The sequence below is a fragment of the Aulonocara stuartgranti genome, assembly GCF_965226115.1.
Source record: "Aulonocara stuartgranti genome assembly, chromosome: 7".
Taxonomy (NCBI): domain Eukaryota; kingdom Metazoa; phylum Chordata; class Actinopteri; order Cichliformes; family Cichlidae; genus Aulonocara; species Aulonocara stuartgranti.
In genome coordinates, this window is record NC_138945.1 from 35,901,107 (window position 1) to 36,029,994 (window position 128,888).

The 128,888-nt window shown below is 40.4% G+C and overlaps 3 protein-coding genes and 1 long non-coding RNA gene across 14 annotated transcripts in view; 3 read left to right on the forward strand and 1 right to left on the reverse strand.

Annotated features, from left to right (window-relative positions):
• Positions 1-1,035, forward strand: part of LOC309710919 — a 5,355-nt gene extending 4,320 nt beyond the window's left edge. For both annotated transcript variants that reach the window (XR_014277830.1, XR_014277831.1), the window contains one exon: positions 1-1,035. This exon is cut by the window's left edge and continues 763 nt beyond it. This is a non-coding gene — a long non-coding RNA (uncharacterized lncRNA).
• Positions 1,036-6,536: 5,501 nt separating this feature from the next.
• On the reverse strand, positions 6,537-12,836 carry spp1 (secreted phosphoprotein 1). Its single transcript, XM_082538342.1, has 8 exons — positions 12,715-12,836; positions 9,218-9,287; positions 9,055-9,093; positions 8,903-8,977; positions 7,971-8,033; positions 7,741-7,872; positions 7,146-7,493; positions 6,537-6,986 (listed from the first exon to the last, which is right to left on the reverse strand). Exons 2-8 carry the CDS (start codon positions 9,269-9,271, stop codon positions 6,570-6,572), a joined length of 1,128 nt encoding a protein of 375 aa, XP_082394468.1. The 5' UTR covers positions 9,272-9,287; positions 12,715-12,836; the 3' UTR covers positions 6,537-6,569.
• A 12,577-nt stretch (positions 12,837-25,413) lies between these two features.
• On the forward strand, positions 25,414-119,939 carry sh3bp2 (SH3-domain binding protein 2). Of its 10 annotated transcripts, none has more exons than XM_082538323.1 (14): positions 25,416-25,516; positions 87,150-87,271; positions 113,972-114,111; positions 114,225-114,327; positions 115,202-115,319; positions 115,528-115,595; positions 116,041-116,126; positions 116,222-116,299; positions 116,404-117,076; positions 117,263-117,371; positions 117,944-117,999; positions 118,275-118,350; positions 118,704-118,763; positions 118,869-119,939. In XM_082538323.1, exons 3-14 carry the CDS (start codon positions 113,976-113,978, stop codon positions 118,998-119,000), a joined length of 1,695 nt encoding a protein of 564 aa, XP_082394449.1. In that variant the 5' UTR covers positions 25,416-25,516; positions 87,150-87,271; positions 113,972-113,975; the 3' UTR covers positions 119,001-119,939. The 10 variants fall into 10 exon arrangements, with proteins under 10 accessions (XP_082394450.1, XP_082394449.1, XP_082394448.1 ...); XM_082538322.1 differs by lacking the exon at positions 25,416-25,516 and adding an exon at positions 86,865-87,033 and having other exon boundaries at positions 87,124-87,271; XM_082538321.1 differs by lacking the exon at positions 25,416-25,516 and adding an exon at positions 86,865-87,033.
• On the forward strand, positions 29,291-30,131 carry LOC309709450 (uncharacterized protein; the record flags this gene model as incomplete). The annotated part of the gene is made up of 2 exons (XM_082538068.1): positions 29,291-29,424; positions 29,740-30,131. Exons 1-2 carry the CDS (start codon positions 29,343-29,345, stop codon positions 30,129-30,131), a joined length of 474 nt encoding a protein of 157 aa, XP_082394194.1. The 5' UTR covers positions 29,291-29,342.
• Positions 119,940-128,888: the final 8,949 nt, after the last annotated feature.

The window sequence follows — 128,888 nt, forward strand, 5'->3', positions numbered from 1 at the left end:
TTTTTCCCTTAAAGAAGTAACAGAGGTTGTGTTACCTTTTAACTCCCCCTTTTTAGCATGCAATCAGCAGAATTAAGAGACATCTTAAATTTAGAAGTCTAAATAACAGGGCAGAGAATGTGATGGCATGATGATAAGGCAATACTTTCTTAAAGCCAATTTTAAATTAACATTAGAGACATTGCAGAGTTACAAAAAGCAAAGTGTGTGAAGTCTGGTTCAAATGGATGATTTCACTCATGCTTACTAGTACTGTGAACTGTCAGTAAAGAAAATGTTTCTTTATATGTGTGTGTGTGTGTGTGCTACTAAATGTATATTTAGACGAATTTTTAATCTTTCACTGCTGTTTAGTCCTATGAAATGGAGTGGATGACCTGCAGTTTTTAGGTAAAAGCTATTGCTTCATAGCATATTTCATACAAACAAAAGCACTTAAATATTTAATTATATTAAATGAAAATACTCTGTTTGCATGTTTATTGCAGCTTTGAGGACAATTCTTACAATGTGTTAAAATTAACTTCAGGTTTTCTGGAAAGATCTGCTGATATGTTGGAAGTGTAAAGATATGTGGCCAAGCAGAAAAAACATCCAAGGCAAGCGATGGTTACTGATTAAATTTTACAAAACAACAACAAAAGGTTATTACTCTTCGTGAGGTATCCAGAATATGTATCCCACAGCAGTGTGTTTATAGACTGGGGAGGGTGTGTCGCGTCAGGTCTTGTCTGTACATGCTGGTGAGTCCTTACCACAGTGGGGTTCTGTAATTGCACGCTATAAATGTACATGTTCACAGATTAAATGTAGAACAGAGAGGCAAAAGAAGACCTAAATGTTGCTGATTGTTACTGTTTTATACTGCTTTGCACTTGTTTGGACCTAATATGCCTGATTATACAACAACTGCTGTTTTTTTTTTCTAATAAAGAAAAAAAATCCATACAGAATAAAAAAAATATGGTCATATTTATATCATCATTTAATTCTTAAATTAAACGTTTTAGGCAGGTGAGCTATAAATAAAGAATGATTTCAAAAATGGAAGTGTTAATCATTTATTTTTCATCAACCAACAACATGCAGTGAATGAACAAAAGAGAAATCAACATCAAATCAATATTTGGTGTGGCCACCCTTTGCCTTTAAAACAGCAACAATTCTTCTTGGAGAATGAGCCACAGATCTTCTGCGGATGTAGGCATCCTCACATCGTTTTGTCTCTTCATGTAATCCCAGACACACTCGATGATGTTAATATCAGGGCTCTGTGGGGGCCGAACCATCACTTCCAGTTCTTCTTTGTACTGAAGATAGTTCTTAATGACTATGGCTGTGTTTTGGGGTTTTTGTCCTGCTGCAGAATACATTTGGGCCCAATAAACAATCATTTACATGTCTGAAAGCATTCTTTGATTAATTGTAATTGTATAAAAAGTGGCTGAGGCTCTATGGACATCATGCATTAGTTAACGAAGTCTCGTTATCACCATCTCTAAAGGTTTTGTTATGAAATCAGATGTGAAGGTCCAACTGCACACTAATTGTGACTCATAGATAAGAGTTGTAAATAAGTAAATACTTTTTACAAAACGCTTTTATTTGTAGTTTATCCCTTTATTCTTAGGAATGTGCAATAAATGACAATTTATCACCACAAAAATTCAAAGAACAGACACAATTTGGCAAATTGAATTTTTAAATTTATAGAGAACAAAAACAGATTAATGGATTCTTGTTTTTTATGTTAATCTACAGATTTTAGGAAATAAAGCAAAAAAGAAATAAAGAATACTATAGCCTATGCCTGTATGTCTGTTTGTGTGATGCCTGGATTACTCGTCAAGAACCAAAATAGGGTTGTCTTAGCTGGGTGGATAAGAAGCTCAGCATTGAGCTATAACAACGACCTGTCTAGCTCCATCTAGTGGGAATGGTTAATTATTACAGTTTCTGTTAGTTGAGGAATTCAGTTTTTGGCAGAAGTCGACCGTTAGGATGTGTACAGAGTCAAATCTGCAAGTAAAATGATCAAAGAAACAATAAATATGATTTGAAACACAAAATTAACAATAACAAAAGTGGTGATTGTAATGATTTAATAAGAAGTAGGGCAATAAATTCAAAATTCTAATAGCAAATAATATTCAAAAGGATAATAATAACCGTAAAAGAGATGCACTGGGAAAAATGACACAATAAACCAAAACTAATGGGAAGCTAAAAGGGCTAAAAAGAAAAAAAAGGAAATTACAGATTTTTATATCTGCAACTGAGAACATCTGGTTGTCTGTGGAAGACATGGGGCAAAGGATTGTTAAAAATCTGATAGATAAATTCGAGCAAGCCCATTCAAGCTTCTGTGCTAGCTCAAATACTGTCTGAATTAGTTTTAACATATTCCTACACAAACACATTCCTACATATCTCTCTGGTATATGTATTTAGCACTTTCTAGAGCCTCAGTTATGGACGTCATGTTGTCTTCTGCACCTCAGTTCATCCTTTCCTAATTTTAGCTTCCAGTCTTCATCTCCTTGAGGAGCTTCCTACCTTCTACTCATCCATAGTTCCGAGATGTGTTGCATTAAACACATAAATCAATAAATTCAATTAACTAAATTTTAAGCAGAAAATTGATCCAAAGACTAAATGCTAACAAAAATTCTTCGAATTTCTTGGTTAAAATTCATAGTTAGTTAGTTAGTTTGTTTGTTAGTTAGTTTGTTTCCTAACTCAAACTTATGTTTGTTCAAAATTTGCAGACATTACATGTTTTCCAGGTATTTCCAGGTATTGTATTCTCTCTATACCCACAACTGCAGTCCAACTAACCACAACAACCTCTTCATCAAGTTTGCTGATGACACCACGGTAGTCAGACTCATCTCAAAGGGAGACAAGGCAGACTACAGATAGGAAGTCCTGAAGTTGGCAGCATGGCGTTCAGAAAACAACCCTGCACTGTACACCAGGGAAACCAAAGAGGTCATTGTCGACTTCAGGAGGCAGAGCACTGACTTAGCCCCACTATACATCAACGGGGAGTGTGTTCCTTGGTGTCCTCATCTCCGCTGACATCTCCTGGATAGACAACATCTCAGGGGTCGTCAAGAAGGCCCAGCAGCGGCTGCACTTTCTGAGGGTCCTCAGGAAGTACAAGCTGGACTCCAGCCTGCTGCTGACCTTCTACCACTTATCCATTGAGAGCCTGCTAACATACTGCGTATGATACGGCAGAGGCACTAAGGCGGACAGAGCAAGGCTTCAGAGTGCAGTCAAGGCAGCACAGAAGATCATTGGCTGCCCTCTCCCCTCCCTGATTGACATTTATTCCTCCTGCTGCCTCAGCAGAGCAGCAAACATCATGAAAGTCAGTTCCCACCCTGGTTTCAAGTTGTTCAGCCTGCTTACATTTTATTTATTTTTTTTCTGTTAGTCCTGTTCATATGTATATAGTGCTGCAGAACTGTGCCCCCCCCCCCCCCCCCCCCCCCCCCCACACACACACATGTTTCTACTGAGTTGGAGATGCTCGCAATCTCATTGTACAACTGTATAGTGACAATAAAAGTATTCTATTCTGTTACCTACAAGCCCAGTTATTATTAGCCATGTTTGAGCATGTGAACATGTTGGATGGATGCTATGACACTTTTTTTATAGATTTTATAATTTTTTTATTAAGAGAATAGTGAAATTGCCGATGTTCTTGTTAATTTGAACCTGTTACTGTTTGGGCTGTGGATTAATGGCAAAGCACTGTTTTTCTTGAAAGCATCTCCTATAGTCAAGACTCACTCTTCTTCCCAACGTACTACTCAGATGATGTAACACTGAAACTGTACCAGCATAAGCAGGTATGAATGGAAATTTAAAAGACCAAATTCTGCAAAGACATAAGGTAATCCTGCACAACTTAATAGACAAAATAAATTAATATTCGAATCTATACAAAATTCATGAGACCAAAAGTAAGCACAAGTCTAGTAATTAAGGTTACATGAAATTGAAACTACAAATATATTTGTAATCAGGGTTCTTTTTAAAGAGCACATTTCTTTGTTTTCAGTCCTGCATATGCTCAGGGCATGACATATCAAATGCATAATAAGATGTGTTGTTTCAGTATTGCACTGTACATTTCTCAACATTATGCAGCTCACAGTCTTGAGAAGCACAGCATCACACTTTACTTTATTTTTAATTTTCTTGTCTTTTTGCCTGAGGATCTTCACTGCTGCAGTCTGGGAGAACTGATTATACTCTGCAATCTGTCTAACGTCTGCATTTATGTGTCTGCACATGTGTTTAAATGTGTGTATTACGCATTTGACAGACAGTAGAACATAAACAGAATGGAAGGCGAAGTCTGGGCAAACAGTCTTTTAGATTCAGCCTATACATTGTGCCAGGGTTCATTCTGGGCCAGGCTTTGACCTCATGATTTAACTTTTAAAGAAACGGGGAAATTAACAAAACTTGACTTCAGTACCAAAAATCACAATCACACACTAGCTGAATTATGCATTGATTTTACAAATAATACATAAACACTTTTAACTTATAATTTTCCAGTTGTTTACTGGTTTGTTGTTATTGTGGGGAAGAAAAATGTATGTTTCATAACCCACCAGGGAGTAAGGCCCACCATTCAAGGATTAGTACTATAGCTAATTTCTCTCTTGAATCATAAATACTGCATGAGGAGAAATTATATATATAACCTATTTTTTAATATATATATTTTTATATTACCCATTAAAAACATTTATAACCCATTAACATTTGAGATTAAAGTTGAGCAGTATTGTGGTTTGTGTAGTTTTGCTTCCAATTTGACTGAAAGAGTCAGCTGTTCAGATTCCCTTGTTTATGAGAATATTTTTCAGTACTTGTTAGGCTCCAGCATCAAAGTTACCACACAGACATGAGTGACATTAATTGTTAAGATTGTTCCCTTTAAACTTTTTTAAAAATGGCTGGATACAAGTCTACCAAACCTTTCAGTTGTTTACGATCTCTACTTTTCTCCACTTTAATAATTTTGTATTTCTCTATATCACTGTTGCCTTGCTTACTGTATTTAGCAACATAGCAATCATGTGTAAAAGACTTCAAATTGTTTGCTCATAGGGATCTTCTGATTGTTGGGGTCACGTCTATATTGTTGTGGGGCCAGTACCTTACAATATAATAATATAAAGTGCCCTGAGATGACCTTGTATGTGATTTACCATTATTTAATATTATTGAATAGAACTGAATCAAATTGAACTTCTAGAACAATGTCCTTTGGTGAAGCAAAGATGTTTTGCAAATCCATATCCACAGCCAGAATCCACAGCGCCACATTTGGTGAAAACCAAACGCAGCATATCAAAACAAAGACCTCATACTAGCTGTCAAGCATGGCGGTGGAAGTGTGATGATTTGGGTTTGTTTTGTAGCCACAGGACCTCAACAGAGCTGTGCATAAATGAATGCCTGCAACCTTAAATAAACTGGATCAAGTGTGGGGGGGAAATGATGTGAGATACTGATCAAGTCATATAAAATCATTACTTGTAGTTATTGCTGCTAATGCTAGTTCTGCGAGCTACTGAATTACGTGCCGTGCAGTTAGTTTTTCACCACATAGAGTCTTGTGTAAACTTTTTCACAGGACTATGCGGTAAACTTCAGAATAGTGTTTATGCTTACACAACCAAGATGGGGGTTTTTTATGAAAAAGAACTTTATTAATATTTTAGAAATGGTACATTATGGTACATTACAGTAAACAACATGGGACAAACAACATGTAGTGTAGGTAGCAACTGTGCAAATAAACAGGGCTGTGTTGTCTGTATGTGTGTACTGTATCTATATCTGATTGAACCCTGTAATAGAAGAATTTTTTTGTTCTTTGCCTGGATCCTTTTATCTACACCAGCAAAATGTAATGTTAGCGAGCAAAAAAGCTAAGCCACACTGGCAGCAAATGTGTGACTTAATGTCAGTTTTAAATTTGATTATTTTCAAAATGATTACAAGTATTACAAATGTATTTAAATATAAAATGTGCATTTGCATTTATTTATTAAGCATAAGAACTTTGTATGTTTGCGTATTGCAGTTATTAATTAATAGTAAATGGCAGTTTTGTGCTAGTGTAGACAAGAGGACTCAACTTTGTCAGCGTTTTTGTTCTTTATCAGTTTTGACCTTGTACCCTGCTGGAAGAGAAGGGAGAAGGGGAAGGGGCAAAGATCATGAGGTCGGTCAACCTCCTGTTACAGGTAGCAGTCGTCATTTTTAAAGTTCAATTAACTTCTTTTCCCCTACTGGATCAAAGATGAGATTTACAAGGACCACAGGATAAAGGCGTTAATGGTTTATTTAGCCAAAACCCTAGAGAGCAAAACACATGTGCTTTGTTAGATGATGCACAGATTTTCATGGAAATATCAGCTGAAAACATGAGTCAATAATAATTCAGCCTTGGTCATCCCTATTGGACCTTGCAGGGGAAAAGGGCTCGGGAGGATTCGGACACCACCGCCCACTCTATTTCCTAGATGGGCTTATTTGGCAGTGATAACTGCCGGGATGTCAGTGGTGGTGTCAGGTGCTGCCCCTTCCTCATCAGAGTCACTCTCAGTGCTGTCACTCTCATCGGAGTCAGCGTCAGCAGCTCCAGGTGTGGCTGTAGCCTCCTCGCTGCTCTGGCTCTCCTCGTCTTCGGCCTCCTGGCTGGTGCTATCACTGGTGGTGCTGGCGCTCTCCTCTTCCTCCTCCTCCTCTTCTTCCTCTGGGGTGCTGCTGCTTTCACTCTCGCTGGTGGTAGGGTCACTGGTGCTGGTGCTCTCCTCTTCCTCTGCCAGATCGGCCTGGCGGGGATCCGGATCCTGAGATGTGCCAGAGGACGCATCCAGACCCTGGCTCTCCACCTCAGGGGTGCTGGTGTCTTCCTCCAGGAGTTCAGAGTTGACATAAATAGTCTAGAGGTCAAAGGAGAGATGTGAGGGTTAGTTTGCATATTTATCAACATTATATTTTAACCTTTTAATGCAGTAATCGGAAATGAGGGTTAGGGATTCTGCTAACTTTAAGGACCAATTCTGGTTCAGTCTTTTAGAAATTGATAAAGCTAACTGTACCTTATACACCTTTGGCAGCTTCTCCACCTCATTGCCGCCGGTCATTGAATAGGCTGTCTTCTTTCCTGTGTCCTCAAACTCATAGGACTTGTAGGGCCCGGGAGCCTTGTGGTAGGATTTTTCCTCCACATAAACGATGGACTTGTACTCGCTGGGGTAGCCTCCCAGGTTGTCACCGCGGGCTGTATCGGTGACGACGGTGGCCACAATGGGCTCATCAGTCGACTCAGGGGCCGGTGTCTCTGTGACAACCACAGGGGCTACTGTAGAAGGAGCAGGCGTGGAGGACTCACCAGACTCTGAGCTGTCGCTGGATTCATCTTCCTCCTCCTCTTCCTCCTCTGTTTCCTGTAGACAAGATATAGAAGTTGGCAAAAATTCCTACTGATTTTCTAGTAGTTTCGTTTAAATTGTCCATGACTCATATCTTCATCGGCATGGCTAAAATACATTTTATATCTAAAATTTTTATTGACACAAATATCTAAACTTAAGCTTGAGAAATGTGACACACATGAGACTAATTGTTTGAAATAATAAATTCCTGTTATTTAAAGAAGTAATGAAAAGGTTTTCACAGGACATTTTTACTCACACTCTCCTCTGCTTCATCATCATCATCACCGTCTTCATTGTCCTGGTTGTTAACAGAGGGCGAATCTGAAGTTGTGTCTGTGACGACAGATTTGACTTCAGGTAGCGCCTCGGCTGCCACCTGCTGCTGATGCTGCAACAACCATTAAAACACAATGTTATAAGAGTTTAACAATAAATGCATTGTAACATAAATGATCACTGTTTTGACCTCTGCTGCTCATCTCTCACCTCCTCCTCTTCTGAAGTCTCTGCGCTCTCATCTGAACCAGCAGCCGCGGCTGCTACAACATTCTGCGAGATGGGAGACGTGCAATGAATGTGATTAATCATCATTGCTGTAAAGAGTCCTTTCTTTGGAAGAAACAATCTTTGAAATCGTCCTTTAGTTTTCTTTCATTGCTTTTATAAAATTTGTACTTTAAGCTGAACCCAGCTAGAGGAGATTATTTAAAGGTTGCATCTCTACTTCGCAGCTAAAATCAGAATGAGATATTGAACTACAAGTTTAAAAATCCTAGTTCTCCTGCCTTTCTCTGCTCTGTATAACAAAGATTTTACCCGTAGTCTCACTAAACTCCAGCTACCAGTACCACATAGCCACAGATGAAGTGCATCTAAAAATATGATGCTTTGCCTCATGTTAACATATTGGTGTGTCCAAGATATTGTACCGTCCCTTTTATAATTTACATTGTTCACATTACTTTGAACAATTTTTGAGGATTTGACTTTTAGCCAATCAAAAAAAGCATTTTAAATCTACCTATTTGGCCTTCTGGTAATTGTGTTTGTGCAGTTATTAAACTTTAATAATTAGCTGATCACTTTTCTGCCTTACTCTGACTTTTGCCTGATTATACTTGTACACTTTTACTATATTTTTGTGATGTAACAATAAAACATGTAGTAAAATATTGTTGAATTCCCATAAAACAGTACTTTGAATAGGTTTTGTTATCAGATATCACATATGTGCCTTGTGAGATTTAAGTGAGTAGGTGAAAGTGGCTGACAGCCCAGACAGCAGAGAATTAGAGGAGAACCATTACTGCAAGGACAAAATAAGGAGAAGATACTGGAGGGAAGATAAGAGAGAAGAAAGAATGAGAGGAGAGCAAACTGACAAAATGATAAATGGACACAAAAAATGAATATTTTACCTGCACAGGTGGGGGACGAGCCTTAAGAACCACAGGCGCCTGTTTTCTGAGTGCTGGAGGTTTTGGTCGTCTCACCTGTGGAAGAGAAAAACACCATGGATGTCTCATTCTTTCTCTCACCACCTCCCACCGGCCTCTCTTGGAATACTTACCACCTCCTCAGAGCTCTCTGAACTGGAAAGTTTTCTCGCCTAGAAAAACAAAGGGACCAGAGTGAAATTTATGACAAAATGGCATGATAAAACATGTTATGTTCTCAGTTAATTTATCTATTTTTAATCTGGGTGTAGTTTTGATTTGACAAAAGTGTCTCACCGGCCGGCAGAGAACTGTGGCAAAGAGCAGAACAAACACAACAGCCACTTTCATTGTCTCAGTTTGATGCCTGGTTGGAGGAGAAAGCCAGAAAAAACGCAGTTTGAAGTCACACAATAAAACATCACAATAAAACAATAAATCATAATCATGATACAAAGCGCTCGGCACCAAAATACTCGTCTGAAAGCCATAACTTCACAGGAAACACAATGACATGTCAGCCTCTCACCCAGATTCCTTCCTAAAAGCGGAGGCTGTACAGTCACATGACTGTTAACCGTCCTTGGTATGTCCCAGGGAGTCATTAAGGCCTTAATTACAAAGCTAAAGAGAGCTATGTGCCTTTGACGACTCAGTTCGATACAGTAAAACATTTTCTCTGTCATCACAGCAGGAAAATCGCATCACTATGAAGCACGGTTTTTCAAACTATGAGCAGGCGGTTCATAACTAATTTGGAGCCCAAAAAAAAAGACAGGAGAAAAATAACAGGTACCATTTAGAAGGAGATTCATTTTGTTCGAGAATGTTTTTAGAAAAATGACTTTGTTTGATTTTCTACTGCCTGAGTCTAGTTTGCAATACTATGAATTATTCTGTGATGCTTTTTGTGTTTTTGTAGAGGACTATTTTCAGTCAAGGCTCAATAAACACTTTTCAGTAGCAGGGTGGTTGGTGTACATGGGCTGAGCCAAAAAATAAAGCACAGCCAATGCAACAATGTGAATCATTTTGTTAGTGGGTTTATTTCATTGTTGTTTTGTCTTTGTTCATGTCTTTTAGTTCCTTCTTCTCTTTTCTCGTCATGTTCTTTAACAAGCTTTAATGTTGGTGTTTGCTGTGGGAGGAACAGTCTAAGTGCTTATCTTTAATGATGGACTTTTCCTATAGTGTGTAATTCACTAAGTTATAAATGGAAAGCCACAGCGCAACTGCATAATGTCAGATGTCTCTGTCGCTGTATGCGAGCATGTATTTTTTCATTCTTTATGAGAACAAGTTTTAACCTTAAACCTAGAGAATAAAGTATAATAAAGACATTTTGTTCTTTATTGTCTGGACTGATTTCAGGACTAAGTTAAAACAACCTCATATGTATGGTGGCAGTAATTGTAGCTGTGTATGCGTGTATTTTTGTATATTGCACTGTGTGAGGATTATGTTTCAGACCTTGAAAGCATGGACATTTTTGTTCTGTCCTTTCTGGGTCTAACTTGGGCTGCTTGGGAAATAAGTGCTGATTTTGCATGAAAAGCAACCACACATGCACATGTGGAATGGAAGTAACTTTAAGTGTGTGTATTGTTCTTGTTTTTCTATCTTGGTGAGGACCACTGCTTTAGACCTTTAAAGTAAGGACAGTTTGATTTTTACTTCACTTTTACAAATAGCTTTTTTTAGGATTTCAGAATTGGTTTTTGGGTTAAGATTAGGTTAGGTGTTGGGTTTAGCTTTATTGCTGTCGTGGTTAGGTTGTTTGATACTGCTCTTAGAACTGTACACTCAAGTGATGCTAAGAGTTAGTTTAACTTAAAGAGTCGAAGCAGGGTTAATTGTAACCAATCAGCCAGCAATTTTAAAGGCAATTTACATGTTTCATCTATCTTATTTATTAAATTAAAACCAACAATTTAAAAAAACAACACACATTGTGGTTTTATAGGAAGTTACATGCTATGTGAGCTCTGAAACCATAGCGTTTTTCTTTGGGTTGGTGCAGGTTACCGGTGACTGGTACTTTTTTCAAACAAGTCACTCTTTTGTTGAACTTTTAGCATCTCAGAGACAAACTGGGTTTAATAAAACACTTGTCCATCTAATATTGCATTAACTTACAATGCTTTTTTCTTAAGCACCCTAAAAAAACATGTGAAAGTATACCAGGAAGCAGCTGTGAATTTTAGATAAGCTATCCTCTTTTTACTTGAAAATGTTTACCCAGGATTTATAGCAGCAAGGAAGTTGGAATGAAGAAATATTCAGAGTGAAGAAGATTATCAGTGCAAGAGGGCTGACAGGAGTCTCTTAATTTCCCCCAGTCTGTATTGCTAAGGACTTTTTTCAGGTCTCAATTTGTCCATCCATCATTCAAAACTGTCTGTGGTAAACAGTTTTCATTGTTCGAAGTAAAAGATCCTGAATCTAGTTACACAGATTATTCTTTGAAGATCGAACCAGACTAAAATATGCTTAGTGATTAATCAATTTATGTGTAAGAAAAGCAGAAGATTGAGCGGAAGCAGAGACAAATATTTGGATTTTGTTTTTTTAAATTTATATCTGACAAAAATATATTTAACAGCAAAAATTTAAGCTGGCAGTGCATTGTTGTGGGTATGCGTGTTGTCAGCATCACTAGTCAACACTGAGTTGGTTTCCTGGTGCCCACAGCTTCCTCTTCCTATCCCTGGTGGCAAACCAATCAAACAGCTGCACAGACTCAAACCAATCACAGACAGTAATTCAAACTCTCATAAGATACTGCAATAAACTCCACAGCGGATAACCAAACTCTCTTGTGGGTTTATTATCAGTTTGCTCTGCATTGATTTAAATTCCTGAGAAGGTCATTTCAATATGAATAATAAAAAAAAAAAGCTAAGATTGATTTTGTTAGAAGTCTCTCTTTCTTCCAAAGAAAGGGCTATTTACACCATTACATTACAAATTAATTTTTTTGTTTTTTATTTGCTAAATAAAAGACATTTGCCTTTTAAAACTATTCAAAAACTTTAACATTTAGTGCTTAATTATGGGGAAAATAGTGAAATTAAAAATCATAAAATTTAAAAAAAATGTCATTTACAAACAAATTTCTTTAAAAGAGATCCTATACATATGCAAAAGTATGTGGACACCTACACGGTTCATCAAGTGTGATAGTTTAAAAACAAAAACAAGCTTTAATTTGCTGCTCTAACTGTTCCAACTGCTCTATGCTTTTTGCTTAAAACTTTCCACATGATTTCTGGCTTTGCTACGACGATTTGCTCTCATTGTAACATTTATTTGTTATGTACAACACTGGTGTTAGATGATGACGTGTAGAGGACTTTCTCATAAAGGATTGGGTTCTGTACCAGTCGGTCAGTTTTTAAATATCAGACTAGGAAAAATGTTTCTTTATGAGTCTTTTTGACATTTTAAAGCTAGGAAAGTCTTCTGCAAAATGCAGCAGGTAGCACACTGTTTTCAAAAGTATAGCTAAGTGCTGTATCATTAAGAATGTGGGGACACTAAAGTCAGGAAAGGACTGTGTACATTCTTTTGGACATGCACTAGAGAGTGCAGCAGATATAGTCAAGGACCTGATAATCACATTTCCACATTGTAATGATAGATTCTTCAAGCTAAAAAAAAAAAGCACATTTTCAGGAGCTTGTATAAACATTAAGCTAGTTTCCCACCTCTAACCATGACATTAGGAATGCAAACACCAGACAAGAACTTCATATATTACATATAATGTTAATTTGTCATGAATTCATTCTGACCTTGTCTGCAGTTGAGGGAAGCTTCAGGGGTTCAGCGGCTGCAGCAGAAACACAGAGACGTGATTTGTCTTTAGTTTATCTCCTGGGTTTGCTTCACCGTGATGATGCTGCTGAAAGTAGGGCTACCGGCTGGCTTATAAACCTTCCAGCCTTTGGCAGCAGCCAATCATCTCAGCACTTGTGATGTCATGAGGTTAACCGCTCCATGGTGTCCACCTCTCCTCTCTCTCCCACTCTTCCTGTGGTTGGTGGTGTGCTGTGGTGGTGTCGGGGGCAAATACACACAGACACACACACAGAACACAAGACAAATACGTGGATAAAGGCATGCAGACATTTGAAACCCAGACAGAAGCATATGAATGCGTTTTGTTTTTGTTTTTTTGCCTCTCTCTTTCACACACACACACACACACACACACACACACACACACACACACACACACACACACACACACAAGCTCACTATGTGTGTAAGTTAATTTAAGAACATGTAGTAACAAGCTCTGGGTTAAAAACAGCAGCATATAGTGGTAGGTGGCATGACAGTGATTCAGCTTCCTTACAGACAGAACAAAATCATCTGACTGAGGTCTCTGTGAATAATCAACAATTTGATTTGTCTTAAACTGTCAAACAAAAGGTGCTAGTTTTTTCCTTCTTTGTGTATGCAGACATTTTTGTGTTAGAACTAAACCTGACTGATAACTGCCTAAAGCAAAAGGGAGAACATTTAGTGGCATACAGCATAAAGGAAATTTTTTTAACATTGTTGTCATTAAATATAAATAATTTATATTTCCAATAACAGTAACAACAACAAAATGTCTGTGAAGGTTCTCAGTCATCCAGGTCATCGTAGTCAAAGGAGCTTGGAAAGAAAAGCGTCTGGACTTCTTTAAGTTGCTTGAAGACGTTTCACCTCTCATCCGAGAAGCTTCTTCAGTTCTAAGGTCAAATGGTGGAGAGTCCCAGATATAAACCTAGTGGGAGTAACCCCCCACAGAGGGACAAAAGAACCCCCTGATGATCCTCTAATCGCCTGAGCCAAGGTGTGAAACTGGGCGTGGGTCCCAATCAGCCAGAGTTTCGGGTGTGTTCATTGTGTCATTATATCTGGGACTCTCCACCATTTGACCTTAGAACTGAAGAAGCTTCTCAGATGAGAGGTGAAACGTCTTCAAGCAACTTAATTAAAGAAGTCCAGACGCTTTTCTTTCCAAGCTCCTTTGACAACAACAACAAAGTTGTATTTAATATATTTTAAAAGCTGGAACCATGGGATTTTCATATGTTTGTGATGTTTCATAAGCTCCACTTTTGTGCACAATTTACAGTGTCAGAACAATCTATGACAAAATACACAGTATCTCATGTTTACCATCTTAGGAGTTCTAAGGTCTTAGTAGCTTGTAGGCTTTGCAAAACTTGTCTAAATTTACAATATGAGGATGATCTTGTAGTCACTTGATTCTGAATCCAAAAGGAGGTCAGTACGCACAGAGCTGAAATAATGTTTGCTTTTATTTCAAGTAGACTAGGTTAATGCAGTGCTTTTTTTTTTTGGATTTCCTACAAAAGACTATCCTAGTAGAGTGCAACCTATTCAGTCACATAGGCCTAAAGACTGGTCAGCAACCCTTTGGTGAAGTCCGCTCATTAGGTCAAGTGCTTCCTGAAGGTTTCTGGTAGGCACCAGATTAAATTGGCCACAAAGCGGTCACCAAATCTTGTGATTGCTGTTGTTGCTCAGAAGACATTAATGTCTACAAACACAAACCAGAGAGTAGGTTACCTTTAAAATAAAGGTTTCCAAAGATGCAACTTTTCCTTTGAAGCCAAACGGTCTTGTTTTTTGTTTTACATCTTCACAGGTTTACTGCTGCTTAGTGATTAACTGGGGGAGTATTTGAATGGTCCACTGAATAGTCTCTAGGCCTGTGTGCTTGGAGACTAATGTAAATAACAGAGATCATGCCAGTTTTAGCAGATCTACTTTGTATTCAATTATGTTACTTCTATATAAATTCCTAAATAACTTTGTAGCATTTTAGATTTCTGAATAATTGTGTTTTTACATCCCAAATTTCCCAATTAAATCATCACTGCAAAAATCAACATCATATCGTCCTTTTGCTTCTATTAGTTCCAAGTCTATATTCTTTTTCCACGCTTTCTGTTTGTGTCTAACAGTGTAAGTATATACTTTTAAGTAAAAAAATTTTTTATATATATATACTGGGTTAAACAACCAAAATTCAAATGAATTGAATATTATATGTTGAACTGGCAATCAGATTGGTGCTGATATAGTGAGTTTTAGCTGCTAGCTTTGTGAAAGCCTTCACTTCAGCTTATTCAAGTTACTGAAATAAACTTCTTAACCTGTGTTGTTGGCACTGGTGCAATGGAATTACAGTATTTTGTGTGTATTTTTATTGGAACTCATTACAGGTATAACTCTGTCTGTGCAATGCACTCATATTGCATTTAAATGCAGCTTGCTAAGGTAGCTGGCTACCATTAGCTGAAAACTTAGCACACCACTTCATCATCTCAGTTTTGTTACTTCTGGCTCTAAAACTGAAAGTTAGAAAGCAAAACACAGACCAAAGGGTGACGTTACAGCGGTTACAATACAAAGACTTATGTTCTCCTCGTTGTATGTAAGTAAAACCTGGGTTTTGTATGCTCTATTTACGTTTAGGGTTCATTCATGGCAACAGTTATCTCAGAGCACTTTATATATTTGTAAGGTAAAGACTGCACAATGTATACAGTATAAATTAACTGGTTGTATCCAGACAGACATTCTTTGAATACTGTTATAATTTGTATTTTAGTCTCACTGAGATGACAGAATCATCAACCCTGATTTGACTGTGTGGTAAAGTTTCTCTAAGGCTCCCCCTGCAATTACAGGAAAATGTCTAAATCTGTATATGTTGATATTTGACAATATGGCATTACCGTTAGAGTACATAGGGTACATGCACAGAACACATAATCACAAGAGTGGCGCATCAAGGGGGTACACACAAACAAGATATTTTCTGATTGATGACCTAGACACATTTTTTTTAAGTGCAATTATGTAGGTACATGGTTGTTTCAGTTTATCTGTTCACATCAATCGTCCCTCCATTCTCTCTGACACTGATTACAAAAACACAATGTCTCATCAGACTGAAGGTACAGACAAGTCTGATGACTTATGAGTCCTCAGTCACAATTTTACAATTAATTTACTGCTCAAATTAAAGGTTTTTTAAACCCTTCTGAGGGGTTAAGGGGTTTGTTTGTTTGTTTTTTAGATACAGCTCATCAGATTTGTCCTTGTTGTTGATTAACCTTAAGCAATTTTCAAATAATCTTTAAAAATGTAGGCACAATTTTAGAAACTTCAGTGGCTATCAATAAAGCTTTTTGGTTCTGGATACTTTGGCTTCCTCCCACAGTCTATCTCAGTCACAGTCCCTGCCTCCATGAGCCTAAATGAGACACCAGGTTAAGAAAATTGATAAATTAATGGTTTAGGCAAGGAAACTAACTGGGAGGAGTATGCAGCAGACATCTCACATGATGCCCACTCATTTGCACATGTCTTAACTGCTCACAGGTCACAGGAGGGCTGTCACAGGTTTAGAGGCAGATTATTCCCCAGTCAGGTCACCAGTCCATCAAGAGCATTTTCCAGAGGTGTGGACTCGAGTCACATGACTTGGACTCGAGTCAGACTCGAGTCATTAATTTTATGACTTTAGACTTGACTTGAAATAATGTTCTAAGACTTGTGACTTGACTTGGACTTTTACACCAATGACTTGGGACTTGAATTGGACTTGAACCGGTTTACTTGAAAAGACTTGATATTTCACCCCAAATATAAAATTTAACATGCATATTATATAGAGATTGAAAATGTGACGTCATTCACGGGTAGAACCGCAAAGGATTCTGGGAACTCGTGGCAAGCGGTACTAGCGCACGCAGGCTTTCAATTAAAATCAGTTACACAGCGATAAAAAGAAACACAAAAATGTCAAGAAGCTGTTGTATTATTAACTGCAGTAGCCGGTCGCATGACAGCCACGGGAAGCCGACGGGTAAAGAGATCGGTTGTTATCGGATTACGTCGTTGAAGAGAAATTGTTCAAGCCATGTTTCCGAAGTAACAAAGACGCGACGGATGGTCTGGATTGCAGCCATTCAAAGGTCAAATATAACGTCCCAGAACACTCCAGCTCACAGGTTAGTCTGCTCCAAGCATTTACACAAAGGTCAGTGTTTTTTAGTAGTTAATACGTCACTTTCATAACATAACTGGTGATATAGGTTACAAGCAAGTCTGGCGCTGAACAGAAATTGTGGCGCTATGCTCCTTTATTTATTGTGCATAAATAGTGAATTGTCCTGACACAATATTGCGTTTCGCTTCTGTTATTATGGTACATTGACAAAAACATATACTTTTATTCACAGGATAAAACTGTTGTTTTGTATCACTAATTGTCCAGTACGATTACAGCATACAATATTATTGTCACTGCTACATTTCTGTGACGCGTACCAGAAATTATTTCCACTACTAATTAATTACCGTTGAGCTCAAAGGTCCTATTAATAAACGGTTAACGAATGTGTATTTATGAAGACGATTTGTGAGACTGTTAAACTTATGATACGTACGATGGTCTTTCGTTCTACACGGTGCATTTCAAGGTCCTGCACCCATCCGTCGGTAAACTGTACCTGGGCTTGTTGCAGTGACCTGAAGTTACTAAACTTCATGAGTGTATGCACTCACTCCAAGAACCATATGATTATAAATATGCATATAAATATGCTAAGATGAGATAGCTGACTTCATCTAACTAGCAAATGTTGTCCAGGCTACGTTGGTGATACAGTTTTTTTTAATGTGTATGATATTTTTGTCATGCGATTTTAAAGCTGGTCCTACAACCGCATCCAAGAATAACATGCAGCTTATCTCAGAACTGTCGGTGAAAATTATTCTTGGAGCTAGGTTTAATTGAGCTGCATTTTAAAGAGGTGCAATTTCACAATTTGTGTATATTTTCTAAGTTCACTATTTTGTCATGTGTTGAGAAAAACACAGATTTTAAAATTACATGGTCTAATATTTACATTTAGCATAACTGCAACATTCTTTTTTCGTTTTTTGTTTTTTAAAGACTCGAAAGGACTTGAAATTCAAAGTTTCAGACTTGTGACTTGACTCGGACTTTTACACCAGTGACTTGAGACTCGACTCTGACTTGCCTGACATTACTTGAGACTTGACTTGAGACTTGAGGATAAAGACTTGAGACTTACTTGAGACTTGCAAAACAATGACTTGGTCCCACCTCTGGCATTTTCTATTCATTTTTACCTCTGAAAATAACAGATCATTCTCCATATTTTATGTTTTATTTTCATCTGCTTGTTTACATACAAGAAACAAAGGTCAGTGTTACTTTTAGCTTTGACATATTGATTGATAACCAAATATAAGGCATAGATTTACAAAATCAAGACATGTAACTGTGTGCATGTGTGTTAGAGAAAGATACATATTTGGAAAGAAGGGGAATAAAACAGCTTCAGACGTGCCTGGGAGAAATGTGTTAGCACACGTTTTTATCCTGGAGCAGAGATGTTTATGTGTCTGAGATCATTTACTGTCTTTTCTCTATGTTGTATGTTGCTTTATGTTGCTAATTTCTAATGCAAAGCTTTTTAAATTTCTTTATCACTTTATCTCCCAGTGCGTTATTTCTAAGTATCTTCAATACTGTAACCAATATATACAGCATATATATTGGTTATTAATTATGTGAATGAAAAATATTGCTAAATGTCAATAGAGATCATTAAGTAGGTGTTGGGAGTGCAGATTATACCACTTATGAGCTGAAAATAAAGCAGTAAAAACATCAAAGATGAAGAGTGGAGGATGGACTGGTCTGGGACGCTGAGTCCCCCATAAGGCCTCCTACAGTTTCCAACACTGGGAACAAAAACAAATTTTGGTGGTGTGAAATGTTTATTTGGAAAATCACAAAAGTGTTGTTTCATGGTTCAATAAAATTGTCCCAAAGAAAGGACCAAAGATTTTATAACCTGTTTATATGTGTTTGTATCGTTTGTGCTCTGATTGTGCATGAGCATGTCTTAATCATCTGTCTCAGTGTACCATTTGCATGCATTCAGCCTCTGTTTTGTTCTGTCTGACTATTCATATCTGTCAGCACTCATATTGCATTGTTGCATTCCTCAAATGTATGTGTGTATACTTAACTAAATGATTTATACTGACAGTCTTCTGTGCTCCACCAATAAAAACTGATTCAGCTGGCCCCCAACATGACCACAAATAACACTCTCTACAGCTTGTTCACTGTTACAGCATTTATTGCTGTTTCTCAGAAAATATAAAACACAGCAAGCATATAAAATAATAACAAGAACTAAGATAAGAAGGTTGGCAAGGAACAAAATGAAGCGAGAAACTAGTGCTTCCTCTCTTCAAAGCCAGTGTCCTGCTTTGCACTTTTGGGTTCTATTGAAGGAAATTTTAAACTGCTGGCTAAGGGTAAATTATAATTCGCATATGTCAGTCAGAGTTCACTAAATGTAATATTGAGTCGGCGTGTAACAAAGACGGACTCTCTGGGCCCCTCCTAAATCAGAGCACGAGTGACAGGTTTAGCCGCATGTTCTCCTTAAATTTCTGACTGCCTGAGTGGTGTCCAATAAATAAATAAATGCCATAATAAATGGCGTAAGCTTTGTAAATATTTGGGTAACCTTCGGTGTGAAACCTGGTCTTGTATCCATCCCACTTTGATTGGAGCAGCTTTCATTTCTACAAATCTGGCCAAACTTATTAAATCCCCCAAAATGTCACTATTCAGAATTTCGACCAGGAAGGAGAGTTGCAGTCTTACATGCCTCAATGCAGCTTCTCTCCTCCAGTTATCCCTAAAACTCTATCCCCTTAGAGACTGTGTCAGCTTCCAGAAAACAAGCAAACAACAAATTAGCAAACAATTATTTAAAATAAAGAAAAATATTGTATCCTCAACTTCACCAAAGAGTAAAACAATGAAATGTGGATTATTATACATTTGGTCTCTCTATTCTATGTCCCTATTAGTACATGAATTAATAATTAATCAACAAATGGATTTGCTCAAAAAAAACATCATACCAAGACATTTTGGACAATTTCATGCTCCCACCTTTGTCTGAACAGTTTGGGGACGGCCCCTTGCTCTTCCAACATTACTGTACATCAGCGCACAAAGTGAGGTCCACAAAGACATGGATGAGCGAGTGTGGCGTGGAAGAACTTGACTGACCTGCACGGAGTCCTGACCTCAACCTGATAGAAACACCTTTGAATTAGAGACTGTGAGCCAGGTCTCCCTCAACATCAGTGTCTGACATTACAAATGTACTTCTGGATTAATGGTCAAACATTCCTATAAAAAAAACTCCTAAACATTGTGGAAAGTCTTCCCAGAAAAGCTCAAGCTGTTAGAGCAGAAAAGAGTGGGCCAACATAATATTTAACCCTATGAATTAATATTGGGATGTCCCTCAAGTTCACATGTGTGAAGGAAGACAAGCAAATACTTTTGGCAATATAGTGTATATCATGTGCATTGGTTCATTTTGACACCTTCCCAAATGTTCTCATGTAGACAGTCACAGTTGTATGCAAAGCTGAGGTCATTGGTGATTTTCACCTCATGGCTAGTTGTAAAATGCATATGAGGGGCCTCTGTGTGGAAATATTCCTTTTAATAGCAACCTCAGAATATTTGTGTGGTAATACAAATTGCTGCTAAAGCTTTAACAGAACACCAGTCTATCAAATTGTCTTATCATTAAAAATATATATTTAAGAGTGTTAATGAGTCCTGGGAGAGAGCCGACGTGGTCTGGCTGCTGTTAGAACAGCAACAATTTCATCTGGAGTTTTATTTCCATTTGCATTTTCTCAAAGTCATTCAAACACACAGAGAAACAATTGCACGCACGCACTCCCCAGGCTATAAATGTGTTGGAACACTCTGTCAGACTGTGGAACAAAGCATAAATGAGAAGAGTGTGAAACCTGCTATCATAAGGACTTTCCCAGACTGTGCGTGTGTGTGTGTGTGTGTGTGTCGATGTTGTGAAGGCATATATGTCTGTTGTATTTTGACACATGTCCTCACAAATGGTGCAGGCACAGGAGGAATTTGAAGACAAACTTCATACTAACATCTTTTTGCCGCAGCTCATCTATTCTGCGAGTTCAGTTTGCAACAGCTGCTCCAAACGTATCAGCACAAGTCACATTAAGAAAACACACAAAGTACACAAAATTGCACAAAACCTATGCAGATTTCTTACTGAAAATGCCATGGTTTTCTTCAAGTGTGCTAACATTAAATCCCTTTGGTCGGATATTTTTTATATTTTCTCATAAACCATTAAGCCTACTTCTAATCTAATCTTAAATTTAAGAAACTCTCTTATTCCATCATTTCAGAAAAGAATATTATTCCTCACTGGGTAAGACTGCTATACTAAACATGTGAGACGTGGCAAGACAGTTATCATGGAATAGATTATGAATAATTAGATGTATATAAAAGATAAAGCCACTGACGTCACCTACTAGATTGACGAGGACATAACACACTTCAATGATAGCAAATTATCTGAAGTTTTATTTTTTATACTGACAGGATAAAATCATACAATGGCTGCAAATTTGTCGATTGTGTTGAATGGATGTTCAGTACCACCAAAGGTATTCTGTTAAATTGACATCTGGTGACTGTGGATGTCATTTGAGTGCAATGAGGTCATTTGTCACGTTCAAGAAATAGGTTTGAGATTATTCTTGTTTTGTGGCAAGGTGCATTATCAGGCCGGAAGCAGTCACTAGAAGGTGGGCACACTGAGGTCATAAAGGATGGATGTGGTTACCAATAATACTCAGGTATGCTATGGTGTTTAACCATTGCTTGGTCTAGAGAAGTGACAGACCCCGCTTTGATAAAAATAAGGTACCCACATTGGGTTCATTTTTTAGACCTAGTTTTGGAGAACTCACTCTTCCCTCTGCAAAGAGATGGTGGCTCAAGCGATGGTGGGGACTCAAGCGCAGAGCAGAGTTCAGTTCCAAAAAACAGAGTTTTGTTTACACAATCACCAGGTGCAGAATATATACAGTGGGGGAAATTCAGAGTTCATAGGGTCCAGGGGGGGAAATCTGGGAAGGGGAAGCTCTCTCACACACGCTCTCTTCTCCACACACGTCCACACAGCGGGTAGGTTACGGGTCCGGGAAAACTATTAACAAGAAAGATTGGTTAAGCTGAATTACAGATTTACACACGAAAACTTTACTGAGGCTAGAGGCTCACTAATGTGTCTCGCACAATCATCCAGCGATGAGACTGTCTGCATCCATTAAATGCATGCCATTAAATGGCAAGCACATAATGGGCAACAGGTGTGTGGGCCAAGGGCGGGAGCCCGCGGTGAGCTCCGCCCAGGCGGAGAGGTGAGAGAAAGAGAAAGAGTGAACAACACATGTAGCCTTGCGGACACAGGGACCATAACAGATGGCCCAATATGATTGCCAACTGGACAGTTACAGCTCTCATCTAGCAAGAGCCTGTTAGTTACTTTTTGACCTCTAGAGTTCTTCCTGATCATTGCTTTCGCCCAATGTATTCTCACATTTCACCTTCTTGGCTTACATTTTGTTTTGACTGTTTGTTTTTCACTGTTTATTTTTTTTTATAAATTTAGTAATGTCTAGGCACCAAAAACCTCATGGTTAGGTTTAGAAAAGGTTAATGGTTTTCCCAGACCATTAAAATACACCCTTCCACAAACTTAACCACATGTTAGAAAGGTAACTTAAGGTAAAAGGTTACTGGGGTGAAGACTCCATTGGGTTTTTATTTTGTTCTTCATGCAATTATTCACACAACCACTGGAAGTGTGACACTCTGGGCTACTTTTTCTTTGATCATCATCTGTGTAGAATGGATGATAACCTTTTCGACTAGGGGTAGGCATAGCAGGGTGGCAACCAGACGTGTCTATGAGACAAATGTTCTTCTGTTGCAGCCTTAAAACCCAGCTTTTCAGACATCTTCCAGTGTAAGTGCTCAAAACAGGTCTTTGGTTTAAGAGGGATATGCTCTCAATTTTGGATGATATTGCATGATTCTATAGGGTAAAATTACATTTTCTGTAATTTGTTTTAGTTAAAATGGCCTCCCAATTTTAGTGCCATGAAAAATGCAAAAAAAAAAAAAAAAAAAAAAAAAAAAACAGCCAAAAGGAGCTGTTTAAAGTACACCAGCTGGCAGTCAGAATCAAGCCAGATCGTTTCATTCACACAATTTAGTGAAACAACAATCACGTTAAACCTAATTCATTGCTGTTATTGACTCAGCTTAAATGATAGTGAAAGCAGCCACAGTTTGGACATTTTTCTGTCTGAAATTTGCATCTTCCATAAACAAAGTCTGGAGAAGCCGCAGTTGTTGTGGCAGGAAGAAAATACATTGTGAAACAGACCGGGCTCTGGCTTTATGTGGCTGGAGCTGCTTATCCACCACCTATAACAAATAACTTTTGTGTCTATGCAACACAAACACAAAGCTCAGTAGGAATAATACAGTTAATCTAGTGGAAAGCTCCTAAGTGAAAACAGTCACTTCTCGCAGTCTACAGAACTGAGCAGGATAAGAACGGAAGCCAAGGAGTTCCTCATCTGGGACATTTTTATTGCTTTCTGTGCAAAAATTAGTTTAATGTTCCAAATAAAATAGAAAATAACCAATAAGAGGAGCATTGGAACAAACAGCTTGGATTAAAACATGTTTTTGAAAACAAAAATATAAAATTGTTCATTTCAGAGCTTTTATCACTTCCTGGTTTTATTTTGTCACGCTGTCCACAGTTGAGTTTCTCACACACACGCACACATATACACACACCAGTCTGGAGTATTCTTAGCTTCCACCTCCAGTTTCCACAGTGACTGGGTGGCTTTTCACTTCCTGTATCTGGTTTGGCTGTAGCATCTCACTTCCTGGACACAGTGACATGCTTTCATCAAATTTCTTTGTGTGTGTTTGTGGGTTTTGTGAGAGTGTGTGTGTGTGTGTGTGTGTGTGTGTGTGTGTGTGTGTGTGTGTGTGTGTGTATTATATAATATGTTTCCAGAGTAGTCCACTACAAAGCTAGACTGGAGCACTTCTGTTGTGTTTTGGAGTTTGTACGTGTTTTGTCTGTAGGGGCCACCATAAATATATTTTTATTTATTCACTCCACATAAAATTTAATAAATAAATTATAAAATATAAAAACCAACTATTTACATTTCAACTTTTAACTATTTAAATTTTCAGCTTTTTCCTTTTAAACAAATTTAAAGTGAAACAACACAAAACACTGCAAACCACAACACAATTAAATATAAATTAAAATACGAAAACAAAAAGAAGATGCATATTCTCTGTCATATGGGCCTGTATGAATAAACTTTGGCTCTCTTTCTCTCTCTTTCCCTCCCGCTCTGTTCCTGTGCTACTGCCAGCGTAACTACAGCCCCTCCCCCCTCTTCCCAGCGCAAAGCACAAGGCTCGCGTGGGGAGTGACGTGGAAAAAAAGTGCGAGAGAGAGGGTGAGAGAAAGAAAAAAAAAAACCACGCTCGCGTTGTTCACGTCAAAGAACAGGCTCTAAGAGCCATTTCGTTCGCGACCGACACATCACTAATCCTTTAACAGTTTCACAGTTAACAGATGTATTAACTACATTGCCAGAAGTATTCGCTCATCTGCCTTCACATCAATATGAACTTGAGCCAGAACCCATTTTTATTCCATAGTGTTTAATATAATTATTGGCCCACCCTTTGCAGGTATAACAGCTTCAACTCTTCTGTCTAGGCTTTCCATAGTGTTTAAGAGCGTTTATGGGAATTTTTGACCATTGGTCCATAAGTGCATTTGTGAGGTCAGACACTGATGTTGCATGGGAAGGCCTGGCTTGCAGTCTCTGCTCTAATTCGTCCCAAAGGTGTTCTGTCTGGTTAAGGTCAGGCCAGTCAAGTTCTTTCACACCAAACTCGCTAATCTATGCCTAATCTATGCCTCCAACATGACATTGCAGTCATGTTGGAGTAGGAAGGGGGCATCCCCAAATTCTTCCCACAAAATTGGAAGTATGAAATTGTCCAAAATGTCTTAGTATGTTGAAACATTATGAATTCCTGTCGTTGAAACTAACACTGTCCACCAAACTGTACACTTGGTGCAGTGCAGTCAGACAAGTACCATTCTCCTGGCAACTACCTGTCATGTTACGGCTGTGTGCAGGCATGGATTGGACCCAAACACAAACTCACTGACACAAGGAATAAACTCAAAAAACCACAGCTTTATTGGCTGGCAGGGGAAAAAACATGCAAAACTAAACTAAACTAAACTGGGAAACTCTAATAGAACTAATGCACACAAGGACACACTGGGAAACACACAGCATGAGGGACGACGCGACACATAACAGAGGGGGACTCTGACATAAATACACAGAAGGTAATGAGGAAAGTGGAAGCACACGGGGAACACAGCTGAGGATAATTACACGTGACAGGACAGGAAAGACGCGGAAACTGAAAATGCTGACACCAGACACAAACCTGCAATGCAACACATGACGTGTGTTCACTGTCAGCTTCTGAGATATGTATATTGAAGTGGTTTAAAAGTAAGTGCAAATGTTTTAAAAATCAGTACAGAAACTTATAGGCAGCTAGTTGAAGAACTTTTAAACAGGTGCAATGTAATCTCTACTTCTGGTCCTGTAAGAAGTCTGACAGGAGAGTTCTGAACCAGTTGTAGTTCATTTAAAGCATTTCCGGGTAGACCAGCTAGCAGATTCAGAAGTTGAACTTGCACAGTGTATGTAAAAGCATGCATCAAATTGTCAGTTAGCCCTAGTTTTCTTGTTTGGGAAATTCAAGGAAATTCAGTTTTGGGTTATAAAGTCTATTCTTGGTACTTTAGAGATCTTTATCTTACTTTGGTAATGTCTGTAGCTGAAGCACGCAGAATTCAATTGGTAAATTTTGTGCAAAATAAGAGTGAAATGATGTGTGAAATGCCCCATTTTATATGAGCATGCACAGATATTGAGTTAACAGGGAAAGTTCATAGCCACCAATATCACGCCCATCATCTCTGAGGTTTTTAGTTTTTGTCCTGCCTGCTTACATAAAGAAATCCTGGCTAAGTCAAATCTACTAAAGTATACCCTCAGCTTACCATCAATGATATTTACAAGCTTTAAGCTTCTTAGATTTCTAATATAAATACCAGATTGTTTAGCAAAGTCCTCGAGAGTGAAAGGATACAGAGCAGTGGAGATAAAATGCGCTGGTACTGATTTTCAAGAATAAGGGTGAGGTGCAGAGCTGTAGTTACTACAGGAGTGACTACCAGGAGTAGAGGGAGGTATTTAAGCAAAGCAATGAATGGTGTGCACACACGAGGTGAAAAAGAGTGTGCACACAGGGTGGATTGGATGGAGGTGAGTGTGAGGGATGGGTTTACAACATGGTAGTGAGACGTACTCCGTACGATGTATATTTTGGAGATAGTGGCACTAACAAAAATACAGGACGCCGTTTGTTGTCGTTGTTTGTTTTCCTTTCAAATTATGCTTTCAATCGTGGGATAAATTTAGCTGTGACCATGGTCATATTAGAGGATCTGATGCAATTATAAAATGTTGCACCAGCAGAGCTCTTAGACAATAAAAACGAAATCAAGGAGAAGCAAAAAAAAAAAAAAAGTAACAAGGTTAATGGGGTTGAATGAGAGGTACTATTTAAATGAGTCTTCTTCAAATCCAGCATGCTGAAATAAAGGTGCAGAAGCCTTGTTGTGACTCTGCTGTTGCCAAAAATTCAAACCTGGCAATCACGACTCACCAAACTCTATATAATTAAGGATCTACTTGCGCATCATGTGGCTTGGGTACGGATGGGCACTGGGAACCTAAATATGACAACAATAGCAGAGTCTACTTGTTTCAGACCAAAGAAACTAAATTTCACTGCTAGCAAACTTTGTTTAAATGTCAGCGCTTGTGGCAACGCTGGTTTAGTGGAGGATGCTGTGTCGTCCTTCTGTTTCTCCGCAGTGCTGCAGGCTGACTCTCATGTGGGGGAACATAACTTGTGTTTATGTGTTTTTAGTCAGAAAGGAATTGCGGGACTTAAACCATTGTTGGTTCTCTCCCAGGTTTCAGTGAGAAAGAGTTCTGATCAAAGCTGCACATTACAGATTTAGATTAGAGGGAGAAATCAGAGTTTTAGACTCATTTTAATTAAAAATTCTTAGACTGTTGAGGGCTGGCATGTCTTTGCTGGTGCACCTGTGGGTGGAGCTTATCTTTCTCTTGCTTTCATTCCTGTATCTGATCCGAGTTCTCTTGTTCGGTTCATAATATTTATTGGCTGGTTCGTGCTGATGTTCTCCAACAGATTGCAGGCTCTCGTAGTTTTATTTCCCTATTTCCTGTGACCTCATTTCTTTGTCTGCTTTCCAGCAACCAGTTTGAAACCATGTTGTATATCCCAGTTCCTCCAAGGAGTCTTACAGTCACAGGAATAATCAAACATCACTCTATAGCTCAGATTTGGCTGTCAGAGAACATCTGGTTATCTATGCAAGCTTCTAGTGGATTTAGACACCTCGTCATACGTAGAAGCTTTCTTTGCTCAGATATATAGGCACGTCAATCAGTCTGTTCTGAGGTGGATGCCTCTTTCTCTTTGTGAATAATAATAATAATGATGATAATAATAAACCTAAGCATAAAGTTCACACAGTTAGAACAACAACAAAAACATAAAACCTGTGAATAATAAGGTAGGAGTAATAAATTCAATACAAATAAAGAACCCAATGAAGAAACTGTAGAGCAGCAATTATATCTGGTTTATTACATTTTTTATAAAATGAATTTTCTTGTAAAATTGCTTTTATAAGAATTTGGGAGTGATTAAAAAGTAGATACTGAGTTTGCTAACCTCAGGTGTTCAGGCAAAAATTTCCACGGAAATTGACCCATTTCCTTTTTTTTAATGAGGCAGGATGAGGGAACATTAGGAGGGTGTGACCTGGGGAATGCAGAGGAAGGATTTAGTTAAAGGTTTAAATTTGTATGCAGGCAGGAACTTTGTAGATTTTGTTGCATTGCTGGCACTGAAGAGTCAGACAGTAATCGTCTGTAAAAGCATTTCAAGGTAATCAAATGTTGTCATAGTGATGGAGAACAAAGTAAAACCGGTGAAACAAACTAAAGCTTAATATTTTAATGATATCACATTTTAAAATCTCATCCACTGCTTACTTCATAATCACGTTTTGGTATTCTTAACCTCTGAAATACAGATTTGAAGTTTATTTTCAGTTTTCTGTTTGTGTTTCTGCTGTAACATTTTTTGAGTTTCATTCAGTCCAGGCATGATTCCATTTTCAGCTACTGTAACTACTGTATAATCTTCACTCTCTGCTGCTTGTCTGTGCAGTTTTCTCTCTTTTCTTGATTCATTCTGACATTACAGCAGGTTCTCTGTCAGTAATTACATATCACATTTTTTCCCGCATAATTCTGGCAGTGAAATCAGGCCAAAGTGCACACTCCAGTCTGTTTTTAGACCAGCACAGCTCTCTCCAGTGCCTTTTCTCTGGATCCTGGTGAAACTTGTTCAAAACTCCATCAGCTCTTATCCTTATGGCTATGGACAACTTTACCAACTTAAAGCAAAATGTAGTCAAATGGTCCACACAGGTTTCAGTTTTGATAAAGTATATGTGTTGATCCGAAAGGAGGGTTTATTTACAACACCCGTGAGATTATGTACATTTATATAGTGACAAGGGAAAAGGGGTTCCAGGGAATCCAAGGGAGAGTCCAGGGCTAGTAGTGGGGGGAAACACATGTTCACTCTACTCTTTGTACAGTCAAGAAACAGAAACACTCACACTGCCCAATCCAACACTGTGACCACTCTCAATCACACTCCTCCAGTTGGGTCCACGGGACATCTATACGAGGAGATATAGAGAGATGTCAGCAAAGCACTGGGGAACACAGGGAAATACAGAAGAGAAAGAGCCGGACTAGCGAGGAACAGCATGCCATCATGGCCTTAAATGCAGTTGAGAATCATCAGCCGTGATGAGCCACAGGTGATTGTGTGTGGGTTTGAAGATCAGAAGAACACAGCAGAACAGACACCGCCCTAGCGAACATTAAAAGCACAGAGGACGGAAGTGAGGAGGTAAGTGACGGAAGTGATGTTGTAGGTGACGTCAGACGCCGGAGATTTTGGCGGAGAAAAAAGCAAATGGTAGCATAGAGTTTAACAAAGGTTTTCCAAGCTTCAGTATTACCAAATATACTAATCAATTGTCATATAACTAACAACATCTGTTTTATCATCTCTAACACCCTGGAGGACAACGGGGAGAGTTTAGATGCTCTCCAAGATTACATCGACCGCTGTTTTCAAGATTTAGTAATGCATAAGGCCCAGAGTGCATCTTCCCCGGCCAAAATCGAGACGCCGTCATCGAAGAGAAGTCGCCAGGCAGACTCCCCCGGTACAACATCGCCTGCCGGCAAAGACATCGCAGAAATCCTGGAGTCAATCGACAAGCGATTGTCCAGTTTCGATGCGAGGCTGTCCCTGGTGGAGATTTTACACCGGGAATTTAAATCTCTGAGAGAATCCCTGGAATTCAGCCAGCGGCAGGTGGAAACGCTTGCCGCTGAAAATGCCACGCTACGGGAGTCGGTTAAATCTCTCACCGATAACGTGACCCAGCTAAACATTGAAAATAAAAAAATAAAAGAGTCCGTTATCGATCTACAAGCCCGTAGCATGAGAGATAATCTTGTGTTTTCTGGTATTCCAGAAACTGCCGGAGAGGACGCAGAGGCAACGGTGAAAAACTTCATTAAAATCCACCTGAAGCTGCCGGAGGACACCGTAAAGAACATCGACTTCGATAGAGTACATCGCTTGGGGAGCGCGCGGTCGCGGACCGGGAGACCACGGCCTATTGTGGCCAAATTCAGTCAATTCAAACAGAAGGAACAGGTGAAGAGTCGCGGCAGAGAGCTGAAAGGAACGGACTTCAGCGTGAACGACCAGTTCCCCAAAGAGATCCTGGAACGACGCAAGGTCCTGTTCCCAGTTCGACGTAGCTTCATCCAGAAAGGCTCCCGTGCTGTCATCGCCGTGGACCGGCTCTACGTGGACGGACAGCTGTACCGCGACCCCGGCACCACACCGTGGTTATACTGACTGCACTCTAGATAAGAACCCGCTACACTCTTTTCTTATTCATTCACACTTTCTCCTTTAAAATGTGTTTAACCTAGTAATATCAGTAGGATGTCATAGCAGATATAACACCGTCACCCTCCGTCATTGCTTTAATTGGAATGTTTCCGTTTCGTTTCCTTTTTTTTGTTGTCGCTCACAGTTCATGTGGTTTCTTTCTTTCTCTTGTCTTTCACTGCTGTGGTCACCTACTCCCCCACTCACCTACAAACAACACCCTCTATTTCTCCATATTTTCACAACACGATCACGCAAACACATCAGCTCAACGGCAGCACATTCACAACAGCCTCACAGTACGCACAGACTTGCAGGACACATAAGCAAGCCACGCTTGTTCATATTAGTGAATATTCACACACATAGTCAGACTTATGGAGTCTCTCACCACACTTCTTTTTCTCTTTCTATTTACAAACAAGGGATGTTTCCATATTCTCTCCACCTGTCTAAACGAAACACCCAGCATACATCATTAAACATACACGCACAATTAAGGGCATGCTGAGGTTTGTCACATGGAATGTAAATGGAGCTGGCACCAGAGGAAAGAGGTTAAAAATATTTAACCAGCTTAAAAAACTACAGGCAGATGTTGTTTTATTACAAGAGACTCACAGGCCTGTCACAGGTTTAAATGAACTTAAAACACCTGAGTTTCCTAACGTGTTTGCAGCCGGTTATAATTCTAGACAACGGGGAGTAGCAATTTTAATACATAAAAATGTTAATTTTACAGTACTCGATACAGTTATAGATCCAGAGGGTAGATTTCTAATTATTAAACTATCAATATTGAACAAAAAACTATGTATTGTTAGTATATATGGTCCAAATGTTGATGAACCCTCATTCTTCCACGGTTTTTTTAGTGCACTCTCTGAACACCTTGATTGCACACTCATTCTTGGCGGTGACCTCAACCTTGGACTAAATGAAGAAATGGATAGGCTCAACACAACAGGAACTCAGCGCAATTGGCAGTCCACAAATATAATCAAACAGTATATGAACGACTTTGGTCTTTGCGATGCATGGCGCTCTCTTCACCCCACCAGTAAGGAATATACTTTTTTCTCGCATGTTCATCACTCTTACTCTCGTCTGGATTATTTTTTGGTCAGCAGCTCACTGCTGTGTGACATTTCAGACACTGAGATTCATCCTATAGCTGTCAGCGATCATGCTCCTGTATCTTTAACACTAATGCACAAGAATAATACTACGCCAAGTAAAAACTGGAGATTTAATATATCACTACTTAAAGATGAAGACTTTATTAAATACTTTAAAAAGGAATGGACTTCATATTTAGACTTTAATGACACTCCCGGAATATCTGCTTCTGTTCTATGGGAAGCAGGGAAAGCTGTGATGAGAGGTAAAATAATTTCTTTCTCATCACACAAAAAGAAAGAAGAAAACAAAAATATTCAGGAATTAGAAAAAAACATCAAATCACTAGAAGAAGCCTACGCGTGCGACCAAGATCAGGAAACATTGAACAAAATATGCAAAACAAAACTAGAATTAAATGAAACTATTAATAAAAAAACACAATTCCTTATACAAAGACTTCGCTTGCAGAATTTTGAACACAGTAACAAATCAGGTCGATTTCTAGCTAACCAGCTAAAAATAAATAAAGAAAAAACAACTATATGTGCTGCTAAAGATTTGTCGGGGAACACAATATATGATCCTGGAAGAATAAACAACATTTTTAGGGATTTCTATGAAACTTTATACTCACCACAAATAAACCCATCTAAAAATGAAATTGATCTGTTTCTTGACAACGTAACTCTTCCAAAATTACTAGACAGTCAAGCAATGGAACTGGATTCGCCACTGACGCCAAGTGAACTCCAGGAAGCCCTGATAAGTATGCCTAATAATAAAGCTCCAGGTCCAGACGGCTTCCCTGCAGAATTCTACAAAGAATTCTGGACAATTTTGGCACCAGTATTCCACAGCATGTTGCAGGAAATCGAGGAAAAGGGCAGACTACCACCAAATATGAATTCTGCCAACATTAGTCTCCTGCTAAAACCAGGCAAAGACCCTTTATTTCCCTCAAGCTATCGTCCAATTTCTCTTTTAAATGTAGACCTTAAAATAATCTGCAAAGCTCTCTCAAAGAGATTAGAGAAAATGACCCCCCTCTTAATTCATCCTGACCAAACTGGTTTCATAAAAGGTCGGCACTCCTCAACAAACACTCGTAGATTACTTAATTTAATAGACTACTCATACGATAAAAACATCGAAGCCATAATATTATCTCTAGATGCAGAAAAAGCATTTGAGTTAATTGGAAATTTTTATTCGCAACTTTACACAAATTTGGTTTTGGAAACTCTTTCATAAACTGGATAAGAATATTATACAATTCCCCAACGGCTCGTATCAGAACAAATGACCAGACATCCCCCAGCTTCTGTCTCCTGAGGGGCACCAGACAGGGATGCCCACTCTCCCCCTCACTTTTTGCAATTTTTATCGAACCTCTAGCAGCAGCATTTAGACAGGCTACAACAATTAAGGGCATAAAATGTAAGAACATAGAACATAAAATCAGTCTCTATGCGGATGATGTGTTGCTTTTTCTGCGAAACACACAAACCAACCTCTCTGAGGTAATTACTTTAATAAACTGGTTTTCAAGAGTTTCAGATTATTCAATTAACTGGCCAAAATCTACAGTTCTCCCCATTAACTGCTCCTTCCATAATTCTTCCTCTGCCCCACTGCAATCCGGAAATATTAAATATTTAGGTATTAATGTCTCTCCTAAGCTTTCAGACTTAACTAAACTAAACCACATCCCACTTCTAAAGAAAGTAGAAGGCGATCTGACTAGATGGAAATCTTTACCCATATCACTCATGGGAAGGGTCGCCACTATAAAAATGATGATCTTGCCAAAAATAAATTACTTATTTTTGATGATCCCTAACAAACCATCACAAGATTGGTTCAGATCTCTGGATTCATATATTTCCAAATTCCTTTGGAAAGATAAACCCCCGCGTATTAGCTTAAAAACGCTACAAAGAACCAAGGATAGAGGAGGATTAGATCTGCCTAATTTTCACCAATACTTCTTAGCCAACAGGCTTCAGTTCATCTCAGAATGGTTAAAACATACCTTCTTAGTTGAGCCCTGGCTAGATGTTGAACAGGCACTATGCAAGGATCTAGAGATTTCAGACCTACCATTTATTAGCTCAAACATCAAAAGACATGAATGCTTTAAAAGTATCAACATCAGCTTTTCTCTAACAGCATGGTGGGAGTTTCTAAAAATAACGGAGTCTTCAGTAATCCCATGCAAACGTACACCTATCTGGAATAACCCTGACATATTACAAAACAATAATATGATTAATTTCCCAGAATGGAGTTGTAAAGGAATTAAATACTTAGAACATATATTAGAGGGAACAGAATTTATTCCATTTGACAGACTAGTTGAACAATATGGGATCAACAAGACAAGGTTTTTAGAATATCAACAAATTAAATCCATAGTAAAAAAGAAATTTAACCTCAGTCAAGTTGAATTACAAACACCACTAAGTGCGGCACATTTTCTTACTCTTAAATCCCCCAAATTATTATCTAAAATATACAGAACACTTTCTAAATTAGATGAATCAATATCCCTTCCTACTGCAAAGTGGGAAGCAGATTTATCAGTCAACCTAGACCAAAACTTCTGGTCTCAGATTTGCTTAAAAACTTTTAAATTAATTAAAAATCCCAGTCTGCAATTAATACAATACAAAATACTTCATAGAGTGCACTATACAGGTCATCGGATGTTCAAGATGGGCTTTACATCTTCCAACAACTGCTCACACTGTCAAGGCAATACACCAGACAATTACATCCACGCTCTTTGGTTCTGTCCACCAGTGCAAAAGTTTTGGCGCGAGATATGTGAAGACTTATCGAAGTGTCTGAAATGTAACATTCCAACCTCCCCCTTAGTGTGTTTGTTGGGCAGCTTAGATAATGTCACTTCAGAAAAGAATATAGCCCATATGATCTTCACTGCCCTATGCATAGCCAAGAAAACAGTCCTCATGAACTGGAAAAATAAAAATAATCTTAATTCTAACCAATATAGAAATTATCTATTAGATTACATTAGTCTTGACACAGCCTCTGCCACCACATTAGATCAATCCCTCTGGGCCCCTTTTATCAGCTCCATCACCTAGTGGGGGTGGGGGGTCATAGTTTGGTCCCGCCTTCACTGTTGTGATTGGTGAGGGGGTAGGGACAGGCTTAGGGCGTCGGGGGGTTCCCCGGAGGCATCTTCCTTGGGGGGCTCAACCCGGGGTAGCGGTCACGTCCGGTTGAGGGCTCTGTTGGCTCTCAGGTGACTGTTTCCTCGCGGCTGCGTGCAGCGGGGCTAGGGGAGGGTCTGTGCTGACGGACGTGGGTTACTGACCTGGCAACCTGGCTGCCCCTGGGTGGGTCCGGGATGGGCGTGGGGTTTTGGGGGCGCTCCGTCTCTGGGCTGGGGCCCGGGCCGGGCCTCGGGGGCTCGGGTCCTGGTTGGTGTGTTGCCGGGGTTGTGGGCGTGTGGGTGCATGGGGGCCCGGCCCTGGAGCAGGGTGCCGCCGGTGCATCGAGCCGCCTGGGGGGCTCTTCAACTGGTGGGGGGGATGGTCACATCTTGCAGGAGCTTTCTTCTCTCAGGAACTCTCTGCAGGAGGGGGAGATACAGGAGAGGTGGAGGAAGATCTCAGCCTGGGCGTTTACCGTCTTATGTAGTCTGGAAGATGTGTGGTTGGTGGGGTGGGTGCAGTTTTCTCTGTGGTGGGGTTGGGTGGACTGTCCAGGGCTCTGTGGAGCCGGGGGGCGCTACTGCACTGGGCCCCGGTCTGATGGGCCTGGGCCCCCCTTCCCTGGCGGGTCGCGGAGGGTGGGAGTGCCTACTGGGGTCAGCGGGGGAGCTGGCCCCAGGGAGGGGTTACCTGCCCCTCCCTTCCTTCCCTCCCCATCTCCAGCTGCCTCCCTCTTCCCGCTCCTCCACAACCACCCACACATGCAGGGCCTTGGAGTGGGGGTATGTCACCAGGGTGCAGAGGAGGCTACCCCCCCCCCCCCCCCCCCCGTCCCCTTCTGGCTGCCTCTGCCTCAATTTTATCCCACAACTTAGACATTCACATTATTCACACTCTCATTACACATACATATAGGATCTTGGGGGTGGGCACAATCACGGAGTCCAAATCACCATCAGGGTGTATACCTCACCCCTGACGTCGTTGCCCACCTCTCAATTTTAAATACACTTAGTCATTGAGGGTTAGCAGGAGGGATATTGCGCTTACCTGCTGCTCCTTGGCAGGTAGCTCCATGCCCTCCTGGGTTTTAATTGCACCTTAGAACACATATGCATCAACACTACAATGAGCGGGTGGAGGGAGGTTTGGAGTCTTCTCCCACCCCCATTCTCTGCGGCCTGCTGGAGCGGGAGGGCTAGTAGGAGGAGTTGGCCGTCCGACTGCGGTCTGGGGTGTGGGGCCTCCCTGCTGCTGCGGAGTCGGGGTGGTCTGCCTCTCCCCACCGCAGGGAAAAGGGTAACACCACCTGGGTCTGGGTGCAATTCCCCCCTCCAGGGGCAAGGGTACCTAGACCCGGTTTGTAGAGTACGCTTGGGGAGTGTGATTGTGTGTACAGCGTCTCTTTATGTCTGTCTCCACGTTGGTTGAGTGTGGAGTGAGTGCATATGAGAGCATGAGGGTGGGAATGGATGTTTGTGTCTGTGTGTGCCTGTATGTCTGTGTCTATATGTCAGGCTGGGTATCAGACGCCACCTCTCTGGGGACACCTCAGGCCCTCCAAGGTTTGGAGGCCTATCTCCACCCACCACCACTTCCCCTGCCGGTGGCAGACTCCCTCAGGTGTCGGTGTGTTGGTGGTTCTTTGTGTCTGGGGGTGGGTGTCCGGGTGCACACCGGCTCACTCCTTGGCGGCCGCTTGTCGGGGCCTGGGGCTCGCTCGGGCCCCTTTGGAGGTCACTCAGGCGCAGCTGGGGGCAGGCGGAGCTCACGGGTGCGTCACTGCAACTCCCCCTGACTTCTGCTCCGCGGCTGCTGGGCGAGCCCTCATCTGGGACTCTCCTCAGCTCTTACTGGGACAGTGGCGCGGCTGCCCCTCTGTTGGTCTTCCATGGTCTCTTGTGTTCTGGGGGCCTCTGGATGTCTGGAGTTTTGATCTCCTCCATACCCGCTTCACACCCTGGAGGACGGGGCTGTGGCCCCCCCACACTCCCTAGCAGATCATTACATGGAGAAACCTTTGGAATGCAAGCATGCTGATCCACACAGGTATGCACACATGGATATTCACAGACGCGGACTAAAGCTTTCTTGGCTGCTGCCTCAAAGCACACTGTGCGCTGTCTATTTTGCATGCTGCACAATATCGTTTATTACTTAGTAAATACTGATATCTATGACTAGCTAGTTTATTGTGATGGTGCTTTGTTTTCTCTATTATTATGTTGCTCTTTGTTGTTTGCTGTCTCCTCTGTTTGTTTGTTTTGTTTTTTTTTTTTTTCTCCATACAGGTGACCCAGGAGTTTTTTTTTTTTTTCTCTCTCTTCCCCCCCCCTTCTCACCGTCTCTTCTCCCCTTTGGGTTTTCTTTCTTTCTCTCCCCCTCTCTCTCTCATTCATTCCCCCTGTCCTATTTATTTAAAAAAAAAAAAAAAAACATTAAAAGCACAGCACCCCAGGGCGGCCACTGAACAACCATGATAGTTTACTTGTAATAGGTGCATGTAGGTCAAAATATTATAACCACTATTTAATACTATATAACCACAAGTCTGCACCTATCAGTTCTGCTGATCTTTAAATATCAATGGAATACATCAATACTCAATCAAGACCTCATAACACATCATTGTTTAGATTTCTTTTCTTTTTTAAAGTCTCTGTGCTAGTGTTTGAGAGGGCTACTCTCACATCTGAAGTCCTTTCTTATGGTCAAATTTAATGGGCATCCACTAAATCCAGAAATATCTTAGCAGTTTTGCATTTTACCTTCTGCTCTTAGCTTTAAAGATAATGAATCCCAACAGAGGTGCACACTTTCCATCAGGACCTGCATCAGTTAAATGCAGTGAGATGCAGAGCAGATCAGAATCAGAATTACAGGTCTTATATATATACATTCAACTTCCTGTCTGTGCAAGAGGCTCAAGGTGGTTCCTTAACAACCCTTCTCAGACATTCTTCTTCTAATTACACCCAAAGAGAACATATATATGTTAGATGGGACCCGAGGGGGATGTGGGGGTTTTGCAGAGCACAGTAAAAGTTTGCCCAAAGGTAAAGCTCTATATTGCACTTGATGAGTGATGCATTACATTCTAGTGTCTGCAGTAATTACCATCAACACAGAGCTCTGTTGGCTTTGGCTTGTGTTTCAAACAAGATATTATGTATTTTCTTGTTTTTGTACTCTAAGGATGTAATTCATAGTAATTTTTATATAGTTTGGGTGGGGCTCGAATTAGGTTTACTCACTTTTCCACAGAGACTGGTGCAGCTATTATGCAACACCCCTTTATAACTAGATGTTTCTGCCTTGATAAATGGTTTTGGCAATCTTGTCAGGTTTCAAAAAGTTAAGTGCATTTTGTACAAGCCAAAAAACACAAACATCTGGATTAATTCTACTCACAATCGAGCTGTTATAGCAGCTGTCCTAAAACTTAATATATAATGTAGCTGGAAATAATGTTTATTTTCACTTTATGTTAGCTCTAATTTGATCTACTGACTTCAGAGCAAAAAAAAAAAAAATCTGTCTTTGTATTTATATTTCTTCATTAGCCCTTCAATAACTCTTCTGGTTGTACAAGGGTACAACACACTTATCAGAGAAAAGCTGCCAGCTGCTGGGTGGATGAGAGTGTAGTATTTCCATTCTTACGTCTACATTCACTCGTTAGCAAGGATCAAGGCCATTTTGTGGTTTCTTTGGTTGTTGGCTTTTGGACTTATGTCACCAATTAGCCAACAGCCTAACCATTATTTTTAATGCATATTAGTCATTTTAGAGTTTGTTTCTCACTCATTATCTGCCACCACAGACATTATTTTTAAGTTCCTACAGTCTGTGGTTAAATTATCTGCAAGTTTGCAGGATTAGATCAAAATGGGAAAACACCCAGCAGCTAATCCTGCTCTTGTAGACGGATATTAACTTAGAGGTGTTGTTAAAACAAACACATTTAACCAGACTGCACTGGGAAAGCAAGCCTAGAGAAATGGTATCACATTGGGCTTTCTGTGTGTTTATCCCATTACAAATCTTATGAGGGTGTGTATTGCTGTGTACGAATTAAAGCCGAATGTAAATGTCAGCTCACCGAGTAAAAGACTGTTTATGTAGTAGCAAAATTCAACCAACACGGTGGACAAAATATACAAACCTAATTCCTTCAACGTAAGGATGCTGTGTAAAGTGTGAATACAACAACATAATGCAATGACTTGCAAATCTCATTTGTAAATGTTTAAATCTTGACACTTCACCATTACTAGAAAAACTTTAACTCATTGTGAATTTGAATGGCACAATGGCGGCAACACATCTCAGAAAAGTTTGGACAGAGACAACAGAAAGCTGAAAAACTGGTACTTAAAATAAACAGCTGGGGGAACATTGTCACTTTTCAAGTTTATTGGCAAAAAGTCAGTAACATGATTGGGTATATAAAAAAAAAAAGCATCTTAGACAGGGAGAGAATCTCATAATTAACCCTTGGTAAAACCTCAAAATGGGCAGAGGGTCACCTACCTGGAAAAACAAACAAAACAAACATGTCTATAAATTGTGGAACAATTTCAGAATTATGGTCCTCAAAATATAAGTAGAAAGGCTTTGAATATTTCATCATTTACATAAATAATAAAACACAATTAAAGATTCAGGAATCTGGAGAAATGCTGCTATGCACGCAATCCCAGCAGAAGGGGTTGCATGAATAGAATGCCACTAATCAGCACAAGAACAAGTGCGGGGCACAAGATCCATAGAGGCTGGGGTCTATCACACCAGGCAAGACCTCAGGTGCACACTGTGTAAAGATGCCTCTGAGATAATCCAGCACATAACAGCAGGGTGCAAACACGGCATACATGGAGCACCATAACTAAATAGCCGGCATAGTCTACAGAAACATCTGTGCCGGGTATGGCCTGGAAGTTTCAAAATGGGAGACGCCTCCAAGCGTGGTGGAGAATGATCAAGCTAAGATCCTGTGGGAGTTCCAGATACATCCATCCATCCATCCATCCATTCGCTTCCGCTTATCCTTTTCAGGGTCGCGGGGGGCGCTGGAGCCTATCCCAGCTGTCATAGGGCGAAAGGCGGGGTACACCCTGGACAGGTCGCCAGTCTGTCGCAGGGCCAACACACAGGGACAGACAACCATTCACACTCACATTCACACCTAGTGACAATTTGTATTATCCAATTAACCTATCCCCACAAGCTGCATGTCTTTGGACGGTGGGAGGAAGCCGGAGTACCCGGAGGGAACCCACGCAAACACGGGGAGAACATGCAAACTCCACACAGAAAGACCCCGGCCTGATGTTGGAATTGAACTCAGGACCTTCTTGCTGTGCGGCAACAGTGCTAACCACCGTGCCACCGTGCTGCCCAAGATACAGATACAGACGGACAAAATGGTGATGGCTAACCAACCTGATATAGTAGTAGACAAGCAGAAGAAGACGGCCAAAGTGATGGACGTAGCGATACCGAATGACAGCAACATCAGGAAGAAGAAACACGAGAAGCTCGAGAAATACCGAGGGCTCAGGGAAGAGCTCGAGAGGATGTGGAGGGTGAAGGTAACGGTGGTCCCCGTGGTAATCGGAGCACTAGGTGACATGACTCCCAAACTCGGTGAGTGGCTCCAGCAGATCCTGGGAACAACATCGGAGATCTCTGTCCAGAAAGGTGCAGTTCTAGGAACAACTAAGATACTGCGCAGGACCCTCAAATTTCCAGGCCTCTGGTAGAGGCCCCGAGCTTGAAGGATAGACCACCCAGAGGGGCGTCTGGGAATTCTTTTCTTTTTTGTATCAAACACACACACACACACACACACACACACACACACACACACACACACACACACACACACACACAGAGACATCTCAAATATAAAAACATTAAAAAAATACTATCCAACAAAATATATATCAAATTAAATAGAACCGTAAATAGATAAACCTAAATAGCAATAATGAAAGTCATGGTTTATGTTATCAAAACATGAATTAGCATTGTGTTTGTTCTCAGGCTCTGATAAAATAAGCCAGGAAATGATTGTATGTATTTGGGATTACAACATGGAATAATGTAACTATACAGTGGGGCAAAAAAGTATTTAGTCAGCCACCGATTGTGCAAGTTCCCCCACTTAAAATGATGACAGAGGTCAGTAATTTGCACCAGAGGTACACCTCAACTGTGAGAGACAGAATGTGAAAAAAAAAATCCATGAATTCACATGGTAGGATTTGTAAAGAATTTATTCGTAAATCAGGGTGGAAAATAAGTATTTGGTCACCTCAAACAAGGAAAATCTCTGGCTCTCACAGACCTGTAACGTCTTCTGTAAGAAGCTTTTCTGTCCCCCATTCGTTACCTGTATGAATGGCACCTGTTTGAACTCATCATCTGTATAAAAGACACCTGTCCACAGCCTCAAACAGTCAGACTCCAAACTCCGCCATGGCCAAGACCAAGGAGCTTTCGAAGGACACCAGGAAAAGTATTGTAGACCTGCACCAGACTGGGAAGAGTGAATCTACAATAGGCAAGCAGCTTGGTGTGAAAGAATCAACTGTGGGAGCAATCATCAGAAAATGGAAGACATACAAGACCACTGATAATCTCCCTCGATCTGGGGCTCCACGCAAGATCTCATCCCGTGGGGTCAAAATGATCATGAGAACGGTGAGCAAAGATCCCAGAACCACACGGGGGGACCTGGTGAATGAGCTGCAGAGAGCTGGGACCAAAGTAACAAAGGTCACCATCAGTAACACACTACAACGGCAGGGAATCAAATCCCGCAGTGCCAGACGTGTTCCGCTGCTGAAGCCAGTGCATGTCCAGGCCCGTCTGAAGTTTGCCAGAGAGCACATGGATGATACAGCAGAGGATTGGGAGAATGTCATGTGGTCAGATGAAACCAAAGTAGAACTTTTTGGTATAAACTCAACTCGTCATGTTTGGAGGAAGAAGAATACTGAGTTGCATCCCAAGAACACCATACCTACTGTGAAGCATGGGGGTGGAAACATCATGCTATGGGGCTGTTTTTCTGCCAAGGGGACAGGACGACTGATCCGTGTTAAGGACAGAATGAATGGGGCCATGTATCGTGAGATTTTGAGCCAAAACCTCCTTCCATCAGTGAGAACTTTGAAGATGAAACGAGGCTGGGTCTTCCAATATGACAATGATCCAAAACACACCGCCCGGGCAACAAAGGAGTGGCTCCGTAAGAGGCATTTGAAAGTCCTGGAGTGGCCTAGCCAGTCTCCAGACCTCAACCCCATAGAAAATCTGTGGCGGGAGTTGAAAGTCCGTGTTGCTCGGCGACAGCCCCAAAACATCACTGCTCTCGAGAAGATCTGCATGGAGGAATGGGCCAAAATACCAGCTACTGTGTGTGCAAACCTGGTAAAGACCTATAGTAAACGTTTGACCTCTGTTATTGCCAACAAAGGTTATGTTACAAAGTATTGAGTTGTATTTTTGTTATTGACCAAATACTTATTTTCCACCCTGATTTACGAATAAATTCTTTACAAATCCTACCATGTGGATTCATGGATTTTTTTTTTTCACATTCTGTCTCTCACAGTTGAAGTGTACCTCTGGTGCAAATTACTGACCTCTGTCATCATTTTAGGTGGGGGAACTTGCACAATCGGTGGCTGACTAAATACTTTTTTGCCCCACTGTAATTATAATTTTTATACTCTGTTAAATACAGGTGTTTCTAGAGTAAAGGTGCTCTGTGGCTTGAAAGACAAATTTGGCCTTACTGCTTGCAGCAAGGTGGAACCAGGAAAACACAGAGTTTAGATATTCTCACTGCCTGTACCTGTGGCTCCAGGAGATCTTGGTAATGCTAATATGCAGAGAGTTAATTGAGTGATTTTATATCGACTGATAGCTTATCTATATATGTAAGACTAAAAACCCAGGATTAAATCTGAACTTAGATCACTTAAGCCCCTGTTCCTGCTTCTGTTGACTAATTAAAATGAAAGTTACACCTCGGTCTCCATTCACTTTGAAGGGCACTTGATTTTCGTTAAGCCAAAACAAGTGCATGCATGTGTTTCTAAGAAAGCTGACAAGTGACACTGCTTTGAGAAAGAGTTTATTAAAACATAAAGAGCAATAATTATGATAAAATGAACACAATTTGGTAACTTGGTGACCAAATGGTCATTATCTTAGTAAGATGATTTCAAAAGGAGTACAAACCATAGTTCAAGAGATTTTGGGGGTGCTTTACTTCCTTTGATTCATCTATTTCTCAGAGCCTGTTGCTAAAGACTGAGGGGCAGGTTGAAGTGATTTAAGGATGAGAAATGCCTCAACCATCCACCACCCAAGATTTGTAAGCTCTGCCAAAGACCAGAATTATGTTTTTCTAAGTCCAGATTGATCAAAGTATTTTGATGTGGTGACTTGGACTTAAAACACAAATGGACAAGTTTAGTAGGAACTGCCAATGCTGGCTCATCTACAATCAGCCAGTGACTCATCGAGTCACATTGGGAGTAATTAAGGAGCCTCTAGGATTTGTAACAAACTCAGAGGCTGTAACAACAATTTTATTACAAGCTACGTGTGAGATATACAATCTGAAGGAATGGACCACCAGACGGCTGGGTGGATCAGTAGTTGAGTTCTGCATCACTTGACTGGCTTAGACTTGGAAGAACATCCATCTGCCACCCACTTCAGAGTCTAGTTTCTGTTTTTCTTTTCAAAGTCACATTAGGAAACCTGTGATGTGTTGTGGACCACAGTAATAATTGTGTTTTCAAGCAGTAAATGGTTTGCTGCCCCTCTGTTATATTTTTGCTCTGTATTTTGACTGGATGGCGGCAGCAGCTAGACTGAAACTGACACCCATCATTATCCCTTATTATTATCAAAGAGTCGCTGGATTGCCATCTAATCTGATAATCCTCATATTTTTTTCTGTTTCTTCAAAAAGTCTGCAGTTCTTATGTACTTTGTTTTACGACAATTACACCTTAAAAATGACCATCCTAGAAATTTTACTTTATTATTTGTGATGGTAATTTAGCACATCTGCTTATGACCAACACGTTTGCTCTTCTATGGATAGGTGGATACATTTAGTTGATCTGAAATAAAACATTTGGGCTCACAGTTGCCAGAAACAACACAAGCTCCATTATTTTGATCAACATTTAGAATCTACATTCCCGTTAATCACCTTACTTACGTAGGTAAGCGAATTGATTGATTTCCATATGTGTGTACTTGAGCTAGATCATGCCACTTACCACCTGCATATTATTAGTCCAAGATGATGATTACAGCAATGTTTGAATACACACTGGCAGGGTTCAAGGACTCCCAGCAGGGTGTGTACAGAGGTCGGGGTGAGGTGCTGGGTGGAAAACATGGGTTTGGTTAAGAAGGACTCTTGCTATTGAGCAGAGACTTCTGTGGTGGACAGCACTGGTGCCAGAAAGCACACTGACTGGTTTTACCGCCAAGAAAAGTTCGTCTGAATGGCATTCAGCTCATGCAGCACTACGAACCAAGCCAGTGTTTTTTGGTCACGTTGGCCGCTGTCTTACAGGGTGGTGTTCTGTGTTTTGGGGTATTCTGCTCACCAATAACATTTAACAAGCAACATGGTAAAACCATCAATAAAGTTAAGCTCTGACATTGTTCTTCTGCACAAGAACAGGGAAAAAAATGTTGTGGTGTTATTAAAACAAAGAAATATGTCACTTTATATGTGACGGTGGTCCTTAACCAAACCCAAATGTGTATTTGGGTATGTAACTGTTAATACTGCTGCTGTAAATTGCTTCTTCTGTATTCACTTTCAGGACCTGAAGATGCTCGATGAAATTACCTGTTTTGATTGCATCTCTGGGACTATTTAGGCTTATATGTTTGTACTGTATATTTTGGTCTAAAAGCAGTCTTGTTACCCACAAGTGCCTGTGTAGTGCTATATTTGTCCAAGGGTGGGGCTGGAGAAAGGCAGCATGGGGTATTTTTGAGAAGACACACAGCAGTAGTCATGTTATAGTCAAACTCTGATCAGACCTGACACTTGTTCACTGGAGATGAGAAGAGATGAAGAGAAAGCAAAAGATATGAAGTAAAGTAAAAATGGAGGATGAAAATCTCGAAACACAACTGCAACTGTTTTTTGTTTTGTTTTGTTTTGTTTTTAAGTTTTAGTTCCCATGATCTCAATTTATATTGACGGTTGTGCTTTCCATGCAGGATTTTCATATGATACAAATTTATTTACCATTATAGAAACAAACACAAACATTATTTAATCCACACTAATTATTTTCACCTGTGTTCCACACCAGGTCCCTATTCCTCAATAGTGCTGTGTGCTAAATTGTAACTCTGTGTTTTAGCAGGAGCCATTGCAGTTATCTTCCTGCGCTTTTACCTTTGCACTTTAACATTTTGATTGCATAATGGTTTTGCAGCAGTGGTTTGGGGGATAAATGGATTTGATTTTGATAATATAGATTTTAGTAAATGTGGGTTATCAGTGTACAGTTTGTTTTATACTTTTGATAACATTTTTTATAGTTCTATTTTGGTATAGCGTTTTATGAATCAGTTCACAGAGCCCAAAAGATCTGTTTTTTTTTTCCTCGGCTAATTTGATCTCACACAACTACACAAGCAGTGTCAGTACTTTAGAGGTCCGCATGGATTATCGCACTCTCCCCATAAGCAGTGACTTGGAGGTCAAATGACACTAAAGTACGGCGTGCTGTTGAGTGTGCATCTCTGCAGTGACCTGGTACAGTTTAGTCCCTTATAACAACAAGCCAACCAAAGTCTTATACATTCTCACTGTGGTGTGTGTGATACAGTATCATTGTGGCACACACTAGGTAAGCCATGAGTTCCTATCTATTGTTCTCTAAACCTATAATATAAACTTTGGTGCCTACTGTTGGGAAAACCCCTTGTTTGTGGCTTCGCCAGGTTGGGGTGGTATGGAAAAAGACAACAGACCTGTGTGCAGGGAGTTGACTGTACGGTAGGTTCTGTGCACACTGAGGATATGATGGAATTGTGGTCATATGGATGAAGACTTAAAGACGCTGTATTGACAGTTTTTTGTCTTCTGTATTTCTGCTCTAGCCACCAGCCTCAAGTGTGTCTGGCTCTTCACCACACGGAGCTGTTTGTGTAGCTATACTGTATTATACAATGATCAGGCATTACATAAGACCACCATTGTGTTGGTTTTGCTGCCAAAACAGCTTTGACCCATTGAGGCATAACTTCTACTAGACCCTTGAGGGTGTGCTGTGGTATTTGGCACCAGAATGTTTGCAACATGTCATTTCAAGTCCTATAAGTTGCAAAGTAGGGCCTACAATGATCAGACTTGTTAGTTTGTTTCTCAAAGACAGGGATGTTCGCATTGTTGGAGTTCCCAAATGATACTTATTATGGTTGCATGTAACAAACTGCAATGGAGTGTGTATTCTGACATCTTTTTATCAGAACCGTCATTACATTTATCAGCAATTTGAGTTAAAGTAGCAAATCCGTTGAATGGGACCACATGGGCCTATGTGCATCCTATGACTTGGCTGCCGATGATCTTTTAAACTTCGGTCTTACTTCAGTCAATTTGTGGTAGGTGTCATTCAGGAGTGCGCGCAAATCATTTATACAAAAAAAAAAAACAACGAGTGAGTGGATCGATCATGGACTCCTGCAGTTTCCCCCAGTCCACTGACGTGTGCTTGTGATAAGTAAAAAAAACAAACAAATGTAAGCGCATGAAATCAGATGCTGGCTAAAAGCATGTTTTGTTGCCGTAGAAAAGCACAATAGAAGTACCACAATCCCCCCACCCCAACCCCAACCAAGGAAGATTCTCTGAGGCAGTAATGATGATATAGTGACTTTATTTAATGGGCTAGGGGGCTTATATCAATATGTTTTCCTCTAGAAAACGTATCATTTGGTGTTTTGACATTTTGTACCAAAAGGATACACATTCACAAATGACTAAACCAGAAAATACTTTATATTTCAAAAAAAATATGCACTTTCCCTCATTTAAAAGCTATGTATAGACTCTTTCCTCATGCACTCACTTCCCATAAACATTTGGTTCTCAGACAGCTTTACTTTCCATTCCAAAGTGACCCTGAACCCTTTTTAATATTTATTTCCTACCAGCCCCTGACCCCACTAATTCATTAATTTCTAATAAACTGGGTTTATATGAAATATCTGCACTAAAAGCTGACCACAGTGAGGTAGTAAATGTGTATTTACACTGTGGCGAAAGTAATGCTGGGGATTATAATGGTAAAGGAAACACAACTGATACAGTGAGATCAGACTCTCATTCTGCACTGTGGGAACAGCAGGTTTCTACGATGAGGTTTTGAGTTTTTATGGTCAGTGAGTGATAGTATTGTGGAGCAGGTAACCACACCCTAAAACATATGACTCAAACTGCTTTCTACAAAAGATTCTATGTAGATGTCCACGAAATTAACTTTTTTCTTATTTCTGCATTTCCATTAGTAGGTTGGGAAGGGAAGTTTAAATAAAGTTTTCACCTCCTAAATACAGAGTAAAATAACTAAACTTGCACCACAAAAGTGTAAATGACAAGACAATTTATCCCACGAACAGTAACATAGATGTGACTATGTGAGAAAAGAATAGAATAAATAAATACAGATTACTAAAATAACTGTCCCCCTGTCTGCTGGTGTGGATGTGGAAGCTCCTGCACCACCTCAATGCTGGCAGGATACATACAGCAACAGAAGTGAGGGATGCTTAGATAGAAGCTTCTGTTTGTATTATGGCCACTGGCCACCAAACAAGCAATTAACAATGAGATATAACAAAATCTTATTTGATACAACAGGTACAAAAAGTGTAAGAAGAAATTCTTTGATAGATTAATTAAAAAATATCATTTTGTGAAGATTGTTTTGTTTTGTGCATAAATTTGTTTTAGCTGACTAATTTGCCTCATACTAACAGAGGGTTAGACTTTTATAGAAGTTTTGGCTTTGGGTGAAATTATACTGGAGTCAAAATATATAGAAACAACTCGGCCTTGGGCTACGTTCACACTGCAGGGAAAAGCGCATCAAATCCGACTTTTTTTACCCTATGCGACCCATATCCAATCATGGTATGACAGTGTGGACAGCACAAATCCGATATTTTCAAATCCGATCTGGGTCACTTTCATATGTTGTACTGAATCCGATACATATCTGATGTTTTAGAAAGCGACTGCTGTTTGAATGGTCATGTCGCATTAAATCCGTCTTTTACGTCACTGACACAAGACAGACGCCAATTATCAGCGCCGGAGAAGCGCCCGAGAAGACATCACGAATGCTTCCTGGCCATCCAGTGTAGATGTTAGTGAAACTGTTGGGAAGACAACGTTGGAGAAACGTGAACATTGTATTTGTACTGTATAATCTGCAGATTCTGACAGAAATCTGCAACTATCCTAAAACAGCAATAAGGATAATTATTAGGCCATATGTCAATAACAAAATGACTTTATTACTTAAAGTAAAATTGGGAAACATAAAGTCCGAAACAAGTCTTTATATCAAGGGCCATCAGTCAAACAATACTGTTTGATCTGGGTCTAAACAGAGCGCGTGGTGTGTGACGTCTTCTTTTGCGCATGGGGGCCACTTTGAGGGTTCATACTAGAGCGCGTTTGCCGTCGCATTTTATTTGTAGTGTGAACAAGCAGACAAAAAAAATCTGATTTGATCAAAAAATCGGAATTGAGCATTAAGACCTGCAGTCTTAAAATGAAAATATAGTATATCTCTCATGGGCAAGCAAAGGGTCACGTTAACTTTTATAAATTACCGTTTGTCCTCCAGCTTCAATGATTATGCTATGCTAACATAGCTGTGTCGCTAGCAATCACGTAGCACATCATTATATACCAGCTAGCCAAACTTCAGTAACCCTACAAACATCACTGCTATTTGCTTTCCTGTCTTCATTTATGTCGGAAGTGATAGCAGAGCTGTATGTCTTAATTTGTTTTATAAATCTCTCAGTCAGTATATGGTATATTATATTTAGATGGAAACTAGCGAGCTAACTCCCTGCTAACTTCTAACTCCGTTAAGTTTCATAAATTCTGTTTTCATGGATGTCTGGATATTAAACTTCATTGTTACACCTGGCAGAGCAGCAATGCTGATCACTTTATTACAGATGAAAGGATTTAGACAGTTTTCAACTCTCAGTGATGCCGCAGTGATCATTTGACTTAGGGACCTGCAGCAGAGTTTTGGCCCAGACATGGCTAATGATGTCAGACTTAAAGACCGGATATATTAACTACAGACCGGTAAGAATCACAGCGTGTGAAATGACTCAAAAAACCTGTAACTGTTTTGTAAACTTGTATATTTCAGTTTGTATTTGTAGATTAATTTTAATTTTTTTGTCTTCCAAGTCTGTGCTTTCAGAAGCAAAGCTGAAAAGCAAAAAGATAAAGATAAGGTAAAATAGTGAGCTCTGTTGACGTATCACTATACAAGCAGCACATTTCACATTTCATAACAGGGACACATATTGTTTTGCTTTTCCATTTATTTCTCTTAGATTCAGCTGCAGTCATTATTTTTTTTCTTCTGGCGCAGCAGTTTGATGTTGAACTTCACTGCTCCTACGCATTGCAGCAGCAATTTCCTTGATAAATCAAAGCAGCCATTAAACATGTTACAATAGTTAGCACATGGCTGCTGCAGCAGCACACAAACAGAAAGGTAGTGAATTTAGAACAAAAAACACAAAAGCAGCTGTGGCCCAGCCCTCATAAACCAAAGTGAGTGGGTTGAAGAGCCTGTGTGTTTACATCCTTCAGTCAGTTCCTAGAAGAAGAGGAGGAAAAAAGAATGAGGTCTGCTTTTATATCATTACCAAGTCATTTGTTTGAGATGTCTAAGAGGAGGACACAGAGGTACAAACTCAGATTTGGCAAATATGCTTTATGAGTGTTTTTCTGATGAAGTTAAAAACCAGATATTACTAAATATGTGTGTGTGTGTGTGTGTGTGTGTGTGTGTGTGTGTGTGTTCTGGGGTTAGTCAGTCATTGCTTCACACATTTTTACACATACTGTGACATGTAAAACAGTCACCCCACTTGACTAAACTACTTTGTCACATTTTCCATCATCACTGTCTGCCAAACGTCTCTATTTTCATTTCTACTTACAGTACAAACACATTTCAACATACAGTGGGGCAAAAAAGTATTTAGTCAGCCACCGATTGTGCAAGTTCCCCCACCTAAAATGATGACAGAGGTCAGTAATTTGCACCAGAGGTACACTTCAACTGTGAGAGACAGAATGTGAAAAAAAAATCCATGAATCCACATGGTAGGATTTGTAAAGAATTTATTCGTAAATCAGGGTGGAAAATAAGTATTTGGTCAATAACAAAAATACAACTCAATACTTTGTAACATAACCTTTGTTGGCAATAACAGAGGTCAAACGTTTACTATAGGTCTTTACCAGGTTTGCACACACAGTAGCTGGTATTTTGGCCCATTCCTCCATGCAGATCTTCTCGAGAGCAGTGATGTTTTGGGGCTGTCGCCGAGCAACACGGACTTTCAACTCCCGCCACAGATTTTCTATGGGGTTGAGGTCTGGAGACTGGCTAGGCCACTCCAGGACTTTCAAATGCCTCTTACGGAGCCACTCCTTTGTTGCCCGGGCGGTGTGTTTTGGATCATTGTCATATTGGAAGACCCAGCCTCGTTTCATCTTCAAAGTTCTCACTGATGGAAGGAGGTTTTGGCTCAAAATCTCACGATACATGGCCCCATTCATTCTGTCCTTAACACGGATCAGTCGTCCTGTCCCCTTGGCAGAAAAACAGCCCCATAGCATGATGTTTCCACCCCCATGCTTCACAGTAGGTATGGTGTTCTTGGGATGCAACTCAGTATTCTTCTTCCTCCAAACATGACGAGTTGAGTTTATACCAAAAAGTTCTACTTTGGTTTCATCTGACCACATGACATTCTCCCAATCCTCTGCTGTATCATCCATGTGCTCTCTGGCAAACTTCAGACGGGCCTGGACATGCACTGGCTTCAGCAGCGGAACACGTCTGGCACTGCGGGATTTGATTCCCTGCCGTTGTAGTGTGTTACTGATGGTGACCTTTGTTACTTTGGTCCCAGCTCTCTGCAGCTCATTCACCAGGTCCCCCCGTGTGGTTCTGGGATCTTTGCTCACCGTTCTCATGATCATTTTGACCCCACGGGATGAGATCTTGCGTGGAGCCCCAGATCGAGGGAGATTATCAGTGGTCTTGTATGTCTTCCATTTTCTGATGATCGCTCCCACAGTTGATTTTTTCACACCAAGCTGCTTGCCTATTGTAGATTCACTCTTCCCAGTCTGGTGCAGGTCTACAATACTTTTCCTGGTGTCCTTCGAAAGCTCTTTGGTCTTGGCCATGACGGAGTTTGGAGTCTGACTGTTTGAGGCTGTGGACAGGTGTCTTTTATACAGATGATGAGTTCAAACAGGTGCCATTCATACAGGTAACGAGTGGGGGACAGAAAAGCTTCTTACAGAAGACGTTACAGGTCTGTGAGAGCCAGAGATTTTCCTTGTTTGAGGTGACCAAATACTTATTTTCCACCCTGATTTACGAATAAATTCTTTACAAATCCTACCATGTGAATTCATGGATTTTTTTTTCACATTCTGTCTCTCACAGTTGAAGTGTACCTCTGGTGCAAATTACTGACCTCTGTCATCATTTTAAGTGGGGGAACTTGCATAATCAGTGGCTGACCAAATACTTTTTTGCCCCACTGTATGTCCATTTGGAAACATGGATTTCTTAACCTAGACATCTCTGAGATCTCTCAGCTAACAGTACCCTCTTTGTTGGAGCATCCAACAGTTAGAAGGTTTATGCTTTTAGTGGGCTTTAATGTACACAGTTTCCCATCAGCCTCAGACATTTGCAGGCTAAACACAGAGGTGGAGGCTTGTCTGTAATTCACAGAGAAGCAGAATGGAGTGAATGCTGTTTCCAAAATGCAGAGATGGGTGTCATAACATGACTACTTCTTAAAATCTGAAGAGTTCAGTTTTAGCAAATCAATATAATTTTTTTCAGTCCAAAGTCAAAATGTGGAATAGTCACAAAAATGCAGGCAGTTTGTTCACGTTCATGATCACTAATTGTCACTTTTTTTTTCCTGACAGTAAACAAAACTTTGTAAGCAATGCAAGTAATGGAGAAACAGAAATACTACAGGTTGGAAACACACAAAGGCTGACAACACAGAATGGCTCATTCACTAGCTGGGCCCACGTCCATTTTTTAGTAGATAAAGGTGAATGGCTTAAATATGAATTGAGCTCCAGTTTGGGGAAGGCCTCGAAGGGGACTGGCAGCAGCTCCCAGGCCTGGCAGATCCCCATGTACTAATGAGAAGTGAAAGAATTCAAACAGGGTCCCCAGAAAACAGGGTTTTCAGTGGGAGAAACGTTTCGTCGCTTATCCAAGCGACTTCTTCAGCCTCAGCTGACTGCAAAATTCAAAAAGGGGCGTGTTTGGAGGACTGGTCGCGCTCCTGAAATTCAGGTAATTTATCTCAAAATAAAGAACAAAGGCAACCTGAGGCTTTAAACCAGGGGTCGGCAACCCTAGGCACGGTACGCGAAGGGTTAACTGATGGCACGACCATAGCTGGACTGGCCATCGGGCATACCGGGCATTTGCTCAGTGGGCCGATGGTGATTTTCCGTTTTTATGGGCCGATGATTTTTTATTTTTATTTTTTGTAACGGTATAAATAATGAAAGGTGGTGGTTTGGCCAGATGCTGGCCGGTGTGTAAAAATAACTCAGTTGTTTGGTGGTGGCTATGGCGTAGCTTCCACAGATTCAGTGACATACTGGTGGAGACCAGTAGGTGGATGAGAGAAATGGGAGGCAGGAGGAGGAGAGACCCGAGGCGGCTGCAGGTCCGAGTGTCAGGTGAAATGAACTTCAGGTAAGAAGTTATGACCTGCAGTCTATCTGGGTCAGATATAAACCAAGTTTAGGTGGAGTTTATTTTCGTTATGCTGTCTTTTTACAGTCAGTTACAATAACTCGTACTGCGTACTAGCTAGCATGACGGAGTTTCTATACAGCTGGGTGGGTGCTACTATGTTACTGATAGTGAACTTTGTTTTATTCATAAGGTTAGTTAGTAGAGTTGCCAACCGTCCCGTAAAAAGACAAATCGTCCCGCATTCAGAGAAAATATTATGTGTTTCGTATTGAGCTGAAAAGGAACACAGTTTGTCCCGTACTTCAGCTACAATGGAAACAAAAACAAAACACAAAGCTGGATTTATTCTGTCGTTATGCTGCACAGCTGTTTCTTCTTCTCTCATTCTCCCCCCTCCCTCTCCTTTTGCTACTTCAATCATGAAACTGATCAATGATCAGCTGATCGGCTTTTCTCTCTTGTTTGTTTATCACCCACTTTGCACCAGAAAGAGGAAATGTCACGTTAAACAACAGCAGCACGTTTAAGCTTGATCAGCTGTTGTTAGAATTTATTTAATATTAATTTCTAGTATCAGCTGATGTTTGCTGGAGCCACAGCTGTAAAAGCTGTTGGTCATGATATCGGTTTGGATATGTGGTGAGAGGGAAACATGAAGATGAAACCAGGAGATGTCCTTACTGAATCATCAGAGCTGAACAGGTGATGGAGAAACAGGTTTACCTTTATGGTGACATGAATGAGTTGAAGGGAAGTTATAAGGGAAGGAAGAAATACACGGATACATCCGTAGATTCAAATCAGAATTCACAATGTGTTTTTAGGACTTTCAAGTGTATGGACCAATGTTTTATTTTCTGATCAAACCAGAAATCTTTAATGAGCAGCTAGACTTGTCTCACGTTAACTGGCTGAGTTAATGCCAGTTAATGCAACATCGAAGCAGCTGAAATCCACAGCTGTGCGTGTTCATGGAGCTTTCATTTTCACCTGCTGGACATCACTACCTGACAAGTTTAACTGTCTTCAAAACATTGCAGAGGCCTTATTGACAGTATTTGGCTCTACATATCTGTGTGAGCAGATTTTCTCTTACATGAAGAGTGTCCTCAGGTAGCCGTCTGAATGCTGGACACTCGGAGACCTGTGTCTCTGAGTGGGAGACCAGAGATCACATTAACGTGTATTATCAAACATGCCATATTGGCCCAGTTTATTTTTCTTATCATTGTTGTGAGGAGACCATAAATAGCATTTGCATTTTCTGTTGTACAGTTCATTTGCTGTTATGGATAAAAAGTGTCTTTATTTTTTTTGTTTCAAAATAGCTGATAACTATTCGCTGATAGCTGCCAACATCTGCGAACAAATATAATTCTATAAAGTAGTGTGTAACTGTGTAACTGTGTGTAGTGTGTAACTGTTAATATAGAGCGTTATTTAATTTATTGCTAATACAATCATATGGCCCACTGACTTCTGAGGAAATTTTAGATGGCACTCATCAACAGAAAGGTTGCCTACCCCTGCTTTAAACAAACGCAGGAGGTAATCACGAAAAGTGGAAAGGAAACAGAAGGGTAAGAAGACACAGCTGAAACTAATCAAGACAATGACAGGAAGTAAAACTAAAGACAAGACACAAAGGTACAAAGGACTGACAAAATAAATCAGGGAGAAACTAAAGTAGGAATAACCTAATAGAGACAAAGACTTGACAGCAAGATACAGGATGACACCAGGGAGGCCAGACAAAGAAATAAATACAAACTCTAAACACTAATGGAAACCAGATCACAAAAGTGACACAAACTAAAAACTAAACGCTGAGTCCTAGAAATAAAACTAGAAGCTACAAGCACAAAGAATGTTCATGATCACAAATTGTCCAATTTTTTGCCTGACAGTAAGCACAACTTTGTAAATAAAGTAATGAAGTGGGGCGGCACAAGTCAGCTGGGACCTTTCTGTGAGTCTGTGAGTCTGGGAAGAATCCACAAAGGCACAGGGAGAACCCCTGTGCCTTTGTGGATTCTTCAGATTTCTTCCACAGTCCGGGATGCATGTTAGGTTAGCTTGTGAAATAGCTCTCAGCGTGAATGGTGGTCTGTTTCTTTGGCAGCCTGTCCAAGATGTATCCCGGTTTCTTCTCTTTGACACCTGGGATAGGCTACAGTCTGCTCCGACAACCCTGAATGTATAAGCACTTTAGGGATATAAGGCATGGTCAAGTAGAAATAAAAGAGGGGAGATTGATAAAGCTACTGACACTGATGATAGTGTTGGTATGGAATTGCTCTGGTTGTATCAAAAAGTAGACTTGTCTTTGCAAACACCGCTCCTCTCACAACATTATTCCTCCTACTACTGAGTAAACACATGTAGGCTGCAGTGAGTGAAAGCATGACCCCAGAGACAAAGAAGAGCATTTTACAGCTGTTAATAAAAACACTGAAAACTGTGATGTGTGCAGGAAGGCTACTTGCTACTGTGGCAACTCCAAAAGTTTATTCAAACATGTGAAAAGCTGTGACAAAGAAAACACAGAGCAACAAAAGAAACTACCAGAGGAGGGAAATCCTTCAGATAGAGCCAGAAACTAATACTTCAACCCATGTTGGACATAAGACATTAATGTTAATTCTCGGATATTAGTCGTCATCATAGTTGTTACTTTAGCTTACTTTAGTTTGTGTATGCTTTTGTACTGCAATACATTAAGTCTAACTGATTTGCTGGAAAAACAAGAAACAAGCATATTAAATGAAAGATCAGTTTGGCAATATTGCTGTGTATTCTTTTGGCTGTGCTAATCATGCAGTGGACGTTTGAACCTATGACAGCCCTAGCTGATGATAGCACATCTACCTGTGTCTCTAATAACACAAAATGCAACACATTTGCTGCACAGCACTGAGAGTGGAACTCCAGGCTGTGCCAGTCACTCTATTTGTGTTTTTACAGGCTCCCAAACTGCGCATGACCTTATTGCTGTCATCTTCATTTACAGCATTTGCTGTTAAACCCACACAGTTGTGCACTTATAAATATATACATGTTTTAATTAGTAGTGTTCCTACAATTCAACGTCATTTAATGTTATATAAACATGGCCTGAAATAAAGATTTTCACTTAATTGCAAACAACTAACTGTTTTGACACCTGATTAAATATCCCTAACAGCTATAAGAGCTTACATTAGCGCTTCATATAACTGATAGCAACAAGACGTTCTACAGAAGTGCCCTTTGCATTAGAACTGGTGTAGGTTTTTGCTAGTGTGTAATGTACAAACCAAAACCAGCTGAGTAATCGCCCTCTCTGACCGTGCTGACTTCAGTGCAGATGTGGCTGAATTGGTTCTTCTGGAAAATCACTATTTTAGCTTATGTCTCTGTAAGCAATGACAGTACGCCAGCATGTAAGCCGCAATAGTCATGGAGCTGGTAAAGCTGAACTACATTTAGCATTAGTCTCCTAGTCTCACTGTCACACCTGAACTGTGATTTAGGGGTTAAACACACTAAAAGGAACAGTCTTTCTTGTGTCTTTGTCATTAAATTAAATTTATATATGAACACAAACTGTGATCAGTAGTAGTAGATACATTCATTCATCCTCTTCCACATGTCCTCATCACAGTGTTTTTTCGAGCCTATCCCAGCTACCAGTGGGCAAGAAGCGAGGTATACACTGGACAGGTTGCCAATCTGACGCAGAACTGACACAGAGAAACAGACAACCAGTCCACAGACATTCACACCTATGGTCAATTTAAAATCACCACTTAACCTAACCCCACTAATTGCATGTGTTTGGACAGTGGGAGGAAGTACCCAAAGAGAACCCATGCAGACACAGAATGTCCATGGCCAGATGGTCAAATCGAACTCCAAACCGTTGAGGCATCAGTGCTAACCACCATGCCACCATAGAAAGATAACTTAACCTCTTAAGCACCAACCTCCCTTTTGGCCCTGTATCTGGGGGGAGTTAAAAGCAGAATGATGTTGATGTTGAATTCACTTTGAGGCCATAAATCAAGTTTTTCTCGTTTCAAATACGCAGACGCAGGTGAACATCGCTCAGTTTGCCTTAAGAGACCCCCAAAAAGTTCAAATTTAGCTTCCTTACTGTTAAATGAATGTTATCCAGCAATGTACTTACTTACTTACTAACTGGAAACAGGTTTTTATCCAACATCAACTGAGAAAATCAAGTCCAACACAGTTACTGGTGTTGCTGAATAGACAGTAACACAGAAGACAGTTTTTTTCTTTTTGTGCTTGAGCACCTTCACTCCCAAACTATCTGCCACAGTTCACTGACTGTAATCTTACCTAACTGTGTCATACTGGTCACATTCTCATCACCACAGATCCAGAAAAAAAGCAGGCCTGGGAAGTTTAGTGATGCTTGTGCAAGTCATACCTTGTGTGACGGAAAGTCACATGGAACTAAAGTTACTGCCCTTGTTGTGACTCCGTTGTTTTTGGGGCTTTTTTGTATGTGTGTGGGTGTTTTTTAGTGGGAACAGTTCACAAGGTTCGTGATGCTCTTCCTAACGTTAAACAGACGGTCACAGTTGGATTGCTGCTGCATTTAAAGTGAAATTGCGTGTAAATATTTTACATTTAAGAGTTTAATATAAAGCTCTTGACTCTCTGAGTCTCATCATACATGCTGTGCGTGAGTCTGTGGAGATATTTTAACCAGCATCACTGTCCCAGCTGTTGCAAGTTATGGCAGCAACACAAAAAAGATTCTGAGTGGTGTGTATTTGTGTGTGTGTGTGTGTGGGGGGGGGGGGCAGCTGTGCGGTCAGTGACACATGACGAGAGACTCATCCTCTTTAATGTGTCTGCACTAAAAAAAGCAAACAGTTAATGTATTTGTGTGATCCTGATGTGTGTGTGTGTGTGTGTGTGTGTGTGTGTGTGTGTGTGTGTGTGTGTGTGTGTGTGTGTGTGTGTGTGTGTGTGTGTGCGCATTCTTTATATCTCACGTATTTGTCACAAAGCAGGAGCCAGCCAGCATGACTGTCATTTTCTGAGGTTTTGTGTCATCTTTTGTTCCTGGAATTATTATAAAAGCTCACACTGAAGTCTCTGTTGACTGTGCTATGAATCTATTTAAACTGCAATAATGGACGCCGGTTTGACACTTATGAATTTGTAAAACATATAATGCAAAGTGAAATATTGTCATTTTCTTTTTTTAAATTTCCTAAATAAGCTTGAGGTTTAAGGGAATTCTTGTGTTTTGAGGTAACATCAATCTTCAAAGTTTGAACCAAAACAGGCAGACTAAACAATAAACCTTCCAGCAACTGTTTTTAGACGAGAGGAAGACCATGTCACACCAAAATCAGCCAGTCAAACATTTTTTGTGATTGCTGGGTCCCTGGGCACCTGCGGCTGTGAGAGTTGTGGGGGAAATGCATGATTTCTTAGCCTGAAAACATCATAATTTGTCTGCTTGTCTGTTATTAATTCTGTCTGCATACGACTTCAAACTCACCTGCCATGTCAATGCAAAGAACACATGTGGGATGTGGTGGAACAGGAGATTCAATAGGAGATCCATTCATAGATGGATGCATATGGATATAGATATCTAAACAACTTTTCTAATACTATGCTTCCCTTTTCAGCCCTGGAGCTTCATCCTTATTAAAAATATGCCAAAAACAGCAGCTTCTTTTATTTAACGAACTCAGTTGTTAAAGATTTCCATATTAAATGGCCAACTAAGAGCAAAAAATAATACTACAGTTTCTTTCTTCATAACCATGTCTTCCACCTCTCATCTTGCTTACATGAGTCACTGAACTGAATTGCTCAACATGGTTGTGGTGTGTCTGAGCGATGCACCCATACACTCTGTAGATGCAGCTTGATGGATTTCAGAATGTTATCTAAACATGTTCCCTTCCAGATTAAGGTAATTACCTTTAATAAACTGTATACACTCCATAGTATGCACAGGTAGTCCCTGTGCCTGAGCTTTTGGCTCACTTCTTTAAACACATGAGCTACTAACCAGATTTCACAGAAATGATTTATTAAATGTTCAGGGAAATGTATTTTTTCTAGAGTCTTGTCACATTACATGACATTATATAACATAGTCATCTTTGTGTCCTGACCCCTCCCACAGCTGCTTGACAAGCATAGTAGAGCTATATTTAATCACAATCATAAATTACATCTGTATAAAAATATGTTTTATGGTCACAGCAGGAGTCTATATCATAGTATGGTTAGATTGAGGTTTGTCCTTTTTGTGCTGTAAAACCATTTTTCAGAGGAAATACAGCGGCCATAATCATCCACACACAAAAAGCCTATAGTGCATCCTACTCAGCGTGCCCTCAAGAATTTGTGCTGTGACCACATAGGGGCCGCCGTACACTTGTATGCATCTGCATCATTTTTTTAAATAATGCAGGAAGTGAGGGAGCCGTAGGACCTGAAGGTGACCTCACATAAACCTCATGTTTTCAGTCCTGTTTCACTCCTGAGGCTGGTCCAGCGAACATCCTGTTCTTCCAAACAGCTTTTAGGTTTGTGAAAGTATGCATGGCTCACCAGGACGCAAACCAGTGCGAACACAGGAAATCATTCAGTAACTTCTAAGAAGACATGCAATGGTATTGGTGGCAAAGTAATTCATCTACTCTCCAACAACCCCAAAACTGACTCATAGGACTTGCTGGTGACTACTCTGACAAAGCTGTTTGGTGGGCTAAATATCACAACTTGATCATTTGGTCTGGATGCACAGACACCAGAAATTAGCCGAAGGATTTGCAGGTAACCCTTGCCACTGATGGTCCTTATAAAACAACCTTTCTTGTTCAAAAACAGAGTAACTTTACAATTTTCCAGTGAACGCACAGGCAAAGACCAGGTCTCTGTAGACAGGGTGTACGGGACATAAATCAAAAAATAATTATAGATATGTTTGGCGCAGATCAAGAAAAAAATGGTAGAAATGTTGGAATGTAAATATATTACATTTATCTCTAGGTTCTGTCTGAAATACTTTTATAATGACTCTTTCTTACTGATTTTGGCACAGTTTTGGAACCACTGTCTCTTTTCTATAGCTTTTACCCAACCTTCCACTTCTTAGTGCCCATGCCCAATCTAGAACCCATTCTTCACACCTACACCCAAAAAAGGCTGGTCCCAAGGCCAAAAAGCTGTCAATTACTGGATATAGACTTGAAACCAATGCATAAACTTTTCTCATTTTTCCAACCTGTGGAAATCTGGGATGGTTCTTAAAAAGCACACCTGCAAGTGCAAGATAATAATGCCAGAGTTTAAAAAGATGAAATGATTATTGTGTGCCCAGTTTTCAAAAATAAAATCCAACAATTTCAGCTATCATAACTGTTGCCATATCCTCGGCTCTTCTCTTATTTGTCACATTTCCTGTCGATTTCAAGCTAAATGAAACTTTGTATGTTCTGGGAAATTACAGTAAAACCACCGATACAGTTGGCCAATGACTCAGCTATAACCCCGCTGGTCTCTGTACTGTCCCATGGTTTGGTTTATGCGTTTTCAGAGCTGCTGTAAATGGATCGGTGAGATGCAGAACAGCTTGAGAAGTAGACTTGCATGCTTTGTCATTGACCACAGACCTTTCACACAATGCTGAACCTTTTTCTCTGATGGCCAGTCAGCACATTTCCACCTATATGTGACAGAGTGATGATGTGATATTTTTTGTAATCTATTTTCATCATATGTGGATGTTTAGTTTGATATTTATCCAAACCTCTACTGCACCTGAAGTAGAATTTCACCACTGGAAAGTGATCATTTCATTGGTCCTTTACAAAATAGTGGAAAAGAGCTATTATTTTTTAAAATTCTGCTGAGAAAAAGGTCTGCAGGGCTCGAAAAAGAAACATCCTACAAAGTTCTTTGCCTGACCTGCATGGAGCCTGTGCACAGGCAAATGTAAGCACACATTCTGTTTAAACGTGGTCTTCTGCTACATGTGTGAACATGTGATTACACGTTTAGACATATGTGTTTTAGCTCTAAATTAAAACATGCTCGAAGGAAGTTCCTTCTTGAAACTCTAGCCCTTATTGGATCAACCTACAGTAATTACAGACTACCAGGAAGAGGAGCCTGGCACTCCCAGCCAGCAAACCTGAGCCAAGAGGCCCTTTTCTGGGGGAGGAAGTAGCCTTACATGGGCACCCATCTGTAGTCCGAAGCTACCCTCTAGACGTACTGACCTACAATAACCTCACGTTAAACTCACAGGTTGAGGGTGATTGTATGGATTTATGGTTTTGAAATGTGTTATTTGGAAAGCAGAGAGAGAAGGGACAGCAGAAAACTGTGGTAGGAGGATAGGAGTGGTGCTCCCAAGTCATGTGGCACTGTTACACTGACACTCTGCATTGATACCCATGAAAATTACCATAGCTATAGTCCCCAAAGATAAGAATCCTAATGACTTTTCCTAATTCAGAAAGCAATTTGTTCCATCTTAGTGGAGTTGCATGTTCTCCAATCTGAACACATGCATGTTAGGTTAACTTGATTCTAAAATGGTCACCTGTCTCCTTCTGCTACCTCTGTGGGCTGGTCCTAGTGCGCCCCACCTCTCACCCTATGATGGCCTGGGATTCAAACCCCAGTGACCCTAAGCGGATAAACGGTTCAGAAACTGGTTGAAAGGACTTTTCTGTGTCATATCACCTTAGTAAAAAACAAACAAAAAAAACCCCACACATATTTTTAAACATTTTATTTCAGTTTTTTCTCAAACATGTTGGTTCTACAAAATCCCCACAGAAGAGAAAATTTCTCCCTTCATAATAACAGTTTTTCACTGTTTGGTGCCATTTATTTCTCCATGCAATCTGCTAACTACCAGAGTAATAAGCCTCACAGCAGCCTCACAAGTGTGTGATTTCCTGACTCACTGATGTGTCACAGTCAGGTCAGTGTTTCTTTCCGCCAAAATAATAATAATAACTTTGGAGTAATGGAGAATGTGTTTGTCATTAAGAATCAGCCATAGTCTGTCTATTTTCACCTTGTTTTCCATGAGTTGTACTCTTGCTGCACAGATGATGTCTTGTCTTCTACTTACTGGAATGACCTCCATGTTTGAAATCCTCACCTCTGTAGTGAGTGGGTGGCTCCCAAAAATACTCCACTATATAAACATATGTTTAAAAATGTCACTTAATGTTACAGCTTTGCTGTTTTTATGAAATCACAAGTAATTACATGATTATGAATGTCAGGGAAGTCAATTCTACCCTCGTGAGAGGGTAAAAAGATTCTATATGTCCTACATATGGAGTGCAAGTGGAAGATTATACAAAACAGTGGAAACCATAGGAAAAATGGTCGCAAGCCAACCCGCCGCTGTAACTGCCTCCTGCATGCTTGCCTAAACTAGAATATTTCCAGGAGGTTCGTATAGTCTCCTGGTGTGTGTGTGTGTGTGTGTGTGTCTGAAAGTGTGTGTATGTGTGAGAAAGGAAAACTTTGGAAAATAACTTTACCTTTATTCGCTTAACATTTTCCAGAGGTTGCATATTAAAAGAGCTAAAGTGGCATCCACCAATTTAAAATTAGCCTGCACAGTAATTATACTAGTTTTCCAGTAAATCACTTGTTTTCGTGCCACAGATGTAAGGGGAAAAGGCAGGGGTTTACAGGTGAAGCTAACCTCTGCAAGTGCCTCTCATAATTTGGGTGTTCCCTAAACTAATACCAGAAATCTGAACTATTAGAAACAAAACCAGGAACAGAACCGTTATTCCCAATCCAACTTATAATAATAAGAAAAACTGCAAAAACAACAGATGGATAACACCAGCCAATTAGCAGTGGGGATAAAATCCGAGACAACAGCAGGGTGAGGGTGCACATAACATCGCGTCTTCTGATTATATTTTTGGGCTGAGTTGTCCATAGTTGTAGTGGTTAGCAACACTGCCTGAATTCAAATACACCAATCAGCAAGCTTGTTTCTGTGTGGAGCTCGCATGTGCTCTCTGCATCTGCATGGGTGCACAGTCACTGTCCTGCAGTAGACTGGTAGTGTACCTCTCTATTGAGCTGACTCAGGAAGCTAACCAGACAAACGTCTGTATGATTGTGTCTGGTCGTAATCACCGTCATGAATGTAATTGCGAACATTTATAATTGCCATTGCACATGATATTTTTTAGGTTACTGATAACTCATTTAGTCCTGTTGAGGAAGCAAAGGTCCTGCAGTACTGCTTGTATGTGTTGACATGAGGGTATTACATAGAGAGAGAGAGAGCTAAATATATGCCCTTTAATATCAGGTTGGTTGTGGGCTTGTGAGAAGGAGGGTTTGGGTGGATGCAACATAGATAAAGTTACAAGTAGCCTGTGTGTGGTATCCTGGTTTTAGGATTCAGATTAGATCTCACATTTTATAGAGATTAAAGCAAATTATATGTTCTCCTGTTTGAGATCAGCATTAGTTCATTAATCTGTTGTTTCCCTCACTTTACACGTGACATTTACATGATTCAGTGCTTTACACAATGCTGAGTGCAAGCTTTCCAGGGATTAGCCCCCCAGAAGACCAGACAGAGACTTTTCATTTGGTCTTGCTCTGATGGTGTTTACAGAATAACTCAGTGTGTAAAAGTTTTATTAGAGGAAACAGTGTCTTTTCTTAGGGGGTTTTATTAGGTTTACCCATTTTATTCGATCTTATACTGCCTCCACAAAGCTACTATTTTAATCACGGATGGCTTTCTTGTTGGCCTTTGTTCCATTTCCTGAAAGTTTTAGAAAAGCTGGTAAAAAAAAAATCAGAAAGGAAAAAATAAATGTGGGTGACAAAAGCAGGAACAGAGACTCAAAAAGAACAGAAACGTGGAGCATTTAGCTGCAGTGTTTGTTTGCATGAAAAAAAAATTCATGCACATTTTATTTTTACTATGAGAAGAGGTTCATAGATGTAGTGAATGTGTCATCAGTTTTTCTAAATTATTTGAGTGGTTTGTTTTTATTTTGCTAATCCAAGGTAAGAGTATATAAGACTCTTATCTTGAAAAGGGCACCAGAAAAGGATTCTCAAAGTTCAAGTTGTGAACACCTTGTTGCAGTGACTAAATTAATCCACTAGATGATGCTGCTGTATCCTGGAAAAAATGCCCAGGAAATGTACTGTACATTTGTATTCTTTCAGTCTTGTCGTCCATTAACCTCTAGAGGGCAGCATCTCCTACTTGCAGTCAGTAAGTTGTTCAAACATGTAATAGGTGGGTTGAGTGACTACTGACATTCAGAATACAAACAGAAGAAGTGCAATCAAGTGCGAAAGGGGAAGAAAGACCCCAAAAAGACAAGGCAAAAACTTTGAAAAACAACAATGCAGAGACGACAAAAAACTGCAAAGACTAAACAAAAATGTGCACAATGAAAAGAGTGTGAAGACAAAGTAGTGCGCAGACATCCTGACCACCATCATCTTAGTAACTTCCTGGAGTGGCAGGGAAATTAGACACCAGGTAGCAGTTAAACATGTACTAGAATATAATTCAGTGAGCCTCTCAGCTATTGTCTTTTTTAATAACTGTGTTTGTTTTATTGCAGTTTCACCAGTCACTGAGTACTCTGCGTCGTAGTATTCGGCTTAACTGTGCATGTGTCACCTCCTCACGTCAGTTTGTTTTCATTCATAAACAAAGAGAAATATGGCTCGTTCCTCACAAATACATGTATTAAATGTTCAAATGACTCTTAAGAGTAAAATGCTTCTCAAATATGTTTCTGAGCTGGCCTAAATACATGAATGGAAGTCAACATTTCGGTAAGGTGTTACATCAAAGTAGCAAAAACATCTAATTTGGTTGTAAGTGTGGTTACAAGTGTGAATTTGTGTATTTAGGGGGGTTAGGGAGGGGCAAATGCATGTGTCTACTGTGGAACATATCACCTGCACACACCCAAAATGTACATCTATAGTAAGAGAAAACCCACAAGTGCAGAGGTGGGGATACCGAAACACAGACTGTTGTTGTTCTTGCATTTGTGGTGCAAATTTCCCAGCTTAGCCCTACAGTGTATGTAAAGTGTGAGAAATAATTATCTGATCCCCTGTTGAATCTGTAAGTTTGCTCACTTAAAAAGAAATAAACAGTCTCTAGCTTTATGGCAGTTTCATTTTAATTGGGAGAGACAAAATATCAACCAAAGATCCAGAAAAAGAAAAATCAAATTATAAAAAGTTATAAATTAATTTTCATGTCATTGATTTAAAGTTATTTTCAAGTAAGTATTGAGTAAGTATTTGATCCCCAAGTAAAACATGACTTAATACTTGGTAGAGAAACACTTGCTAGCAAGCACAGCAGTATGATGTTTGTTGTAGTTGGTCACTGGGTTTGTTCCTTATGCCTCAGGAGTGATTTTAGCCTGCTCCTTTTTAAAGAAACACTCTAAATCCTTTAGGTTTCTTGGCTGCTGCTTAGGAATTCAAAGTTTCAGCACAAATTTTCTGATGGACTGATGTCTGGAGACTGGCGAGGCGACTCCATGACCATAATGTACTTCTTCTTTAGTCCCTCCTTTGTTGCTTTAATGGTCTGTTTTGGGTCACTGCCACGCTTGATACCCCATGCGCAACCCATCTTCAGTGTTTTGGCTGAGAAAAGGAGGTTCTCATCAAAGATTTTATGATACATGTCCTCCATTGGCTTCCCAACATGGCATGTTAGCAGAAAAATAGCCCAAAACATAATTTTTCCACCTTTGTGCTTGACTAGGATTATAGTGTTCTTTGACTCAACTCAGCATTTCTCTTCCTTCAAACACGGCAGTTGATAAGAGCTGGATTATGGCTTCATCTGACCTCAGTACTTTCTCCCAAGCCTTCTCTGAATCATTTAGATCAGCGGTCCCCAATCTTTTTTGCGCCACGGACCGGTTTATGCCCGACAATATTTTCATGGACCGGCCTTTAAGGTGTCGCGGATAAATACAACAAAATAAAACTAGTACCGGTACCGAAAAAAAGAAAATTTATTCATGACACAAGTGAAAAGACCAAGGAAAACCGAGTAAACGATAAAAACGATAACAAAATAACGCTGAAAACCGATAAAAACCCTGAAAACTATACATTTCACACCTGAGCCTCAACTCTCGCGGCCCGGCACCAAACGACTCACGGACCGGTACCAGTCCGAGGCCCAGGGGTTGGGGACCGCTGATTTAGATGTTCACTGGCAAACTTAAGACGGGCCTGTACATGTGCCTCCTTCAGGAGAGGGACCTTAGGGAGTCATTGGTGACTGTGGATCATTCTTCCTGCCTTCAGATCATTAAGACGCTCCTTGCTTGTTGTGTTGGGATGATCCATCACCTTTCTCGTTGTCATCCTCACCTAATGAGGCAAACTTTTTCATTGAACTCCAACCCGATGGTCATTTCCTATTTCTTCCATTTCCAAGTGGTCTCGCCAACAGTTGTCACCTTTTCACCAAACCTTTGCTGATGGTCTTGTAGTCCATTCCACCCTTGTGTAGGTCTACGATCTTGTCCCTGACTGCTTCACTGGGTGAATGGGTTAAATGCAGAGGAACTATTTCCCTATGGGGACTAACACGCACACTTTACACACTTTACTTTTTTTTGGTAGTGGAGAGGTTGGATTAGAAGAAATAGATTTTGTGGACAGATATGGTTTGTACAAACAACAAGTTGAGATCAGGATTGTCTATAATTGATTGATGGGCTGATTGTAATCTGTGTTTCACGTGAGCACGTCTGGTTTGCTGGAGATCAAATAGACTGTAAATTTATTAATATGTAAACAAACCTAAATAACCTGAAATAATTATTGTATTTGTTCACTGTATTCTTCAACTTTTCTAGTTTTTTTCAAATTGAGATGGCATTTGGATTTTTGTGACACCGCATGAATGCAGAATCAGACACAGCTATGTTTAGTGCTTAACAAACAGAAACCATAATTATCTGCATGGCCACAAGATGTAGGAGGAATTCAGGAGAAATGTTTTTTTAATGTCAGGTACCATAGCCCGAAAAGCTGCAAAGCAAGCAAAAGACAGGATGCACGATACCGTGACATAGTGGGGGGCAGAATCATTCAAGACAACTGAAAGTTACTGAGGCCGAAAGCAGCAGAAAGACGCAGAGAGAGAGCTGAGCTGAAAGAAGAAAGTATCAGCCAAACAACAGAAAGGAAGCGATGAGTCACAGACAGAGAGACTAAAAGACTGAGTGAGAGTCGGCTCAGTTCGCTGGTGTGGTTCAGCATGCTTCCTGTCAGGGATAATAATAGAGCTGTGTGTTCCTCTCTGCGAGAAGCGTGGGAGGAGGAGGAGCAGTGATGTGACACGTGGGAAGGATGCATGTTACTGTCACTACAGGGGAAACATCCCCTTAACACTCTCACACATTAAAAACATACACACAAACATCCTACCACTGCTCTGACTCACTGATATCTTTATATGTGGGTTACTACATCTTTACTACATCGGCATGTTTGTTATTATTAGACGCTGTGCTTGACTTTCGCTTCTTATCTCATTTCACCTGTGAGGCACTTTGGAACATGAGCTGAAAAAGTGTAAAAATAAAGAACCAATCTGACATTTTCATTACATATTTCATATAGTTTAGAGCCACACGTGGAAGGATTCCGGTTTTACAGCACACTGGTGAAATATGAAAATGCAGCCAGAAGATGAGGAGCTTTGCAGTTACTGGGTCACTATTGTTATGCTGCAACGTGTTTGACAGTGATGGGTGACTACCATCACATCACAAGTGAAAAAAGTAACAAGAGAAGCTAAATGGACTGGGTGGGGGGGTTTAAAAAAAGGGGGTGTGCCGATACTTCACAGAAATCTGCAGATAACCATAAAACCACAGAGCCGCTTATCAGTTACCACAAGACAAATACAAGTTATGTTCATATACAGTATAACTGAAAGCCCCTTATGGGTCTTTGTCTGACTTAGTTCTGATATACTGTGACTTCTGCATGAACTCAGATAATATTGGTAAGAAGGAAATTATGGTAACACATATGCACCACAGAAAGCATATTAAAAATAATTGCAGGCTTTCCAGCTTAGCATATTTTCCATCAAAGTGGCCACTGTGGCTTTCTTGGTTTCTTGGCCATCGCCCTCATTGTGGCAGACCTGGGCTGGGGAAAAGGGACTCACGCAAAACACCAACAGAAACAGGGTGAGTGACTCATGTGAGCCTAATGTTCCTTTAAAGCAACAAATTATTGAAATTATTATTGGCAGGAATGACTCAAAAGATTTCTTTCAAATTTGACCAAATACTTTACATGTCCTGTGCCTCTGCCTACTAAAATGTCTGTTTCAATTTCAACCATTTCAAGGACACAGAAAGCCTATTAACCAAATTGAACAGTTGGTCAAAGTTGGGAAATGTTTTTGACTCACATGCCTTTCAAATGACAATATCTAAGACAGGAACAAACTCAACAGCAAACACCTGTACCTGTAGACACAGGTAATATTAAATAAGCTTGTGATCATTGCCCTGTTCTGTGACCCAGTTTCAGTTATGCAGCAGGATGGCTGTTGCGTGACAGACAGACAGGCATCCTCACATTTGACTCTAGAATACGTTGGCATACAGAGATCATGGTTGACTCAATGACTGTAAGGTCTCCACATCCTATGGTTCTGAAACAAGCCTGAATTATCATTCATCCACCACCGTGCTGACAGCTAATGTGTTTAGTTTTCTCCAAATGTGGCACTGTGCACTTCAATAAGGAGAGATCATTAGAAGGAATTGAACATGATTTATTGATGTACAGAATTTGTGGTATTTGGCAGTTAGACTGCTGGCTGGTGTATGCGGCCCAGGCTCATAGAAAACAGGTCTTCCCTGGATCCCGCATCAAGCTGGCACTTCTGACTGACTGGTGTCATGGCAGAGTGTATGTCAACCAGATGTGGGCCAGGTCTGGCAATAATGGCACTATTTATGTTCCTATTTTAGTTAGAAGACCCAAATGCCGTGTTGCAATACTATACTGCTATGGTAGCCAACGTTTCAAATGCAGGTTTGACAGGTTTGTGAGTGTACACTTTATCTAAAACCTAGCGATGGTTTACTCATTTTTGCCAGTGAGTGGCTGTAGCTCAGGAGGTAGAGCAGGTCACCTACTGATCGGAAGGTTAGTGGTTCGATCCCTGGTTCCTCCAGACTGCATCTCAAGAGTATGAATGTAGTTAGTGTGGTGGCGTGAATGAGGGATAACTAGGGACGGTGACTAAGGGATGTTGACAACGCCACCTGGGGGAGAGGTACACCCCAGGAGAGATTTTTATAGCCAATGTAGATGTTACACTAGCTACCAAAGCCCACAAGCTCGTTATTAACAGCAGAGGTGAGGAAGATCCGTTTTACAAATCAAAATTTATTAAGAACTACTACTGAAAGCATAGAACTGTAAAATCAGAAAAGTTCTTAAGGTAGCAGGGCTGAGACTGCAAGACAGTTAATTAAAACACTTTATTAACAAGCAATGATTAAATCAGAATCAGAATCAGAAAGGGGTTTATTGCCAAATGTTGAGCAGGTTTACAACATTAGGAAATTGCTGCGGTGCTCCAGTGCAAACATACTGTCATAAAAATATAAAAATAAGAATAAGAATTAAAAGTGCTAAGTGGATAGATATATACATGATATATACATGAGTGCAGGTGGTGATCAGTGCCAAACATGGAATGATGCAGTGAACACAGCGTAGGGTCATGTGTTAGTGGTGGGAACAGTCATACGGTTATTGTTCATGTGTCCAACAGCAGAGGGGAAGAAACTGTTCTTATGGCGAGAGGTTCTGGTGCGAATGGACCGGAGCCTCCTGCCTGAGGGGAGCAGGTCAAACAGACTGTGTCCAGGGTGAGAAGGGTCAGCTGAGATCCGAGCTGCACGCCGCAATGTCCTGGAGGTGTACAGGTCCTGCAGAGATGGGAGTCTGCAGCCAATCACCTTCTCAGCAGAGCGCACAACACGCTGCAGTCTCTGTTTGTCCCTGATAGTGGCTCCAGCGTACCACACGGTGATGGAGGAGGTGAGGATGGACTCGATGATTGCAGTGTAGAATTGCATCATCGTCCGTGTTGGCAGGTTGAATTTCTTCAGCTGCCTCAGGAAGTACATCCTCTGCTGGGCTTTCTTAATGACGGAAGTGATGGTGGGCTCCCACTTCAGGTCCTGGGTGATGGTGGTACCCAGGAAGCGGAACGAGTCCACAGAGGTGATGGGGGTGTCAGTCAGGATGATGGGGGGGAGTGGAGCTGTGTGCTTCCTGAAGTCCACAATAATCTCCACTGTCTTCTGGGCATTCAGCACCAGGTTGTTGTGGCTGCACCAGGACACCAGACGTTCAACCTCCCTCCTGTAGGCAGACTCGTCCCCGTCCGAGATGAGTCCAATAACGGTGGTGTCATCTGCAAACTTGATTAGCTTGACAGACTGGTGGGTGGAGGTGCAGCAGTTGGTGTACAGGGAGAAGAGCAGAGGAGAAAGAACACAGCCCTGAGGGGAGCCGGTGCTGATGGTCCGGGAGTCCGAGACATTCTTTCCCAGCCTCACGTGCTGCTTCCTGTCCGTCAGGAAGTCAGTGATCCACCGGCAGATGGGATCAGGCACATTCATCTGGGAAAGCTTGCCTCGGAGATGGTCTGGAAGGATGGTGTTGAAGGCAGAGCTGAAGTCCACAAACAGGATCCTGGCGTAGGTTCCTGGGGAGTCCAGATGCTGCAGGATGAAGTGTAAGGCCGTGTTGATGGCGTCATCTACAGACCTGTTGGCTCTGTATGCAAACTGCAGGGGGTCCAGGAGGGGGGCCGTGAGGGTCTTGAGATAGAAGAGAACCAGGCGCTCAAAAGACTTCATGACCACAGATGTCAGAGCCACGGGTCTGTAGTCATTTAGTCCAGTGATCCTAGGTTTCTTGGGGACAGGGATTATGGTGGAGGACTTGAAGCAGGCAGGCACATGGCATGCCTGCAGTGAGGAGTTGAAAATGCCAGAAAACACTGGGGCCAGCTCGTTTGCACAGTGTCTGAGGGTGGCAGGAGACACACCGTCTGGGCCGGGAGCTTTTCGAGCATTCAGACTCTTAAACTGCTTCCTCACATCTGCTTCATGAATATGAAGAGTTGTGGTGGGAGGAGGTGGTGTGAAATCCTCTTTTGTGTGGGGTGAGGAGGGGGGTGTTGTAGGTGAACAGTTTGAAGGTGGTGATGGCTCTATGGAGGGGGGAGAGGTGGGGGAATGAGTGTCCAAAGTGTCTCTATTGTTGGGGCCGTTGGAGGTGTGAAGGCTGCCTGATGGCTCGTCAAAACGGCAGTAAAAGTCGTTTAGGGTGTTGGCCAAGAGCAAGTCGTCAGTGGAGTGGGGGGTTTTAGGCTTGTAGTTGGTGATATTCCTAAAACCTTTCCACACAGAGGCCGAGTCATTCTCTGAGATCTGCTGCTGCATCTTCTCAGAGTGCTGATGTTTAGCAATGTCCACTTCTTTAGTGAACCTGTACTTGGCCTCTCTGTAGCAGTCCCTGTCTCCGCTTCTGAACGCCTTTCTCTTTTCCAGCCACAGCTTTTTGAGTTTAGGAGTAAACCAGGGTTTGTCATTGTTATAACTCACCCTGGTGCGTGATGGCACAATGCTGTCCTCACAGAAGTGGATATAGGAGGTGACAGTGTCCGTAAACTCGTCCAAGCTGTTAGAAGCAGCCTTCAATGTGTCCCAGTCTGTAGACTCCAAACACGTGCGAAGCTCCTCCACAGCCTCGTTGCTCCACAGTTTTTTGGTCCTCACGACAGGTTTGGAGAGCTTCAGCCTCTGTCTGTACGCGGGGATTAGGTGGATCATGACGTGGTCAGAAAGTCCGAGTGAAGCGGGGGGCACCGCACGATAGGCCCCGCTGATCGTGCTGTAACAGTGGTCTAATGTCCTCTCCTCTCTGGTCGGGCATTTAATATACTGCTTGTATTTGGGAAGCTCATGGCTCAGATTGGCTTTGTTAAAGTCCCCAAGAGCAATGATGAGAGAGTCCGGGAATGTCCGCTCCATGTGCAGTATCTGCTCCGCGAGTGCGCACTGAGCTGCCTGCGCATCCGCATCTGGCGGGATGTAAACAGCGGCCAGGATGAATGAAGCAAACTCCCGCGGAGAATAAAACGGTTTGCAGTGAATGAAAAGGTATTCCAGAGAGGAAGAGCAGTGCTGAGCAATCACTGTTACATCTGTGCACCAGCCACTATTAATGTAGAAGCAGACACCTCCACCTTTGGTCTTACCAGAGAGAGAGGCCTGCCGGTCAGCGCACAGCAGATGAAAGCCCTCCAGCTTGAGCGCGCTGTCCGGGATGTCCTCACAGAGCCACGTCTCCGTAAAACATAACACACAGGAGGAGGCAAAGTCTCGCTGCCATGGTGCTACACTAGAACAATAACAGCTCGCTAAAATAACTAAACAAAACGGTGGAGACCGGCCACTTGAGGAGGCAACCTACAGAGAGGAGAGCCCAAGGGTGCAATCTTCCTATGCCCGGCGTGTACACTCTCATGCATCGGGGAGGGGATTCCACCTCACGTGCCTAGCCCCACAACAAGCGGCCGCACCTCCACTAAAGCAACAAAACAACAAAGCATAAAACGTTAAACAAATTAGTAAAAGAGATATACATAAAACAAATACACCGTAAGTTACAGTTCTTTATAAAAGCAAGATTAAAATATATAAAACAATTCCGAGTAAAAGACCATAAAACCAGGAGTCAGTAAAGGCCAGTCCATAAACGTTTGAAAGATGACAACAGGCCACAATAAGACACAACAAAACAGCACAAGACAGCAGCAGTATGGCACTATCCTGTAAATAAAGAGGGGAACAGTCGTCAAGGTCCACCCTACTATGCCACATTATGACAAACGCAAGAGTCCCACTTACCACTCTCTAAAGGGCAATACTAAAACGAGCAGCTTTCCTGAGGAGATCTGCAGTGCTTAGCTGTCTAACGCTCTCAGCCACCTTGGATGGGAAAAGACTGCCAAATCCTTACACTGACCGTTGACCCATTTCCACCTGTTAACCTTTGCACTGTGATATTATTTTTGTACATTCTAGTCTGTGCAACAGTAAACCTTGTTAAACTGAGCACTGTGCATGTGTCAAAGTCTTGTTTTAGTGTTCTAAGCAAATTAACCCCTGCACTGGTTATGACACAAACATCTCCACGTTGTCTTTCCAAAGAACACATTTCTACAGGTCTTTGAAGTTTGTTCAGATGCAACTTTGAAAACTTATATTGTGCTGCAATGTTCTTTTTAGAGAGAGGCCTTTTCCTGCCACCCCTTTCAATCAAGACATGCTTAGTTCAGGCTTTTTCAAACTGTACTGTCATGAACTTTAACATTTTACATGCTAAATGAGTTCTGTAGAATCAGACATGTACCCTTTGATTGTTTTTTTTTAGTTTCACTGAGGATTGCATGGTCGGACCTTGGGGTGAATTTGCTGGAATTTCCACTCCTGTGTAGATTCTGGCATTGTGTTAACACACATTAATTAATGCTCCAGACCTATGAATGACCAAAACTTCTATTTTTTATAGACGTGATCAGACTTGCTGATTATTGCCTTCTTAATTCCTATGTAAGCAGCAATGGTGTTAACTTCACCATGAAGAGATCCAGTGTTCATGTAACCTCTTAACTCCCTGATTAGAACTTTCTAGGTTAAACACAACTGTGCCGTGAGAATAAAGGCATTATAAATTGTATTTTAAAATAGTGCTTTGGAGTTCTTTGATGATTTTAGTGCAATATTACACTTCTATATGCCCCAGGTACATCATTATCCATGACATGCTTCATGTGATCTTAATTAAGGATGCCCTTGATAACTAATACACTAATCAGTTAAATAGGAGAAAAAAAGGCAAATTGGCTACTCTCAAATTAAAAAAACACTCAGGGGGAAAAGGGTCAGGATTCAGCCCAGTGTGACAGCCAACGTTAAATGTTGTCTGTACAAATACCGCATGTACGCGTGTTATTTGAAACTCTTAATGTCATTCTTCAACGATCCCCACATATTTACAGTGTTGCTGAAATGTGTCGCTCTTTACTCTTTGCTTAAGGCTACATACTTGTGCCGAGCGTGGGGTAAACATCGCTCTGGTTAAGTGATTAAATGTCAGTATACTTTGATACAGCCTACATGCAACCCGTCATTTTCTATATCAAAGTGCTGCAGAACCACATCTGTCTGATTTTAAACACCTTCCGGTTCCAGAGGGAGAGGTGAGTGGTGGGTGGCATCATAACATCTCAGAAAGAACAATTCACCTGTGTTTTACATTAATAAAATACAAATAATGTAACCGAGTGTTGCCACAAGAGAAGTAATGTTTAATTGTCTAGTCACACATCTAGACAGCATGTTTTTATTAGGCAAATCCAGAAGTTAGCATTGCACTGTGATGCAGCAATTTAAGAATATTTAGAAAGACGGAGTGAAATAAAAACCACCTGCTGTTACCAGCTGTGGCTGCTGATCCTATCTGAACTAGTTTCAGGCTCTGAATTACCAAATGTTAAAAAGATCCTTACCCTCAAATTTAGGATCACTGTAAACATTTTATACCTAACTGTAGTATTGTTTTATATCTAATGTTAAATATTTCTGCGAGATGCATTTGAATGCACTGCACATTTTCTAAAAACAGAGGACAGATGCACAGAAAGATAAAGATCTCGGTGGTCATAAAGTGCGACAGCACTCACTTTTGCATAAGTTCTGCAAACACAGGAAGCTTTCAGTCTGTGGCTATTTTGGGTGTCATACAACCTTTTGTAAATATGGAAAGAGATATACAACCACAAATACGTATATATGTGAACCAGTCTCCCCCCACCCACTAAAACAACCTTAAGACATCCAAGTCAGCACTAAATATAACTTAAAATATTTGAAAACCAAATATGAAACTAAAATATACGTCATTACTTAAAGCTGTTTGAAAATTGATGGTGTTATTTTTTCCATTGTTAATGTCAAATTCTCTAAGTTGCAACTGTTGCATGTGATTAGTTAATTTTAGTTAATTTTCACTAATTTTCACAAATTTTCACTTTTAGTGCAACAACAAATGTGCACACTTCAATAATGGCATGAAATTGGGGGTTTCAATCATTTCTTTGAATTGTTATTTTTCTAGTTTGTATTTATTTCGGATTTTCTTTAAAACATGCACGGTAAAAAGGTATACCAACACTTTTAAATAGATGGATACATCGCCACTAATATTTGGTTAAATGTACATACAAGTTGTATTTTTTTGGTAGTCATCAACATGCTTCTATGAATTCTGGGAGGATATTTGACCGTTCCTCTGGGCAGAATTGGTGAAGTTCGTAAATAGTTTCCTGCCATGGGCATTGTTTTTAAGCATAGTCCAAAAATGTTTAATAGGATTCAGGTGGGGGGATTGGAAAAGCCTACCCAGAAGCTTAATGTTAGCCTGTTTTACCCAAAACCAGTTTTGATGTGTGTTTGGGATCATTATCCTGTTGGAACACCCAACTGTGTCCAAGTTTCAACCATCTAGCTGCTGATGTGAGGCAAAGTTGAAGGACTTTGAGACAGTCCTCCTCCTTCACCATGCTTGGCAGTTGCTACAATGTTCTTCGGTCTCCTCTGACCATAAAAGTTCTACAGAAAGTATTTGGCTTACCCATGTGGGCAGCAGCAAATTTCAGTCGAGCTTGAAGGGGTTGATTTTTGGAGAAGGGTCTTCTTTCTTTCTTCTATCTCTCAGCCCATGGAGATTTAAAAGTCACTTCACTGTGGACAGTGACTCTAGTGTTCCAGCAGTTTCTAGTTTAATTCAGGCTTGAGCTTAAAATTCGTATTCTTAGATCTTCACTGATTTCCTTAGACCATTGGTGTAAAGTCAAGGCCCCCGGGCGTACATTTATATCCGGCCCCGAGATCAGTTTATATAGATCTATTATTATTGTTATGCATGGCCCAGCGATATGAGGCGCTAATAATATACAAACTACAGATCCCATAATGAGGCGCTGCAGCCTCCTTGCTGAACGCTGGGCTAACTGGGAACATTCCCGCGTCAATCAAGTCAAACTTCTGTTAAGCTAGCTGCTCACAATGGTGGAGAGAAAAGTTGATTCTGAAAGCAGAGCCTTTCAGCGCCAATGGGTGACTGAATATATGTTTACAGACAATGCTGGTAAACCCGTGTGTCTTATTAGTGGAGCGTATGTGGCTGTAATTAAGGAATTTAATTTAAGACGACACTACGAGACAAAACATCAGGATAAGCTGAAAAAACTAAATGCAGAGCAGAAACTACAGAAAGTAGAAGAGCTAAAGAAGAATGTGACATTTCAGCAGATGTTTTTCACCAGAGCAAAATCACAAAGTGAAGCTGTTGTGAAAGTTTTATTGTAGCAGAGGAGCCAAATCAGCCCGGTACCACTCTGAAGAGCTGCATGATGAAGCTGTGTGACGTCTTGTGTCTAGACAAAACGCAGATTTTGGAAAATGTGAGCCTGAGCAGAAATGCGATTGCTGATTGGGTTTGTGAGATGGCCACTGATTTAAGAACACAGTTGTGTGAAAGAAGCAAACACTTTATTGCATACGCTCTTGCTGCGGATGAACGTATAGACATGATGGACATTGCACAGCTGGCCATCTTCATCCATGAAGTGGAAATACTGAACATTAAATCGATGCACAGGACAACGACAGGAAAAGACATTTTTTAAAACGTATGTCAAAGTGTAACCGACATGAAACTGCCCTGGGACAAACTTGTTGGACTGACAACAGATGGAGCGCCGGTGTTGTGCGGTGAAAAAAGCGGACTAGTCAGCAGGATGCGAGTAAAGATGCGGGAGAAGAACTGTACCTGTGAGTTAATAGCATATCACTGCATCATACACCAGGAAAGGCTGTGTGGTAAAGTCCTAAAAATGGAGCATGTAATAATCACCGTAACGCAAACCGTAAATTTAATCTGAGCTATAAGTTTAAATCACCGTCAATTTCAGTCTTTTATGTGGGAAATAGATTCAGAATTTGCCGACAGTCCTCATCATGCAGAGATCCGTTGGCTGAGTTGGGGAAAAGTTCTCAATAGAGTTTTTGAGCTCAGCAAGGAAATCTGTCAGTTCATGGACATGACATGTATGATGCGGTGAAGGCATTTCAAGTGAAGCTGTCACAAATGCACCAGTGCAACCTGCCTCACTTTCCCTGTTGCCAAGTAATGTTGAACCAAATCAGCGGACTTTGCTGAACTGCACCTGTGCAGATTCAGATGTGTAATGATACACTCAAAGGAAAGTACGACACTGAATGGCCCGAAGAGTTTATTAGTTCCACTCCTGAAGCAATGCTCAGCTCCGTCTACATGCGGCTCCAACCTTGTGTTTGCTTTCATTTATTTTTTCTGGGGGGTTTGGCAGCATGTTCATATTTCTAACTTGCATAATTTTGACAGGATATATTTTTATGAAGAGCAAAATATTTAAAGTTAAAGTTTATTTTTTTAACTTTATTTAATCTGGAATAATATTCCTGTCTGTTTTCATTCATATTTATGTTTAAAAAACATTGTTTTAGTGTGTTCAATAAATCTTTATCTTGTTTGGCCCACGGCCTAAAGTGTGCCTTGAGTTTTGGCCCCCTGTGCAATTGAGTTTGACACCCCTGGTGTAAATACTGGTCATTCCAGTGAATGCTGTCAAACAAATCTCTTTTATACTGGCAAAGGGAAACTACCTGTTGTAGTCCACCATGGTCGCTGATGAGAAAGAAGAAAATAAGCCTTGGCCTTATCAAGTTTAAAGACATAGTAGAAAATTCAGCATCACTTACTAAAAGATTAAATTATGTATGTATATGTATATATAAAAGAAAAAACACCCAGCACGCCCCTGCGGGCGGTTTATCCTTCAAGCTCGGGTCCTCTACCAGAGGCCTGGGAGCTTGAGGGTCCTGCGCAGTATCTTAGCTGTTCCCAGGACTGCGCTCTTCTGGACAGAGATCTCCGATGTTATTCCCGGGATCTGCTGGAGCCACTCGCCTAGCTTGGGAGTCACCGCACCTAGTGCTCCGATTACCACGGGGACCACCGTTACCTTCACCCTCCACATCCTCTCGAGCTCTTCTCTGAGCCCTTGGTATTTCTCCAGCTTCTCGTGTTTCTTCTTCCTGATATTGCTGTCATTCGGAACCGCTACATCGATCACTACGGCCGTCTTCTTCTGTTTGTCTACCACCACTATGTCCGGTTGGTTAGCCACCACCATTTTGTCCGTCTGTATCTGGAAGTCCCACAGGATCTTAGCTCGGTCATTCTCCACCACCCTTGGGGGCCACCCTATATATATATATCATCTCATTAAATGACATTAACGCCATAACCACGTTAACGTCAAACTTGTATACACTTGTACAAGGAACATACTTTAATGGGATTTCATGAAAAAAAGAGGTTATGAGGCTGAGCCATAGTAGCAGTGAGCTAACTAGATCAGTTAAATATAAAGATGAGCTGGCTAAATGATTGAAAGACAAAACAAAAACACCCTGTACTGTACACACCCTGTATACTGTAACTTTGGATGACAGGGAAAAGTGAATTTAGGTTAACAAATAATAATCGGCCATGCTGTGACTAACTTCTATGCCCTCTATGTAGATGCTAATGTTCTAGATTCTAAGATGTGAGCACATTCTTTGCTGTAAAGAGTGTGCTTCTTCACTACTGTACTACTGTACACTGTTGACATTTTGAATGGTTATTTACTGAATTTTGAGGTTGAGAACCTCCAAACATGAATAAAACTTCGTACAAAGCAGTAAAAATAAATGTTTCACATCCTTCTGCAGACAAAACAAAAGAAGACGGTCTGTAGAATAGCTGTGTTCCCATCATTTGTTAAACAATGAGAAACAGTTTCTGTACACATCCTTCCTCCCACCTGCACTGTCTCCACACACCGCCCACCTCTCTGCATACCTGCCACATGTTTGCACATACACCTACGTTTGTCTTAAATCTGTCTCCCCTTCTGGTCCTTTCTTCAGAAAAAAAACTGCAACATGCAAATCACTCATTGCATGGTAACTCCCACACAGAGTTTTTAAGGAGTATTTACAAGTGTCAATATATTTGCATTTTGTTTTTCATCACCATGCTAGCTGCAGTGCCTCCACAACTCCCCCAACAGGAAGTGGTGGTGCAAACTGCCCTTATTTACAATGGTGGTCGACTGATTGAAAATTTTATGAGCAGCCATTAAACACATGGTCGAACAATTGAAGGAACTGTGAGTTTAGACATGGCTCAAGAGTTCTCACAAGTGTTCATTGTGTAAGCCTTGGCAATACCAGGACCCTGCAGCTGAAGCAGTTCAATAGGGCTTTATCATCATTCATTTTCCGGTCTTCTGTAAAAACTATTACTCTATTACGTAATGCAAAATGAAGGAAATTACACATCTACAGTGGGGCAAAAAAGTATTTAGTCAGCCACCGATTGTGCAAGTTCCCCCACCTAAAATGATGACAGAGGTCAGTAATTTGCACCAGAGGTACACTTCAACTGTGAGAGACAGAATGTGAAAAAAAAATCCATGAATCCACATGGTAGGATTTGTAAAGAATTTATTCGTAAATTAGGGTGGAAAATAAGTATTTGGTCAATAACAAAAATACAACTCAATACTTTGTAACATAACCTTTGTTGGCAATAACAGAGGTCAAACGTTTACTATAGGTCTTTACCAGGTTTGCATACACAGTAGCTGGTATTTTGGCCCATTCCTCCATGCAGATCTTCTCGAGAGCAGTGATGTTTTGGGGCTGTCGCCGAGCAACACGGACTTTCAACTCCCGCCACAGATTTTCTATGGGGTTGAGGTCTGGAGACTGGCTAGGCCACTCCAGGACTTTCAAATGCTTCTTACGGAGCCACTCCTTTGTTGCCCGGGCGGTGTGTTTTGGATCATTGTCATGTTGGAAGACCCAGCCTCGTTTCATCTTCAAAGTTCTCACTGATGGAAGGAGGTTTTGGCTCAAAATCTCACGATACATGGCCCCATTCATTCTGTCCTTAACACGGATCAGTCGTCCTGTCCCCTTGGCAGAAAAACAGCCCCATAGCATGATGTTTCCACCCCCATGCTTCACAGTAGGTATGGTGTTCTTGGGATGCAACTCAGTATTCTTCTTCCTCCAAACACGACGAGTTGAGTTTATACCAAAAAGTTCTACTTTGGTTTCATCTGACCACATGACATTCTCCCAATCCTCTGCTGTATCATCCATGTGCTCTCTGGCAAACTTCAGACGGGCCTGGACATGCACTGGCTTCAGCAGCGGAACACGTCTGGCACTGCGGGATTTGATTCCCTGCCGTTGTAGTGTGTTACTGATGGTGACCTTTGTTACTTTGGTCCCAGCTCTCTGCAGGTCATTCACCAGGTCCCCCCATGTGGTTCTGGGATCTTTGCTCACCGTTCTCATGATCATTTTGACCCCACGGGATGAGATCTTGCGTGGAGCCCCAGATCAAGGGAGATTATCAGTGGTCTTGTATGTCTTCCATTTTCTGATGATTGCTCCCACAGTTGATTTTTTCACACCAAGCTGCTTGCCTATTGTAGATTCACTCTTCCCAGTCTGGTGCAGGTCTACAATACTTTTCCTGGTGTCCTTCGAAAGCTCCTTGGTCTTGGCCATGGCGGAGTTTGGAGTCTGACTGTTTGAGGCTGTGGACAGGTGTCTTTTATACAGATGATGAGTTCAAACAGGTGCCATTCATACAGGTAACGAGTGGGGGACAGAAAAGCTTCTTACAGAAGACGTTACAGGTCTGTGAGAGCCAGAGATTTTCCTTGTTTGAGGTGACCAAATACTTATTTTCCACCCTGATTTACGAATAAATTCTTTACAAATCCTACCATGTGAATTCATGGATTTTTTTTTTCACATTCTGTCTCTCACAGTTGAAGTGTACCTCTGGTCCAAATTACTGACCTCTGTCATTATTTTAAGTGGGGGAACTTGCACAATCGGTGGCTGACTAAATACTTTTTTGCCCCACTGTATACCAAGAGATAATGTGAGGAATGAAAAAACTCATGGATTAAAGCTCTGCTCACACTGACTTTCCAACATATTTTTGTATTGTACAGAGTGGGCTGTATTTCAAATTGGACTGTACGTTATTGTCACTTGACTCACTTGTTTCAGATCAGGCTTCAGATTCATGTGTGGGGGGAAAGCTCCAGAGGGAACTGTCCCAAAACTGCAGATTCAGAATTAAGCAACTTCTGTCACATTTCCATTTTGATTTTCAGTTCAGATCAATGGAGACTGTTACCATATTTTTCGCAACATAAGGCACACCGGATTATAAGGCGCATTAAGCGAAACAAAATCAGATCAAACTTTACTCAACTCATTCTTCTTGCTTCCTCCACTTCCGTAACATTGATTCATTAATGTTGAATTCTCTCGCAGCTGTTCCATTCCCGTGTAGTTGCAGTATATTAATGACTAACCTCGTATTGTGGATGGATTATCTCAGTTGTTCCCCTGACTGAAGTTTGGTTCTTTTAAATGCAATTTTCTTTTTGTTGGCTCTTTGAGACCCTTCTGGTGTCTCATCTTTGGCTTTTTCTCTCTTTTTAAAGGAGTTCTCCGGTGACATTTGTTTTGGGGTCATTTTTGCATGGGTTCACTTACAGACTTACTGATGCATGGGGAAAAACTGCAGAAGTGAGGTGTGGGCAGAAGTGGCATTTTTTGAAAAATAAAATACTTTTTCAACGACATGTATTCTTCGTATGCAGCTCAGTACGGAATGAAGGAAGTCCAGTCCTCTGCCCATCGGTTGGGCACCTATGCTCTACAGTCTCTCTTCTGATTCTGATTCTCCAACTTTGAAACTCGAATGCAACATTTGAGCCCCTTCCTCTTTGCTGCTCGCATAAAGAATGCCTTGAAGTCACTGATAAGTTTAGACTTAAAGTTTTTTGAAGTGATACTTCAGGGCTTTGGACATCACGCACATCACTGATGATTGCCCGCAATTTCAGTTTATTTAGTATAATATACAAAACCTGTGTGTTTTGTTTTTTCTTTATTTCTTTCTTTGGCTGCCAAAGGTTACACCTTTGGATGATCTGTGACTTCTACATCATCAAAAACTAAGCGACCAAACTTGACACTCAGGTAGCCCCGATAGTGTAGAAAGCGTTAAGCATTTAACCAAGCGGCCACATTAAAAAAATTGGGACTGCTGTGAAAGGTAATTAGCTTATAAATGCTAATTATTTTAATATTGAGCAGATCTGAGTTCAGCTTATTGGTGTGACACATTTTTAGTGTTTTGAATCTAAACAAACACCCTTTAAAAGCACTGTATCATTTCAATTTCATGACAGTTACATCTCATAACACCTCACCTTTATATTTGCAAAACTGGAATTATACATGCCTAGCAACCACCTACCGACGGACTACAATGGCTCACTTTTAACATTTAAACATCTACCACCACCAATCCCCCATCACCATTTTTTACTGCTTTTTCAGTTCAATTAAGTATCAACTTGGCAGGGTAAAAAAATTGTATGTGCTAGTTTACTACACAAGCACTTAACAATATTACACTTGAATGTTATAAGTCAAAATCCCCAAAACATTTTTCCCACCACTTGCAGATCGTGGAAAGGAGGCTGGACAAGGTTCAACGGCCACCAATGAAACCCAATAGATGCTGAAAGTAATAAAAAAATTGATTATTATTTAGAACGCACAATTGTTGTTTTAATTTGAATAAAAGTCTTTGAACGATTTAATAAACTGTTGAACTTCAAGACTAATGTGTAATTGGCTCTGTTGTTCTCATTCTAACAACCATAATATAAAAAGTGTTATCTGTTAGTAATTTTGATTCAGTTCGATTAATTCATATCAAAGAACAGATGTTTTCACAGTTGTTTAACAGTTACCTTTGTGTTTAACACGGGGGACTCTAACTAACAACATAGCACCACAATAGATAACGTCTGCATATTTGGAATTTCCCAGAGAGGCAAAAGTAGGCACGCTATCTGACTTTCCCATCAAGGCACCACCACATCAGTCTGAGCTTTCCCCCAGTGACAGGGGAAACAAAATAAAAGTGAGAGTTTTGTGGGTACTCACCCTGTAAGGTTCATACTGGCAGATATCATTGCAGAGTGGTAGGATCATTCAAGTGGTTGCAAATTCATGCAGTGCATCTGCTCTGAGACCCTGTTTTTGAAGTAGAGGAGCTAAAGAGTCAAGGCTTGATATTGTCCCACAAAGGCAAAAAACAGAAACCAATCTGTTATCGGCATAAGAACAAACGTCGTCAAACTACTGAGATTTTGAGATGTTTAAGAATAGATATTTGGGATACACTATGCCCTTAGTTTGGGATCTTTTAATTGCTCAAACATTTTTGAAACTGCACCTGCGGTTGCACTACTGTATGGGCGTGGATACTTTTCTGTTAAACCATGCAGCAAGAGAAAGTTTTTAACCCACCAGATCACTTGTCTGATTTACAGATCCAAACATAAATCTCCCTTTTAGCTTCACTGTCGTTTCATTTGTGTGCACAACCATGTGCAAAATGCCAGAAGGGGATTAGCCTAAATAGTTTTTCCTCGGGTCACCTTTAAAAAAGGACATATTTAGTTTCAACCTGTTTATTTAAATAGTACATGTTGTGTGCTTGGTTTCTTCAGCTTGGTATTAGAGCAGATATTCATTTTCTTTTGCCAAAACACCCCCCATTATTTTCAAATCAGCACCAGGCTCTGCAAATGCTACAGGAAGATGAACTGCGGTGGAGCTCTTGTTCTGTTTTCAGTCTGATTACCCCCTGTGCACTAAAGAAGACGAGCCAAATATGCCCTTCCTGTCAAATGCACATTTAAAGCAACAGTCATCATATCCAGAAGTCCAGCAGAATCATCATATTATTTTAAAATTGTTTGTGGGGACTTTTGGGAAACATGGTTAGAGAGTATTCATTTTTAATAATCTGAATAGACTGGGCTGTTAAATTGCTATGAAACAAAGCTACATTTAAAATTTTCCATTGTGAGCTCTGAAGCCCCACAAAGCAATGATTTGACTCACTGACAGGTCTTTCGATGTGTAAGGGCAGTTTATGTAATTATAGAAATTTCTGGTACATTAACTAGGCTACCTGTCTTTATATTAAGTTACATTTTATACAGATAGTTAAAGAGATCACAGGAGAAATGGGAAATGTCCATGCCAACACTTATGATACAATCATTGTTACTGCAGTTTGAATTTAAACAAATAAATAGAATAAAATAATAAACTTATGTATGAAAAATATGTTTGCCTGGAGTAAGCAGATCAAAGTTTTAGTTACATTAAAATACACCGCTGGTTGCCATGGAGCTCTAACATTTAAACATTCACCAAAACTGTGTCACAGAGAGGAAGGAAAGAGAAGAGTCATAGCACAGCTGCACGGGGTCAGCCAGCTGTTGCTGGTTCGTGTAATATTTATGAACAGAGTAAAGCATTACACTGATAAAACATTACCACACAGATCATATCACCATCAAAGGTGCCTGAACTCCCAACACAACAACCACACCCATGACTGGAGGTCACCACCAGCCACAGAACTAGAAAGAGTGTGTGGGCAGGGGATTCTGGGTGTTTCAGAAGTGTGGGTTTAGGCTCAGGGTTGGGCCATGTAATCATATATAAGGAAAAATGTAAAAAATAAAATAAAATAATGCAATTTAATTTGAAGTTTTAAGATGATGTTATTTTCTCACCCTTTTTAATCCTGAACCTGTCCTTCATCATAATTTCCAAGGAAGTAACTTGCATGAAACTGTGGCTCTCAGCAGACAGACATAAAGCTGTTAACGAGAACCGACCTGAACAAGATCAAAATGAATCTATGAAAACACAAAAACAGAAATATTTCATTTTAGGCTCATGTGATGATTACAGCTGATTAAAGGTTTGGCTGGGCTGCAGAAGATTTACTAATAACTAATAACTAAAGGCACGGTGGTTTGCAAGCAGAGGGAGTGGACACTCAGTGCATCATAACTAAGGGTAGCTGACTCAGGCTTAATATGCTTTATCAAAAAGGAAAGCTTTAAAATGAATTACTTTGTCACTGTGCTGTAAGTGATAAAGTCACACCATCTGCTTCAAACAGGCTTAGCCTTAGTAAAGTGACATAAAGACAACTTTAATGTCTCTAAACACGGAAAAAATGACAGGCCCATTAATCACTGTTGACAAAATCAATGCGTCACAGTACCAAACAAGCACACTCGTATATAGAACTGCTCATTCAATAATTGTTTCCAGTGTTCCAGCTTAGATATATCGCACACACGTATTACTTTATGAGTGCATAGTTTCACATATAGCTGAACAAAATCAATCCTTTAAAAAACACACACACAAACTTCAATTTTCAATTTTCAAGTTTCACTTCATAAGGATAATATGTTCTATACGAAGACTTTGGTTCAGGGATTTGAATCTCTACAAGAACCTAATCCCAGTAATTGAATTCCTTGGAATTAATATTCTGCTTGTCTTTTATATTTATACTTGTGCTACAACCAGCTGATTTCAGTTTGTGTGCCAGAGGAGGAAATAGTGGTGCAGTCTACAGTGATTAGAATTTTAACAGGAACCAGGAAGAGAGAGCAAATCACTCCAATTCTCAGCTCCCTGCATACGATTGAAATATAAATATAGTGAAATATAGATTGGATTTAAAGTATTTTTGATTGTTTATTAATCAATAAACGTCTGACTATAAATTATTTGTATGAAATGGTGAAATATCTGTGATGTTGAGTAGATACAAGCCCAGTATGTCTCTAAAGTCTGCAAGATCTGGTCATCCACTGTAGCAGTGCACAGACCTGAAACTAAACAGGGTGAAAAGGCATTTAGCCACTGTGCTACCCATAGATGGAACCAACAACCCACTGAGGCCAGATCATCTCCAACACTACCTATTTATAAAAGAAGCCAAAACAGCTTTTTTCATGATTGTATTTAAGCACTGGTTTATTGTTGTTGTTTCTGGTATTATTTCTGGCAGGTTTTCTTCTTTTACTCTTATCTTTTTGATTTTAGATTTTACTTGTAATGTGCTATATGAATAAGCCTGCCTTGCTTTGCCTATAATAATACTGTAGTGAGAGTCATGTTTGCAGAGAACATCAGTAGCACAGCTGGTCATAGTTGTTCTCATTTAGCAGTTTGAGCAAATGAATCTAAAGACTGAAAAGGCTTACAAAATAATGGGAGTGTCCTCCTGCAGTGTGTCTGTGACCTCTTCTCGAAATCGGCTGTTCAGAGCAGAGTAAGGACAGCAGTGGACGAAAGTAGCAGGTGTACGTCAGAAGGAAAATATGTCTTCTTTCTCGTCAGTGCCCCTTTAGCTGGTCATGATATCTTATACTAACAACCTGTCCAAAAGGTCTGTGATTCATGTGTGGTGACCGAAAGTGGGATATTTTTATTTGTTTATATGTTGCTTAGCCCCCACGACCCTGAAAAGCATAAGCTGAAGTGAATGGATGGATGGATGGATAGATGTTGCTTAGCACTGATTAGTAGTTTTCTTTATTAGTGTGCTGGACATATACAGTCTATAGATCCTATACATGCTAAGTGCTAACTAAGCTAGCTAGAGTTTCCTCTCCAATCTGTTGTCCAAATATAGTCACCTTTGCTGCTAAAAAAAAACCAAAATAGCACGGCGTAATGATCAATTGACTTCAAAAGGCCACACACTACTGAATGATGTCACATTGGCCTATGAATCATCTATTTTACATGTTGTCCAGAGGCTGTGTAGCAGATTTATAATAGCAGGGTAAGAATAATTACACAGCTTCAACATGATCCTAACATGATCCTAAGATATGATATATGATAAACACTCTGTGGATTTTAGGCTCCTGAAAACTCCAAATGGAATTTTTTAGTTAGCACACTGAAAGCTATATGCACAGCAGCAGGCTGCAGGTTGGTGTTTGTTTGTGACATAATTAGTGACCAGAGGAAGGAGTGGTCCATCTGCGCTGTAAAGGGGAAGTTAGTTGTGTAGTTCATGCAGCAGTCATACAACCAATGAAAGTTGATACACGAGTATGTCTACACTAGTGTAAGGACGTAGTTAGCTGTTTGTAAAGATTCAAACAACTCAAACCTTTAAGTCCAAAGAAGAGTTAATCATGGTCACACCATAATCGTGGAAAGGAGCAGGGTTCAGTAGTTTCTGCTGGTAAGTATACCCGCTCTGGTTGTTTTTTTAATGCTGGCCTTGTATGTCTGCTTGTCTGTGTTGAATGAGTGCTGCATCTTGTGGTTTAAGGGAGGGTGTTATGACACTTTGTACAGCAGCTTTAAAAAAGGCAGGCCAGGAAGTGAACTGGGCTGAAGTGGAGCTCTGCAAGGCTCAAACCACACTGATGACACAGAGACAGACGAAGGAGCTACACAGCTGACGCGGCAATCCATGGGTAAGTTTCATGAAATATTTCAACAGTTTATCCAAAATGTGTGCAGTATGGGATGTTTTGGCTATTCAAGGTATATGCTAAGGGAAGGCTGCGAGGCTATCAGATCTCTTGAATCAGAATGAGATAGCATCCCACATGCAAGTGCTCAGATAGCTTTCACTAGTTTGTGAGTTCTTATATGTGTTTGTAATTTGGTTTTGAAGGATTCAATCACCGAACCAGAGAGAAAAGATCTATACACATAAAGCATGCAGTGAACTGTGAGGCTTCACATGAGGCTTACAGAGAATTTCTACCTTGGCATGTCTTTTAAATTGTTGGACAATTTTCTGTTGCTCAGATTAACAATTTAATGACTAATGACTGAAAATTTTGTTTCAAGGTTGGTCTCAGTGCCGATAGCCTCCATATAACCCAGACAATCCTGGTACTATACACTTACACAGAGAGAGGAGATATTTTTGACCACCATATTTGACCAGCGGCAGAAAAAATCATATTAGTCAATCCTTCCAAACACCTGACACCACTTCATAAGCAGGAATTCATCACTGATAACCTATAGCAGTGGAATAACTAAGTCTGACTTTGACAAGGTCACAGGAATTTAGGCCTTACTAGGTACTATTTTTAGGTTTGTATTCAGCCGCTGTTTCCTTTCTGTTTCACCTGTGCTTTGGTTAGGGCTAGGCACCAAAGTCCCACCCCACGTTAAGGTCCTGATGTCATAGTGTGTTGGTAGTCCAAAGGAAGTACCACAGACAGGATAAAAGATGGACGTAGCTACTGTGACATAACCCATTGAGGTCTGAGGTCCAGTTTTTGACAGCTTCCATTGTGGCTATCTTGGTGTTTTGCCGGTGATATGACCAGTGAGGGGCGGATCAGAAGTTGAAATTGCATGCTCATTGGCTAACAGCTTGTCAATCATTAGTCATTAGACAGCATACTCTGAATATTCCTTCTTTTGTAAAAGTTATCATTTATAAAATAAACAGTATATTTTACTTGTTATGTAGGTAGATACTTTCATCTCCCCTCCTGTATTTTCTAAGGGCTCACTGTATTTTCTTTGGTGCAACCCTCCTTTTTATCCAGCCTTGGAAGTAGCGCTAGGAGTACACTGCCTTTTGACCCCTTGAAACTGTGTTTGCCTCTTGTGTGGCACTTCTTGTGCCTTAAACTGTGGATCTTTGGTGTGTTAGGCAAATGTGTTAACTACTACAACTGAGGCTAAAAACGGAAAGTGCTTCCAGAGGTCAAACCTAAGGGTCGATTTTGCATTGACTTCTATAGGGACAAAGTCTTTTTGCAACCACGCGTGTGGCTGCAAAAGCTGGTGATTAAAAAGAATGGCACTTCCACAATGGCTTCATTTCAAAGCTACATTAATCTTTTATACTGTCTGTTGATGCTGTTAAGAGCTTTGTTGTTGTCTGCTGTCACTAGGTGCCAGTATCAAAAATATATGGAACAGCTGTTTTTTATGGGCTACACATGTTCATATTTGGGCTAAGGTTTGTCTTTTAGCAAAGCCTCTGACACAAAGAAGTTAAAATATTCAAAGAAATTCTTATAGTGAAGTGAAACTGAGTGTTCAAAAAAGCCGAAATTCCACTGTATCTACTGTTTGTGATTCATTTTTAGCTCATCCAGCCATAGACATTATGAGCTCAGTCCCTGGCAATGCGTCTGTTGTCTGTCCATCCACAAGGTTGCAAAATGTAACCAGTGTTTCCTCCTAAAACATTGGTCAGAAATTAATTAAACTTAAGTCCTTTTCCATTGGTACCTACTCAGCTTTGTTCAACGCGACAGGAGGCGGTACAACTCCCCTCGACTTGTTTTCTGTTACAGTTGAGGGCCACCTAATGCGCATGAGGTCGTTACAGCAATGCGGCCTAGCGTCTCATGACGTAATTAGTATGCAGCATGAATGGCACAACAAAGGTGGACGGCGAGGTAACGATTATACCTTCTTCTTGGTCTGTGGCTTATTGCCAGACTCAGGGATCACTGACTTGTTTTTTGTTGCCATTTCCCTCATTGCTGCGTTTCAAAAATGGTGATTTTGATTTTCGGGAAGGAGATGCACTGATGACTCATCAAGTGATGCCACTGACCAGCCAATCATGGCATGCAGTCTGTTGATGCCTTGGATCGCTTGGATCCCTGGCAGAGTAGGCACTAAAAAAGTACTTGGTACCAGATACTATGACCTAACAGAAAACCACAGAGTAGATGAGCCGATCCGAATAGGTACTAATGGAAAATGGGATTTACACTCGGTGATAACCTAATAAGGCTTCACCCAACTTCCATTCAAGGTCAAGATCACGTTTGTTGCTTAGCCTATCTTTGATGGGGGAGTTTTTTTGGGTTTTTTTGTATTTCTTCCTCTAAATGTCAAACTCTACTGTTGTTCCCTTTCCTCTTCAAGATAACTTTTCAATGAGTCAGTGTTTTAACCCTAACCCTAACTGCTGCTTGGTCTTTTTGGCTCTATGTATCTCTGAATAGAGCTACATAAATAAACATCAACGCAACACCAGAAATTCAAGGTAAATGCATGCATGTATTCTCACTATACTTAAATTTAGTCTATAGGTCAAAATTGTGAAGGTGGTGAGTTTCTATACACATACAAGCATGCAGCAAAGTGTGAGGCTTCACATCTTGCAGAGAATTTCTACCGTGGTATGTCTTTTAAATTGTACAATTTTCTGTTGCCCAAATTAACAATTCACTGACTAATGACTGAAGTTTTTGTTTCAAGGTTGGTTTCATATGTCTGTAGGTCATAATTGTGAAGGTGGGATGTCTCTATTTATCCCATAAACAAGGTCACTTTTGGAGCTTAGATCAGTTACAAAGTATCTGGTTCTTTGACAACAGTTGAAGATCTGAAATTTTCAAGGCAGAAGTTACATTAAAAAAAATAATTATGAATTATATTTTGTGTATTGTGTTGTTTAACTTGGAGCAGTCATAGTTAACAAATAGAGGAACAAGATATTTTAAGATTTGTGCCTCAGACTGTTGACTACGCTGTTCTAATAGCCCCCAAGAGCCATGATTCTTATAGTATTTAGAGATCAAAAGTCCAGAAATACTTGTAGTATAAAGACTTTTTAATGTATTCATACCAACTGTATGAAAGATAGCTAGTTAGCTCAACAACTGCTTTATATTTTTCATTTATAGGTGCTATGATAAAGACATTCCTTTCTGTAGCCTTGCCAAAGACATAATTTCTTATTAACACAAGCAACATAGAGGCTCGATTAGTTCCATAGTTCCACAGAGGCACATTGATACACTTTCTGTAATAATTGAACTCGTGTGGCTCTGAACAGTGCTAAATCTTGAATGACATACAGTTCAATAACAGCCCCGAAACACTTCCTTTTTTGGTGCTAACATACTATATTGTATTGTCATATTGCTCATGATTACGTCTCGGCATTTAGCCTCAAAAATCACTAACCTAGCAGCTAACTTTAGCCTCCAGTAGAGTATTTTAACATGCTGCCATGCATTTCATTTCATTTATTTATTTATTTCACACTTGGTACAACAGATCAAACAAACCAACCACACTTTCTATTAATAAAGCACTACAACCATATGTGAAAAGGAGCAGGAAGAAGAAAATATTCTTATTACATGCATGCACTGCATGTAAAAGCAATCCATCTTCTTCGGTCCGAACAGACTGTTTCCGTGCTTTCCACCAAAACCTGTTCAAACTGATAATAAATACAAATGTTGGTGAAGTTTTACTTGTTCTAACTTAAAATACAGGAACATGCACGTAGCCGTGTGAAGTAATTTGACACAGACTCTTGATTTAACTTTGTGCAGCCTTTATGCAGCCTGTACCAAAAATAAAAACACTACGTGCTAATGTGTAGCATCTGCTTACACAAATTACAGTAAGACAGAAGTGCTTTAGCCCAGAATCATATTATTAATATTCTGTAGCCATTTCCCTTACAGAACAGAAAACATCCTCATAAGCGTTTCTGCAATGACTCATATTTCCTAGTCCTACTGAGATGTAACTAAAGCTGCATGTTTGATCCATCATTTACTCTCCTGTTAATATTAAGTCAGTTTACTGTTTACTCCCATGTCTGTTTGAAGCCATGCTAACTGTGCGGGTGGTAGTGCCACAGTGGGGTTAAAGCAAAGCGTGGTTCAGTTTTTAAGTCTTTTCTGAGTTTTTATAGAATAGTCTGGGTTAGAAAATGTTATAAAATGTCTTTACGCTTTGAATGACAGTGTTTAAAGTGCTGCTTTATGTGGAGTCATGTAAAACCACAGTCTAGCCATATGTGACTTAAAATAATAGAATATTTTCTTAAGATTCTTTCTAACAAGAATGTTTCTATCGATTAATTTGTTTATTGCTACAGTTAATCTGCTGCATAACCTTCAAAAAGGATCAGATTTTTGTCCATCTTTTTTGCTCTTCAGGGCTGTTTCTGCAGCAGTGGTATTCTGGCACTGAACATACATATTTCATCATAGGTTTTGCAGACCAAGTCAGTCAGTCTGTCACCTTTAGCTCCTCCTTCTGTGTTTAACTGGATCTACTGGGTCATAAACTGTAGTTACAAGATATGAATGAGAGGGAGTTTGAGCTTTAGCAGCAGAGCTTTGTAAATGTGTGATATCTGTGATAAAGGGTAATGCACTATGGTACACGTAGTTTAACCACCGCTGTTGTCTCTATAGTCAAACTCAAGCGACAGTGCAGTACATTTACAGTCAGAAGATGTTTTTCATTATATGTCCATCATTATCTACAATGCAACACTACATCCATTTTCCACTGAGTTTTTTAACATGACATAGTTCAGTCTATTTCTCTTAAAAAAAATGTATTTATTCTTTTTTTCACAGGGGTTGGCGCATTAGCGTGGCTAATATAATTGTTGAATGTAAATATATGTATATTTTAAACATTATAGACTTTGATTTTATTGTAATTTTCCAATTATTATTCGGTGTATTGGAATTTAGCACAGTGACCCATGACTTACAGCTCTAGGATCCCTGAGTCACACTTAAGGCCCCAAAGTGATGATGGAAATAGCTCAAGTTCCAGAAATCTTGAAAACCATATTTGTAAACCATAGATCATGTTGGAATATCTGTCATAGATGAGGAAACATACAGTGGGGCAAAAAAGTATTTAGTCAGCCACCGATTGTGCAAGTTCCCCCACCTAAAATGATGACAGAGGTCAGTAATTTGCACCAGAGGTACACTTCAACTGTGAGAGACAGAATGTGAAAAAAAAATCCATGAATCCACATGGTAGGATTTGTAAAGAATTTACTGGTAAATCAGGGTGGAAAATAAGTATTTGGTCAATAACAAAAATACAACTCAATACTTTGTAACATAACCTTTGCTGGCAATAACAGAGGTCAAACGTTTACTATAGGTCTTTACCAGGTTTGCACACACAGTAGCTGGTATTTTGGCCCATTCCTCCATGCAGATCTTCTCGAGAGCAGTGATGTTTTGGGGCTGTCGCCGAGCAACACGGACTTTCAACTCCCGCCACAGATTTTCTATGGGGTTGAGGTCTGGAGACTGGCTAGGCCACTCCAGGACTTTCAAATGCTTCTTACGGAGCCACTCCTTTGTTGCCCGGGCGGTGTGTTTTGGATCATTGTCATGTTGGAAGACCCAGCCTCGTTTCATCTTCAAATTTCTCACTGATGGAAGGAGGTTTTGGCTCAAAATCTCACGATACATGGCCCCATTCATTCTGTCCTTAACACGGATCAGTCGTCCTGTCCCCTTGGCAGAAAAACAGCCCCATAGCATGATGTTTCCACCCCCATGCTTCACAGTAGGTATGGTGTTCTTGGGATGCAACTCAGTATTCTTCTTCCTCCAAACACGACGAGTTGAGTTTATACCAAAAAGTTCTACTTTGGTTTCATCTGACCACATGACATTCTCCCAATCCTCTGCTGTATCATCCATGTGCTCTCTGGCAAACTTCAGACGGGCCTGGACATGCACTGGCTTCAGCAGCGGAACACGTCTGGCACTGCGGGATTTGATTCCCTGCCGTTGTAGTGTGTTACTGATGGTGACCTTTGTTACTTTGGTCCCAGCTCTCTGCAGCTCATTCACCAGGTCCCCCCGTGTGGTTCTGGGATCTTTGCTCACCGTTCTCATGATCATTTTGACCCCACGGGATGAGATCTTGCGTGGAGCCCCAGATCGAGGGAGATTATCAGTGGTCTTGTATGTCTTCCATTTTCTGATGATTGCTCCCACAGTTGATTTTTTTCACACCAAGCTGCTTGCCTATTGTAGATTCACTCTTCCCAGTCTGGTGCAGGTCTACAATACTTTTCCTGGTGTCCTTCGAAAGCTCTTTGGTCTTGGCCATGGCGGAGTTTGGAGTCTGACTGTTTGAGGCTGTGGACAGGTGTCTTTTATACAGATGATGAGTTCAAACAGGTGCCATTCATACAGGTAACGAGTGGGGGACAGAAAAGCTTCTTACAGAAGACGTTACAGGTCTGTGAGAGCCAGAGATTTTCCTTGTTTGAGGTGACCAAATACTTATTTTCCACCCTGATTTACGAATAAATTCTTTACAAATCCTACCATGTGAATTCATGGATTTTTTTTTCACATTCTGTCTCTCACAGTTGAAGTGTACCTCTGGTGCAAATTACTGACCTCTGTCATCATTTTAAGTGGGGGAACTTGCACAATCGGTGGCTGACTAAATACTTTTTTGCCCCACTGTATATGTATGGTAAACACCAATAGAGACATTGAAAAAAAATGATAGCGTGGCCACACTTGTCCAGTTGCGAAACCACTTGGTCGCTTGACAGTTAACATATTATTTAAGAATATAACAGATATATTTTCTTTTAGCTTTCCCTTTACAGTTAAATTTACACAGCACAGTAAATGGGCTTACATATCCTTTCCATATATACTAGATAAGGCAGAATAAGGTTAGGAATAGGTAACTGGCTAACCAGGTTAGCAGAGGATTCCTTTTTTGTAGTTTTGGCTGAGAAGTGTCGTGCAGCGCCAGCATGACAAGAACTGGTTCTAATCACCTTTCTGAACCACTGGTGACATCATCAGTACTTTACACTGGTATCAAGTATAGGTCACTAGTCATTGTCTGACTCAGATACAGTAAAAGCAGCAGCCATCCTCAAGTTTCATTGGTTGTTTTCCTTTGTGAGTTTTGCTTTGACCCATTTCAGTTGTGTTTTTTGCTGTCAAGCAAAGCCCTCGTGGTTTCAGACTCAGTGCAACAGGGACCAGCAGTCCCCACTTGCACGAATATAAAATGTCACCACATGCCTTTCACAGTGAGCAACAGTACTGCTACAGCCTTGCAAGTCATTCTGTTTGGCTCATACCGTACAGTGAGTTTGGTCAGCTGTTACATGCTGCTGCAGGTTGTGTGGTTAACCTGCATGCTTGGTACATCAGTGAAGGTCTGAAACTAATGCAGCAAAAAAATCCTGTCACTTTTTCAATCTTCATTTTTATTTATTGCTCGTATTCTAGTTAAACCAGTATCTTCCTATAAAGGTGTGCATAGGGCTTTTAAAGGCACTGGTCATAAATTGCTTATAGCAAATTTAATGCCTAAATTTAATGCTTAGCTAACTTCCTGGAAAAGGGAAACAACTGGCAGGTCAGCGCTCGATATTTTGACTTGACTTTTATTTAAATAAAGTGGAAGAACTGGTGATGAGGCATTTTGAGCATGCTGGTATGCACCACATCAGAGTATTTCTTCTGAATGTTCTTCCTCAGATGCTTTGGGGCACTACATCAGTAGTCCGTGTTTCACAGTGTTCCCCCTTTTAGGGTAAAAAACAAATCCCCTGGCATGCAGCCTTCTAACTGTGGCCTCTTTAACTGAAAACTCCTGAAATCTGCACCCTTAATGTATAAAACGTTGGTGTCAGTATAAAACATGAATTGTGGTCTGTGGCAAAATCACAGCACGGTCAGCATAAGTGGTATGAAAAGAACTTTTAGGAAGAGATCTGAAAATAGCAGCTGCACTTAACCAGAGGTACAAACTAAATTAGCTGAGGCTTTATTGACATATTAGGAAGGAACAGAATAAGGAACACTTACATCATACATCAGATCTTGCTGATCCTCTTTGAGTTGAAAATCTTTATTGATATACACTGTGTATTTTTTTGTCTAGACAAACATGGTAACAAGGTTGGAAACCAACATCAGCAGATATTCGATTTTCACTGCTTGAGATACATTGCCAGAAGAAAAAAAAAGGAACAATAACAAAAAATTTCAGATGTTATTTGTGATATTGACATGGAAATGTTAATATCACGTGATACAAGAGTGCTCAGCCATTGAAACCCAGACCATAAAGGTCCCAGTGCACAGTTTTTGTGCTGATTTTAATCTCAGGGAGGCTTAAAGCTCAAAGCAGTTACTGGGTCAGCAGAGCGTTGGTGACATTTACACATTTAAGAGGCCCTGCTCTGTAATTTTACATGGCCTGTCACTAATGTTTGTATAGGCCGACTGAATGGCTAGATGCTGGATTGCTGTGGCAATGAGACTGAAAACACCTGAATTCAAAGATTAAGAGGTTTGGTGTACATACTTTCATATTCAGTGTAATTCGTCCTTTTGTTTCAAGTTTAATATTTTGTTTTTCACTATAAAGCAACAGCACTGTCACTGCAATTTGTCCACTCTGTTCATTGAGGAGGAGAGCTATGCAGATTACACAAATACAAGGAAATACATGTTTTTACACCTGAAATGGCACTTTCAGCATTAAGTAGCACCTTAAGTGTCCATTTCACAGAAGGCCTTTTCTAACGTTACGTTCAAAGAAGTGGTGCAGACATCACACCTCAAAGCTGCCAACCAGCACACGACTGTACAGTACAGTCCCCTTGGTTAAACTTCAGCAGCAACATGAAAGCTGTTTTGTACCAAATATGTTCACACTTTAGATGATCTGGGTATACATAAACAATTTCTTGCTCATTTATACCCCCGCATGTACTAACAACTGTCTCTGGATTAGACTTACAGTGAAAAAGGAAGTTCTGAAGCATATATATATATATATAAAATATAAAAACATGCAAATTGTTTTACTAGCTGTGATCCAACTTGTGTGAAAAGGAGTGGTTTTTTTTGTTTTTTTTCTGTCAGCAGATGGCCTCATCATCTGTGTGCATAAACAGTTGATCATCTGAGACTTCAGACTAACTGATATGATGACCGCATAACCTTAGCCGCCCCTTTTTGGGGTGGGAACTTGACAATAGTACAGACATTACACAAGGAGTGGCATTATTTTTAGCTTCCTCTTTTTAGGGTGTATGACAGCTTTGATAGCAAACCTATTTCAGTGTCTGGTAGAGGAATAGATTAAGATCATATTTTATAGCATCCTCATAAAAAAAGACAAAAATTCCCCAACATAGTGTGACCTCTTCTTTAACTCGTTGATTTACAGTCTTGCTCTGGGGCTTCTCACTTTGACATCGTGCTAACAAGCTGCTTGCTACGTGTTCGATTTGCAACTGATGCAGCTGCTATGATGGGCAGATATGGCCATGATACATGTAAGGAGCATCCTAACCTAATCACAAAGTGCAACCTGATACATTCACTTGCAGGACACTTTATTAGGTATACCAAAGTAGTACAGGGTTGGAGTTCCCTTTGCTGGAAGCGTTCCTCAGAAAGTTTGATCCATACTGACATGATAGCGTCAGACACAGTTACTGCAGATTTGTCGGCTGCACATCAATAATGCAAATCTCCTGTGCCAGTGTGAATTGCAGTGGGTAACAAATACACTAACATGCTTCAGAGTACACAGGCTCATGTTTGGTCCTGAATCAACACCCAACAAACCTCACCCAAGTGATATGACACACTCTAGTGGGTTTTTATTTTCTCACATTTTTGTATTCAGATATATTACAGAACAACTCACTGAACCCTTGATTGAGCCCAGCCTAATATACTTGTAAGTGACTTGTGGCAGCTTGAAGTAATGACAGAAAAGGGGACAGAAGAGGAGGGAAAGCTGATAGTGGAAACACAAATGCTAATACAAAACTAGGAAATGTACAACTGATACGAGACGTAAAGGAAAAATGTTTAAAGAGAAACTGATACAGGGCTAGTCATTTTTTAGAGGAATGACTTAAATAGTTCAGTTCTTTTTGCAATATGAACTCACTTCCAAGTAGTGTACAGGAGGAGTATGGTGGTTTTAGACATCATGGTGCTTCCTGTGTGTTCACGGTAGTATGTTGGGGGGGGAAAAGAAGTCAGAGAGCTGTCGTCTGGTGAGGTTTGTGGATTTAAAAAGAGGTGAACTTTCCAGACTTCTGTAGCCTACGATATAAAAGTTATTTTAGTGAACTAAAATACAAGGCTCAACCCAGCCTTGTAAAAAAATAAAGAAAATTCAAACTAAACTAAAATATAGACTATTGTTTTTATGTTAGTCTTTAAAATTTGTGAACACAATAAGCACGAGAACGTATTGAGGAAGCAAAGTGAGACTGAGAAAGTCTGGGTTTAGGATAGAGATGCCTGCTCTAGTTTTAAGCTTCAAACTAAAAGTTAGGGCTGGATCAACTGACCCTGAACCACCCTGTAGCTTCAGTGCTACAAGCTCCGGCTGCTCGGGGGACTTCCCATGATGCACTGAGCCTTTTTCCTCCAAAGATCTCTTTTCTCACTCTCACCAGTATTTTGTGTTTCACTGTCAGTTTCTCTGTGCTTCTCTTTCCGCTCATCTTTTCCCTCACTTCCCAGTCGGTTGTAGCGCATTGGCTTCTAGTGGCAATCTCGTCCCCACCATCACCAAGTTTTTGCTGATGTACTCTAAGCCATGTCTGATTGACTGGTTTATTGTCTCTGTATAATATTTTGGGGTCTAGATCAGGGATGTCAGACTCATTTTGCAGTGCAATTGCAACACTATGGATATATACTCAACAGTAAATAGAAAAAACGATCTGTCAGCACGACTCTTGGAGAAATACCTGTGTAAAATAAAGAAATAGTTCTGGTAGCTTGTTGCCCAGTCTAAGAGACCCTGTGCACGAGAAAATGCTAACTTCCTGGTTTGAGACCGGATGTGGGGTTGTACATTTCCGGTAGCTTTACTTTGCGGTCAATCGCTACTGCGAACATATACTCCAAAATCATGTCCAAAACTCGAAAACGGAAAGATCGCGTTAAGTTACAAAGAGCAGAAAGTGGGAACACTCGCCACTGTTGTGTCATAAAAAATCTAATGATCAATTTTGACGTCTAAAGAGTTTAGATCGATCAGTTGTTTACATCACTCAACACAAGCAGAACTGCATCACTGCAGCACAAGACACATCGTCCACATTCAGAAGCACATCTCTGTATAGTGACTGGTCTTATGATTTAAACAGGCAAATGTTCAGCATTCAAACTACAGGTGAAGAATAGTCAAACCAGATGTTTCCCCCATTATGTCGAGATCAGCTAGTCAAGTACACACCTACACAGCATGTTAACAAACCGTGAAAAAAGCCACACAAAAAATGAATGATTGCTGGTAAGGGTTTCTATACATTAGTATTTACGAAGGGTATGTTGTGACTTACCTTAAAAATTACAGCGGTCCTTCGCTATAACGTGGTTCACCTTTCACCTCGCTGTTTCACGGATTTTTTAGTGCAAGTTTGCATGCTTATTTTTTTTTTTACGTCACATTGTGTCCTGCATCCTGATCGCTGCAGACGATCTCCTCCGTGACGTCTCTCCTGTACAGTACAGAATCGCTGCATCGATCGCTAGCAGTGTGACTCTGAAGTGCAGTACTGTATGTCCACGAAATGTTTTGCTTCGTCAAAAAATAAAATTGGCTACTTGATTTCACCTATCGCTGGTTATTTCTAGAACATAACACCTGCGATAAACGAGGGACAGCTGAGAAATATAACATTTGAATCTCTTTTCTCTTTTTCTCTGAGGCGCGGGGGAAAAATATCGACAAGTCGATGAACATCATTTACAGACATATTGGGTAAATGCCCAAGACATCTATAGAAATGCAAATCGCCGCTTGATTCATTCATTTGCTTAACTTGTTTTGGACCGTAAACAGGGCCCGAATAGGACACCGGAAACAAAGCTCCCCACAGGAGTTTCCGCACCGGAAGTAGCATATGCTAACGTGCACACAGTCAATTCACAGAGAATAACCTTTTTGTTGTTGTTGACCCGTATTTTTAAAGATCAAAATTTATGCCCTCCTTCACTTTTTAAAAAAACGTCTATTAGACTGGATTCCAGTCTCTGTCGGCCCAATATTAGTCCCCTGGGCCTTATGTTTGCCACAGCTATTCTACATCATTAAAACTGAGTTGAAAGACATTATCAGTGACAAATTTATGCACTGCAACACTCATAGAACACTCGTTCTTCAAGCTTTCTGCCTAAGCTTATCTGTTTTATTTAGGCCTTCTTAGTCTTTTATAAAGTGCCCACAGGTCGGTTTTAAGAGTCAAAAGGAAGTTAGGGTCTCTTAGAATTACTACACACTAGAAAGTATCACCTGTAACCTCACAGAGGAACGGCTTTGTTTCAGTGTGTGTTTTCAGATGCATTTGTGTGTCTGCGTCCATGTGCTTGACCTCTGAATTGTTCCAGTCCTGTGCGACGGAAAGTCCCCAGGCTTCTTTCACAGGAGCTGGGTGTCCAAGTGTGTGAGCTATGTGTTTGCAGAAGTGTGGGCTACAAGCGGCAGCCTATCGCATGCTGTCTTTGAGGAAGCAGGAAGGAACATGCTGAAAGCAGTCAGCCAATGAAGTGCCAGAGCTAAAGGAGGAGCCCCCCTCAGGAAACGCTTGGTGGAGTATCAGGGGTTCAGATCATCAACAGACTTCCTAATCGACACAGCTGATTGTTCTCTCTGCTCATCTATCCATTTCTTTCATTATTTTTTGTTTTTTCTTTCTTCGTTAACACCTTTCTCCAGTTCCATTCATCTGCATTCTGTTTTCATGCTTCCACCCATAACAACTCTTATGATTTTGAATCTGACTCGATTCTTTCTACTTTGAGTCCATTCAACCGTATATCCGTCTCTCCACGTGGGTTGAAAATTATGGTGGTATATTATCCTGTACTGCCGCTGTCATGTCCGCCGACATGTCTGCTCCTTCGGTAAAGAAGAAGAAGTCGTTTGCACGGAGCTCCAAACCAAGCACCAGGATGTGTATTCGGGAACAAAGGGACATCATGTAAGTTCAGACATTATCCTCACTGCTGGGTCTGACACAGCTTTTCTGGTATCTTTATTTTTTCACTGAACACGTCCTCACCAGCCTGAGTTTGGTGATCAGCTCTGAGACTCGTTTGAGGTAGTGACTATCTCATTAGTTGGTTTTTGTGTTTATCAAGTGGCAGATATCTGGTATTTAGTGGTTCTTTTGAATGATCTTGAGTATCATCGGTGGTCTCAGGTGTGCAAAACCACGCAAGTAAGAGTGAGGTTTGTACCATCTTTACTGGCTGCTGTTTGATCTGGTTGTCACAATAATCTAACTAATGGAATTTGAACTTGCGTTCTCTGCTGTCTGAAATGTGTAAACAGCAAATTTAAGATTTCCTAAGTGAAGTGCAACATTTCAGACTAAAGTACTGAGAAAAGTTAAAATCTTGTTTAGAAGTCGGAAAGTCAAAAGCGAACATCTACATTTTTCACACTGCATTTGAAACAGATGAATTTTACAACTTTTCAATAAAACGGACATTAACTTGGCTTATTTCGAGCGATATTTATGAGGGAGTGAAAGTAGTACATATTGCACTTTTAGCACTCCTTGTCCCCGTGCAGTCAAAAAAAAAACCAGCATGGCAAGAGTATCAAGTAAATACTGGACAAACAAGATGTTTTAATTAATAAATAAAACAATCAGGAATAAAAAAATTAGCACTGATGTAATATTTTTTCCAGTAAAGCAAAAAGAAAAGATGTGAGAGAGCGTATGTTTGCACTCAGGAGCAGTGAGACTAGATATGATGTAACCAAGTTACAAAATACCATGACAGTACACGGCACATTAGGTCATGTCTTATTTTAGAACGCGCTGAGCTTTAGTAGGTATATTTCACAAGGTGAATGACAGACTTTACCCACTGAAGCTGTGGATACGTGTCCAGGATGTAAACAGCAAGAAAAAAAAAACACTTCCAAGTTCCAAAAAACTGAGTCACATTTTTGACAGATAGATGCTAATTCAAGATGAAAGGTCCACAGTGAGTGGCATTATTTGAAGAGTGATATATTAATGTATGAAAGCATTTTACCTGCTTCTCTGTTAGTAAGTTTTGTAAGGAGATTGGGGAGAGCAAGTTCTTCATTTTCATAATTTCACTTCTTGGAGACCTGAGCAGTTATTTTTGCATCTGAGATGTCTAGAGGTTGAACATTGCAAAACAAGCAAAAAATGCAGTCATCTGTTTTTGGTGTTTTAAAATTCACAAAACCTCAAAAACACATGTTTTTTGATGCACCTGGTTATGGCAATAGTGAGACAGGTGTGTCACTCTCAACTTAGCATTTTTAACATGCAACCTGGGTGCATTTTTCTCAAAAGGGAGGTTTCTCCTGAGGCTAGCTGAGTAGTTTTTTTTGTGAAAGTAACCATCCTGACTAAAACTACAACCTCAGGACACGGACATCTGCGCCCACCATATCTCCAGCCTTCTAACACGAGCTTCGCAGGAAATGAAACTGTTCTCGCTCTGCGGCCGCCATAGCTGTGGCTCCAACGCCAAAGGAAACTTTATTCGTAACAGGGGGGACATAGGAACATTTGACAAACCAACATTATCGTAAAACTATAAGAAACAAAAAGCAGTTCAGTACCCCACAGCTGAAGTTAACTACAATGTACACAAGTACACAACGTTTCCAAAACACATGTTCTCATTCAGGACAGACAGAAAGCATCTGTGAGACCAACAGAAATGATTTTGAAGGGAACGTGTTTTAATTTAAGGTTACCAGCAGAGCTTGATTTGGTTTCCAAACACAGGTGGTGGTGCAAAAAAACAAAAAAATAATCTGTGCTATAATAAGTATAACTTGCTTCAGTGCTCTATCGGGATTAGGAATTCAAGATTTGCGACTCTTTGTCGACATTATGCAAGCATAATGACATTAAGACAAAACTTCCTCTTAAATAACTTAACTTAAATAACCAATAAATATCCTAACATAATTAGAAATCCAAGATGCAATATATATTATTAATGTATTAAGATAAGATAAGATAAGATAACCTTTATTAGTCCCACACGTGGGAAATTTGTTTTGTCACAGCAGGAAGTGGACAGTGCAAAAGTTATGAGGCAAAAATTAGAATACAATAAGAATAAATACAGTACACAACTGTACAGAATAGAATAAAATAAAATACTATATACAGTAGAATAAAATAAAATAAATATACAATAAGATAAAAATAGAATACAAATACAAATACTATATACAACTGAGTAAAAATACAACGATGACAGAAAGGATTATTGCATGTATGAGAGGCACTCATTCAAAAGGAGAGATCGATATTAAACCTTTTGTTCGCAAAGGTTAAAACTTCACCAAAATTCCAGTATAAGATGATTAAGAATTATTATGAACTGTGAATTATCCCATATGGAAAAGAAATAGTAAAAACATATATGATTTACTCATGAAAGTGGCCACTTTCATGAGTAAATCATATATAAATCATATAAGGCTTACATGATTTACTCATGAAAGTGGCCACTTTCTCATTACTTTCATATATTTTTTTAGTAAGTATACAAAACATACAAGTTTCATTATATAATTTTTCAAGGGATCTTATATCTGTTTTCACTCTTGTATGCTTTTCATACAAGTTTCATACAAGACAGATACAAACTTTATAAGATTTATATATATCTTTTCCATATGGGATGCAAAGCTACTTTAATAGAGTCCAAGAGTATGAAAACAGAGCTAGAAATGGTGGTATCGTTATCATAAAATTTAGTATATAACAAAAATACAACATAGACAGTTGGGAATACTTTGTCGAGAGAGGACTGATTTACATAACATTATGCAGGAGCAACCAGTAACAGGGCTGAGCTACTGTAAAAGTTCTCAGTCATAACAAACACAAGTCATCAGTTATAAATCACACCTAGTGTGTTTGTGAGACTGTAAACTGTAAGAGAATGCATAAGAGATGAAGAGAAACAGGAGGGTGCAGACACACAGAGGTGAGGCTGAAAGCACGTAGGTGTGAGGCTTTAAAATGAAACTTTCATGCCAACTTTCTTCAAAAACCAAAGTCAAAGCAGGAATGTTGTTGTTGCACACTGAGGGGACAGAGGAAGAACGAAGCATGCAAAGTGTAATGTAAGTACTTGTATTTCCTGAGTATTTGCATCCAAAAAATAGCCTGAATTCGTTACAAAAACTGGGCTAGCTGTAATCTATTGCTTTCACCTCTAAAAACAGGCGATCGATACTTTGCCAATGGCCCATGTTTGCTTTTAAAAAAGAATTTTATACGGTAAATTAAACCAAGTCTGTTAGCTTTGGTGATTTGATTCCTCAGAGAAAAATCCACTTTATTTGTCAGTGGAGATAAGCTTCCATGACGGTCATCAGCTCGGACCTCGGTATTTCCTCAGCAAGGTTTGCGTTAGAAAGAGAGAGAACGAGGAGACATTTACGGGAAATGAGTTCTCATTTTTCGACCCCTGCGTTGTGGGGGGAGGGTGGGCATGCAGTCAGACGGCAGAATCTCAATCCTATCTCTCTTCCTTCCTTTCATCCGGTGTACCTTTCTCTTCACCGCTTTTTCTCTTTCTTGCTAAATTACAGTTTGTAATTTGTTACAAACGGCTACTGTAGGATTTTTACACTTTGAATCTTTCCAACTGAAGACTTAGACTGTGTGTTTGTGTGCATCAGTCAGAGAGGAATCCTTCCTGCAGCCGTTACAGAAGTGTGACGATGGTGTAGTTCCTGTTGAGTGGCACTGCCATATTTGGACACAGGAAGGAGTGATGCAGGTAGAGAAAGAGGACCTGCTTTTTACTATTTCAGCTTTCTATGAGCCCATCGCTGCAGGTGTGTGTGTGGAGAGCAAAAGACTTGTTTCTGTTTCTCTTCTGCTTTTCCAATTTTCCGTGTTAATAAAAAACCAAACAGTCCTACACACCGGTGGTCACTTGTTCTCTGAATTCATTTTACATTAAAAACTGAGGAGATGATACTGGAAAGGCCAGACATTTCCACAAGCTACAGTGCCAAAATTATACACAAAGTATTGCTTTTTGAAAGCTAAAGCTGTTCTAATTCTCAAACATATAAATCCAACTAGTTTTAATGTTTAACCTGCAGGTACAGGTCTCACACTATAGAGCACTGTAGAGTTTTTTTTTAGCAACTTCTTGACAGTGGTTGTGCAGCAACTCCATCGAATGCTCTTGCTGTTGGTGTCCGATTGAAAGCAGTTGTGCCAACCACTTTTGATCACAAGGTGATTGCACAGATCATCAACCGGCAACCTGTCTCCAAATGATCGTTTTTTCACTGACTGCACTGAAAACACTCATCTGCCAAGCGTCTCTTTGCAGTAGAGTAGGACTAGACTCTATTGGCTGCCAGCTGGTTGTATTCTGGTTCTGGTCTTGCAGTTAAATTGCCATTCTGCAGCAACAAGGTCACTATTTTTGGAGGAATTTCTGAATATCTGTTTAAAATCCTGGACTCTGAATGTAGTTAGTTAATTTGAATTTCTGTGTATGGAGATATGCAACAAATATGCGCTTTTCTCCAATTCATGAGTATTAATTGTTATGTTGTCACAAGCAGACTGTATGTAGTTGCTAACTTGACCCCATTCACTTCTAAACTGATAGCTGACTCAGTCTTATTGCTGTTTTATTACCATGTTGAGACAACAAAGTCACTTTGTGTGGGGCTGGTTGAAGACCCAGCCCATCTCTTTAAATCAACCATTTCAAAATATCATTGCACACTTTTGCAATAATTTTGACTGTACCCAATCTACAGCAGCTCTTTCCCCTGTTAACACTAGTAGACATATCAGCTGAACAGCTAAAGATCTTAATGACTGGTTCTTTAATCCATTTTTAACTTCTTTCAACTGTACATACATTGGCTAACTTAATGATTGTAGTTTTTTTCTTAAAATAAAAGCTTTAAAAAAAAAGAAAAAAGAAAAAGGCCCCTAGAATCGGTGGTTGCTCAGCATCTGGGCCATAAACCTGATGAAAGATCACACATGTCAAAAAGAAGAAACCCATCTTTTATTGAAGTTACAGATATATCCAGATTAAGGCTGGTTAGGGCTATTTCCTGGAAGTAACACATGATGGTGTTTATAAAAAGTATTCTCAACTCTAAGAAGGTATCCGTGGGAAAAAGCAGCAAGCAAATTTATAAGATCTGTGCCGTTAACACTTTAGCTGTGTTAATCATTATCACCTGGACAGCTTCACAGAAGTGAGTAAAAGAACACTGATGACTTGAGGTAAACCCAAAGTTTCTATTCATGTGTTCACACCTGCAAAAAGTGAAGCTGAACTAATGGAGGAACCATTGTGGTCGGTCATAGGGGAGGTGCAGTTCGCTGCAGACATCAAACACAGCACAATGACACCGTTTCCTGGATGGGACAATCTGCATTGGCTGCAGCTGTGTCGGCGGTTACCTGTGACCTTTGAGTCAGCCTGAGGTTGTGAGCAGTGAGGGTCTTCGTTATCTGGTCTAAGCACGAAGCACGCACTTTGCGTGGACATTGGTTAGCGGCGTGCTTTTTTTGTTGTAGACACCTGACAGCTGCCGAGATCTGTGACACGTAGACAGTGATGGACTTGTGTATGCGTCTGTGCACATCTTAGTTTGATCTGTGGTCTGTGAATAAAATGATAGCTCACAACAAAAGAACGCAACAGGAAAAACCACACAAGCCTCTCCTCTAGTTGATTTTTGGTTTTTATAGCAGTTGTGTGTGCAGCTCACAAATCCAACTCCTATATTGCTATAAATCGGGGGATTTAGCTGCATTCTTTCCAAAGACCAGCAGGGGGTGACTCCTCTGGTTGTGTAAACAATTGTGGTTGTATAGAAGTCTATGAGAGAACGACAATTTTTCTCATCTGATCTATGACTGTCAACTCCTGATAGGTTTACGGCTTCTGTAGAGAATTAAATTTCTAATGTATTACTATATCATGCGGCATTTTGAAATATGGTCACCATTACAGTCAAACAGATAATAAACAGGATATAATTACTCATATGATACTGATATGTTGCTACTATCTGCATGTGCAGTGTATCTAGGAATGGCTTTTTTCGATATCTTTATATAACAAGCCTTGCAACACATCAGAAATGTGATTATGATTTTCAATCAAGTTAAACTACTGATTAAAGTCCCACAAGATTAACATTGCGCATTACATTCGTGGAACTTAGAGGTGTTTCTGTAATGGCTAGGGTCCGGTGTACAAAAACATACAGAAACCCAATGAAAACATTAGAGAGGGGAAGTATTCCTTCTCAGGTTTAATTTAAGGCTTTTCACATCCATGCTGGTGGATGAACGAGGCTTTTCAATCATGGAGTACTTTTGGCAGTAAAGGTTTTCTTCCCCTGAGCTGTGCCTTAAAGGTCCCATAATATGAGGATAAGTTAGGTTGAGCACAGAAAGCTTCTTCAATAAAAAGATCATGTTAAAGTCTCTGCATTTGTTTTAATTTATATTGTATCACTATAAGTTACAACTTTAACCCATTTAATTTGAAATCTAATGTCATCCAGTGGAACATACTGTGCTGTATTCTGTTAATTAGAAAGAGTTTGCTTGTATTCCTTTGCAACAGCACTGTTCTATGAGCTCACACAAACAGTTCCTAGGACTTGAATCATCGGGGGATTTCCATTCGAAAACTGAACTAGTTTCAATTTCAATTTGAAAATGAACAGTCAGCCTGCTAACATGAGTCCACACATTACACCATGCAGCCTATAGTGTCTTCATGCCCTCTTCTGAGTTTCTTCAGCTTGCTGGAGAGCGTATCTGAGATGAGGACACGTTGTGTACGACTTGAATCGTTGGCCCGGCATTTCGTTGTCTTTGTCTTTTTCCTGCAGTAGTTTTTTCACAGTCATCTTCTCGGGAAGACAAATTTAGATGCTACGCGATGTCTGCTGATTTCTACTCTTGATTAATTTGCAGGCATTGAACTAAACTTTAACTTCCATCTCAGGTGAAGAGCAAATAGGCACTGGCACACAGTTTAAATGTGGAAGATAATTTTAAACTACCGCTCGGGGCAGACATTGTGTTTGTGTCCAGAGAGGAAATGTGTTTGAATGTGTCTGGTATGTGGGCTGTGAGTCTCTTCCTGAGAAACAGCAGTTCTCTGATTAGCATCTCTTCAGGAACTTTAAAAAAGCAGTAGCTGAGGTGAGCGGGTTTGAAGCTAAATCACACTGCCTTTTTTTTGTTCTTTCAGGATGAACCCACGGCAAGCCCGATTGTATTTGGCAGAAGTTTTTTTTTTTTTTATGGGGTTTTTTCTGGTCACCGAATTTTGGTCATTAAATAAGTCATGCAAGAACCACATGATGGGAGAAGCAAATGTGATATCAGCATCCAGAAAGCCTGTCAGCGTGCTGATGGGGAAACTTTGTGTTTCATTGTTTTACTTGTTAGGAAGTGATCTAATGCGACACTACTAGGGGAAATTCTTTTTTATTTATTTGGACAGGATTTCCTTTCCATGCCGTCTCTGCTCTGCTATATTTAAAGAATGTCTTCATTTGGATGATATTAAATATGATTTTTGAGAGCAAAGTTGAATTATTAGGCTAAGTTGAAGCAACCAAGTCAAGATGTGCTGATGTGGGCCACATTTGGGCCAAATATTCAGTGCTACCTGTGGGATTGTTTGGCTAACTGTGTGCAAACTATGCTACAGTGATGATTGAGTAACTTAGGTAACTTAAGTTTAGGTATCATACGAGGCTTATGGATGTTTGGATGCATGTATGTTTTGGTTTCTTTTTTAAATAGAGTTTGACGGCCATGCAGATTATGAGAGTTGAACAAAAGACACAACAAAACATGAGTTCAAGGAGAGAACTGCAGAAGAAACCAGTGGGGGTTTGGAGGGTTCGCTAATTCCCACAAATTCCCACTACTACTTTTGACTCTGATCTTTCTCCAGTGGAAAAAGAATTAACACATTTCCCAGAAAACATAAAGGTGTTGAGTACGCAGTCACATTGCCATCGTGCTGTTTCTGTCGTGAAGATGAGGACTTCATGAAATCCGTATCGGATGATAAGCGGCAGCTGACCTCACTCGGGCTGAGATTAGATGAAGTGCAGAATGTCTGGCGTGCCTGTTCGTTTGTGTCTGTGCTGAGGTCTGTATCAGATAGTTATCAGTAAACATGACATGGGCCCAGGCGAAAAACGAACCACGAGATAGCTTTGGTATGTCCTTTTGAAGTCCCCCACACACACACAGATATGAAGGAGGGCAGACTGAGGTCATAAACAGGCTGAAGTTTCACCCTGTGATGTGTTTGAGGCCTGCATGTGTTATCAGCTAACAGGTTTAACTCCTTCCATCTGTCCGTGCAAATACATTTTGTTCTAGTTCTCAAAGTAGGCTACTTTGGTTGAATTATGACCAGGGTGTGGTGATGTGGAGCGGATCTGCCAGAGCGGGGGAGCTGCTGCAAGTCCTGGCAGACTTTGCCCTAACCACAGCTTCTTCAGTCTAAACTGTTGCAATATTTCTATTCCTCATCTTCATTATCAAGCAATATTGTTTAATTATGTTCGATCATATTCTCACCATTCAGAATATTCAGAGCAGAATAAATACATTTCCTCTAAATCTCTTTGGTATATAAGAGACTGAGGCTGATTTTAAATGATTCAGTTACCTGGTCACTAAAACATCTAACAGAGGAGGAGCTCTTATGCACACCCTAAATGGTGCTACAGATTAGAGCAAATAGTTCACTACATGAGCTGGCATGCTAATCGCTAGCATGTGTGACATATGTAAACATGCTAGCTGTGGTTAGTTGATTCTGACACGACCTACTTCTGTTTTTGTGCTCGCTATTTTGAGTGCAGTCAAACTAACAAGTGTAAGTGCATACAATATCCTATGATAAACCATGCTGTTGTGTTAGTGTTACCCAACACTTGCTAGTTGGCTAACAGCAGGTTAGCCAACTATCAAACAGTATGCTTGAATCAACAGTATGCTTCAAACAATGTCTTGGAAACCACATTGTCATTGGTTGAGTCAAAGGGGCCCAGAATCAGAATCAGAAACTTTATTGTCATTGTCATGAGAACAACGAAATTAAGAATGGTCCCCGATCATTGCATCATCCCTAGCAATATCAAAATATAAATAAAACAATAAAATTCAATAAATAAAATAGATAGAATACTTAAAATACTAATAAGATATAACAGTAAAACATTCACATACATTCCCACACACATGCTTCAGACCGTGCATAGATTAACACAAGAGTGGCGTGATGGACATTTTTTTGTAGTATTCAGATGTGTTATTGCAGTTGGATAACAGCTGTGTTTGAGTCTATTAGTCCTTGCTCTGATTGCCCTGTACCGTCTGCCTGAGGGCAACAGTTCGAACAGGGAGTGGCCAGGATGTGAGGTGTCTTTTATGATGTTTTGGGCCTTTTTAAAACAGTGGGCGTTGTGTAGAACTTCCAGTGTGGGGAGAGGGCAGCCAGTGATCTTTTGGGCGGTGTTAATGATCCCTTGGAGTGCTTTCCTCTGAGCCCCTGTGCAGCTAGTGTACCAGATGCATATGCAGTAAGTTAGAACACTCTCAATGGTGGCTCTGTAGAAGGACACCAGCAGTCTCTGTGTGATGTTATTCCTCCTGAGAATTCTCAGGAAGTACAGTCTCTGTTGGGCCTTTTTCAGCAGCTCGGAGGTGTTCACACTCCAGGAAAGGTTCTCCTCTATATTGACTCCCAGGAAGCGGAAGCTTGCCACCCTTTCTACACAGTCCCCATTTATGAATAGTGGTTGGATCTCTGCCTTTTTCCTTCTGAAGTCTATTATGAGTTCTTTGGTTTTTGAAGTGTTGAGGAGGAGGTTATTGGCCTTACACCATGACGTCAGCTGCTCCACCTCGTCTCTGTACGTAGACTCGTCTCCCTTGGAAATGAGCCCCACCACTGTGGTGTCATCTGCAAATTTCACAAAGATGTTGCTGTGGTGGCGAGGAGTGCAGTCGTGTGTGTAGAGAGAGTAGAGCAGTGGACTGAGCACACAGCCCTGGGGTGAGCCAGTGCTGAGACTCAGGGCTGAGGATGTGTGATGGCCAACTCTGACTCTCTGTCTAGGAAGCTATTGATCCACATGCAGGTGCTGTATGGAAGCCCCAGGTCTTGTAGCTTGGCCACCAGTTTGTGTGGAAGGATGGTGTTAAAAGCTGAGCAGTAATCCACGAAGAGCATCCGCACATAGCTACCATGCTCTTCCAGGTGAGTTAATGCAGCATGGAGTGCTGTGGCTACAGCGTCTTCCGTGGATCGGTTTGCTCTGTAGGCAAACTGGTGTGGATCCAGGCTGCGGGGCAGGGCTGCTGTGATGTGTCTGCGGACCAGCTTCTCAAAGCATTTCATTACCACTGGGGTGAGTGCCACCGGTCTGTAGTCATTCAGGCCGGTGATGTGGGGCTTCTTAGGCAAGGGGACTATGGTGGAGGACTTCAGGCAGAGTGGGACAGTCGCCTGTGCGAGGGATTTGTTGAAAATCCTGGTGAAGATCCCAGCCAGCTGTCCTGCACAATCCCTCAATATTCGACCTGGCACACCATCAGGACCCGCCGCCTTCCTCGGGTTAACAGCCTGCAGCATGCGCCTCACCTCGTGCTCTTCCAGGGTGAGGGTGGTGCTGCTATGGGTGGCGTGTTGCTGCTGTGGCTCCAATACCTCCGGTACCCTGGTCTCAAAGCGGGCAAAGAAGATATTCAGCTCCTCTGCCAGCTCCAGGTCACCGTCCGCAGCTCCGAGATTGATCTTATAGTTGGTTAGGTGCTGGATGCCTTGCCACACCTGCCGGCTGGTATTACTCTTCAAATGGTCCTCGATCCTCCTCCTATAGTCCCCCTTTGCCTCTCTGATGCCTCTCTTCAGGTTGGATCGGGCTGTGGTGTAGTAATCCCTGTTGCCAGACCTGAACGCAATGTTCCTCTCCTTCAGCAGCTGCCTGACCTCCCGGGTCATCCAGGGCTTTTGGTTGGGATAAGCCCGGATCCGTTTGACTGCTGTAACAGTGTCTATGCAGTGTTTTATATAGCAGAGGACACCGTCTGTGAACATTTCCAAGTCCTGATGTTCAAAGATATCCCAGTTAGCCCACGTTCCTGCAACAGTTTATTTTTTTCTAAAAACAGACCTTCAGAAATAAGCAGAGCTTTAAGTCGCTCTTTTTTTATTTTTTATCTCCTGCATGTAATTAAATTTTACTCTAAAGTGTGGGGTGTTTATCCTCATTCATTCATCATCGCCTCACCTAGTTTATTTGAAATACTCTGAAGTCTAAAGCATAACACAAAAACTGACTTTGGCATGAGTCATTTTCAAGGTGTCTTGTTTTTTTAAAGCAGCCCTGCCAGGATCTGCGCTTCAACATCAGTAAATGAATGCATGCCCATTTAATTCTCAAGGTCTTTTTATCTCAGGGAAAGGGGGTGGATTTTGGCACCAACTAAATCCTCCTAAATACTTCATTCCTTGACTTCTTTCCAACTCAGGCTAGCAGATGCTGGTGATAAACTGCAAGTTATACATAAACACTTTAGATCATGAAGTAATGTTTATTTTCACTACCCCCACCCCCCTGTCTCTTTCTATCACACCCACATTTTTATTTTTTTTTTCACATTACACCTTGAAGACTCAAAAAAGGACACAGGATGTTATGCATTTCCTGTGTGAACTAAATATGTGCCTTTGCCCATGCAAAAATTCAAGGTTCCTGTTACGTAGGTCCACCACCTTAGTCTGAGTGTCTTTATGAGTGAGACAGATAGATATCAGCAGAGGCCGTCAGAGAGAGCTGCAGCAAAAAGCAGAAAATAAGACAGACTTAAAAATTGGATGGCTAAATCGCCCTCAGTTTGGATTTGATGGGACAGTAAATGCCACAGAGGAAAGAAACAAAAGGTTTCTTGTTTCTATTATGGATATCCTGCCAGCTTTAGCTTCTACTATGTTAGCCTCCACAGTCAGCATACTGAGGAAGAACGCTGCCATTCAGATCTTCACCAAGAAGCTCAACAGGAGGTAGGCAACACCTGCATCAGGTGTAAGAGCAGGAATTTGCAGAAGAAAAGTTTTTGAAATTGACGAAAAGATGTTTCATTCTTTTAGTGATCTTTGTCCAGCTGTGGTGAGCTACCCAAGCCAGGCAGCATTTCCTGAGCAGCACAGTGGACACAGCATGGCTATAACTCTCCATCTGCTAGTCCACTGGCATGTGTCCCATTAGCAGTATAGAGTTTCATAGCACATGATATGTTATCTTAGTTAATCCTTCATTTCTGACAGTGTCACAATTTGTTTGTCTTTAGTTTGTGACTTTTGATTCACAACTAATGATTAGAGATTCCTATTCACACCAGACTAGTAGCCGAGCATTACTCATGTTACTATGGAATTTGACTGAGTAATAAATGTAATTTATTTTAGATTAACAGAAATGGAGTGAAATAGTCATTTTGTTTTACTCACTCCCTGTCATGACTGCTTATCGGGCAGTCATTAACTAACCGATTTTTAATTCTACAAAATAAATGCTGTTTTTTTTATTGATGATATAAATCATGAAATAATTAATATTTAATAGCTGTTGAGAAATGGTTCTGCTCAGGACTAGTTATTTGGTTTAGGTGTTTCCAGGACGGCTAATCTTTGGGCAAGATACTGAACCCCGAGTTTCCCCTGCTGCCTGCATAAATGTTGGAAAGCACTTAGGCTTGGATAAAAGCTCAGTATGAATGTGTGACTGTGTGAATGAGACTTGTAGTAGAAGCTGCTTTGAGTGCACAGCTGAGTAGAGAGGTGTTTTATGAGTACTAATCTGTTCATCACTTTATAATTCCACTTCTATGAGCGTTCACAGCCCAAAAACAGGCTTCGCCGTTGGATGTTTTGAGTGGCCGGTCTTAAGTCTGAGGTGGTCTTATCGCCATCTCTGCTCCAAATATGTTTCAGGGTATATGGGAGAACAAATAAGTCATGTTTTTGTTTTGTTACGAACTGCTGAGTCCCTTCTAGTTTTCTGTGTGAGAGCTGATGTAGCTCAGAACGTCCTCAAGCTAAAGGGGATAGGAAGCAGGTTTGCTAGCAGAGAGGATGTGGTCCTACCTCTGTGCTGCCTCCTTGAAGCTACTTGGTTTTTGTTTGTTAGCTTATTTATGCTGGCGTTCATTTCCTTATTCATTTCTGCGATCTTGTGCGACTAGAGAGATTACAGTTTCACCTGACTGACAGAAAAATATTCTGTCCTTTGCTCTGCCGTAGAACCATGTCATCTCCAGAGATGTGCTGGCCGGTGCCAATGCGAGCCATTGGGGCTCAGAACCTCCTCACCATGCCAGGAGGGGTAGCCACTGCAGGATACCTCCACAAGAAGGGAGGCAGCCAATTCAGCCTAATGAAATGTGAGTTGAAAGGCAGACATGAAAGAGCAATATCCACTTACATTCTCATCACTGATACAGCACCTTTTACACCACCATGAAAACATTCTTAATACATATTGCTTGCCTTACAGGGCCACTGAGGTACATCATCATCCACAAGGGCTGCGTGTACTACTTTAAGAGCAGTACCTCTGCTGCACCACAGGGGGCGTTTTCTCTCAATGGCTACAACAGGTCAGTAGAAGACATTTTCCTACATAAATAAACATACTTGTGTGCTTATTCGGGGCTTTATTATTCTGGGTCTCAGCTCCAGCGACGCTCACATCCCACCGGTTTAATTTAAGCTTTATTACAGCATGACATCTATGTAAATGGTAATTGTAGATAATAAGGTTTAATGCAGGAAAAGGTTAAGTACTTGCTTTAAAAATGGGCCTTCAGTACCGAGTACACCTGAAGCTCCAGGAATGTTAGACCTGAGCTCAAGGGTATATAAAGGAGTGTTCTTAAAACTGAAAAGAACAAATATATGTAGATAGCTGGCCAGGCTGCCATCAAGAGAGAGGGAGAGGGAGGGAGTGTTTACAGTAGGCAGCTGTCAGGGCACCTGAAAAAGTCCCCAGGAAGCAACACTTAGCAGATAACAGCTGCCTCACAAAAAGTGTGGCAAACATCCCCATCAAAACATCGCCGTATTTAGATTCCCTCATGTTTGCTGCTTTGTGACATTTGATTGATGAAGGGATGGTGAAGAAGCTCAGGATGTTTCTTCAGGGCTTCCCCACAGAGAGTGATTGCCATCTTGTTGCATTTCCTAGTCTATACAGTATGTGTGAATGGGGCTTTAAGGAGGGAAGAAGGTTGTCTGATCCCAGCCTCAATCAATGCCAGTGATTCAGCAATAATTCAGACTAAAATTATTTACAACAAACTCCTTGATCTCTTTCATACTTATGTATATTACATCCAAATAAGGTTGTATTATATCAATTACAGGGGGCTCATTAGCAGCACCCAGGTGTTCTTTGTTGCTGTTATTGCACATTTCCCATGACATCAAATAATGTGGAGCACTAATATATCTTACATTTGTCCTCTTCTTCAGAGTGATGAGAGCAGCAGAGGAGACAACATCAAGCAATGTTTTTCCTTTCAAGATCGTCCACTTCAGTAAGAAACACAGGACGTGGTTCTTCTCAGCAGCCAGTGAGGATGAGAGGAGGGTAAGAGTACAAAAATTTGACCTCCCTGCCAAGCGATTTATTGAGAACTTAGCATAACTTTAGAGCCTGAGAAGAATTTTTAGTCTTTGCCTTTGTCTCAACTATGGTATTATTTCAGTCTTTATGCTAAAATTGTTTGGGGTTTGTTTTAATTTAAATGCTGCAGTTTCACATTGTCACGTGTTGTATTTTGCTTGATGTCTTACAGAAATGGATGCGATACCTTCGGAAAGAAATAGACCACTATAACGACAGGAAAGAGTCCCACCTACCAAGGTAACCTCAGCGAACTCGGTCATATTTCACCACTCTATAAAAATATAGATTATACATGCATTGTTGTAAGAAAACTACAGACATGGGACAAATAAAGTACTTAGTGCTGTGAAAACCCAAGTACAGCCTTACTGCTTCCATAGGAATTAAGAGGTAATAGCAGCCAGGTGTGGTCAATTAAATGCACAGTTAGCCAATCATCAGCAAGTGTGACCACCTCTATAAAAGCTGAAAGAAAAAAAATAATGGAAAAACGTGTCTAAAAATAATTTTATACCATTTATGCTTCATTAGTCATCTACGTTTTTCAGTGGGACCTTTTCTACCTAATTTAGATTTTTCTTGCTCACGTACTTTCATTGAAATCTCAGTGAGCCTGCAGTCAATAAAATCCATTTTTTGGCATATTATTTGTTAATTATGTCTCCATCTTTGTTTGTGACAGTGACTCAGATTCAGATGCAGACAGTTTCTATGGCACAATCGAGAGGCCGATGGATGTGAAACATCTTGTTGATACCACCGAAATTAGTAAGACAGCAATAATGAATATCCATGGATAAGATAAAAGCTTATATGGCATTTGTGCATTAATAAATTGTTGCACCTCTTCTTTCTATGTGAAGATTACAGTGATGACGATGATGATGACGATGAGGAGGACTATCTGAAGCCAGACAGTGAATGTTCGCCAACATCTTCAGGTGACCACCTCATATTCTTTCCCTGTACTTATGGCTCCTTAACACAAAGATCTTTACCTGAAACAGGAAGCAATACTGACTCTCTCTATTCATTACCTCGTCAGGTCGACCCACAGGTCCACCGCCCTCTTACCCTCCTCCACCTGTGCCAGTGACATTCCCCCACCATCAAGACTCCAGTCCAGGCCAAAAAAGCCTCCACCCTCCCATCCCATTACAACTGAAAGCCCCTACCTCTCCGCTCCACAGGAAACCTTCACCTTGTCCACCCTCTCCGTGCATAAAGAAGGAGTCTACCAAAGGCCCACCCCCACCTTTACCTTTTGCCCCTCACTTACAGAATCCTTTTCCTTCCACACCTCCACCTATTCCTCCCAATGCAAAGAAACCAGGCAGGTCAACCTCCGTGGGAGTAACAGCAAATGACAAAAGAGACTGGAGGCCTACGCCGTCTGTTTCAGTCCAGTCACCAGCTACTTTGCCCATCTGTGAAAAACTAGACAGGCTAATCCTAAATGGCCCCTGTCCCCCTCACTCTGGCGGGAGCCAGTCACTAGAAAACAGCTACCGCCGTAATAAGCCGAACATGCCGGTTCCACCATGCCCAAACACAAATGTATCTCTCAATCTAATGTCCTCCAGTCACCCTTCACACTCCCCGCTACCTAAACCTGGACTACTCAATAAGCCATCTATACCCAAACCTCCTTTACCTTTAGTAGGAGTCAAGCCATCAACGGCTCCACCCAGGCCCAAGTCGCCAGGAACACCGTTTCAGTAAGTCTGACTTAAACAGTGAAATTCAGGTTGATTTTTATGATCAAAAAATTAATTGAAAGGAAAACATCCACAATCATTCTAAAGCTGTCTTACTGACACTGTTTTGTTGGTTCCTGTATAAAATAGGTATGTAAAGACAACATAAAAGTTTCCCTGCATCACTAAGGCATGTTTTTTCACCAGAAGAACATCTCCAGAGGGCCAGAGCTTCCGTTCCATCAACGACGAAACTGCAGATTTCAGGAGGAAACGAGACTCGACCGCGTACGACTCTGACGAAGACTATGAGAATGTAAGAGAGACTGAAATGATGTGTCAGCTGATAAAAATGCTAAATTACTGTGGAAATACATGCTGCTTTAGATAACCGCTTGTATCATCATGACTGAGCCCAGGGAAATCCCTTTTGTTTTAAAAGTCATTTTATCTGGGCTGCATATTAGTCTTTATGAACTGCCTTCAAAATTCACTAAAGCAAACGAAAAAGAAACAAAAATCACAGCATCAGCTGATTCTGAGGTGCTCAGGTGGGAGGAAGTCATAATCCAATCATAATAATCTCATTTTCTGCTAAAACAACACTATTTTATGCCAATTTTTCAAATCATGAAGTTGAAGCAATTCAATTTTTATTAAACACTGAAACAAGATATTGAAATTTGAGCCATGCTTTGTTACAGGCAGTGCCAGGCCGACATGCTTATGATCTAAATTGTAGTATCTTTATGTGACCTGTGTAGTTATTATAACACACAATTTTGTTCTTTATGTTTCACTGCTGTATATCTGAGCAGAGATCTCAGCCTCGTGAGAGCCTAGTATCAGTAATGAATTGAGTTTAATCAGTTGTTTCTGTATCTGCAGGTCCAGCTGCCAGACTCTGTGTTCATTGATTCGAATGAAACCAGCTTCGTAGAAAAGTACGTATCTCACCTTTAGTTTTTACATTTAGCTGGAAGCTGAAACGGTTCTTCAGTAAACTAAGCAGTGCTGCTTTTTGTTTTTTCTGCCCTGTAGTGGCAAAACAGTGCATTTCTTTCTGCGTGTGTTTTTCTTTCTATGAGCCTCACTTCAGTTTTAACTGAACTACTACTACTTATTTAAGTGCTAAATTTAAAGTGACTTTTAACATGGGGCAGTTGCTTTATGTTTTCCTCTGATAACTCATAACCGGTGATCATTTTTCTGTTTGTAGGTTATTCAAAGAGAGTCCAACTCCTCCACAAGATGGACTGTACGCCATCAGAAAATCAGGAACCAAAACAACAAAGGTAAAAATAAATTTTAAAAAAATAGTTTCCAGTACAGCATAATGGAAATTTGTGTTACTGATAGATACTTAACATTAAGTAACTCTGAAGCTCTGAAAGCTAATGATTATGATTGCCATATATGAAATATCTTTTGTCATTCTGGGCTGAAAAATCTATCTCGCTGCTGTAAAAGGTTTAATAATAATTGTAAACAGTAACAGTCAATATGATCTAATCAATAAATGTGTCCATTTTCTGAATACTTCATTTTTATTTTTTACAGTTTGTGGGTAGACAGTATTATTTTAATAATAATAGAAGAGCTTCTGATATTTAGGCCTAAATAAAATCATTTTTGGTGTGTTATCCAGGTGCTGGTGGTGTGGGACATCAGTATAGGCAAAGCCAGAAACTACAGACTGTTTGAAGAGGTAAGAAACCTGCTGTTGTATTTTAGCTGTATGGTATAAGTGCCTATTATGTTTTGTAAGTAAGTTACAGGTCAGACTAATAAAGCTTCCTGTTGGGTGTTTTAGCAGGGTGACTGTATATTTCTGGAAGCTGATTTGACCTTCCCCAATCTGTCTACACTGATCGAACACTACCACTACCGACCTCTTCCTCACCACGGCTCACTGTGTCTCCAGAAGCCCTACACAAAGACGTGAGCACTTTCACAGGCGGCTTACTGAACTGTAACTGAAACCAGAGGACACCAAAGCAGCTGAAATCAGTGCAGAAGACTGTGCACTGGACTGCACCTTAAACATGGAGAAAACTATACAAACTAGACTCTCACCTTGACAAATCTACACTCAGTGAGATATTTCCATCATGGAAAACTTTCTAAAAAAAAATCTACCAAACTCTCTAAGGGATCAAGCATCTGTAAAAGGAAATCAGAAATCTGCTGCAAATTCCTGATGTTTCATGTAAAGTGAGCAATGGTTGTGATGTGTTTTGGCCACAAAGGGGCGCTGTGACACCAAATGCTAGCATTAAAAAACATTGATGTTTCTGCGTTGGCCTAGCAATGGTCTAACAAACTGCCTAGATTGTCCTCTCCCTCATGCCCTGTGACAGCTGGGATAGGCTCCAGCACTCCAGCGCATAGATAAAGGGAAATGGATGGATGGTTTACAAGTTTTGAAAATGATATAAAGTATAGCTTTAATATTGAGCTTAAATGGATGAGAGCAAGAAGAACTTTAATGATGCCAGCACAGAAGTTGAATAGTATTAAAAAAGTAATTCAGATAATTATTACATATAATTAATTAAGTTTAATTTTACAAATACATTCTTATGATTCTCAGTGACCATCTGTGCTCCTCATACCAACCAGAACACATCATCAGATATACATATTAGTATCGATCTCATAAGGATTAACATAATTTAATTTGTGAGACTAAAAACGATGATGATGGAAACAATTCTTCAGATTTAAATGATATTCAGTCGTTCTTAAAGTTGGTCCAAAAGTAAACATTCAGTTCCTTTAATGCTGATAACTTGATTGGTTTGAATAGATTTCTGACTACCTGGAGGTACTGAGGTGTAAACGTGGATACTGGGACAGGCTTGCTGTCCTTTATCTTCAAAAAGACTCCCATCTGTCCACTTTGTCCCAAATGTGTCGTCCCAACCAGATGCAGCTAACTGATGCTCAAATGTCAAAATCATAGCAAACTATCAGCTTCATCTTTGTGCCATTTGCAGGCAAACTTTTTCCTCTGGGTGCAACGTCCAAAACTAGTGGCTGCGATGTATGCTTATCCGTGAGAACTGAATTAACATTAGAAAAAGTAGAAATGTTTTCTTGTTTCTTCTTTCAGAAATGAAAAACGACATACGACACTGTCGATAAAAAAAAACTCATTTATTTACAAAAACAAACTGATGTAATTGACTTTTTTGTGTATTTGTGTGTTCTGTTTGTACAGCACTATAAAATGTTCCTTTATATTTATATGTAAATGTTATTATAATTTGTAAAAAAAAAAAAGTGTATCTAAACTGTAAATATTCTGTTTTTTTACTTAAATATATTATTAGAGATTATTATAAAAGAAAACTTGGAGTGTCTCGTTCATAACACACAGCAACAGTGGTTAGATCCTTTTTTTTTTTTTTTTTTCTTTTTTTTTTTTTTTTTTTTTGGCCTGTCCCGTTTGGCTCTTTTGCCATCAGAATTGTTGTCTAAAGGCAAAGAAAGATGCCCAACGGATTTACTTTACCAAACTGACCATCCCAGCCTTGCCGTAATGGTCCATTTGATTCACCTTTTATTGTTCATTTTATTTTCACTTGCTGAATACGGGACAGACTTGACTGGGGGAAAGAAGGGGAGAAAGAAAGAGGAAAAGAGAAACAGCTGAGAAGAGGGACGGGGGAGAAGGGCAAAGGACAAAAACCAACAGAACGGGCAGAGAAAAAAAAATGCATATATCAATCACCTGGATCACCTGCTGAGAAAGAAAAAAGAAAGCAAGCAGAAGAGAACAAGAGTAATAGAATAAGCAACATCACAATGATATATGGGAATATGACAGTAAATACTAAATGTTAAACATTATTGTGCAGCACATAAGATCAACAGAACACAGTGTGCTTTGAGGTAGGAGCCAAAAAGGGTGTAGTTTGTGGGTGTGATCACCCGTGTGTACACCTGTGAGCATGGACGCGCTTGTTTTTTGTTTTTTAAAAGGTTCCTTCATGTAATAATCTGCTAGAGGGTGTGGGGGGGCCACAGCCCCGTCCTCCAGGGCGTGAAGCAGGTGTGGATGAGATCAAAACTCCAGACATCCAGAGGCCCCCAGAACACAAGAGACCAAGGAAGACCAACAGAGGGGCAGCTGCGCCACTGTCCCAGAAAGAGCTGAGGAGTGTCCCAGATGAGGGCTCACTCAGCAGCCGCGGAGCAGAAGCCAGGGGGAGTTGCAGTGACGTGCCCGTGAGCTCCGCCGGCAGCCAGCTGCGCCTGAGTGACCGAGCCCCAGGCCGAGAGGCCGGGGGCACCCCACCTCCGAAGTGGCCCGAGCGAGCCCCAGGCTCCAGGCCCCGATAAGCGGCCGCCAAGGAGTGAGCCGGTGTGTACCTGGACGCCCATCCCCGGACACAAAGAACCACCAACGCACCGACGTCTGAGGGAGTCCGCCACTGGCAGGGGAAGTGGTGGTAGGGGGAGATAGGCCTCCAAACCTTGGAGGGCCTGAGATGTCCCCAGAGAGGTGGCGCCTGACACCCAACCTGACATATAGACACAGACATACAGGCACACACAGATACAAACATCCATTCCCACCCTCATGCTCTCATATGCACTTACTCCACACTCAACCAACGTGGAGACAGACATAAAGAGACGCTGTACACACGATCACACTCCCCAAGCGTACTCTACAAACCGGGTCTAGGTGCCCTCGACCCTGGAGGGGGGAACTGCACCCAGACCCAGGTGGTGTTTCCCTTTTCCCTGCGGTGGGGGGAGGCAGACCGCCCCGACTCCGCAGCAGCAGGAAGGCTCCACACTCCAGACCGCAGTCGGACGGCCAACTCCTCCTCCTAGTCCTAGCCCCCCTGCTCCAGCAGGTCGCAGAGAATGGGGGTGAGAGAAGACTCCAAACCTCCCTCCACCCGCTCATTGTAATGTTGATGCATGTGTGTTCTAAGGTGCCTTTAAAACCCAGGAGGGCTTGGAGCTACCTGCCAGAGAGCAGCAGGTAAGCGCATGGTCCCTCCTGCTAGCCCTCAATGTCTACGTGTATTTAAAATTGAGAGGTGGGCAACGATGCCAGGGGTGGGGTGTACACCCTGATGGTACTTTGGACTCCGTGTATCGTGCCCACCCCCAAGATCCTATATGTATCTGTAATGAGAGTGTGAGTAATGTGAATGTCTAAGTTGTGGGATAAAATTGAGGCAGAGGCAGCCAGAAGGGGACAGAGGGGGGGGGGGGGGGGGGGGGGGGGGGGGTTAGATCCTGAATACATCACTAGTAGTTTATCCAGCTGTTCTCAAATACACTCACTTGCTTTATTAACTGAACTGTCTGATTCTCCCATTCTATCACATGCCAAAGGTGCTCTACTGATCTGAGATCTGGTGACTGGGGAGGTCAACCTTATATACTGGAACACTCCCAGTACATCAGCAGTTTCTCATTTTCTCAAACCACTCAGCCATGTCACATTTAAAGTGACTTAAATCTCCTCTCTTCCCCATCCTGATGCTCGGTGTGAACTTCAGCAGGTTGTCTTCCATTGGCTTGTTGCCATGTAATTGGCTTGAATTTATCTGTTTAGATCATATAGTTGCTTCAGGAAGCATTCAGACCCCTTTGTTAAGACTTTATATCAACGGTGTGAAAGTCACTAGGTACAGCCCAATTTGATTGTTAGTCAGTATGAACCGTTGCCTAATAACCTTTAAAAAGATACTGCCAAATCGTCCCCGTTTGTTTCACTGTAAAGATGTTTAACTACATACAAATCCCTGAGATGTCTTAAGAAAGTGAAGTGCAGTTTCGACAATATGTCTCATGTCTCTATGTTATACTGAAATGTTTCGTTAATCTAAAGCAGTGGTTCCCAAAGTGTGGCCTGGGGGCCCCTAGTGGACTACAAAAGTACTGCAGGTGGGCCTCAATAATAACAGCAATTCATTTATTTATATATAGAGAAAAAAGTGAATTAAAATGGTAACTGGGGTTGGTTAGTTTTTGATATTTGTCATTTGTCTGGCCTAAATTTACTGCTCTGTATTGAGGTTTTTGTCTCAGTGACAGGTGGGTCACACATTGGCCTTAACACTTTGCATATGACTGGGTAGCAACTGGATAACCAACAAACTGTGATTTTTATGGCTTTTAAATAAAGTTTTCAAGCACTCTTGACTTTGGGAAAGGATCTAAAGAAACCTGCCAGCACAGCTATTTGGGCTTACATTTGACAATATTGTAAAATTGACCAAAATAAATAAATAAATAGTTTTTCTGGACAGTTTTTACATTCTCCAAAGCAATCAGACAGGGTGGATTGAGCCATGGTTCCTGCATCCAGGCCTTATGTTTGACACCCCTGCCTTACATGGATAAAACAAGTATTTCTTATCTACACTGTAGATAAAAAATACTAAACTTTCAAACAGAACTGTTTGAAAGTTTAATAAAAAGCCAAAACTTAGATCTCTCATTCACAAAAGTACGCACATTCTTTGGGCAGCACATATAGCTTTTGGTCATCCTGACCACGTGAAGGTCTCACACATGTGGATTCAGGCAGTTTTTTTCATCCCTTTTCACAGATCCTTTCAAGCTCTATTAGATTGAATGGGAAGCCTCTTTGAACTGCTGTCTTCAGGCCTCACCACAGATATAAAATGAGGTGTAAGGCTGGGCTTTCGCTGGATTTTTCAAGGGCAAGGAGTGACTTGTCCTGGCTGTGTGCTTTGGTTTGTTTTCCTGAGATGTGAATCAGTCTTTACATACTGTATATACATATATGAATATGCATTCAGATTTTATTTGAATGCAGTCTCTTTTTTCTCATATATTCTCATTTTATTAATCACGATAACCTTTATAAACTGTTAACAAACTGTTTTTTCTGTTTCCGTTACATGTGGTAATCATTTGGGTTTAGTGGGGAAGCATCTATCAGCTGGTACATCTCTTTTTTAATTACAAATTTCTTGTGAGATCCCCAATTAACTGACAAAAACACTGGAAAAACTCTCCTTAGAGAATCACCTTCTGTCTCTTCACACACCTATCACAAGTTTGTCATCTTCAGTGTAGCTGCATTTCCCTTTATGTGAGGTACTTTTCATCGTATACCACAAAACCTTGTGCAGCTTGTGACTATATGATGACTTGCAGATTTCCACCTTGGGTTTAGCACAGGCAACAACAAAAAAAACCCTGACATATTAATCTGCAGGTGACCCACGATGACAGCCTTTCTTTACAGCCATTCAGCAAATGCTACAAGCAAAGAAAAGTGAATACACAAATTCACATAAATTCTCAGAACAATAAAAGAGCACTTCATTAAAGATTAAAGAAAAATCAGAGCAATTTAGCTCACAGGTGATGAGGGCAGGCTAGATAATCACAGAGGACGGAAACAAAATCTCAAAGTAAAACCAAATTCAGGCACATGAAAAAAATAATCTTTCAACAACAGCAACAAAAAACCCAAAAGGCAAACATCAACACTAAACGAGTTGATAAGAAAGATAATGTTTATTCCTTTTATTTAAATGACTTCTGGATACGACCCAGGTAGAGAAGATCTTCTTTTGACATTCTTCCATGCAGCGCTGTGTACACTGCCAAACACAGTGACACAGCGTTCCTTTGGCTTCTTTGCGTTAAGCTCATACGTTTGGTATATTTTTATTATATGGCACAAGTTACAAATGTTACACGATACACATTAACCAGTTATATTGTGTTAATCTGAGGCTTGTATTCACTTTCTGAGCCTGCACACCCCTCTGATTTCCTATCCTTTGTCGAGATTTTCAGTTTCCAGATCTTTGGTTTATATATTTAGCTTATAGTGATGAGATCAGTCATTACGGTGTGCCATTAGATCACAGCACAAACTCCCTTTCTCTTCTCTACCTCTTTCTCGGAAGGCTTGGTAGAGAAAATCTAAATCCTAAAGAGAGTCTGCAGCTTTTTGCTTTCTCACAGAGATAAAGACGTTCCCCCTTTGGTAACAAACATCTTCAGAAACCTGGCCCAGATCTGACCATGATTAAATATCTGCTTTCAGCCAGTGGTGAGCTCTCACAGCTTCCTGGGGAGATGAGGATAAAGCTATTTGGTCTGAGGAAGCACTGATATCTGTAGGCTGTGTGTATCGCTCTGGTTAAGAAATGCAATTTCTCTGCTGGATTTGAACAAACAGAACAGGGTCATATTTTTTACATGATGAGATTAAAATGTAAAAAATAAAAGCCTCCTGGGCTCGGGTTTGAAAAAGTGTGTGAAGCTGCCTAACTTTTTTTTTTAAATTTCTTCTGTGTAACCAAAGCTGTTCTGTCACTTCACATTTCTCTTTGTGCTCCTGCTTTAACTCGCACTCCAGGAAAGCAGACATATCCAAAAAAGGCAAAAAAGCGACATAATCCAGAAAAATTCTAAGACTGAAACTGATGTACTAACGTTTTTAGATGTTAATTTATCAATAAAATGACTTAAATGAAAAAATCCAGTCATTTACTGTATAGATTCAGGTTTGGCAGTTAATTTTGCCGTGGGAAAACATGAGTATATTGTATTAAATCACAAAAACAGTTGCCCCTTTATATTGTAGGGCAAAAACCCTAAAACAAAAGAGGGAAAACTCCAAAAATAAAAGGTAAAAAATTTTGCGTAAGCACTTGGTGACAGTGGGAAGGAAAAACACAATTTAAACAGGAAGAAACCTCTAGCAGAACCAGGCTCTGAAAGGATATGAGTTGAAGTCAGATATCTCTTTGTAGCTGCCATGTTGCTCAAGCAGTCTATATAAAATTCCTAATTTCTTTCCTGCTTTTTAATGCTCAAATGAAATAAATGACAAACTAAGTAACAGGGACTGATGCCCCACATGTGAGCAGTTTAGCCATAATTTGTCTTATGATCAAATTTGACAGCCTTCATCACTACCCTGCTAACACACCAGAAACAGTCATGGAAAAATGATTTGAACCCCTGCAGACTTTGTAATTTTGCCCACTAACAAGGAAATGATCAGTCTATAATTTCAGTGGTAGGTTTATTTGAACAGTGAGAGGCAGAACAATAACAAAAAGTCCCCAAAAAAGCATTTCAAAAAACTTATATATGAATTTGCATTTTCATGAAGGTAATAAGTATTTGATCACCTATCGATCAGATTTCTGGCTTACAGTTAATGAGTTTAAAAGGCTCCTAATGTCAGCTCGTTACCTGCTAATATTTTGTGCATTAAAAATATTTTTAGGACTTACCTATGTTTAATGCAGGCTGCATTATTTCACTGGGTAAATGTATTTTTTCAACTGAAGCTTGAGTTTTTGGATTTGGGTTTTGGAGGTGTGCGTTAAAGATTTCGTGGACTGGGGCCTTCCATGTTCCTGCAGACACCTCAGATGTTGTTGTCAGCAGGTTACATGTATAAAACATATTTCTCCGGTAGAGAATCTGTATCACACTTACAGCACACTGAAAATAAAAAGAGTCATCCAACTCTCTACGGCATGACTTTCATTTTTTTGAAGAAAAAAATAATTCATCCTACTTTTAGGGAGCCTAGAAGTGCCTTTTAATATTTACATCATCAAATTCCAAGGGTATGCATGTATGCATGAGCTAGTCTGCTTGTGTAATTGATTGGATATGTTTTTGTGTGTTTGATAACTGTTCTGTGGGGAACAGATGCTGATGAATGTGAAACAGAGTTTGGGGTCTTCTAGTCAGTCATAATCATCCAGTGAGACATTCAGGCACACAACAGTGACCCTTAATTGACTCCTGACCTCCTACTGTAAGTGCTCCTCAAACATCATTTTGAGATCCACTCCTCCTCACTCTCGCTCTCACCAAGTTCACATCCTCATTGTCAGATGAACATCCCCCTTTTTTCCTGCCATGAAAAGATTTTATGTCCAAACATGCAGTAACATGAAAGTTACATGTTCATGTTACTGCATGTTTTGAGTGCTAATATATTCCTGTTTCAGAAGAGTTAAGAAAACTCCTTTAACATTTTTGCCCTAGAAAATTGATCTTTTAGTAAGTTAATAAAGTCCAAATCTATCTTTAAATATCAAATGTCAAATATACTTTAGACTTTAGCACTGAGACTTTTATTTTAAACTCAAATTATCGTACTAACCTATTAATCTCAAACCTTTCTGTGAAAAAAAAGGATAAAAATGTGAAAACCAACAATAACATGTCAGATATGAAATCGGTACGCACTTCTATATATGTACACAATTGTAAATATTACCCATCTTACATGTTTGGATTCTTCAAACATGGAGATGAGGTCACATCCTGTTGCTTGTGTGTGTACTTTGTTCACTGCATGGCTCATTTTCAACATGAAAGTGTGACTAATGCCAAAATCACGACGACATCAGTAAGTTATCTGTTCACTTTCAGGCAGTTATGATTACAGTCACTATTAGAATAAAATAAATACGTCTATGGTTAATGTCTAACAGTTCCTTGTGCATCTGTCCATGTACACTGGTTTATATGCATGGTTAGAGATATTTAGAAGATTGTTTAGTTAGTTGGGCCAGACTTTCTTGTGAAATGGGATTCTTAGGATAACACATTTTAAAAAAAAAAAAAAAATAGTACATAGTACAACTCAGTTTTATTTCAGAATATGCAGCCAATCTTTCCATCTGACACTACTGATTATATCCTATAAATATGGGCTAAAAAAGCATTTGTTATCTTACTGATGCTGACATATTTTTTTCACCTGCGGGGTTTTTTACACAGGATAAATGGCTGGAGTGTACTGATTTCTTTTGGCCACCAGGAAGTGATTTTAGCTTACTAAGCTATCTGATGCTTGACACAGACATATCCTCATCATGGATTTGATTTGGACCTCATTTTGCTTTCAGGACTCCCTTAATTATTCATGGCATAGATTCAACAAGATGCTAGAAGCATTCCTCAGATATTTTGGTTTATTTCGATATGACAGCATCACGCAGTTACTGCAGATTTGTCACATTCATGATGTGGATCTCTGGTTCTGCCACATCCCAAAAGTGCGCTATTGGATTGAAATATGGTGACTGAGGAGGCCATTTGAGTACAGTGAACTCATGTTCAAGAAACCAGCTTTTGCGACATGGTGTGTTATCCTGCTGGAAGCAACCATCAGAGGATGGGCACACTGTGGTCATAAAGGTATGGACATGGTCAGCAACATTACTCAGGTAGGGAACGGATGACGATAACACATAAATAACTGTGTGTAATCTCAGTTTAATACATACTTTAAGTAAGAGAAATAGAGGGTAATTTAAGACAATATTATAAAGATTATTCTTGTGAAAGAAAACCTGCTGTCACTGTGAGGTTTCCTCTCCAGGAAATCAATCTCCAAGATTGGAAACATGTAAATCCCTCTAAAACCTTTTTTTTTTTTTTTACATATTATTTGGTGCACAGATGCAACTCTGGTGCATTTCCAAAATGTCATAATACTCCTTTAAAGTTAGGGTTGCACAAGAAACACTCACATTCATTTCACTGCGGCTATTATGTTGACACAGTAGAAATACCAGTGTGCACCTTCCATTGTCTTCTGCAAAATTATCTACAGTTGCACTAGCTGGTAAATCAAATAGATAGAAACAGGCATTACAGCAGATTAAGATCAATAGCAATGGGCTTTTTTTTATAACTAACCTGCCAATCACCACTAAGCAGAGTAAAAGAAAGATGATCATTGTATCCTGAGTTGTGAAATTGTATTGTGCAGTATTGTAAACTGTTGTGAAATGCTATTGTGTCTGATAAGCATTCAAAATGATTCATTTTAAGA

Coding starts and splice junctions, on each gene's coding strand:
- spp1 (XM_082538342.1), bottom strand. CDS start 9,271: ATGAAAGTGGCTGTTGTGTTTGTTCTGCTCTTTGCCACAGTTCTCTGC. Junction 7,873..7,970: donor AGACTTCAGAAGAGGAGGAG/GTGAGAGATGAG, acceptor TGGTTGTTGCAG/CATCAGCAGCAGGTGGCAGC. Junction 7,494..7,740: donor ATGATGAAGCAGAGGAGAGT/GTGAGTAAAAAT, acceptor TCTTGTCTACAG/GAAACAGAGGAGGAAGAGGA.
- sh3bp2 (XM_082538317.1), top strand. CDS start 100,484: ATGTCCGCCGACATGTCTGCTCCTTCGGTAAAGAAGAAGAAGTCGTTT. Junction 100,588..113,971: donor CGGGAACAAAGGGACATCAT/GTAAGTTCAGAC, acceptor GCTCTGCCGTAG/AACCATGTCATCTCCAGAGA. Junction 114,112..114,224: donor CCAATTCAGCCTAATGAAAT/GTGAGTTGAAAG, acceptor CTTGCCTTACAG/GGCCACTGAGGTACATCATC.